Source organism: Lactuca saligna, chromosome 6, assembly GCF_052625555.1.
Source record: "Lactuca saligna cultivar CGN05327 chromosome 6, ASM5262555v1, whole genome shotgun sequence".
Classification (NCBI taxonomy): domain Eukaryota; kingdom Viridiplantae; phylum Streptophyta; class Magnoliopsida; order Asterales; family Asteraceae; genus Lactuca; species Lactuca saligna.
Window position 1 is genome coordinate 74921248 of NC_136422.1, and position 144179 is coordinate 75065426.

The window sequence follows — 144179 nt, forward strand, 5'->3', positions numbered from 1 at the left end:
TAATTGAAATTTGATGATTAATAAAAATTGTTTTTTATTTATAAGGATGGTGTTACTATCTTATGTTAATGTTTAATATTGTTTCAATTTTGCATGTTTTGACTTCCAGAATAATTATTTTATTCAAAACTCTCCACAGTCAGTCATACGTTGGAAGTAGGTATTGAATTAAGACTCTCATGAATTTGGCATGTAAGATGTGTCTAAGGTGCATTAGACATTGCAGTGGTTGCTACAACATTCATGAGTGTTCATAAGGTTGGAGTATTGTATTAAACCCACGCTCACTTGTATCACTTCATCGAATTTATCTCGAGTGATCGTGAAACGATAATATCATATATATCTTCAAACCTAGAGATGTCAGTTGTTGACTATGAGTTGGTTATCCATTAATTGTACGAAAACGCATCAGTAACTTGATGTCATAAAACATGCTTTTGTGCATAACTCAATAAGTAGTTAGTACAAGCATATAAGTTGAAGTTTATCTGTTCCTTCCAGCAATAGAAGCGATATCTGGGCCCCTCGATGATTTTGTTTTGACTTATGTGTCGGGCCCGGTCAGATCCTAATTGATGTGTTCAATTTAGTTCTATGCCAAACAAATCAGAGATCAAGAAACAACTGCTTGATAATAAGTACGACATTGTTCCATGTATTTGTCCGGCTGATATCTTGATAACAAAGGATTATATCATCACTTATCTAAAATGGCGCTTCATAGTTCAACAAATTTTTAAAGATATATGATTGATGGTTGGTTCCTGAAGTTATACTTGCAGTTGTAGTTATCAGACTTATCCAAGTGGGAGACTGTTGGATAAGGTGTCTAAGTCCGTAACTATATTTGGTATGTACTTGACCCGACCCGACATGGTCCATTTGGGTTGCAATTCACCTAACAATTTGTATGGAGATACTTTTGAGAATAAGATGTTTATGATATATTAATATATTATAAGTTATAATATATTAATATGAAATCATATTATTTAATTAGTGTTGATCAATAATTAATTTTGGAATTAATTTAATGATCAAAAGAGGCTAATTAAATATGGACTCTTACATATATATGGAATGCTCTAAGATTTATTTAGGATGGGCTAAGACTATATGGAAGTCCATTGATAGTCCATGGAGCTTTTAACCCACGGATCCTAGGTAAATGAAGAGTCATTGGTATTAGTGTTTTACCCTATTGCTCCATAGTATGTAAAGAGGTCCTTGGTTCTAGAATTGGCACTAGTGTGTGTGAGAAACAAGGGTGGGCCAATTTTAGTAAGCATCATATCCACTCAAGTATTTCAAAGTTGTTTTGGGTGATTTGTGACACCACTTAAGGCATCCAAACTATTGGTTGTAGGCTCTAAAACTCCAAGCAGTCAACTACAAAAGAAAGGTATGTTATTCTACTTAAAGTTTTATATTACAAGTACCCCATGACATGCTAGTTTGGTTGTAAACCTTGGAAATTAAATTTGCATGTATTTTAGAGAAAACATAGATCCAAGGTTTCTAGGGTTGCAGTTAGACTATAGGAGTGTTAAAATGCTCAAAACCCAACATAATTCAAGTATGACATGCATGAGGTGAAATGGTACATTTCAAGAGAGACTGCCCAACAGAGAGAAATGATAGAGGAGAAAGAGGAGTTTAACGACAAGACATATGGGACAACGAGGAACACCTCTTTTGAGATTTTTGGTACGTCTTCTAAACAAAATTACTTTAAAGATTTAATTTTTTATTTTATATTAAGATTAAAATTGGGGAAAGTAAAATGTAGCTATAAATAATTTGCTCAGACAAGTCACAACACTCATAAGGGAACTAAAGATCCGTTCCAGTGAGCTATGATGGCTTAGTGTGTACATTGGGGTTATACATAACTAAGATTTTGTAGACTAAGAGTGAGTGATTCCACTTTATTTCCTGTTCCTTGTCTGGTTGTGGATTTATGGCAAAGTCACTCAATCGATCGTCTTATTCATCTTAATTATACATAACTTGTAAATGTGAAGTGATCATTAAGATACCGAGAATAGTCATAATATAAAGTATTGACGCTAGTTATGAAAGCACATTCATTGATAGTACTCGCTTATTGTGGTACATTTTGTGGCAGTGATAATTAAGAGAAAGCACGAGAAAACCTACACATAATGCATTGTCGAGCACACTCAGGATACATATTCGTATAAAAAATGCTTCTTTCAAATCAGGCTAACATTTTTCTTTATAAAGGAGTTCTGACATGTCATTTGTCATTGATTGGCATGGTCTTCACCATACCAATTTCATGTGCTCTCAAAACTTTTCGCCATAACTGACCGACTAATGAAACCCTCATCACTCGTAACGACAACCCGAATATGACCTCAAAACAGTCTCCCTCATATTCTAAACCCCGAAGTACTCATGCGAGGAGTATCCTGCCCTCCGAAACCTTTCTGATGTATACTCAGCAAACCTTCCAGAACTACCACTCATCCAACTGGTTAAGTTCAAGCGTAGAGGCTAACGACGAATACGGTTAATCGATCACTACTAAGTGTATACGCGAGAGTAGTATATAATCAAGATTCTACGGACTGAGAATGTGTGCTTCCGCCCTATCTCCTATTCCTTTTTTGGTTGTGGGCTTGGGGAAGAGTCGAACATCCGACCATCTTACTAATCTTAATTATATATGACTTGTATGCACGAGGTGATGATAGACGGACCAGGTATCAATCCTATCATGAACTTTAAGGCAAAGTTGCCCAGGTCTATGAGTTGGTATTATACCATCCAGAGTGGCACAACCCCAGGAGTCCTGCTAAGAAAGCTAATTTCGGGATGAAACTCCCTCTAACGGGGGTATGATGTCACAACCAGAAAATTTTATTATTATAAAAGTCAAATTTGGTCAACCTTATTCCATCCATTATCTTAAAATATATGGATTATTGGATTATAAGTATTAAAGCCTTGTAACTAAGTGAGTTTTAATTTGGAGATAGAAGCCTTAGGAATCGAGAACCCTCGCAGTTATGAGCCTCCGAAGCCGTGAACACCGAGTCGTGAATACCCAGCCGTGAATTACGAGCCATGAACATCCGAGCCGTGAACTAGACCCTATATACATAAGTTTATTTCATTTTTATTTCATTATTCCTCTTCTGGTCGTGATCTCATCCCTTCTCTCTAAAGTATCAGATTCAAGAACACCCTTTTCATCGCTTAAGCACCCCTTTTCTTTTACATCTCTTTGGTACGCCACGAAAGACCTACAAACACTTGATAACCATGAAAATATTCAATTGTTATTCCTTACATTGGGCCGTGAACACCCAGATTGGCCCGTGAACTCAAGAACACCAAGTGTTCTTGGGCTGTGAACCATTAAACCTGGCAGTGCACTCCATTTCATCTCTCTAACTTGCTTCTAACACTCTTTTGGTGAGCTATTCGTATATCCTATTTTGTTTGCTAATCACCTTTTTAGTTATATTCACTAACTATATACATATATGTGTGAAAATATGCTAATTAGTTTCCGTTTGTACTCGGGACTTCACTAGTGAATCAAAAACCTTTACTTCAGTCTTCAATTGGATCACTCACTTAAGGTAAGTTCATACCCCTATAATGTACCTTTTAAATGATTTTTATGCTTTTAAGGGGGGAATACAAGTTGAACACAATAAAATTTTGTTAATATTTACCTGTGATAACCATCACACAAAAGGAATTCTTAGTCTTTTATAAGTTATTAATTCAACTCAAAAACTCTGTTAAAAGATGTTATATTATTGGTTATACAACCCCATTTTTAAAGTATATGCTTAGCTCAGTTGCTAATTGAGTCTTTTCTACAAACCAGTAGCAGTTCAAACAAATATACTAGTAAACTATAATAGCTATAGTTTAGGGGATCAATGCAAACTATATTCTAGAACAAAGGATCAATACATAATTCATGTACATATACTTTACACTCCAAGTAAACTAGGAAAGAAACGTACCATCAATTCATTTGTTTATCACAAAATATGATAACGCTTTTAGTATATGGTTATATATATATATATATATATATATATATATATATATATTATATATATATATATATATATATATATATATATATGTGGGGTACATCAACAAAGTACCGGGTTATATATCGCGTACATCTACAAAGTACCGGGTTATATATGGGGTACATCTATAAAGTACCGGGTAATACAAAATAAAACATATCAATATATAAAACTCACAACAGTATCGACTAAGGCGTTTAGAGTATGAAATTTCATAACTTCTGGTGGTTTTCCTAACAACAAAACTACGCCACTAACTTTCCTAGTAACATGAAGATATAGTTTGAAGGGGCCTATAATGCTAACTTTATGATTCCTCAGCAGATACATTAGGGTTATATATTAATCGGCTCCGACAGGCAGTAGGATGTGTGCTTTCTGCTTCATTTCCTGTTCCTTGTTTGGTTGTGGGCTTAGAACAAATTCACACAGTCTACTATCTATTCGATTTACTTATTTATATATAGCCCGTATGCACCAAGTAATCATAGGGGTAACAGGTATGGGTCAGGTCATAACATACAAATACAAGATACCACTTTTTAGTACAAAAACATACTTTTCGGGTGGATGCTTAAGTAGGTGAAACTAGAAACTTTTTATAAAAGGTTTAATACTAATTTCTAAATGGTTAAATCTGTAATTCCTTAGTTTATATATATCAGAGTCATATATAATTAATATTCGGTATGTAGTGGAATGTGTGACTTCCTCCTTATTTTCGGTTCCTTGGTTGGTTGTGGTTGTTGGGTTTTGAGCAAACTAACACTCCTAAGGTGTTCATACAACCCTAAAAACTTGGATATATGTTTTACTATGAATATATGCAACTTTTATTTTTCCAAGGTTCATAACCTATGTAGCATGGCATGGGGAACATTAAACATAATGGCTAGAATAATTACATACCTTTCAATTTGTGATTTGATTCCTTGAAGTTTGAGAGCCTAGCACCAATAATGTGGATGCATCAATTGGAAATCACAAATCACCACAAACTTGGAAAAACCTTATCAGAGTGTATGTTTTCTTATAGAAATCAGCCACCTCTTTGCACACACACAACTAGTGTCATTTCAAGCATCACAAGCTTCTTTATATAGTATGGAGAATTAGGGTTACATCTATGTAAACACTAATACCCATGACTCATCCTTTCCAAGGATCCATGGGATAAAAGCTCCATGGACTATCAATGGACTCCCATGCATGCCAAGCCCAATCCAAATGAGTATTGGCCCACACTTATATAAATACAAGAACCCATATTTAATTAGTCACATTTTTTTATCACCAAATTAATTCTAAATTAATTTATGATCAATACTAATTAAATAATATGCTTTCATATTAATATATTACAACGTATAATATATTAACAAATCATAAACATAAAATTCTCATAGATTTAACCATAAATAGTTCAAGTGAAGTGCAACCCAAATGGACCATGCCGGGTCGGGTCAAGTATATACCAAATAAAGTTATGGACTTAGACACCTTATCCAACAGTTTCCCACTTAGATAAGTCTAATAACTATATTTGCCTATATTACTTCAAGAACCAACCGACAATTGTAGCTCTCAAAACTTTGTTGAACTATGAAGCGCCATTTTAGATAAGCGATCCTATAATCCTCTGTTTTAGATAGCAATCGGACAAATAAATGGAATAATGTCTTAGTTATTGCCTATTAGTTTGTTTCTCGATTTCCCAATCTGTTTGACATAGAACTTAATCGAACACATCAACTTGGTTCTGACCAGGCCTGGTACATGGGTAAAAAAAATCACCGAGGGGCCCAAATATCACTTCTAATCCAAGAGGGAACATATAAACTTCGACTCATATGCTTGTTCTACTAATTGTTGAATTATACACAAAGGCATGTTTTATGACATCGATTTACCAATGCATTTACATCAACAAGTCATATCACTAGGTTTGAAGACTTATGTGATATTAACGTCTCACAATCACTCGAGATAAATCCCATGAAGTGATGCCAGTGAGCATGGGTTTATTCCAATACTCAGAACTTATAAGCACTCATCAATGTTGTAGCAACCATTTCTTTGTCTAAAGACCTTTAGTCATCTACAAGCCCAATTCATGACAGTCTTAGTTCATACCTACTTCCGACATATGACCGACTGTGGAAGTTTGAATAAAGTAATTTATTCTAGAAGTCGAAACATGCAAAATTGAAACAATAGTAAATGATTGACAAAAGACAGTAACACCTTACTCATAAATAAACACGCCTTTTTTCATCATTAAATGTCGATTACATTTTACAAGTTTCAGAAATATCTATCTAATCTGTAAAACTAATATCATCCTTCAGCCCGATGCGCCTCGAATGCTGTAAGTGCCTAATCCTCGTCGGTCCCTTCATGAGGGGATCCTTACGATTTTCCTCTGATGATACCCTCTTTTCCACAAGGAGTACTTCTTCTATCTTCTATCTTATGAAGTGATATTTTATGTCAATGTGTCTGGATCTGCCATGATCTCTCGGTTCCTTGGCTAAGGAAACCACACTATTACTGTCACAGAAAATCTCCATAGGCTCTTTAATAGTTGGTACAACTCCAAGGTCTCTGATGAAGTTCTTAAGCAATATCGCCTCCTTTTCCACTTCACTTGCTGCTATGTACTCTGATTCACAAGTCGAATCAACCATCATCTCCTTCTTGGAACTCTTCCAAGTGATTGCCCCTCCATTAAGGATAAAGACCCAGCCCGATTAAGAGCGGAAGTTATTCCTATTAGTCTGGAAACTAGCATCACTATACCCTACTACTCTCAACTCATCAGTCCCACTAAGGGTAAGAATCCAATCCTTAGTCCTTCGTAGGTACTTAAGAATATTCTTTACCACAGTCCAATGAGCCTTGCCAGGGTTCCCCTGATATCTGCTGACCATGTTCAAAGCAAAGGCCACATCAAGGCGAATACAAGTCATAGCATATATGATCGAGCCAACAACATAAGCATATGGCAATCGACTCATCTCAGCTATCTCAGTCTCTGTACTCAGGGTCTGAGTCTTGCTCAGTTTGGCATTGCTTTGGATCTATAATTCTCCTTTATTGGAATTCTGCATGGTGAACCTTTTCAACACCTTATCCAAGTAAGTACTCTGACTAAGTCCAATTAGTCTTTTACTCCTATCTCTTAATATCCTTATCCCTAGGATATAGGAAGCCTCTCCAGGGTTCTTCATAGCAAAACACTTCCCAAGCCAGAACTTGACTTCCTGCAAAGTTGGGATGTCGTTTCCTATGAGCAGTATGGCATCCACATACAACACATAGAAGCTGACTATACTCCTACTAGCTCTGACATAAACACAAGACTCATCTTCACTTCTTGAAAAAACATACTCTTTGACCTTCTCATCGAAATAAAGATTCCATCCGCGAGGTGCTTGTTTCAATCCGTACATGGATTTCTCAATCTTACACACTCTATTCGGGTTCTCTTGTAGGGACAGAGAACATGGTTTGGCATGCGGAATTAAAGTTTGCACAATTGAACATGGTGATTTGGGTGTTCAAGAGATGTATTGATTGTATATGGTGTTCCAAAAAGGATCTAAATCTAGACTACATAAATAACACACACTTACACACTCAACTTTTACATATCTCAAGCACCTATAAGTGGACAAAACCCACTTATATAGACGTGTTAACATGTCTCTCTCTCACTCTCTATCTCTCATGTGTCAAAAGGAAAACACTCCACATGTAAGTGGGTTTTACAAAAATAAAACATTTACAAAGCCAATCATGAATAACTTTGTACCCCAACATTCTCCCCCTCAAAGTTAGGAATGAATGACCCACTTTAATTCTTCCAAAGTCGAGCAACTACGCGGTTCGATCCTCAAAGGTAACACAAGTCGAAACAACCTTCAATCTTCAATTCTTCCATGATTCTTCAATTTGGGCTCTAGGATGTGAGACCATACAAACCGAGCAGCAACGAATGATTAACTCCAAATAATCACCCAAAATTTACGCATAAAAATACACCCTAAAAATATTCAATAAAACCAAACCCATTTCAAATATATCACTTCCGAACTTCCAATTGCATCATCTTGTAGGTTTCTAAACTTAAAGATCACTTAGGTCTCAAAATCTGCGTAAAATGAAAAATTCAAGCTCGAATTTCCATATAAACTTCTCCCCCTTATTATAATGAAAATTTGATTATAAACCCTTCAAGGAAAGAGAACATGCTCTATTCGGAATTTTTATGTCAAAACTCTCCCTTAACATGTGGCATAAAGTTTGTGCTTCAATCCGGAAAATCCAAAAAATAATCAATTTCTCGCTTCGTTCGCGCATCGCCTTTGACAAAATTTCTCAAAAATTGGTCGAAATTGTCAATTTCAAATTTCTGCACTTACCCATTGCGCCCAAAACAACAAAATATGCAAAAATCTCCCTTTTTCCAAAGCTGGGTAAAAAGCATCAATTTGCACAAACTGCAGGGGCCTGAAATGCACTTTCTTCAATTTTCAGCAAAAAACTATCCTTTTTCGAATTTGGGTGCAACTGCCAAAAATTCGAAGTTTTAGGGACTGTTTTCGAAAATTATGTCATTTGTTCTCAATATATATATATATATATATATATATATATATATATATATATATATATATATATATATATATATATATATATATATATATATATATATATATATATATATATATATATATATATAAGATCAAGTTGTTTTACCATTAATAGGCCTCATTCACGATGACGGTCTATAAGGGGGGTATAAGGTTGTTGTCTATAAAATGGCAACATAATGGGTGTCCACTCTCACCCACCACTTCCTTGATCGGTGGATGGTCGTTAGCTGAACGGGTAGGACAATGACTTAAAAAGTCTCATTAAAATTATAATGATTATTATAAAGTAACTAAATGTTTTTATAAATTCTCAATCTTAGTTACTTTAGGAAAAATGTGAATAAGGTGCTAACCCATGAAATTACACTTTGCACTTTGATTAAGTCGTTAGTGGAGCGTGTGTGGTTAACTGCCATACTAACTTGGACTTAACAAGGTAGGCAAAGGGTGACTTAAGTTTTTCACAGGTTGTTGGAGCGCATGTGCTTAACCGGCACATCGATTGAGTGAAAAACATTAAGGATACCAAGTAATTTGCATGGTTACTTCACACATTGTTTTGTGATCCTCGGCATCCTAGTCACAAAACATGAAGGGCACAGTCGAGATTGAAACATGCCATTGAAAAGTTCAATGAATCTCAAAAGTATCTCAGAGTTTCTAAAAACCAATTAAAACCTAATAATTTATATTTCGGTTTCCATGGTGGAAATTAGTGAATCGTCGATCACCTACCTTTCAAATATGTTATAACTTAGATTACGACATCCCTCTTCTAAGTTATAATATATTGTGATTGGATCCTAGCCTTAATATTGCATTTAGGTGTTTTATTAAGGACTATCTTTATATCTAATCTAAACTTGTTTTCTTCTTTTGAGATATCTTCCAACGATGCTGCTTCTGGCTCTAACCCTACCGGATCCTTCTCTCTCATGAACCTTTATGGGAAAGTCATATTTGATGGATCCAACTTTATGGATTGGATCAGGAACGTCAGGATGGTCACTCGGTATGAAGACAAGCAATATGTCCTCGACAAGGAGCTTAAGGTACCCGAGCTGTCTGCCTCTCTTGAGGAGGTCGCCGAATATGAGGCACATGAAAGAGATGCTACCAAAGTGGCATGCATCATCTTGACCACTATGACAACTGAGCTCTAAAAGTCCTATGAGGAATACTATCCTTTTGAGATGCACCAGGATTTGATTGACCACTACCATCAGAGTTCTTGTGAAGAGCGATATGAAATCATCTCCTCCATGATAACAACCCGAATGAAGGATGGTGAACCCATCATGGGACACATGCATAAAATGCAAAGTTATGTGGACCGTTTGCTGAAGCTGAATGTGACCATCCCCAACAAGTTAGCAATAGATATCATTTTGCGCTGCTTACCATCGTGTTATGATCAATTACGCATGACATACCACATGAACAAGGTGGAAGTTAACCTCAGCAAGCTTCAAGGACTCCTAAAGTCCACTAAAATAGGTCTTAAAGGTAAGTCGGTTGTTACCACTCCTACTCTTACTCCAAACTCTGCCCATGTTCTGGAAATCAGGAAAGGTAGAGGGAAAAAGAGGTAAAAACCCTTCGAAGGGTACCAAGGGTAGTAACGACAACCCGAATATGAAACCCTCATCACTCGTAAAAACCCTTCGAAGGGTACCAATTTCATGTGCTCTCAAAACTTTTCGCCATAACTGACCGACTAATGAAACCCTCATCACTCGTAACGACAACCCGAATATGTCCTCAAAACAGTCTCCCTCATATTCTAAACCCCGAAGTACTCATGCGAGGAGTATCCTGCCCTCCGAAACCTTTCTGATGTATACTCAGCAAACCTTCCAGAACTACCACTCATCCAACTGGTTAAGTTCAAGCGTAGAGGCTAACGACGAATACGGTTAATCGATCACTACTAAGTGTATACGCGAGAGTAGTATATAATCAAGATTCTACGGACTGAGAATGTGTGCTTCCGCCCTATCTCCTATTCCTTTTTTGGTTGTGGGCTTGGGGAAGAGTCGAACATCCGACCATCTTACTAATCTTAATTATATATGACTTGTATGCACGAGGTGATGATAGACGGACCAGGTATCAATCCTATCATGAACTTTAGGGCAAAGTTGCCCAGGTCTATGATTTGGTATTATACCATCCAGAGTAGCACAACCCCAGGAGTCCTGCTAAGAAAGCTAATTTCGGGATGAAACTCCCTCTAACGGGGGTATGATGTCACAACCAGAAAATTTTATTATTATAAAAGTCAAATTTGGTCAACCTTATTCCATCCATTATCTTAAAATATACGGATTATTGGATTATAAGTATTAAAGCCTTGTAACTAAGTGAGTTTTAATTTGGAGATAGAAGCCTTAGGAATCGAGAACCCTCGCAGTTATGAGCCTCCGAAGCCGTGAACACCGAGTCGTGAATACCCAGCCGTGAATTACGAGCCATGAACATCCGAGCCGTGAACTAGACCCTATATATATATAAGTTTATTTCATTTTTATTTCATTATTCCTCTTCTGGTCATGATCTCATCCCTTGTCTCTAAAGTATAAGATTCAAGAACACCCTTTTCATCGCTTAAGCACACCTTTTCTTTTACATCTCTTTGGTACGCCACGAAAGACCTACAAACACTTGATAACCATGAAAATATTCAATTGTTCTTCCTTACATTGGGCCGTGAACACCCAGATTGGCCCGTGAACTCAAGAACACCAAGTGTTCTTGGGCTGTGAACCATTAAACCTGGCAGTGCACTCCATTTCATCTCTCTAACTTGCTTCTAACACTCTTTTGGTGAGCTATTCGTATATCCTATTTTGTTTGCTAATCACCTTTTTAGTTATATTCACTAACTATATACATATATGTGTGAAAATATGCTAATTAGTTTTCGTTTGTACTCGGGACTTCACTAGTGAATCAAAAACCTTTACTTCAGTCTTCAATTGGATCACTCACTTAAGGTAAGTTCATACCCCTATAATGTACCTTTTAAATGATTTTTATGCTTTTAAGGGGGGAATACAAGTTGAACACAATAAATTTTGTTAATATTTACCTGTGATAACCATCACACAAAAGGAATTCTTAGTCTTTTATAAGTTATTAATTCAACTCAAAAAATCTGTTAAAAGATGTTATATTGTTGGTTATACAACCCCATTTTTAAAGTATATGCTTAGCTCAGTTGCTAATTGAGTCTTTTCTACAAACCAGTAGCAGTTCAAACAATTATACTAGTAAACTATAATAGCTATAGTTTAGGGGATCAATGCAAACTATATTCTAGAACAAAGGATCAATACATAATTCATGTACATATACTTTACACTCCAAGTAAACTAGGAAAGAAACGTACCATCAATTCATTTGTTTATCACAAAATATGATAACGCTTTTAGTATATGGTTATATATATATATATATATATATATATATATATATATATATATATATATATATATATATTTATATTTATATATATATATATATATATATATATATATATGTGGGGTACATCAACAAAGTACCGGGTTATATATCCCGTACATCTACAAAGTACCGGGTTATATATGGGGTACATCTATAAAGTACCGGGTAATACAAAATAAAACATATCAATATATAAAACTCACAACAGTATCGACTAAGGCGTTTAGAGTATGAAATTTCATAACTTCTGGTGGTTTTCCTAACAACAAAACTACGCCACTAACTTTCCTAGTAACATGAAGATATAGTTTGAAGGGGCCTATAATGCTAACTTTATGATTCCTCAGTAGATACATTAGGGTTATATATTAATCGGCTCCGACAGGCAGTAGGATGTGTGCTTTCTGCTTCATTTCCTGTTCCTTGTTTGGTTGTGGGCTTAGAACAAATTCACACAGTCTACTATCTATTCGATTTACTTATTTATATATAGCCCGTATGCACCAAGTAATCATAGGGGTAACAGGTATGGGTCACGTCATAACATACAAATACAAGATACCACTTTTTAGTACAAAAACATACTTTTCGGGTGGATCCTTAAGTAGGTGAAACTAGAAACTTTTTATAAAAGGTTTAATACTAATTTCTAAATGGTTAAATCTGTAATTCCTTAGTTTATATATATTAGAGTCATATATAATTAATATTCGGTATGTAGTGGAATGTGTGACTTCCTCCTTATTTTCGGTTCCTTGGTTGGTTGTGGTTGTTGGGTTTTGAGCAAACTAACACTCCTAAGGTGTTCATGCAACCCTAAAAACTTGGATCTATGTTTTACTATGAATATATGCAACTTTTATTTTTCCAAGGTTCATAACCTATGTAGCATGGCATGGGGAACATTAAACATAATGGCTAGAATAATTACATACCTTTCAATTTGTGATTTGATTCCTTGAAGTTTGAGAGCCTAGCACCAATAATGTGGATGTCTTAAATGGAAATCACAAATCACCACAAACTTGGAAAAACCTTATCAGAGTGTATGTTTTCTTATAGAAATCAGCCACCTCTTTGCACACACACAACTAGTGTCATTTCAAGCATCACAAGCTTCTTTATATAGTATGGAGAATTAGGGTTACATCTATGTAAACACTAATACCCATGACTCATCCTTTCCAAGGATCCATGGGTTAAAAGCTCCATGGACTATCAATGGACCCCCATGCATGCCAAGCCCAATCCAAATGAGTATTGGCCCACACTTATATAAATACAAGAGCCCATATTTAATTAGTCACATTTTTTTATCACCAAATTAATTCTAAATTAATTTATGATCAATACTAATTAAATAATATGCTTTCATATTAATATATTACAACGTATAATATATTAACAAATCATAAACATAAAATTCTCATAGATTTAACCATAAATAGTTCAAGTGAAGTGCAACCCAAATTGACCATGCCGGGTCGGGTCAAGTATATACCAAATAAAGTTATGGACTTAGACACCTTATCCAACAGTTTCCCACTTAGATAAGTCTAATAACTATATTTGCCTATATTACTTCAAGAACCAACCGACAATTGTAGCTCTCAAAACTTTGTTGAACTATGAAGCGCCATTTTAGATAAGCGATCCTATAATCCTCTGTTTTAGATAGCAATCGGACAAATAAATGGAATAATGTCTTAGTTATTGCCTATTAGTTTGTTTCTCGATTTCCCAATCTGTTTGACATAGAACTTAATCGAACACATCAACTTGGTTCTGACCAGGCCTGGTACATGGGTAAAAAAAATCACCGAGGGGCCCAAATATCACTTCTAATCCAAGAGGGAACATATAAACTTCGACTCATATGCTTGTTCTACTAATTGTTGAATTATACACAAAGGCATGTTGTATGACATCGATTTACCAATGCATTTACATCAACAAGTCATATCACTAGGTTTGAAGACTTATGTGATATTAACGTCTCACAATCACTCGAGATAAATCCCATGAAGTGATGCCAGTGAGCATGGGTTTATTCCAATACTCAGAACTTATAAGCACTCATCAATGTTGTAGCAACCATTTCTTTGTCTAAAGACCTTTAGTCATCTACAAGCCCAATTCATGACAGTCTTAGTTCATACCTACTTCCGACATATGACCGACTGTGGAAGTTTGAATAAAGTAATTTATTCTTGAAGTCGAAACATGCAAAATTGAAACAATAGTAAATGATTGACAAAAGACAGTAACACCTTACTCATAAATAAACACGCCTTTTTTCATCATTAAATGTCGATTACATTTTACAAGTTTCAGAAATATCTATCTAATCTGTAAAACTAATATCATCCTTCAGCCCGATGCGCCTCGAATGCTGTAAGTGCCTAATCCTCGTCGGTCCCTTCATGAGGGGATCCTTACGATTTTCCTCTGATGATACCCTCTTTTCCACAAGGAGTACTTCTTCTATCTTCTATCTTATGAAGTGATATTTTATGTCAATGTGTCTGGATCTGCCATGATCTCTCGGTTCCTTGGCTAAGGAAACCACACTATTACTGTCACAGAAAATCTCCATAGGCTCTTTAATAGTTGGTACAACTCCAAGGTCTCTGATGAAGTTCTTAAGCAATATCGCCTCCTTTTCCACTTCACTTGCTGCTATGTACTCTGATTCACAAGTCGAATCAACCATCATCTCCTTCTTGGAACTCTTCCAAGTGATTGCCCCTCCATTAAGGATAAAGACCCAGCCCGATTAAGAGCGGAAGTTATTCCTATTAGTCTGGAAACTAGCATCACTATACCCTACTACTCTCAACTCATCAGTCCCACTAAGGGTAAGAATCCAATCCTTAGTCCTTCGTAGGTACTTAAGAATATTCTTTACCACAGTCCAATGAGCCTTGCCAGGGTTCCCCTGATATCTGCTGACCATGTTCAAAGCAAAGGCCACATGAAGGCGAATACAAGTCATAGCATATATGATCGAGCCAACAACATAAGCATATGGCAATCGACTCATCTCAGCTATCTCAGTCTCTGTACTCAGGGTCTGAGTCTTGCTCAGTTTGGCATTGCTTTGGATCTATAATTCTCCTTTATTGGAATTCTGCATGGTGAACCTTTTCAACACCTTATCCAAGTAAGTACTCTGACTAAGTCCAATTAGTCTTTTACTCCTATCTCTTAATATCCTTATCCCTAGGATATAGGAAGCCTCTCCAGGGTTCTTCATAGCAAAACACTTCCCAAGCCAGAACTTGACTTCCTGCAAAGTTGGGATGTCGTTTCCTATGAGCAGTATGGCATCCACATACAACACATAGAAGCTGACTATACTCCTACTAGCTCTGACATAAACACAAGACTCATCTTCACTTCTTGAAAAAACAAACTCTTTGACCTTCTCATCGAAATAAAGATTCCATCCGCGAGGTGCTTGTTTCAATCCGTACATGGATTTCTCAATCTTACACACTCTATTCGGGTTCTCTTGTAGGGACAAAGAACATGGTTTGGCATGCGGAATTAAAGTTTGCACAATTGAACATGGTGATTTGGGTGTTCAAGAGATGTATTGATTGTATATGGTGTTCCAAAAAGGATCTAAATCTAGACTACATAAATAACACACACTTACACACTCAACTTTTACATATCTCAAGCACCTATAAGTGGACAAAACCCACTTATATAGACGTGTTAACATGTCTCTCTCTCACTCTCTATCTCTCATGTGTCAAAAGGAAAACACTCCACATGTAAGTGGGTTTTACAAAAATAAAACATTTACAAAGCCAATCATGAATAACTTTGTACCCCAACATTCTCCCCCTCAAAGTTAGGAATGAATGACCCACTTTAATTCTTCCAAAGTCGAGCAACTACACGGTTCGATCCTCAAAGGTAAAACAAGTCGAAACAACCTTCAATCTTCAATTCTTCCATGATTCTTCAATTTGGGCTCTAGGATGTGAGACCATACAAACCGAGCAGCAACGAATGATTAACTCCAAATAATCACCCAAAATTTACGCATAAAAATACACCCTAAAAATATTCAATAAAACCAAACCCATTTCAAATATATCACTTCCGAACTTCCAATTGCATCATCTTGTAGGTTTCTAAACTTAAAGATCACTTAGGTCTCAAAATCTGCGTAAAATGAAAAATTCAAGCTCGAATTTCCATATAAACTTCTCCCCCTTATTATAATGAAAATTTGATTATAAACCCTTCAAGGAAAGAGAACATGCTCTATTCGGAATTTTTATGTCAAAACTCTCCCTTAACATGTGGCATAAAGTTTGTGCTTCAATCCGGAAAATCCAAAAAATAATCAATTTTTAGCTTCGTTCGCGCATCGCCTTTGACAAAATTTCTCAAAAATTGGTCGAAATTGTCAATTTCAAATTTCTGCACTTACCCATTGCGCCCAAAACAACAAAATATGCAAAAATCTCCCTTTTTCCAAAGCTGGGTAAAAAGCATCAATTTGCACAAACTGCAGGGGCCTGAAATGCACTTTCTTCAATTTTCAGCAAAAAACTATCCTTTTTCGAATTTGGGTGCAACTGCCAAAAATTCGAAGTTTTAGGGACTGTTTTCGAAAATTATGTCATTTGTTCTCAATATATATATATATATATATATATATATATATATATATATATATATATATATATAAGATCAAGTTGTTTTACCATTAATAGGCCTCATTCACGATGACGGTCTATAAGGGGGGTATAAGGTAGTTGTCTATAAAATGGCAACATAATGGGTGTCCACTCTCACCCACCACTTCCTTGATCGGTGGATGGTCGTTAGCTGAACGGGTAGGACAATGACTTAAAAAGTCTCATTAAAATTATAATGATTATTATAAAGTAACTAAATGTTTTTATAAATTCTCAATCTTAGTTACTTTAGGAAAAATGTGAATAAGGTGCTAACCCATGAAATTACACTTTGCACTTTGATTAAGTCGTTAGTGGAGCGTGTGTGGTTAACTGCCATACTAACTTGGACTTAACAAGGTAGGCAAAGGGTGACTTAAGTTTTTCACAGGTTGTTGGAGCGCATGTGCTTAACCGGCACATCGATTGAGTGAAAAACATTAAGGATACCAAGTAATTTGCATGGTTACTTCACACATTGTTTTGTGATCCTCGGCATCCTAGTCACAAAACATGAAGGGCACAGTCGAGATTGAAACATGCCATTGAAAAGTTCAATGAATCTCAAAAGTATCTCAGAGTTTCTAAAAACCAATTAAAACCTAATAATTTATATTTCGGTTTCCATGGTGGAAATTAGTGAATCGTCGATCACCTACCTTTCAAATATGTTATAACTTAGATTACGACATCCCTCTTCTAAGTTATAATATATTGTGATTGGATCCTAGCCTTAATATTGCATTTAGGTGTTTTATTAAGGACTATCTTTATATCTAATCTAAACTTGTTTTCTTCTTTTGAGATATCTTCCAACGATGCTGCTTCTGGCTCTAACCCTACCGGATCCTTCTCTCTCATGAACCTTTATGGGAAAGTCATATTTGATGGATCCAACTTTATGGATTGGATCAGGAACGTCAGGATGGTCACTCGGTATGAAGACAAGCAATATGTCCTCGACAAGGAGCTTAAGGTACCCGAGCTGTCTGCCTCTCTTGAGGAGGTCGCCGAATATGAGGCACATGAAAGAGATGCTACCAAAGTGGCATGCATCATCTTGACCACTATGACAACTGAGCTCTAAAAGTCCTATGAGGACTACTATCCTTTTGAGATGCACCAGGATTTGATTGACCACTACCATCAGAGTTCTTGTGAAGAGCGATATGAAATCATCTCCTCCATGATAACAACCCGAATGAAGGATGGTGAACCCATCATGGGACACATGCATAAAATGCAAAGTTATGTGGACCGTTTGCTGAAGCTGAATGTGACCATCCCCAACAAGTTAGCAATAGATATCATTTTGCGCTGCTTACCATCGTGTTATGATCAATTACGCATGACATACCACATGAACAAGGTGGAAGTTAACCTCAGCAAGCTTCAAGGACTCCTAAAGTCCACTAAAATAGGTCTTAAAGGTAAGTCGGTTGTTACCACTCCTACTCTTACTCCAAACTCTGCCCATGTTCTGGAAATCAGGAAAGGTAGAGGGAAAAAGAGGTAAAAACCCTTCGAAGGGTACCAAGGGTAGTAACGACAACCCGAATATGAAACCCTCATCACTCGTAAAAACCCTTCGAAGGGTACCAATTTCATGTGCTCTCAAAACTTTTCGCCATAACTGACCGACTAATGAAACCCTCATCACTCGTAACGACAACCCGAATATGACCTCAAAACAGTCTCCCTCATATTCTAAACCCCGAAGTACTCATGCGAGGAGTATCCTGCCCTCCGAAACCTTTCTGATGTATACTCAGCAAACCTTCCAGAACTACCACTCATCCAACTGGTTAAGTTCAAGCGTAGAGGCTAACGACGAATACGGTTAATCGATCACTACTAAGTGTATACGCGAGAGTAGTATATAATCAAGATTCTACGGACTGAGAATGTGTGCTTCCGCCCTATCTCCTATTCATTTTTTGGTTGTGGGCTTGGGGAAGAGTCGAACATCCGACCATCTTACTAATCTTAATTATATATGACTTGTATGCACGAGGTGATGATAGACGGACCAGGTATCAATCCTATCATGAACTTTAGGGCAAAGTTGCCCAGGTCTATGAGTTGGTATTATAACATCCAGAGTAGCACAACCCCAGGAGTCCTGCTAAGAAAGCTAATTTCGGGATGAAACTCCCTCTAACGGGGGTATGATGTCACAACCAGAAAATTTTATTATTATAAAAGTCAAATTTGGTCAACCTTATTCCATCCATTATCTTAAAATATACGGATTATTGGATTATAAGTATTAAAGCCTTGTAACTAAGTGAGTTTTAATTTGGAGATAGAAGCCTTAGGAATCGAGAACCCTCGCAGTTATGAGCCTCCGAAGCCGTGAACACCGAGTCGTGAATACCCAGCCGTGAATTATGAGCCATGAACATCCGAGCCGTGAACTAGACCCTATATATATAAGTTTATTTCATTTTTATTTCATTATTCCTCTTCTGGTCGTGATCTCATCCCTTCTCTCTAAAGTATAAGATTCAAGAACACCCTTTTCATTGCTTAAGCACCCCTTTTCTTTTACATCTCTTTGGTACGCCACGAAAGACCTACAAACACTTGATAACCATGAAAATATTCAATTGTTCTTCCTTACATTGGGTCGTGAACACCCAGATTGGCCCGTGAACTCAAGAACACCAAGTGTTCTTGGGCTGTGAACCATTAAACCTGGCAGTGCACTCCATTTCATCTCTCTAACTTGCTTCTAACACTCTTTTGGTGAGCTATTCGTATATCCTATTTTGTTTGCTAATCACCTTTTTAGTTATATTCACTAACTATATACATATATGTGTGAAAATATGCTAATTAGTTTCCGTTTGTACTCGGGACTTCACTAGTGAATCAAAAACCTTTACTTCAGTCTTCAATTGGATCACTCACTTAAGGTAAGTTCATACCCCTATAATGTACCTTTTAAATGATTTTTATGCTTTTAAGGGGGGAATACAAGTTGAACACAATAAAATTTTGTTAATATTTACCTGTGATAACCATCACACAAAAGGAATTCTTAGTCTTTTATAAGTTATTAATTCAACTCAAAAACTCTGTTAAAAGATGTTATATTGTTGGTTATACAACCCCATTTTTAAAGTATATGCTTAGCTCAGTTGCTAATTGAGTCTTTTCTACAAACCAGTAGCAGTTCAAACAAATATACTAGTAAACTATAATAGCTATAGTTTAGGGGATCAATGCAAACTATATTCTAGAACAAAGGATCAATACATAATTCATGTACATATACTTTACACTCCAAGTAAACTAGGAAAGAAACGTACCATCAATTCATTTGTTTATCACAAAATATGATAACGCTTTTAGTATATGGTTATATATATATATATATATATATATATATATATATATATATATATATATATATATATATATATATATTATATATATATATATGTGGGGTACATCAACAAAGTACCGGGTTATATATCGCGTACATCTACAAAGTACCGGGTTATATATGGGGTACATCTATAAAGTACCGGGTAATACAAAATAAAACATATCAATATATAAAACTCACAACAGTATCGACTAAGGCGTTTAGAGTATGAAATTTCATAACTTCTGGTGGTTTTCCTAACAACAAAACTACGCCACTAACTTTCCTAGTAACATGAAGATATAGTTTGAAGGGGCCTATAATGCTAACTTTATGATTCCTCAGCAGATACATTAGGGTTATATATTAATCGGCTCCGACAGGCAGTAGGATGTGTGCTTTCTGCTTCATTTCCTGTTTCTTGTTTGGTTGTGGGCTTAGAACAAATTCACACAGTCTACTATCTATTCGATTTACTTATTTATATATAGCCCATATGCACCAAGTAATCATAGGGGTAACAGGTATGGGTCAGGTCATAACATACAAATACAAGATACCACTTTTTAGTACAAAAACATACTTTTCGGGTGGATCCTTAAGTAGGTGAAACTAGAAACTTTTTATAAAAGGTTTAATACTAATTTCTAAATGGTTAAATCTGTAATTCCTTAGTTTATATATATCAGAGTCATATATAATTAATATTCGGTATGTAGTGGAATGTGTGACTTCCTCCTTATTTTCGGTTCCTTGGTTGGTTGTGGTTGTTGGGTTTTGAGCAAACTAACACTCCTAAGGTGTTCATGCAACCCTAAAAACTTGGATCTATGTTTTACTATGAATATATGCAACTTTTATTTTTCCAAGGTTCATAACCTATGTAGCATGGCATGGGGAACATTAAACATAATGGCTAGAATAATTACATACCTTTCAATTTGTGATTTGATTCCTTGAAGTTTGAGAGCCTAGCACCAATAATGTGGATGTCTTAAATGGAAATCACAAATCACCACAAACTTGGAAAAACCTTATCAGAGTGTATGTTTTCTTATAGAAATCAGCCACCTCTTTGCACACACACAACTAGTGTCATTTCAAGCATCACAAGCTTCTTTATATAGTATGGAGAATTAGGGTTACATCTATGTAAACACTAATACCCATGACTCATCCTTTCCAAGGATCCATGGGTTAAAAGCTCCATGGACTATCAATGGACTCCCATGCATGCCAAGCCCAATCCAAATGAGTATTGGCCCACACTTATATAAATACAAGAGCCCATATTTAATTAGTCACATTTTTTTATCACCAAATTAATTCTAAATTAATTTATGATCAATACTAATTAAATAATATGCTTTCATATTAATATATTACAACGTATAATATATTAACAAATCATAAACATAAAATTCTCATAGATTTAACCATAAATAGTTCAAGTGAAGTGCAACCCAAATGGACCATGCCGGGTCGGGTCAAGTATATACCAAATAAAGTTATGGACTTAGACACCTTATCCAACAGTTTCCCACTTAGATAAGTCTAATAACTATATTTGCCTATATTACTTCAAGAACCAACCGACAATTGTAGCTCTCAAAACTTTGTTGAACTATGAAGCGCCATTTTAGATAAGCGATCCTATAATCCTCTGTTTTAGATAGCAATCGGACAAATAAATGGAATAATGTCTTAGTTATTGCCTATTAGTTAATCGAACACATCAACTTGGTTCTGACCAGGCCTGGTACATGGGTAAAAAAAATCACCGAGGGGCCCAAATATCACTTCTAATCCAAGAGGGAACATATAAACTTCGACTCATATGCTTGTTCTACTAATTGTTGAATTATACACAAAGGCATGTTTTATGACATCGATTTACCAATGCATTTACATCAACAAGTCATATCACTAGGTTTGAAGACTTATGTGATATTAACGTCTCACAATCACTCGAGATAAATCCCATGAAGTGATGCCAGTGAGCATGGGTTTATTCCAATACTCAGAACTTATAAGCACTCATCAATGTTATAGCAACCATTTCTTTGTCTAAAGACCTTTAGTCATCTACAAGCCCAATTCATGACAGTCTTAGTTCATACCTACTTCCGACATATGACCGACTGTGGAAGTTTGAATAAAGTAATTTATTCTAGAAGTCGAAACATGCAAAATTGAAACAATAGTAAATGATTGACAAAAGACAGTAACACCTTACTCATAAATAAACATGCCTTTTTTCATCATTAAATGTCGATTACATTTTACAAGTTTCAGAAATATCTATCTAATCTGTAAAACTAATATCATCCTTCAGCCCGATGCGCCTCGAATGCTGTAAGTGCCTAATCCTCGTCGGTCCCTTCATGAGGGGATCTGTACGATTTTCCTCTGATGATACCCTCTTTTCCACAAGGAGTACTTCTTCTATCTTCTATCTTATGAAGTGATATTTTATGTCAATGTGTCTGGATCTGCCATGATCTCTCGGTTCCTTGGCTAAGGAAACCACACTATTACTGTCACAGAAAATCTCCATAGGCTCTTTAATAGTTGGTACAACTCCAAGGTCTCTGATGAAGTTCTTAAGCAATATCACCTCCTTTTCCACTTCACTTGCTGCTATGTACTCTGGTTCACAAGTCGAATCAACCATCATCTACTTCTTGGAACTCTTCCAAGTGATTGCCCCTCCATTAAGGATAAAGACCCAGCCCGATTAAGAGCGGAAGTTATTCCTATTAGTCTGGAAACTAGCATCACTATACCCTACTACTCTCAACTCATCAGTCCCACTAAGGGTAAGAATCCAATCCTTAGTCCTTCGTAGGTACTTAAGAATATTCTTTACCACAGTCCAATGAGCCTTGCCAGGGTTCCCCTGATATCTGCTGACCATGTTCAAAGCAAAGGCCACATCAAGGCGAATACAAGTCATAGCATATATGATCGAGCCAACAACATAAGCATATGGCAATCGACTCATCTCAGCTATCTCAGTCTCTGTACTCAGGGTCTGAGTCTTGCTCAGTTTGGCATTGCTTTGGATCTATAATTCTCCTTTATTGGAATTCTGCATGGTGAACCTTTTCAACACCTTATCCAAGTAAGTACTCTGACTAAGTCCAATTAGTCTTTTACTCCTATCTCTTAATATCCTTATCCCTAGGATATAGGAAGCCTCTCCAGGGTTCTTCATAGCAAAACACTTCCCAAGCCAGAACTTGACTTCCTGCAAAGTTGGGATGTCGTTTCCTATGAGCAGTATGGCATCCACATACAACACATAGAAGCTGACTATACTCCTACTAGCTCTGACATAAACACAAGACTCATCTTCACTTCTTGAAAAAACAAACTCTTTGACCTTCTCATCGAAATAAAGATTCCATCCGCGAGGTGCTTGTTTCAATCCGTACATGGATTTCTCAATCTTACACACTCTATTCGGGTTCTCTTGTAGGGACAAAGAACATGGTTTGGCATGCGGAATTAAAGTTTGCACAATTGAACATGGTGATTTGGGTGTTCAAAAGATGTATTGATTGTATATGGTGTTCCAAAAAGGATCTAAATCTAGACTACATAAATAACACACACTTACACACTCAACTTTTACATATCTCAAGCACCTATAAGTGGACAAAACCCACTTATATAGACGTGTTAACATGTCTCTCTCTCACTCTCTATCTCTCATGTGTCACATGTAAGTGGGTTTTACAAAAATAAAACATTTACAAAGCCAATCATGAATAACTTTGTACCCCAACATTCTCCCCCTCAAAGTTAGGAATGAATGACCCACTTTAATTCTTCCAAAGTCGAGCAACTACGCGGTTCGATCCTCAAAGGTAACACAAGTCGAAACAACCTTCAATCTTCAATTCTTCCATGATTCTTCAATTTGGGCTCTAGGATGTGAGACCATACAAACCGAGCAGCAACGAATGATTAACTCCAAATAATCACCCAAAATTTACGCATAAAAATACACCCTAAAAATATTCAATAAAACCAAACCCATTTCAAATATATCACTTCCGAACTTCCAATTGCATCATCTTGTAGGTTTCTAAACTTAAAGATCACTTAGGTCTCAAAATCTGCGTAAAATGAAAAATTCAAGCTCGAATTTCCATATAAACTTCTCCCCCTTATTATAATGAAAATTTGATTATAAACCCTTCAAGGAAAGAGAACATGCTCTATTCGGAATTTTTATGTCAAAACTCTCCCTTAACATGTGGCATAAAGTTTGTGCTTCAATCCGGAAAATCCAAAAAATAATCAATTTTTAGCTTCGTTCGCGCATCGCCTTTGACAAAATTTCTCAAAAATTGGTCGAAATTGTCAATTTCAAATTTCTGCACTTACCCATTGCGCCCAAAACAACAAAATATGCAAAAATCTCCCTTTTTCCAAAGCTGGGTAAAAAGCATCAATTTGCACAAACTGTAGGGGCCTGAAATGCACTTTCTTCAATTTTCAGCAAAAAACTATCCTTTTTCGAATTTGGGTGCAACTGCCAAAAATTCGAAGTTTTAGGGACTGTTTTCGAAAATTATGTCATTTGTTCTCAATATATATATATATATATATATATATATATATATATATATATATATATATATATATATATATATATATATATATATATATATATATATATATAAGATCAAGTTGTTTTACCATTAATAGGCCTCATTCACGATGACGGTCTATAAGGGGGGTATAAGGTTGTTGTCTATAAAATGGCAACATAATGGGTGTCCACTCTCACCCACCACTTCCTTGATCGGTGGATGGTCGTTAGCTGAACGGGTAGGACAATGACTTAAAAAGTCTCATTAAAATTATAATGATTATTATAAAGTAACTAAATGTTTTTATAAATTCTCAATCTTAGTTACTTTAGGAAAAATGTGAATAAGGTGCTAACCCATGAAATTACACTTTGCACTTTGATTAAGTCGTTAGTGGAGCGTGTGTGGTTAACTGCCATACTAACTTGGACTTAACAAGGTAGGCAAAGGGTGACTTAAGTTTTTCACAGGTTGTTGGAGCGCATGTGCTTAACCGGCACATCGATTGAGTGAAAAACATTAAGGATACCAAGTAATTTGCATGGTTACTTCACACATTGTTTTGTGATCCTCGGCATCCTAGTCACAAAACATGAAGGGCACAGTCGAGATTGAAACATGCCATTGAAAAGTTCAATGAATCTCAAAAGTATCTCAGAGTTTCTAAAAACCAATTAAAACCTAATAATTTATATTTCGGTTTCCATGGTGGAAATTAGTGAATCGTCGATCACCTACCTTTCAAATATGTTATAACTTAGATTACGACATCCCTCTTCTAAGTTATAATATATTGTGATTGGATCCTAGCCTTAATATTGCATTTAGGTGTTTTATTAAGGACTATCTTTATATCTAATCTAAACTTGTTTTCTTCTTTTGAGATATCTTCCAACGATGCTGCTTCTGGCTCTAACCCTACCGGATCCTTCTCTCTCATGAACCTTTATGGGAAAGTCATATTTGATGGATCCAACTTTATGGATTGGATCAGGAACGTCAGGATGGTCACTCGGTATGAAGACAAGCAATATGTCCTCGACAAGGAGCTTAAGGTACCCGAGCTGTCTGCCTCTCTTGAGGAGGTCGCCGAATATGAGGCACATGAAAGAGATGCTACCAAAGTGGCATGCATCATCTTGACCACTATGACAACTGAGCTCTAAAAGTCCTATGAGGACTACTATCCTTTTGAGATGCACCAGGATTTGATTGACCACTACCATCAGAGTTCTTGTGAAGAGCGATATGAAATCATCTCCTCCATGATAACAACCCGAATGAAGGATGGTGAACCCATCATGGGACACATGCATAAAATGCAAAGTTATGTGGACCGTTTGCTGAAGCTGAATGTGACCATCCTCAACAAGTTAGCAATAGATATCATTTTGCGCTGCTTACCATCGTGTTATGATCAATTACGCATGACATACCACATGAACAAGGTGGAAGTTAACCTCAGCAAGCTTCAAGGACTCCTAAAGTCCACTAAAATAGGTCTTAAAGGTAAGTCGGTTGTTACCACTCCTACTCTTACTCCAAACTCTGCCCATGTTCTGGAAATCAGGAAAGGTAGAGGGAAAATGAGGTAAAAACCCTTCGAAGGGTACCAAGGGTAGTAACGACAACCCGAATATGAAACCCTCATCACTCGTAAAAACCCTTCGAAGGGTACCAATTTCATGTGCTCTCAAAACTTTTCGCCATAACTGACCGACTAATGAAACCCTCATCACTCGTAACGACAACCCGAATATGACCTCAAAACAGTCTCCCTCATATTCTAAACCCCGAAGTACTCATGCGAGGAGTATCCTGCCCTCCGAAACCTTTCTGATGTATACTCAGCAAACCTTCCAGAACTACCACTCATCCAACTGGTTAAGTTCAAGCGTAGAGGCTAACGACGAATACGGTTAATCGATCACTACTAAGTGTATACGCGAGAGTAGTATATAATCAAGATTCTACGGACTGAGAATGTGTGCTTCCGCCCTATCTCCTATTCCTTTTTTGGTTGTGGGCTTGGGGAAGAGTCGAACATCCGACCATCTTACTAATCTTAATTATATATGACTTGTATGCACGAGGTGATGATAGACGGACCAGGTATCAATCCTATCATGAACTTTAGGGCAAAGTTGCCCAGGTCTATGAGTTGGTATTATACCATCCAGAGTAGCACAACCCCAGGAGTCCTGCTAAGAAAGCTAATTTCGGGATGAAACTCCCTCTAACGGGGGTATGATGTCACAACCAGAAAATTTTATTATTATAAAAGTCAAATTTGGTCAACCTTATTCCATCCATTATCTTAAAATATATGGATTATTGGATTATAAGTATTAAAGCCTTGTAACTAAGTGAGTTTTAATTTGGAGATAAAAGCCTTAGGAATCGAGAACCCTCGCAGTTATGAGCCTCCGAAGCCGTGAACACCGAGTCGTGAATACCCAGCCGTGAATTACGAGCCATGAACATCCGAGCCGTGAACTAGACCCTATATATATAAGTTTATTTCATTTTTATTTCATTATTCCTCTTCTGGTCGTGATCTCATCCCTTCTCTCTAAAGTATAAGATTCAAGAACACCCTTTTCATCGCTTAATCACCCCTTTTCTTTTACATCTCTTTGGTACGCCACGAAAGACCTACAAACACTTGAAAACCATGAAAATATTCAATTGTTCTTCCTTACATTGGGCCGTGAACACCCAGATTGGCCCGTGAACTCAAGAACACCAAGTGTTCTTGGGCTGTGAACCATTAAATCTGGCAGTGCACTCCATTTCATCTCTCTAACTTGCTTCTAACACTCTTTTGGTGAGCTATTCGTATATCCTATTTTGTTTGCTAATCACCTTTTTATTTATATTCACTAACTATATACATATATGTGTGAAAATATGCTAATTAGTTTCCGTTTGTACTCGGGACTTCACTAGTGAATCAAAAACCTTTACTTCAGTCTTCAATTGGATCACTCACTTAAGGTAACTTCATACCCCTATAATGTACCTTTTAAATGATTTTTATGCTTTTAAGGGGGGAATACAAGTTGAACACAATAAAATTTTGTTAATATTTACCTGTGATAACCATCACACAAAAGGAATTCTTAGTCTTTTATAAGTTATTAATTCAACTCAAAAACTCTGTTAAAAGATGTTATATTGTTGGTTATACAACCCCATTTTTAAAGTATATGCTTAGCTCAGTTGCTAATTGAGTCTTTTCTACAAACCAGTAGCAGTTCAAACAAATATACTAGTAAACTATAATAGCTATAGTTTAGGGGATCAATGCAAACTATATTCTAGAACAAAGGATCAATACATAATTCATGTACATATACTTTACACTCCAAGTAAACTAGGAAAGAAACGTACCATCAATTCATTTGTTTATCACAAAATATGATAACGCTTTTAGTATATGGTTATATATATATATATATATATATATATATATATATATATATATATATATATATATATATATATATATATTTATATATATATGTGGGGTACATCAACAAAGTACCGGGTTATATATCGCGTACATCTACAAAGTACCGGGTTATATATGGGGTACATCTATAAAGTACCGGGTAATACAAAATAAAACATATCAATATATAAAACTCACAACAGTATCGACTAAGGCGTTTAGAGTATGAAATTTCATAACTTCTGGTGGTTTTCCTAACAACAAAACTACGCCACTAACTTTCCTAGTAACATGAAGATATAGTTTGAAGGGGCCTATAATGCTAACTTTATGATTCCTCAGCAGATACATTAGGGTTATATATTAATCGGCTCCGACAGGCAGTAGGATGTGTGTTTTCTGCTTCATTTCCTGTTCCTTGTTTGGTTGTGGGCTTAGAACAAATTCACACAGTCTACTATCTATTCGATTTACTTATTTATATATAGCCCGTATGCACCAAGTAATCATAGGGGTAACAGGTATGGGTCAGGTCATAACATACAAATACAAGATACCACTTTTTAGTACAAAAACATACTTTTCGGGTGGATCCTTAAGTAGGTGAAACTAGAAACTTTTTATAAAAGGTTTAATACTAATTTCTAAATGGTTAAATCTGTAATTCCTTAGTTTATATATATCAAAGTCATATATAATTAATATTCGGTATGTAGTGGAATGTGTGACTTCCTCCTTATTTTCGGTTCCTTGGTTGGTTGTGGTTGTTGGGTTTTGAGCAAACTAACACTCCTAAGGTGTTCATGCAACCCTAAAAACTTGGATCTATGTTTTACTATGAATATATGCAACTTTTATTTTTCCAAGGTTCATAACCTATGTAGCATGGCATGGGGAACATTAAACATAATGGCTAGAATAATTACATACCTTTCAATTTGTGATTTGATTCCTTGAAGTTTGAGAGCCTAGCACCAATAATGTGGATGTCTTAAATGGAAATCACAAATCACCACAAACTTGGAAAAACCTTATCAGAGTGTATGTTTTCTTATAGAAATCAGCCACCTCTTTGCACACACACAACTAGTGTCATTTCAAGCATCACAAGCTTCTTTATATAGTATGGAGAATTAGGGTTACATCTATGTAAACACTAATACCCATGACTCATCCTTTCCAAGGATCCATGGGTTAAAAGCTCCATGGACTATCAATGGACTCCCATGCATGCCAAGCCCAATCCAAATGAGTATTGGCCCACACTTATATAAATACAAGAGCCCATATTTAATTAGTCACATTTTTTTATCACCAAATTAATTCTAAATTAATTTATGATCAATACTAATTAAATAATATGCTTTCATATTAATATATTACAACGTATAATATATTAACAAATCATAAACATAAAATTCTCATAGATTTAACCATAAATAGTTCAAGTGAAGTGCAACCCAAATGGACCATGCCGGGTCGGGTCAAGTATATACCAAATAAAGTTATGGACTTAGACACCTTATCCAACAGTTTCCCACTTAGATAAGTCTAATAACTATATTTGCCTATATTACTTCAAGAACCAACCGACAATTGTAGCTCTCAAAACTTTGTTGAACTATGAAGCGCCATTTTAGATAAGCGATCCTATAATCCTCTGTTTTAGATAGCAATCGGACAAATAAATGGAATAATGTCTTAGTTATTGCCTATTAGTTAATCGAACACATCAACTTGGTTCTGACCAGGCCTGGTACATGGGTAAAAAAAATCACCGAGGGGCCCAAATATCACTTCTAATCCAAGAGGGAACATATAAACTTCGACTCATATGCTTGTTCTACTAATTGTTGAATTATACACAAAGGCATGTTTTATGACATCGATTTACCAATGCATTTACATCAACAAGTCATATCACTAGGTTTGAAGACTTATGTGATATTAACGTCTCACAATCACTCGAGATAAATCCCATGAAGTGATGCCAGTGAGCATGGGTTTATTCCAATACTCAGAACTTATAAGCACTCATCAATGTTGTAGCAACCATTTCTTTGTCTAAAGACCTTTAGTCATCTACAAGCCCAATTCATGACAGTCTTAGTTCATACCTACTTCCGACATATGACCGACTGTGGAAGTTTGAATAAAGTAATTTATTCTAGAAGTCGAAACATGCAAAATTGAAACAATAGTAAATGATTGACAAAAGACAGTAACACCTTACTCATAAATAAACACGCCTTTTTTCATCATTAAATGTCGATTACATTTTACAAGTTTCAGAAATATCTATCTAATCTGTAAAACTAATATCATCCTTCAGCCCGATGCGCCTCGAATGCTGTAAGTGCCTAATCCTCATCGGTCCCTTCATGAGGGGATCTGTACGATTTTCCTCTGATGATACCCTCTTTTCCACAAGGAGTACTTCTTCTATCTTCTATCTTATGAAGTGATATTTTATGTCAATGTGTCTGGATCTGCCATGATCTCTCGGTTCCTTGGCTAAGGAAACCACACTATTACTATCACAGAAAATCTCCATAGGCTCTTTAATAGTTGGTACAACTCCAAGGTCTCTGATGAAGTTCTTAAGCAATATCGCCTCCTTTTCCACTTCACTTGCTGCTATGTACTCTGATTCACAAGTCGAATCAACCATCATCTCCTTCTTGGAACTCTTCCAAGTGATTGCCCCTCCATTAAGGATAAAGACCCAGCCCGATTAAGAGCGGAAGTTATTCCTATTAGTCTGGAAACTAGCATCACTATACCCTACTACTCTCAACTCATCAGTCCCACTAAGGGTAAGAATCTAATCCTTAGTCCTTCGTAGGTACTTAAGAATATTCTTTACCACAGTCCAATGAGCCTTGCCAGGGTTCCCCTGATATCTGCTGACCATGTTCAAAGCAAAGGCCACATCAAGGCGAATACAAGTCATAGCATATATGATCGAGCCAACAACATAAGCATATGGCAATCGACTCATCTCAGCTATCTCAGTCTCTGTACTCAGGGTCTGAGTCTTGCTCAGTTTGGCATTGCTTTGGATCTATAATTCTCCTTTATTGGAATTCTGCATGGTGAACCTTTTCAACAACTTATCCAAGTAAGTACTCTGACTAAGTCCAATTAGTCTTTTACTCCTATCTCTTAATATCCTTATCCCTAGGATATAGGAAGCCTCTCCAGGGTTCTTCATAGCAAAACACTTCCCAAGCCAGAACTTGACTTCCTGCAAAGTTGGGATGTCGTTTCCTATGAGCAGTATGGCATCCACATACAACACATAGAAGCTGACTATACTCCTACTAGCTCTGACATAAACACAAGACTCATCTTCACTTCTTGAAAAAACAAACTCTTTGACCTTCTCATCGAAATAAAGATTCCATCCGCGAGGTGCTTGTTTCAATCCGTACATGGATTTCTCAATCTTACACACTCTATTCGGGTTCTCTTGTAGGGACAAAGAACATGGTTTGGCATGCGGAAATAAAGTTTGCACAATTGAACATGGTGATTTGGGTGTTCAAGAGATGTATTGATTGTATATGGTGTTCCAAAAAGGATCTAAATCTAGACTACATAAATAACACACACTTACACACTCAACTTTTACATATCTCAAGCACCTATAAGTAGACAAAACCCACTTATATAGACGTGTTAACATGTCTCTCTCTCACTCTCTATCTCTCATGTGTCAAAAGGAAAACACTCCACATGTAAGTGGGTTTTACAAAAATAAAACATTTACAAAGCCAATCATGAATAACTTTGTACCCCAACATTCTCCCCCTCAAAGTTAGGAATGAATGACCCACTTTAATTCTTCCAAAGTCGAGCAACTACGCGGTTCGATCCTCAAAGGTAACACAAGTCGAAACAACCTTCAATCTTCAATTCTTCCATGATTCTTCAATTTGGGCTCTAGGATGTGAGACCATACAAACCGAGCAGCAACGAATGATTAACTCCAAATAATCACCCAAAATTTACGCATAAAAATACACCCTAAAAATATTCAATAAAACCAAACCCATTTCAAATATATCACTTCCGAACTTCCAATTGCATCATCTTGTAGGTTTCTAAACTTAAAGATCACTTAGGTCTCAAAATCTGCGTAAAATGAAAAATTCAAGCTCGAATTTCCATATAAACTTCTCCCCCTTATTATAATGAAAATTTGATTATAAACCCTTCAAGGAAAGAGAACATGCTCTATTCGGAATTTTTATGTCAAAACTCTCCCTTAACATGTGGCATAAAGTTTGTGCTTCAATCCGGAAAATCCAAAAAATAATCAATTTTTAGCTTCGTTCGCGCATCGCCTTTGACAAAATTTCTCAAAAATTGGTCGAAATTGTCAATTTCAAATTTCTGCACTTACCCATTGCGCCCAAAACAACAAAATATGCAAAAATCTCCCTTTTTCCAAAGCTGGGTAAAAAGCATCAATTTGCACAAACTACAGGGGCCTGAAATGCACTTTCTTCAATTTTCAGCAAAAAACTATCCTTTTTCGAATTTGGGTGCAACTGCCAAAAATTCAAAGTTTTAGGGACTGTTTTCGAAAATTATGTCATTTGTTCTCAATATATATATATATATATATATATATATATATATATATATATATATATATATATATATATATATAAGATCAAGTTGTTTTACCATTAATAGGCCTCATTCACAATGACGGTCTATAAGGGGGGTATAAGGTTGTTGTCTATAAAATGGCAACATAATGGGTGTCCACTCTCACCCACCACTTCCTTGATCGGTGGATGGTCGTTAGCTGAACGGGTAGGACAATGACTTAAAAAGTCTCATTAAAATTATAATGATTATTATAAAGTAACTAAATGTTTTTATAAATTCTCAATCTTAGTTACTTTAGGAAAAATGTGAATAAGGTGCTAACCCATGAAATTACACTTTGCACTTTGATTAAGTCGTTAGTGGAGCGTGTGTGGTTAACTGCCATACTAACTTGGACTTAACAAGGTAGGCAAAGGGTGACTTAAGTTTTTCACAGGTTGTTGGAGCGCATGTGCTTAACCGGCACATCGATTGAGTGAAAAACATTAAGGATACCAAGTAATTTGCATGGTTACTTCACACATTGTTTTGTGATCCTCGGCATCCTAGTCACAAAACATGAAGGGCACAGTCGAGATTGAAACATGCCATTGAAAAGTTCAATGAATCTCAAAAGTATCTCAGAGTTTCTAAAAACCAATTAAAACCTAATAATTTATATTTCGGTTTCCATGGTGGAAATTAGTGAATCGTCGATCACCTACCTTTCAAATATGTTATAACTTAGATTACGACATCCCTCTTCTAAGTTATAATATATTGTGATTGGATCCTAGCCTTAATATTGCATTTAGGTGTTTTATTAAGGACTATCTTTATATCTAATCTAAACTTGTTTTCTTCTTTTGAGATATCTTCCAACGATGCTGCTTCTGGCTCTAACCCTACCGGATCCTTCTCTCTCATGAACCTTTATGGGAAAGTCATATTTGATGGATCCAACTTTATGGATTGGATCAGGAACGTCAGGATGGTCACTCGGTATGAAGACAAGCAATATGTCCTCGACAAGGAGCTTAAGGTACCCGAGCTGTCTGCCTCTCTTGAGGAGGTCGCCGAATATGAGGCACATGAAAGAGATGCTACCAAAGTGGCATGCATCATCTTGACCACTATGACAACTGAGCTCTAAAAGTCCTATGAGGACTACTATCCTTTTGAGATGCACCAGGATTTGATTGACCACTACCATCAGAGTTCTTGTGAAGAGCGATATGAAATCATCTCCTCCATGATAACAACCCGAATGAAGGATGGTGAACCCATCATGGGACACATGCATAAAATGCAAAGTTATGTGGACCGTTTGCTGAAGCTGAATGTGACCATCCCCAACAAGTTAGCAATAGATATCATTTTGCGCTGCTTACCATCGTGTTATGATCAATTACGCATGACATACCACATGAACAAGGTGGAAGTTAACCTCAGCAAGCTTCAAGGACTCCTAAAGTCCACTAAAATAGGTCTTAAAGGTAAGTCAGTTGTTACCACTCCTACTCTTACTCCAAACTCTGCCCATGTTCTGGAAATCAGGAAAGGTAGAGGGAAAAAGAGGTAAAAACCCTTCGAAGGGTACCAAGGGTAGTACCCTTGATGGCTCCTCTTCAAGTGGAACCAATAAAGGTTTTGTCACTCCTTCTTCTAAGCCAAAAGCGGTTGAATGCTTCTATCATGAAAAGTCGCATTGGAAGCAGAACTGCCCAAAGTACCAGTAAGACATAAAGGATGGGAAAGTATAACCCACCCATGCAGGTATTTACACAATATTGTCTAATAACTCACCCTATTCTAACTCTTGGGTGTTTGATACAGGATGTGGAATTCACATATGTTCTGATTTGCAAGGACTAAGAAGAAGTGAGAATGTGGAGCATGGAAAGATAAACTTGATCATGGGGAATATGAAAGCTTCACCTGTCACCAACATTGGAGTTTATTCTTTGTTGCTAAGTAGTGGCTTTACATTATATTTGAATAAATGTTGTTACTCGCCTGAAGTGGCAAGAAATATTATTTCCTTTCATGCTTTGTACAAATAAGGGTTTACCTTTTCTTTTGATAATGAAGTTAGTGGAATAAATGATCTCTTTAATAATGTTCTTTATTTTAAAGCATTACCCTATGATGGTGTGTATGAAGTTGTGTATGTTGTAGATAACCTAGGAAATAATGTGTTGTGTATTGATTCTCTTAATAATAATAACCTGGATGTTGTCTTGGACATGTAAGCAAGAAACGCATAGGCCAACTCTAAAAGGATGGAGTATTGGAGTCATTTGATCTAAAGTCAGATGATAGTTGTGAATCATGCTTACTTGGAAATATGACAAAGTCACCCTTTACTAGTTCTTGTGCAACGGGTGAAGGTTTGTTTGATCTAGTGCACACAGATGTGTGTGGACCCTTCAAAATTGTCACAAGGGATGCTAATCGTTGTTATGTGACTTTTACAGATGATTATAGTAGATATTACTTAATCAAGCATAAGTCAGAGACTTTTGAAAGGTTTAAAGAGTTTAAACAAGAAGTCGAGAATCAGTTGGGCATGAACATTAAGATGCTTCGATTCGATCATGGTGGTGAGTATCTTAGTACAGAGTTCCTCGATTATCTAAAGGAATGTGGGATTGTCTCACATTTGACACCTCCTAGGACACCACAGTTGAATGGTGTGGCTGAGAGGCATAATCGAACCTTGTTAGATATGGTTCTTTCCATGATGAGTCGAGCTTCGCTACCAATCTCATTTTTGGGGTATGCCATAGAGACTTCCGCACATATCCTTAATCTAGTCACTACAAAGAAAGTTGCCAAAACTCCTCATGAGATGTGGACTGGAAAAGTTCCTAATCTAGACCACATCAAGATTTGGGGTTGCGAGTCTTTCATGATGCATGAGACTCACGATAAGCTCGAACCACGAAGTGAGAGGTGTATTTTCATCGGCTACTCACAGAAATCCTTTGGTTCCCTCTTCTACAGACCTAGTGAGAATGTGGTCTTTGTAGCAAGGATGGATATCTTTCAAGAGAGAGAGTTCATAAGCCAAGGAAATAGTAGGAGGCAAATTGACCTCAAAGAAATTCAAGAGTCAGGTGGTGAAGGAACTTCAAACCCTAGCAATCAACCCAAGGAGGAAACTCCTGTTGATCCAATTGACGAGTATGTACCTCTGAGGTGTTTCACGAGAGTTAGGAATGAACCTGAGCAATACTATGGTTTCCATATTACTGCGGAAGCTGAGACACTTATCAGTGATGAGACACTGGTAAGTCTGGATGAACCTAACAACTATGCAGAATCCATGGCAGCCCCTGAGTCTGCTAAATGGAAAGAGGCAATGGACTGCGAGATATAGTCCATTTATGACAATCAAGTTTGGAACTTGGTTGACAATGTACAATGTCATAAGATAGTTGGGTGCAAATGGATCTTCAAGAAGAAGACTGACATGGATGGTAATGTACACACGTATAAGACGCGACTGGTTGCAAAGGGCTTTTCTCAAACTCGTGGAGTTGTTATGATGAGACCTTTTCACCAGTAGCAAAGATTAAGTCCATTAGGGTCCTATTCACCATCGCTTCATTTCATGATTATGAAATATGGCAAATGGATGTCAAAACTGCTTTCCTTAATGGAAAGTTGGCTGAGGATGTTTACATGAGTCAGCCAGAGGGTTTTGTTAGTACATAATATCCTAATAGAGTGTGTAAGCTTGAGAAATCCATCTATGGATTGAAACAAGCACCTCATAGATGGAATCTTGTGTATATGTCAAGGCTAGTGGGAGTATAGTTAGCGTTTTGGTACTATATGCAGATGACATACTACATAAAGGAAATGACATCCCAACCTTGAAGGAAGTGAAGTCCTGGCATGGGAAGTGTTTTGCTATGAAAGACCTAAGAGAAGCTGCCTATATTTTAGGGATAAGGATTCTGAGAGACAGGAGTAAAAGACTAACTGGACTTAGTCTGAGTACCTACTTGGGTAAGGCACTGAAGAGGTTCAACATGCAAGATTCTAAGAAAGGAGAGTTACCCATCCAAAGTAACGCCGGATTAAGTAAGACTCAAATCCTGAGTACCGAGGCTGAAAATAGCAGAAATGAGTCGAGTACCTTATGCTTCCACTGTAGGCTCGATCATGTAAGCTATGACGTGTACTCATCCTGATGTAGCCTTTGATTTGATCATTGTCAGTAGATATCAAGGGAACCCTGGCAAGTCTCACTGGACTGCCGTAAAGAACATCCTCAAGTACCTGTGGAGGACTAAGGATTGGTTCCTTACCCTCGGTGGGAGTAATGAGTTGATGGTTATAAGGTATAGTGATGCTACCTTCCATACAGATGGAGATAATTTCCGCTCAGAGACAGGTTGGGTCTTTACCTTAAATGGAGGAGCAATTACTTGGAAAACTTCCAAGTAGGAGACAGTCGTTGATTCAACTTGCGAATCAGAGTATATATTAGCAAGTTGGGCTAAAAAGGATGCAATATTGCTGAATAACTTGATTAGAGACCTCAGAGTTGTATCAGCTATAAAGGAGCCTATGGAAATTTTCTGTGAAAGTGAAATTGTAGTTGCCTTAGTAAAAGAACCACGGGATCATGAGAGATCCAGACACATCGACAGAAAATACCATTTCATCAGACATCGAAAAGAGGGTATCATCATATGAGAACCCAGCAGATCCCCTCACGAAGGGACTGGGTAAGGTTAAGCATCTGCAGCATGCGAGGTTCATAAGGTTGAAGTTTTGGATTAATGTCTAAGTCCGTAACTATAATTGGTAAGACTTGACCCGACTCGGCATGGTCCATTTGGGTTGCATACCATCATGCACTTGGGTAGACTAAATGAGAGAAATAAGACACTTATGGTTATTAATATATTATAAGTTCTAGTATATTAATAATAAGAATAATGAGATTATTTAATTAGTATTGATCAAGAATTAATCTAGGATTAATTGAGTGATCAAAAGAAGACTAATTAAATATATGGGTTGATTGTGTAAATCATCCATACTTGTATAGTGGGCTAATGCTCCATAGATTATCTAGTTGGGCCAAAACCCATATGATGCTCCATGGTGTATTTGAACCCATGGATCCAACGAAATGGAAAGTCATGACAATTAGGGTTTTACGCTAATTGTATAACTATATAAGCATCTTATTCTTGAGGAAAAATCGGCCACTAGTGAGACTAAGAAAGGGCTAGCCGATTTCATGAAGTGTAGAATTCTCTCTAAGTTATTCTAAGTGTTTTGATGATTGTGAACCATTTGAGGTGTCACACTTGGGGCACTAGGCACTCAAGCTTCATGAAGACAAGCACAATCAAAGAGGTATGTATTCTATCTTGTTATATTGATAGTTTTGTATGCTAGTTTAGGATAATACCTTGGATATTCATATTTGCATGTATAATAGAGAAAACATAGATCCAAGGTATTTAGGGTTGCATGTACACTTAGGAGTGTTAGAATGCTCATAACCCAACAGTGGTATCAGAGCCTAGGCTTGTTTTCTTGTTATACTTGCAATAGAAGCTGAAAAATCGAGTTTTGTTGCTGTCTACCCAGCAGACTCGCCGAGTCCATGAAGGGACTCGACGAGTCCAAGGAAAAATGCATCCAACTCGCCGAGTTGTGTTCATGCACTCGACGAGTTGGACCCCAAATAGCATATTTTCGAGGTTTTTGGCTAGAAATGGACTAGGAACATTACCCTAAGTTGTTTTTAAACTTATAAATTTGTTTTTTAATGTGGTAATGTTCATGCTAATCCATTTTCAAAGATAATTGTCAATAGATTCATGTTTTGTATTAGTTTAAAGGTTAGACTAATTGCATGAAAAGTTTGATTTGAATTATCTTGTTCTTATGAGTTTCTTAGATTAATAGAAAAGTTGAGTGAAAAAATTGTTTTCAATCCAAATTAATCAAAGAGTTGATTCTAAAATGTGTTTTTGTAACTTGTCCTCAAGTTATATGAAAAGTCACATTTAAGTTTCATAAAACTCATAAAATTTGGCAAAGGTTACAAAAATGAAGAGTCTAGTTCTAATTAATTGGAGTTATGACTCCATAATTTGTCCTCAAGTTATGGAGGACCAAGAGTCTCTTCATTAAATAAAATAAAAAAAAATAATGTAACCTTAATTAATTCCATAAGTTATAAAAAAAAATTAAAGAAAAAAAATTAATTCTTTTATTAGTTTAAAGTCTTCCATAAGTTATGGAACTTGAAGAGTTTTTGGATTAAAACTACTTTAAACACATAAGTTATGGAATTAATTAGTTTTGAATAGTTTCAAAACATGCCCTCAAGTTTTGGAATTTGTAAAGTTTTCTCTTATGAATACTTTAATTCCAAGTTAGCCCTTAGAATTTTAAAAGTTAAAATTCAACCCTTATACTTTATAATATTATAAGTTAATAATATATATATGTATAAGAGTAAAGTCAGTCTTACCGCTAGTACGCCTCATTCACGAAGCCGGTCTATAAGGTGGGTATAAGGTTGTTGCCTATAAAATGGCAACTTAATGGGTGTCCACTCTCACCCACCGCTTGCTTGACTGGTGGAGGGTCGTTAGCCGAACGGGTTTGACAGGACTATAATTCTCCTTTCATTAAAAGTATTAATGATAAATACTAAGTAACTAAACTCTTAATAATTCCCAATCTTAGTTACTTAGGAAAAATGTGAATAAGGTGCTAATCCATGAAATTACACTTTGCACTTTGTTTAAGTCGGTTAGTGGAGCGTGTGTGGTTAACTGGCACACTAACTCGTATTTAACAAGGTAGGCAAAGGGTAACTTAATGTTTATCATAGTATCGATGGAGCGTGTGTGGTTAACCGGCACATCGATTGAGGGGTAAACACTTAAGGGTACCAAGTAATTTGCATGGTTACTTCACACCTTGTTTTGTGATCCTCGGCATCCCAGTCACAAAACCTGAAGGGCACACTCGAGATTGAAACATGCCATTGAATTTTTCAATGAATCTCAAAAGATCTAGGAGTTTCAAAAAAAAAACCAATTAAAACCTAATAATACATTTCGTTTATCTTGGTGGAAATTGGTGAATCGTCATTCACCTACCTTCAAATTGTTTTATAGCTTGGATTACGGCATACCTCTTCTAAGTTATAAAATAGTTTGTTGGGTCCTAGCCTTAATATTTCATATTGGGTGTCATATTAAGGACTTTAAAATCAACTATCTTGAATATCTCCCAAAAGATGTCTGGTTTAGACATTTATGATCTTCCCAAATCTCTTGAAACAAGCTTTCCTAAATGAAGATGATGTCCCTTGGAAATCATACTTCTTTCTCCTCCTCCAATTATTCTCCCTAACCCACAAGTTCTTGAAAAGTTTAAGGTCACTCAAGCCCTATTGGCAAGGCAAGGTCTAGGTGTGATCACATCTTGGAGATGTAGTCACATATTGACAAGCCGGGAGAGAAGGGTGTCAAAGTCTTGAGAAAGTTGGTGGTTTAATCACTTTCTAAGTCACATAGTGAGTTCCTTTGGGAAACCTATGAAACAGACTATGACAAGACCCTTAATGATCTTATCTATTTGTTAAGATCAACTTCCTCAAAACTTGATGGACATTGACAATAGTGACACAGGAAATCCAGAAAAGCATTCTCTTCCCAATGGAAAGGGATCGGCCATAGTCAACTAGGTTGACCAAATGGTAAAAAGAAAAGGATAAGTCTGTAATAGTCCTGTGTACCATTATCAAAGGGTCCATATGTTTATATTGCCAAAGGAAGGGTCATTAGTTGCGAAGCTGCCAAATTTACCTAAGGAGGTTAAATTCAATAAGTTTGACGCTACTCCAGGTAAAGTCCACTAATCTAAACTCTGTTAAGTTTCTATTCTAAGATTCCTGACACATGATGTGACTGGGTCACATGGTAATGTTTTAAGAATCAAAGAAAAGTAAAGGAACTTAAAGAAAGAATATGCTGAATCTGATCGCATAGATGGATTTCTATCGCGTAGTTTGAATATCGGATTCTTGAGCTACTTCTTAGGAGTTATGAGGTATTGCTTAGGGATAGATAACAACAAGTTCTCATATGGATTGTAAGGATACGTTTTTCTGCATAGTTTTAAAATAAAAGGAAATTTTTTATTTTAGTTATTTTAAGATATCCTTACAATGGCATTTGAGGAAAAATTGTTGCTTATATGATTCCATTAATAGCAAGAGTGGAAATATGAAATTGATTCTTTCATCTGTGGTAATGTCTAAATTTACCAAATAAGGAAAGATTCTCATCATCCAAAGTCTTAATTGGACCAAAACTTGGAATCATGCAAGTTGTATAGCATGATGAATGAGAACTTTCAAGTATTGGAAAATTAAGACTAATTACTTATTCACATGGATGTGTGAGTCAAGTAATGGACTAAGGGATCGAGTACATAGTCATGTGCACTGATTAAGTCCACCACAAAAGATTGATAAGACTATTCGTCATAGTTTACTAAAGCTCAGTAAATATGATTATACTTACAAGCTTAAGTGTAACTCTGAGACATTGGAAAAGGTTCCAATGCATGGCAGAGCGGATAAGAAGAATCAAATTAGGCAGAAGGATAAAAGTTTCTCAAATCTGTAAAGATGGGAGAGTACTTTAGTATCAGCTTTGTGATCATCTCAATGATTAAGAAACCATATCAAAATTAGTTCTCTAAGGAAGTCTTAGTGCATTCTTATTACTAAGAAGAAGGGATCTTGAATTGTTGAAATGGTTAAATCAAGAAGATGAGTCATACTTCGTTCCAATACAAGTCTTAGAGTCATATTCCAAGATTGTAATTTGAGTGACATGTCTTTAAGAAGGTAAACACGTGTCAAATGTAAGAGTAAAAGTGTCCTACTCTTGTTCATTTGAAGTTGGTAAGTTGTGATGTTTTGGATAAAACAAAGACCAACTAAGGCCAATTGTGTGAAGTGTTTGTCTTGATTAGAATCCGCACTATCTCTTGGATGATTGACAACGGAGTCTTATAGGTCAAGAGGACAGTGGGAGTCATGAAGGTCTTGAATGTCTCAAGAACTAATCAAGAATGAAACCTAAAGTTCCTCACTAGCACACAACCTGAGGTTTATAACCTATCGTGTTGACATATTCTGTGCCCATTCCAGTTAAAGTTGGCTTTGCATATGAGTTCTTAGAGTTCTCAAGGTGTTGCACAACAACTTGGAAGTAATGGCAGGCCCTTGAGCTGCCAGGTGGCAAGAAATAAAGATTGAGTTCAGTCCATATGAGTTTAGATTTGTCACTATCCTTGTCTTGTGACTATGGCTTTGACAATTCACATGGATAAGAACACATACACCATTAAATGTAAGTGTCATATGGTTTCTCTCCGATTCATGAAAATGATGGCGAGGAAACACTTTCACTAAGCAGATTTTAGATAGATAGCAATTGTGATATTTGCATTCTCAAAGTCGTTAGTGGAGCGTGTGTGGTTTACCGGCACACTAACCTGGACTTGTGAGAAGTGGCAAAAAGGTCTAACCATTATGATTACGGCATCCCTCTTCATAATTGTTTAGACACACAAGTGTGCTATCTAAGGGAAGGTGTATGATTTTGATAAAGTTCTATCAAGACAATCCAGTATCAGAAATCTGAACTTTGGTAAGAAAGTCAATAAAGTATTGATTTCTAGAAGTCCAGCTAATTTCTGAGTACATGTCAAAGCTAGTGGGAGCATAAGTGTTATGCTAACAATCATCATGTTAGTGGGAGCATGATAATTATGATAAGTATTGCAAGCTAGCAATGTTAATTATAGAAAACAAAAGGTTTCAATTGGGAAAAAGTTGTTTTGCTATAATTAAGGGAGAGGAAATTATACTTCATCTCAAATCTATAAGCTTAGATCGTGAGGTTTTAATCATTTAGTCAAGGATATATATATGAATTTCATGTTGGAATGGCTCAACATAAGGAAATTCTGTATATGGGTCCATTATTTGCGTTCTAAAATTCGATTATGATTACGGCATCCCTTTTCATAATCTGAATTTTGAGAACTTGGCATATAGAAATGGAAATGTTATAGCAAAAGACTGTTTTAGTCTTTATGTGAGACATCATGAATCGTGTCCCATATGTTTCAGATATAGGATCGATTACATGTGCTATATTCATCATTTCTAAAAATTTCCAAATGCCTGGGGCGTTAAGAATGGAAAAGGTTTAGAACTGGATATGACTAAAAGGATTAAACAATTGTCGAGGACAATCTAAGGTTTACCGAAGATTGGTTGCTCAAGGACAGTTGGAAGTGTAGTGATAATTCTGGAAGGACCATATTGACATAATCTGTAAGGAGGCAACTCTTGTTCAGAAGTGATAGTCAAAATGGAATCTGGAAATGTTTCAAAGTTAGAATTTTCAATCTGTTTAAGATTAGGAAACTTAATGCAAGAAGGATGTTTCCAAGGAGTTGATCTCCTTTGGAATGCTCTGTAATGATTGTTGCCGTCTTTCTGACTTTGTGCATAATCATTACAAGAGGATCAATGCATATAAGTTTAGAATCTAACAGATTTCAGTAAATGGCATGAATTTTGAATTCTTGCATTTGCAGTAAAGATTTGGGACTGTGAAAAGAGAATCATTGAAGTTATGTTCAATTGATCTAGTTCACAAAGTAAAGAACATAGACAAACATAGTATGCATACTTGGTGTATGGCATGACTAGTGTTTAGAAAAACATAGTGTACATGCTTGGAGCATTGGACAACTATTGTTTTAAATTCAAGAATAAAGTTGATAGCTGAAACAGTATACAACGAATAATGTTTAATCATATGGTGATAAATAAAAGGTGTTTTTTTTATGTTCATAGGTTTTGATACCATATTGGATTCAATTATTATTGTGTTTCACTTTGCATGTTTTGACTTCCCAAATAAACTAGGTTATTCTTCCGGAATGACTAAGTTATTCAAACCATCCACAGTTGGTCATATGTTGGAAGTAGATATGAATTAAGACTGTCATGGGTTGGCTTGTAGAGGTCTAAGGTGTTGGACAAAGGGCTACAACACTCATGAGTGCTCATAAGTTTTGAGTATTGGATTCAACCCGTGCTCATTGGAATCACTTCATGGATTTTATCACGAGTGATCATGAGACGATAATATCTTATATTCTTCAAACCTAGAGATATGAGTTGTTACTATGAGTTGGTTGTATATTGATTGCACGAAACTGCATTTGGTAACTCGGTGCTAAAAAAACGTGCCTTTGTGTATGATTCAACAAGTAGTAGAACAAGCCATATGAGTCGAAGTTTATCCATTCCTTTTACCTTCGGGATAAAAGCGATATCTGTGGGCCCCTCGATGATTTGATGATGACAAATGGAAGTGCTCATGTAACACCCCAAAGTTTGGAAAGCCAAGAAAAGAAAGAAAACCTCAAGTTTAGGGGAGACTCGGTGAGTCCATGGAGGGACTCGGCGAGTCCGAGCGGGATCCAGGTTGTGGTGAAAGCGACCGACTCGGCGAGTCGGCCAGGGAGACTCGGCGAGTTGGGTCTGAACGGGGAAAACCCTAAACCCGGGAACTTGGAGCCTATTTAAGTGTCTCATTCTCCTTCCTAGGGTTCATTTATTGCCTCTCTACCCCAGAACATCAAAACCTAGCCGCCATTTCCGTTTTTGGAGCTAGATCTTGCCTTGTAGAATGCATTACGCTTGGAGGACGAAGAAAGACCTTGGAGGTGCAAGAAGGGATTGTAGATTTGGATTGTGGAGTCATTTCAGACCAAGTGGAGCTCGGAGAGCTGGAGGAGCAGCGGATCAGGGGATTGTCGAGTAGCAGCCAGAGGTTTATCAGTAAGGCTCAGCAGTTCAGGTGAGTTTCCTTCCAGTAGGGACGGGTCTAAGGCCACAATGCCGGCCCGTTCAGTTAGCAGTAGTTTCCGGACTTTGGTCCGATGCAGTAGCTAGTATGTTTGATGCCTTCGTGGCTCAGACAGGATTTGTATGCTATGTTTTATGTGTTAAGTGTTATGTGTTCCGGGCTACGGCCAGATGTAGTATGCAGTATATGTGTTCATGCTAGATGACGTGTTATGCTATGCCATGTTCAGTCAGTCAGTTCCGGACTTCGGTCCGATGCAGGGGACAAGGTCCCATTCGGTTCCGGACTTCGGTCCGATGCAGATAGTTCCGGACATCGGTCCGATGGAGTTAGTTCCGGACTTTGGTCCGATGCAGTTAGTTCCGGACTTCGGTCCGATGCAGTTAGTTCCGGACTTCGGTCCGATGTAGGGGACAAGGTCCCAGTCAGTTCCGGACTTCGGTCCGATGCAGTTTCCGGGTTTCGGCCCGATGCAGTGGGCCAGGCCCAATATGTGTTTATATGATACTGTATGGTATGTGGTAGTTTGGGGGAGCTCACTAAGCTTCGTGCTTACAGTTTTAGTTTTGGTTTCAGGTACTTCCGCAAGCAAAGGGAAGAGCTCGGGGTGATAGCATCGCACACACCACAGCTTAGCTTTTATCTCGGGATGGTTTTAGATGTCTTGATTTGATATAGTATGATACAGTTTTTCCGCACAGTATTTTATTATGATTTGGGATACATCGCGTATGTTTTTATGTTATGATACTCAGATTATGGTTTTGATTACATTGAAAAACAAAATTTTTGGGTCGTATTTTTGGGTTGTTACAAGTTGGTATCAGAGCCTTGGTTTGAGGGATTCGGGCGGACTCCCGAGTGTGTCTGAACTCAAACTAAGGAAGTGGTATATAGTTTTCAAAAGATAAATCGTAGTTACAAAAGAATTTTGAGAAGAGAAAACAATTTTTAGAAAAAGAAAAAAGAGTTTTGAAAAGAGAAAAGGGCGTGGTGCATGCAATCAGCCAAGCTCAAGTAAGTACTCCCAATTTACCCATACAAGTCATGTTATTATTTTCAATATCAGTTTCAGTATCAGTTTCAGTTCAGTTTCAGTTCCAGCTTCAGTAGAACAGCATGCTAGAATAGGACTAAGGATCTAGGATGATGCCTTATGTGCCTGCTTTATGTGTTCCAGCTTGATGAGAATTGCATGCTAGTAATGAGTAGACAGTAGTAGGATAGCCTGTGTAGGTTATGCCTAAAAGTATGAGCTTAGCATTATATGCTAGTGCAGTTTCTTGTTATGAGAATTGTTTTGCCTGAGTATGTTTCCCTTATCCGAATGTTGCTTGCTTTGTGCTTTGTGGGACTCTGAGTGATGAGAGTTAGCCATTAGATGAATACGTTTCATCACATGTGATCAGGGTTGAATAATCTCAGAGTGCTGGATTTGGCCCTACTGCGCAGCTCTCGTTTGAGTCCAACCATTGTAGGGACGAGTCTTTTACTTCAAGGATTATCTGAGCCTCATCACATGTGATGGTATTCAGGTGGTGACTAATTGGCATTACTAGGAGGCCTTCAGCAGCTGATGACTGTGTGGGTAGAATCAGAGGTTCCCTAGGGCAAGCCTAGGATGAGAGTAGCAGAGATCAGTAGAAGAGTAAAGGGGACTGGGTGGAGTTGAGGTAACTCTCGAGGAAAGTATGGATAGATGTCGTAGGTAGTAGGGGCCCATGCTACTGAAAGCAGAGGATCCGTACTTGATTCAAGAGGGGCCAAGACGAAACCAGGAATGGTGTAGTAAGTGAGAAATCCCTCAGCAATAGTGTGTTAATTGATCAGGATTTTGTTATGTTTTCAGCATGGTGACATTGCACGAGCTACCAGTTAGCAATTCAGGCGTCGAGGAGGGATCTAGCTCGGGTTTTGGAGCCGGGCAGCTTGATGATCAGATGAGGGATTTCATTTCTGCAGAGATTATGCGCAACATCATCGATCAGACTCCAGTGATTTCCGGTTCAGTTAGAGAGGCTATTGTGGAGTTTATGGACAGTCATCTTGAGGCCTGTAGGGGCCGGGTTAGTTTCAAGACAGACTGGGGCTCGTCTAGGCCCCGAGTCTTATGGAGTTCTGGGATCCATCAGGGAGGGAGATCCCATTTCTAGTTCTGCTATTAGGAGGCAGGGGTGAGTGGGGCATTCTATCTCTAAGAGAAACCATTGTATGATTGGATAGTTGAGGAAGTTTCGCGAGCCATTCGCAAGGGTCTGCCAGTCATGGTCGTAAGGATCACTGATAGATTGATAGCGAGGCTTCAGGATCAGACATCTGTTGTTCAAACCGCAGACATTGCCGTTGGGGTAACGCAGGAGCAAGAGTCGGGCAAGGAGTCGGAAGGGAAGAGGAAAATGGATGAGACATAGGTTGCCACAGGTTTGAGTAAGAGGCCAAGAGTTCAGATTTGAGGACGAGGAACTATCAGAGCCGCAGTCCATGCGGGAAGTGCGGAAGGACGCACATGGGTGCGTGTAGGCGTAGAAGTGGTGGCGATGTTGGGTGTTTCAAGCGCGGCCAGATTGGTCATTTTAGCAGAGACTGTGTTGTTACCATCGCCCAGAGACTTGATCCGTTGTGTTTCCATTACAGTCAAAGGGGCCACAAGAAGGCCCACTGTCCGAGTTGTATTCAGCAGGGTGGGCGCCAGCTCCTGCCCTTGGAACTTTGAGTACCATCAGTGGTTGTCAAGGCCGGGCAAGGGTGCCTACGGCTTGGAGCCGAGTTTCTCCGGTAGATTTCAGCAGGGATTCGAGTAGCACTAAGTAATGGAGGTATGAAACTTTGTTTTGTCAGCTTACGTTATGATATATTGCTATGGTTTCTGCATCAATCATCGTACAAGTGTTGTGTTATGGAGTGGCTTGCCTGTGCTTATGTCATATGCCATTTGCATACCTCGGATGATTGGTTGGTAGTTAGGGGAGTACGATAACTGTATCATGGTAGGGAGAGATCTGGTTCGTTTCGCTAGCGGATAGTGGTTTGGATGGAATGGTCAAGTTCCTACCTGGCAGGCTTGGGCTCCCCAGTAGAAATTTTGGGATGGTAGTAAAGGTCGGGGTCTCTGTTGTATATGAAGCAGCAAGGGGTAAGCAGGATTGAAGTGGGGGAGGACCCTCCGGGTATACATGGATAAGAGTCACTCAGAATGATTGCGCGGCCTCTGAGAAGAAGTGGTAGTAGCACAGTGATGGATGGATTGAGAAGTTCAGAATTGGGAGTTCGAGAACTTTTCCCAGCAGTGGGTTCATGTAACGGAGATGGTTAGAAACTGGTTTGGAATCTAGGATTTGAGGATCACCTGTAAAGACTCAAGTGAGTGGAATGAGGAACCCGAGAGCGGGCAACAAGAGATGTTTTGTATTAGTAGCCAGTGTATGAGGCAGCATGCAGGTTGCGTAGATTCAGGAATTGGGAGGTTGGAAACTTCCCAACAATAGCTTCTTGTATCCGGATTAGTAGACAGTTGGGTTGGGAACCAAGCCGGAGAATCCCTTGACGAAGCACTAAGTATATCAAGGATATAAGATGTCGAGGATGATACAGAATTCAAAGACTAAGGGCTGGTTTGAGAAATCGGGATGAGGAATCACTAGCGGGACTAGGGATAGTCAGGATGTCCTCGGGATAGTAGTAGTTTTGTAAGCCTGCGGGGCTAGCCGTAGCATTCACTAGCAGTCAGATAGTAGTAGTAGTGTTGTAAGCCTGCGGGGGTAGCCGTAGCATTCACTAGCAGTCAGATAGTAGTAGTAGTGTTGTAAGCCTACGGGGGTAGCCGTAGCATTCACTAGCAGTCAGATAGTAGTAGTAGTGTTGTAAGCCTGCGGGGGTAGCCGTAGCATTCACTAGCAGTCAGATAGTAGTAGAGTGTTGTAAGCCTGCGGGGGTAGCCGTAGCGTTCATTAGCAGCCAGATAGTATTTGAGACTTGTGAATCCGAGGGTGTAGCCGTGGCTTTTATCAGATTGGTAGCAGCATGAGCGCGTGGTTGAACACGGGAATGTAGTAATTCCCACCCGTTCGGGTGCAGCGGTGGGAATATGGGAATCCACGGATTAGATTCGGATTTCCCAAATGGTTCAGTTATGGCTAAGTCAGCGAATCTTGGCTATAGATCGTCACATCAGTTATGAGATCAGAGTAGCAGTGGACCGTTGAGGTTTGGGTATGTTAAGGGCTACCATCAGTCTGGGAGCCATCATGTTATTAGTCATAGAATGGATGATGTCAGGATGTGATGTAAGGACCCGATCGGTTGGATCGGAAGGTTGTTAGAGCCACAGTGACAGGATAACTAATGGAAACTAGTCCTTGAGGAAGATTTCATTCAGAAGTCGTGGAAGCGACTAAGTGAGGAGTCCCTTGACTCCACAGTTGGATTTGAGTTTAGTGTTTCAAGCAGCTCAGTGATTCAGCCCGATCAGCGTTTCAGGCAGTTTAGTGTTTTAGGCAGGTTCAGTATTGTAGACAATTCAGTGTTTGAAAGGTTTCAGAGTTTTGGGTCAGTATTGTATTTGAGTTGGAATACAAGTGTTGACGGTATAGTTGGTTGATTTGGAAATGACAAGTCTCTCTTAGCAGGATCAGTTGAGCCTTCGGCCGAGTATAAGTGACATGTAAAGATAGCTAGGCAGGTAGCTTTTCTTCGGGATGAAAGACTCGAGTTAGTAGGAGTTGAGTAATCAGATAGGATGTAAGCAAGCTGATTTAGTATGGATGACAGAATAGATGGGATAGTTATGGACAGTCGGGGTATCTTACGGAGTCGCTAGGAGCGGCTAGCAGATTGCGATGGAGTGTAGTGACCGGTGGGAGATGGTAACTCAGATATTGGCAGAATAGTTGAGCAAGGGTAGTCTCAGTGCATCGAGTAGGCAGTTGAGAGGCAACAGGACTTTCAGTCGGAGGAAGTATCGTTGAGGAAATTATGGAAAGGAGAAAGATTCAATATGTACCAACAGTAGTGATCAGCATGGTGAGTGGCTGGAGTGATGGGCACAAGGGTGTTAGATTTTCCAGACCGGGAGTTGGAGGCAGCTCAAAGGCAGTTGATCGTAGCAAACTTCGAGGACGAAGTTTAGTTTAAGTGAGGGAGAGTTGTAACACCCCAAAGTTTGGAAAGCCAAGAAAAGAAAGAAAACCTCAAGTTTAGGGGAGACTCGGCGAGTCCATGGAGGGACTCGGCGAGTCCGAGCGGGATCCGGGTTGTGGTGAAAGCGACCGACTCGGCGAGTCGGCCAGGGAGACTCGGCGAGTTGGGTCTGAACGGGGAAAACCCTAAACCCGGGAACTTGGAGCCTATTTAAGTGTCTCATTCTCCTTCCTAGGGTTCATTTATTGCCTCTCTACCCCAGAACATCAAACCCTAGCCGCCATTTCCGTGTTTGGAGCTAGATCTTGCCTTGTAGAATGCATTACGCTTGGAGGAGGAAGAAAGACCTTGGAGGTGCAAGAAGCGATTGTAGATCTGGATTATGGAGTCATTTCAGACCAAGTGGAGCTCGGAGAGCTGGAGGAGCAGCGGATCAGGGGATTGTCGAGTAGCAGCCAGAGGTTTATCAGTAGGGCTCAGCAGTTCAGGTGAGTTTCCTTCCAGTAGGGATGGGTCTAAGGCCACAATGCCAGCCCGTTTAGTTAGCAGTAGTTTCCGGACTTTGGTCCGATGCAGTAGCTAGTATGTTTGATGCCTTCGTGGCTCAGACAGGATTTGTATGCTATGTTTTATGTCTTAAGTGTTATGTGTTCCGGGCTACGGCCCGATGTAGTATGCAGTATATGTGTTCATGCTAAATGATGTGTTATGTTATGCCATGTTCAGTCAGTCAGTTCCGGACTTCGGTCCGATGCAGGGGACAAGGTCCCAGTCGGTTCCGGACTTCGGTCCGATGCAGATAGTTCCGGACTTCGGTCCGATGCAGTTAGTTTCGGACTTTGGTCCGATGCAGTTAGTTCCGGACTTCGGTCCGATGCAGTTAGTTCCGGACTTCGGTCCGATGCAGGGGACAAGGTCCCAGTCAGTTTCGGACTTCAGTCCGATGCAGTTTCCGGGTTTCGGCCCGATGCAGTGGGCCAGGCCCAATATGTGTTTATATGATACTGTATGGTATGTGGTAGTTTGGGGGAGCTCACTAAGCTTCGTGCTTACAGTTTAAGTTTTGGTTTCAGGTACTTCCGCAAGCAAAGGGAAGAGCTCGGGGTGATAGCATCGCACACACCACAGCTTAGCTTTTATCCTGGGGATGGTTTTAGTTGTCTTGATTTGATATAGTATGATACAGTTTTTCCGCACAATATTTTATTATGATTTGGGATACATCGCGTATGTTTTTATGTTATGATACTCAGATTATGGTTTTGATTACATTGAAAAACAAAATTTTTGGGTCGTATTTTTGGTTCGTTTCATCGTGATTTTTGGGTCGTTACAGCTCGGCCGGGCCAGGACTGATTTGATTTGTTCAATTAGTCAGTCGTCATAAATCGGAAATCGGGAAACAACAAATGGACGAAGAGAATGATTATAATCCATGTCTCAGTCCATATGATATCTACAATGGAGGAATATATGATCCCTTATCTAATGGACAAGTCATTAACAAAGGTCAGAGTTCATCTACAAGGTCAGAGTTCGACAGAAGCTTTTGAGAGCTACGATTGCCAGTTGGTTCCTGAAGTCATACGCAATAATAGTTTTAGACGTATCCAAGTGGGAGACTGTTGGATTAATGTCTAAGTCCATAACTATAATTGGTAAGACTTGACCCGACCCGACATGGTCCATTTGGGTTGCATACCATCATGCACTTGGGTAGACTAAATGAGAGAAATAAGACACTTATGGTTATTAGTATATTATAAGTTCTAGTATATTAATAATAAGAATAATGAGATTATTTAATTAGTATTGATAAAGAATTAATCTAGGATTAATTGAGTGATCAAAAGAAGACTAATTAAATATATGGGTTGATTGTGTAAATCATCCATACTTGTATAGTGGGCTAATGCTCCATGGATTATCTAGTTGGGCCAAAACCCATATGATGCTCCATGGATGCTCCATGGTGTATTTGAACCCATGGATCCAAGGAAATGGAAAGTCATGACAATTAGGGTTTTACCCTAATTGTATATCTATATAAGCATCTTATTCTTGAGGAAAAATCAGCCACTAGTGAGACTAAGAAAGGGCTAGCCAATTTCATGAAGTGTAGAATTCTCTCTAAGTTATTCTAAGTGTTTTGATGATTGTGAACCATTTGAGGTGTCACACTTGGGGCACTAGGCACTCAAGCTTCATGAAGACAAGCACAATCAAAGAGGTATGTATTCTATCTTGTTATATTGATAGTTTTGTATGCTAGTTTAGGATAATACCTTGGATATTCATATTTGCATGTATAATAGAGAAAACATAGATCCAAGGTATTTAGGGTTGCATGTACACTTAGGAGTGTTAGAATGCTCATAACCCAACATGAAGGACAATATTAAATTTAGTAATTAGATAGATCTAAAATTTGTAAAGTGTAATTGATATTTGATGGTGAATAAAAGTTGTGTTTATTTATGAGTACAGTGTTGCTGTCTTTTGTCAATCCTTTACTATATTTCTTTTGCATGTTTTGACTTCCAGAATATTTATGTTATGCATTACATATTATTCAAATACTCCACAATCGGTCATATGTTGGAAGTAGTTATGAATGAAGACTGTCATGAGTTGGTTGTAGAGGTCTAAGATGTTGGACATTGCTACAACACTCATGAGTGCTCATAAGTTCTGAGTATTGGACTCAACCCATGCTCACTGGTATCACTTCATGGAATTTATCTCGAGTGATCGAGAGACAGTAATATCATATAATTCTTCAAACCTAGAGATATGATTTGTTGCTTGTAAGTTGGTTATACATTGATTGTACGAAAATGCATTGGTAAGTCGATGTTATAAAACGTGCTTTTGTGTGTGATTCAACAAGTAGCAGAACAAGCATATGACTTGAAGTTTATCTGCTCCTTCTTGGATTAGAAGCGTTAGTTGGTCCCCTCGATGATTTCGTGTTGACCCATGGACCGGGCCCGGTCAAAACTAAGTTGATGTGTTCAATTAAGTTCTTTGTCAAACGAATCGGAAATCAAGAAACAAACTGTTGGACAATAAGTTAGACATTATTCCATGTATTTGTCCGGCTAATATCTAGAATAGAGGATTATATAATCACTTATCTTAAATGGCATGTCATCATCATCTGAGTTCTGAGAGACCTTGAAGGAGCTAAGATTGTTGATCGGTTCCTGAAGTCATACTTGCAGTTATAGTTATTAGACTTATCCAAGTGGGAGACTGTTGGATAAGGTGTCTAAGTCCATAACTATTTATGGTATGTACTTGACCTGGTTTGGCATGGTCCATTTGGGTTGCATGGCATCATGCATTTAGATCGACTAAAATGAGAGAAATAACATTTATGGTTTATTAATATATTATAAGTTCTAATATATTAATAATATTATTTAATTAGTATTGATCAAGAATTAATTTAGAATTAAGTAAGTGATAAACAAAAAGGTGACTAATTAAATATATGGGTTGATTGTGTAAGTCACTCATACTTGTATAGTGGGCTAATGCTCCATGGATTATCAAGTTAGCTAAAACCCATAGGATGCTCCATGGTGGTTATAGAATGCATGGGTCATGGAAATGAAAGGTCATGACAATTAGGGTTTACATGGTGTAACCCTAATTGTAACACACTATATAAGGACCCTTATGTTCACCAAAATCGGCACTTAAGCAAGAAAGAAGAGGGCTAGCCGATTTCAAGTAGAGTGAAATTTCTCTCAAGTTTATTCCAAGTGCATTTGGTGTTGTGTGAGACATTTGAGGCATCACACTTGGGTTGATAGGCTCTCAAGGTTTTTCAAGGAATCCAAACTACTACAAGGTATGTTTTCTAGCTTACTTTTATGTTTAAAAGTTCCCCATGTATGCTAGATAGGATTATGATACTTGGAAAATCAATTTTGCATGTATCTTAGTCAAACATAGATCCAAGGTTTCTAGGGTTGCATGAACACCTTAGGACTGTTAGAATGATCAAAACCCTTCAAAAAATACAATCATATGTGTCAAATTTTATTCGATCCTTTTACATAAATAGGAAAAGCAACATTTGTGGGCCCCTTGGTGATTCGATATTGGCTTATAGTATTGGGCCCGTCTAGGACTCAATGGATGTGTTCAATTTGAAGTCTTATGTCGTCATCAACAATCTGGAAATCGGGAAACAAAACTTTGGAAAATGAGAGTGATTCTAATCCATATCTCATGTATGTACGATATCTAGAATAACGTACGAATATTTGATCATTTATCTTAGGACCAGCATCTGTTTAGTTCAGAGTTCGGTAGTTGCTATTGATGCACTCTTTGTTGTTTAATTTAGAAGTTATACCAGTACTTTAGTTTTAGACTTATACAAGTGTGAGCCTATTGGATTCAATGTCTAATTGTATAACTAAATTAGTAAACTCTTGAATTATTAGCAAAGTCATTTTGTGTTGCCCTTAAACCTAGTAATTGAAAAATTATGACTTTTAGAGAGAGAGATGGATTTATTGAATTATTATATGATTAATAAATAGCAATAAATGAATTTATTAGTATATTATGAAAGTGATATATTAATTAGAAATAGTGATATTTAATTATCATATAATCATAAATTAATTAGAATTAATCTTGGGATTAATTGGATTAATTAAAAGTGCAAGGGTGAAAATATAATTGTTTAATAGTTGTGCAAAAGGCTCCATATCCTTACCTTAGGGGTGGACAGTTCTTGGAGGCTAATATAGTGTATCTAGATTATCCTTTACAGATAAATAGGATGTTGGATAGTTACCAACTTGAATAAATATTATTGTAATCATTTTTGGGTTGTCTAGGGTTTCCTAGTTGCACTATAAAAGGAACCTTTGGCCTTGAAATTTTGGCCACTCCATTCTCACAAGAAGCCATCTAAAATTTCATATCCCCTCTTCTCTATCTTCATGTATCCTAGCTACTAGGTTGGATGTGAACCATAAGAGGCACGTCACTTGTGGTGCTTGCTTCCAGAAGCTTCGAAGAATGTTTTTAGATTTGTTTACTATTTTAAAAAAAAAAATAAGGTATGTAATATCCCTTTATGAATTCTGATTTCATTAAGTTATGATTTTGATAATTCATAGTATGTTGCCTTTATGTAAAATATATAGATCCCTTAGGTTGCATGTGCCCTAATATTATTATTTGTTAGCTTTTTTTCCTCTTAGAGCATTGTTGATAATAACTTACATTTTCCATCGGCAATGTCAATTATTTTCTTCAAAGTAATGGATCTATGAAGAAGTTGAAGCTCGATCAACTCCTTGATGACATACAAGGTAATGATTCCAATGTTAATCAAACCCTAAGAAAACTCTATCGGTCCTCTTGCTTTTGTTAATTCAGTTAATCGCTTCAGAGTTGTTTCCACTACCCCACCTATTCCATATATTCCAACTCTTTCTTTTAAAGATAACTTTGATCCAAAAGCGACAGATACCAAACTTCGTTTCCAACAAGAGTTCGCTTTGTTTTCCGTTAAGTATAAGAGACCATGGTAAAATAATCCAAAACTTCCTCCTAATAGATTTCAAACTCCATACTAAGCTCCTCACCAAACTACCCTCTAACCTATCGCAAACCTACTGAAAATCCACTGTCTTGTCGACCAAATCTTCTGAATCCAACTTCTAAACCACAATTCAATTCCTCTTTGGTGAAACCCAGGATCACCTATCACAAATATGGTCTCGAAAATCACTATGCAAGCGAATATCAAGTTGAAGAACCTTAGAAACCGAAATTTAAGACTAAGCTTACTATTTTCATCGTACAAAAGAGTTAACAGAAAGTTAGAATGCTTTTTGTTACAACTATTTATCAAAATGTAGATGGTTACTAGTTATCTTGAGATCAGAAGGAAGATAACATTCATAAAAATGTGTGTCTCATGGTAAGGAAAACAGTTGAGTGTGATAAATGATAATGGTTATCTGGTTTAGAAGATGAAGATGGAGATGTTGAGCCCAAATATTGCTACATGGCAACAAACAACCCACCAGGAAGAAGCATTATCTAGGAGGTAAAATCTATGATCTTTGAAAACAATTTTGATTTATTTGTCTATGAACCTTATCTAACTCAAATTGAATAAGATATGACTATTATCCTAAAATCCTATGAGTCTGCCATAGATGTGAGGGACAAGCTAGACAGTAAATAACCAGACTTAGATTACGTTTTGAAGATCAAAAGCTTAAGATAAAGTCCTTAGAAAGAGAACTTGTAATATCTAAGGATGAATGTGTTATCTTAAATCACAAGTGTTCTATTTCTCGTAGTGAAAGAAATCTTTTGGTTAATGATAATATTTGTCTTAATGCTAAGATTGATAATTTGCATAATTCCATTGATATGATTGACTCGAATGATAGGATGAATCACAATTTTTATCATCCTTGGTCCAAAGCTCTTAGTCTCTGAAGTGATTTTCTGAAACCAGTTGTTACCCATTGAAGTAACTTCAAAATCTGATTTTATGGATGACATTCCCAATCATACTTATTTGAATACCCATGTCTCTGCATTGGCGTCCCTTCAATAACTAATAAGAGGATATCAATCCTTCATCCCTGAATTCAAACCTGTCAGTATCACATGTCCGGATTCGACATAACTTCCACCTCTGATATCCTTGCACCTGAATCAATCTCATAAAAATCCACATGCCACAGGAGGTACTAGATTTAATATTTTGAACTTATGTCCTCCAAAAAACTGTGTTATTAAGAAAATGATGCTCGAGATATCCAAACATGACTCTAAAAAAACAAACAAATAGGGGTTCATTTTGGGCATCTCTAAACAATGATGTTGATGAAGAAATAAAACGTGATGACGACTCATCAATTGATTCATCTATTCTGACATTCAAATTTGTCTCCAACTCTACGTTAGTTCTGACTAAACCTAATTTCAACAACTCATCATTCAGAAAATCTTCCATGTCAACATCTCACTCAAAGAATAAACCACGGTTGAAAAATAAACATATTGTTCATCCAAGGATACAATCCAGATAAGCATTAGAAAAAGAGGCTAGGTCTAGACAATGTTCTAGGTTTCTTGAAAAATCCAACAAGAGAGTGTCATAAACAGTTGTTAGTCCAATTACTAAGAATCATAATATGTTCACTCCAGTTAAAATCCTTAACTATCCTTTTGTTCATGTTATTTCATATTTTCATGTTACATTTATTAAAAATGTGACTCTATTCTAAAAGGAAAAAAAAACTTGTTGTTGAAACCTCATAAAAGAAACGTAACTCACCACGGAGAATGCACTCACTAGTATCCACTGCTAGCTCGAAAGGAAAGATTTTTAAATGAAAACAGATTCTGAATTTACCCATGAGATTAGTGAATAACATAAAGGATATTCAGAATTCATACAGAAAACATCCTTCAAAAATTTCTATACTGATATATGAATGGAAAGTCAAGAAAATGTCCTTCCAAATAAATCTCAGAAAACACTTCTCCCCAAACCTACTCGAAAAGCTGTTTTTCCGAAGAAAGTCACTGTTGAACCACCAAAAATTGAATATGATTTCTAGATTAATAAAAAGACCATGAGATTCTGCTTTTTCCTAAAAGAATTTTGGACTGTGCCAAATAAGATCCCAGTTTTGCAGAAATCCAAAGCCAAGTTTGAAGCCCATGCTAAAGTCCCCCGTTCTAACATGGGGCCATACAACTCAAAAACTCATAGATTTTTTAAGCCTTTTGTGCTTCGGAATAAGATACAATATAGTATATTGATAATGCTTGTTCCATGCACATGAATGGGCATAAAGATTTTATGAGGTATCTCAAGTTAACTCCAAAAGTTGGTTACGTTTACTTTTGGCAACAACATGAATTTTCATATCCGAGGTTATGGAATCCTGATCAATTGCAACTTCTCTACCTCGAATGTAATCTACATTGCATATCTTAAACCTAATTTGATAAGTGTCGCCCAACTTATTTATGTAAATCAAAGAGTTGAGTTCTGCAAGAAGCACAACTACGATATGATAGAAGATCGGAATGAATATCTTATCAACCTAGATCAGTACAAAAAACATGTATCCCTTGGATATCAATATGATTACCGAAAAGCCCCAACTGTGTTTACTAACAAAGATTGTTCCCGATGTTATTTGTTTATGGCATCGAAGACTTGCGTATCTAAAATTCCATTACATGAAAGATCTGGTTTCTGGTGAAATGGTATGTGGAATGCCACTACTCATGTTTGATAATGATCATCTTTGTGTTATGTGTAAATGTGGGAACCAATCCAAGAAAGGTCATATTGTTCTAATCAAAAAATCCATTACAGAGCTACTTGAACTTCTCTACATCAATCTATTTTGCCCCTCTGCATTTGAAAGTCTTCATCATAAGAAATACATCCTTGTGATTGTAGACAACTACACCAGATTCAGTTGGGTTTTCTTCTTGATATTAAAGTCTGAAATAACTTCCAAACTCATCAAACGAATCAAAGTTGTAACCAAGATACATGTTCAAAGAGTTCATAGTGACAAAGGAACTCAGTTCACTAATACCTCACTTAAAACGTTCCTAGTTGATGAAGGCATCAAACACAATTTTTTTGATCCTTATACCCCACAACGAAATGGTTTTGTTGAAAGTAGAAACACTAAATGTGTTAAAGCTACTCAATCGATACTGAAATTTGAAAATCTATCTCTCTATCTTTAGGCTAAAGCAGATTCCATAACTTGCTTTACTTAAAAACAAAGCATCATCAATTGAAGGATTAACATGAGTCCTTATGAAGAAATGAATGTTTGGAAGCGTAATATCTCATTTCTACACATATTATAATGTAGATGTTCCATCAAGAACAATCATGATCAACTCAACAAGTTTCAACCGAAATCTGATGAGGATATCTTCCTAGGATACACAACTAAATCAAAAGATGATTGAGTTCTCAATCTTCGTACCTGAGTCATCGAGAACATCTTTGATATAACTTTTGATGAAAATTCATCCGGATCTAAAAACTAACTCATGTAACAACACATATCATGGAGTTCGATGTTCCACCTCATGGCTCTTTAAATCATCAAGTCGTATATGAAGTTGAATTTGAACATTTGTTTGGACTTGTAAAAACAACTATGGACTCTAAATCTAGATCAAGACCATCATCAACTCCAAATCTGCCTGTTTCTCAAATTTTATCTGGTCTAACGCCAACTTTTCATCCACGTGATTCTGAAGTATTACCATTTCGGGTTGAGGGGGAGAATAAATCCACTTTTATGCCTCAAGGACAGGGTAGTAATATAACCCTCAAATCAAATGTTGAAGGATTTCAAGATGTAGCATACCAATTTTTTGAAGTTGATCCTATTCCAAACAACGAAGATGACGCAAATTTCTTTGATTTTCCCTCTATTGATGTAGAAATCTTTGGTTCATAATTTCAGGATGAGCATCATCCTCAAATTCAAACTATTCAGTGGGAGCAACACAACCATGTCATTGATGTCACATCATTTGTTGCATAAGAACTTCTGAGATTACATATATGGATAAACGATCATCCTCCCAACCAAGTTGTCGAAAATATAAATCACGAAGTTGAAACTTGCTCTGCTATTGATATTCAAAATTAATGTCACATATCTACATTTATCTCAACTTTTAAACCCAAATCCACGAAAAAAATATTTAGAACATTCTGACTGGATTACAACCATGCAAGAGAAGCTAGCTTAGTTTTACAGAATTCAAGTATACACTATTTCCCCTTCTCCTCAGGATCAACCTATAGTTGGAACTCACTAGGTTTTCCAAAACAAGCTCGACGACACAAGAGTAATTGTTAGAAACAAAGAAACATTGGTGGCCAAAGGATTCACACAAATTTAAGGTCTAGATTATGATGAGACTTTCACACCTGTCGTACATTTGGAATAAATTGGCATCTTTCTTTCATATCATCTCACAAGGCATTCAAGGTCTACCAGATGGATGGAAAAATTGTCTTAATTAATGGTGAACTTGATAGTGAAGTCTATCTTCAATGGTCTCCTGGTTTTGTTAACATAGCTTATCTGAATTATTGCTACGAAGTCCAGAAAGTTGTCTATGGCCTTAATCAAGCTCCTCGCACTTGGTACGAGACTCTTACTTGTTTTCTAAAGCAATTGGGATTTTAAAGAGGATTTATTGATCCTACTATGTTCCGAAGAACCAATAGGAAACATCTCATGTTGGTCCAGATATGTGGATAATATCATCTTTTGATCAACCGATCCGACAATGGTTGCTGACTTTGCCAAGTTGATGGTTAGTAGATTCCAAATGAGTATGAATCTTTAGTTAAGTGTCTTCCTTAGATTACAAATCAAACAATTAAATCAAGGAATATTTATTCACCAAGAAAAATACATTTTCAAGCTTCCAAAAAAGTACTCAATGGACACATGTGCAATCTTAATTGTTGCAATCTTAATTAGAGTCCAAATATGGTGGCCTACAACTTGATCAGAAGAGCACATCCAGTGCATGTTAATTTATTGGAGGAACATTGAGTAGCTAGTCATCCAAAATGCAAACTGTATCGCACTTTCTACAGCTGCAACAGAATACATTGTGACTGAAAGGTGCACATCACAAGTTCTCTTGATGAAATCTCAGCTTTTAGACTATGGTTTTCGATTACAAAAAATTCTGATCTACCGTGACTATCAAAGTGCCATAACAATTTCTCATAATCTGATCCAGCACTCCATGACCAAGCACATTGACATCCAGTACCATTTTATAAAAGACCATGTTTTAAACGGTAACTTTAAGCTCATTTTTGTTCCAAATAATGATGAGATCGCTGATTTGTTCACCAAGGCATTGGACGAGACCAAATTCAATAGTTTTCTCAACAAGATGGGAATGCTGATACATGATCCTTAGTTCTTCAAAGAAATTTTCACTCTCTCATGTGAATATCAGAAAGTCAATTAATTCTAAGTTTAATTTATTCTCTCTTTATAAGTACTTCAACACGACAAATAAAGGATCGTTACATGTCTTTTTCTTCTAACCTTTCATCTAGTTTAAGCGATTTCATTTTGTCTTGGTAGAGTCAATTCAATCCATTCTGAGATCATACTTGGATGGTGATTTTTAAAAGTCCCTTAAGGGGATCCAAAATTTCACATACCAATCAATTTTGATAAAATTATCTCGGTATTCAAATCCAAAATGGTAATGTTGTCTCGTTCTTCTTTGTTTCTGAGATCTAATACTTTAGTTGTTGGAATTTCACAAAATTTCATTATATCTATAACACCTCTAAGATCATGTAACTTTTGTCTCTGATATTCATTCAATAAATTTTCCCATTTCTCAGATTAATATCAAATATTAGTGAATGGTTTTCATTAACTGGAAGCATCTTATGTCTATTTTATAGAATTTCATGGATCCAACTTACCTTTCAAATAAATGAATAATTATCGATTTTTAAGATCTTCATTTAATCTTAGTTACTGAAATGTCCAAATTTTTTGTCTAATGGTTATATGTTTATCTTTTAATTCCGAATAAACATGTTTTGTCACACAAAATAGGAATTGACTAAGTGGTTTCTCATAATTGAATCGACTGATACCTTTTTTGAACAAACAAATGTCCTTTCACTTTGGGTTTAACAAACACATAGGAAGGTAATTGAGTACACTGCATTTAACACAACACGTTTCCGATTTAGGTGTCATCATTGCCTTTTTGAGCCGATGTAAAACAATCCTACCAATATAAGTATTTTGAATCCAAATGGTTCCCTCTCCATGCTCTTTATCTCTCTTTGCCTTAGAATTTTCTATGTAATCTATGTTTGTCATCTTCAAAGCTTCAAAACCCAATAATGGCATCCAAGATCTCAAAGTCTCCATCGAAGAAGAAATCCCCCAAAGCATCTACCACATCTTCTTTTCCTGAACCTATCCAGAAGGACACAACTCAACTATTCTCAATTAATCTGCTAGAATGCAATGAATAAGTTCATGTTATGATTGAGTTTATCTCCTGCAATCATATCATTGTTCCTCTCACCAAAATTCCAAACCTTAATTTCCCTCAAAGATTTCTATTCAAATCCTTTAAGTGTGTAAAGATTGACAACGATGTTCTTGAATGCTACATTAATAATGACAGGATCATTCCTGTCACCAAGGAAACTTTTCTCAAAGATATTGGGATTTCCTCAAACTCGGTCAACCCACTGTTGAAGAATTTCAAGGGTTCTTGACACAAATTGGCTTCAATGGGGAGTACATGTGTAAGGGGTTCAAGAAATTGTCTATTCCTGGAATATGGACGATCCTTATGCATGTTGTCTTGAAGGGCTCTCTGACATGTATGGAGAATTACACTGCATAAGCAAAGATTGGATATATTTGGTTTACAACATCTTCACTGGAAGATCCAAAGTCATCGATCTACATGAAATCTTGTGGCAAGACTTTTGTAAATTTGTCGTACAACAGAAATCAAACGAGATTTCTAGTCTAAGATTCTAGGTGCTGACTCTTCAAAAAATCTAGTCGGACAAATTTTAGTCAATTCCCTTGCGATGGATCCTCCTAATGTATATTTCAATTTTAAAGTTAAATCATACAGACTTCCGAATGAAGCCTCCTTTGGACCAATAATATGTCTACCATAACATATCTTGGACCCTATTCCTTCCAACTTTCCCATCAAGAAATATCATCTCAAAGTTTCGATTTTGGTTGACCCGCTAAACCCATCCCCAACATTTCTTGATACTCCCTCGGAAGTGAATAAACATGCCACCTCTAGTCAATAGATTAAGATGTCTGCAAAGAAGCGCAATAGATCCCTTTCTAAAGTTAAATCCAAAAGGAGATCCAAAACCAGTGTATCCTCTCAATAGGATTCATACATCAGTGTTAGACCTAAACCTAGGTCTCGGCCTACCCTTCCCGCCCATTCTTCCAAAGTACCCCTCAAAATCTCAAAAACACAAGTATGCACGCACACAAGGAATCTGCATATTATCCACCTGCTCCTTTTTAAAAGGGTGGTGATGGTATTGACACAGTTACTTGAAGACCCTTCTAACACACTCACGAGTCACTCTAGAGCCTCTTTATTCTACGCAAGCACGACTTATAGCTTCCATGGTAGATTCTAAGCTTTTTGAACAAACAGTAGTCCCTCCAAGTTCAGAAGCCACAACCGAACGGATACCCACCATGGGTAATGCATGTTCGGGTGCTACTAACTTAAATTGGAATGCTTTACTTGACAGGTCTTGTCCCTACCATCCAAATCTCTCTAATCCTCAAATTGAATACACCATTATTGGGCTGTGTGTGACAACCGTCAAAATCTGAGTAGGTTCTAGATTTAACTAAACTTAGTTGCACTTATAGGCACGACACATACTATACTAAGTAACTAGAAACTAAGTTATCACCTACTAGAAACTTGGAAACAATTAGAATCAATGGATAGACTTAGATTTCACATTGATATGTGAATTCTACAACTACTTAACTGTAGACAATATCCATATTCGGGTCACTCGTTGACTCGAACACCTTTTCATGAATCATATACACACATCATGCACTTGACCTAGGAGTAGAAATTCGGTCAAAGTCTCATAGAAACTTAAGTCGTACATTGAAGACTATGACTAGTATACTTGATTCCTCAATTTCGGTTGAATTTCGAAATAATTACATAGAATGCCAATAAACTGATAAAAATAAATTACAAACATTATTTATAACTATAAAATAGTTATAATACCATAAGATAATTTGAAGTCTCAAATATTCAATTTATTTTGATATTCAAAGTTTATTAAACTCCAAAACCTTAAAAGCCCAAAAACCTAAATTTTATAAGTTTAACATCAAGAATTTTATAAAAATAGTTATGAACCTCATAATATGATCTTATAATAATTAAAATTATAATGATTCATTCAAGGAAAATAAAATTTAATTCATTAACATTTACCCTGAATTTATAAATAAAAAATTAGGGTTTTATGAATAAAAACTTGATTTTAGTGCACATTTTATATAAAAATTGAGATATTTTATAAAAGAACTTCAATTTTATAAAAGAAAATGAATAAGAAAAGGTTATCATAATCAAAAATTCGGATCTCTCTCTCCCCATATCTCTCTCACACTCTCATTCTCCAACACACACACACACACATCTCTCTTCTTTCTCTCTCTAGAAAACTATCTCTACCTTCTCTCTAATTTGTTTCTCCAAACACCACTCCATTCTCTCTTCCTCCCTCTAAGAACCACGAAAATTTCCAGAAAACAAACCCAAGAACACTCCTCAAACTCGATATCTTCATCATCTTGTGGTGTTCTTGAAGGTAAAATTGATTTCTACTTCACTTTTCCTTCAAGTTTTGCTATTTTTCTTACACTTTCTACTTCTTCATCTTCTTCAAACTTGTTTTCTTTTTTTGTTAAAATAGTTTTTAGAACATCATGGATGTGTTTTAACACCATGACTGTATGATAAACAAGGTTTCATGTTGATGATCTTAGTACAAAAAAACGATTTTAAGGATTTAAAACATCAAACTCAAGTAAAAAGTTTTTGAGAAACAAAATTTTGTTCATAAATGCATGTATACATTTTGATAAATTTTAATATTTTGATCTCTGCAAACATGACTAAAATATGATTTATCATGATATATTTAAAATATTTCAAAAGATTTACTCAAGGAACTGCTGAAAACTCACTTTTCTAACCAATCATCATGCATGCAATCTACCAGATTTCTTTACCTGACTTTAAACTACCATATCTCACTAATTTATTAACCAAAACTAGTGATTCTTTTTCTAAATATAATATTTTGAGTTAGCTTTCAAAACCATTTGACCTCACTGGAAAATTCTAATATTTCGATTTTTAACAATTTTTATAAAACTGTTGCTCAAACAGCACTTTCCTTGTGAACATTTGTTTTGTGTTGCATGTTCAAAGGACTTCTTCATCACTAAAAATAATTCAAAAAATTAATTTGAGCACTTAACATCATGTATTAAGAGGTATAGAAATATCTTGATTCAAAAGTCTTTGGAACATGTTGCAAAAATTCTCAAAGTAACATCAATAATCTTTACCAAAATCACAAGAACCAAGTTTTCTCTATAATTGTTTGAACCTTTAGGCATGTTCTCAACATCAAAAATAAGAAAAAAAATTCATTGTTATTAAATTGTTTGAAGATACATTCTGGAAAGTTTCAGCTCAATATATATTTTGTTTATTTTTACATCAAAATAATAAGATAATAGAGTGTTAAAGCATATAAAATACTTACACTTGTAAATAAATTTTGGAAATATTTGTGTATGACCCTTTAAGTTAATAAACATCTTTCATGAAGTTTAAACAATTTTTGTTACAGTCCAGTATGGTTTTTAATTTTCTTTTTATTAGCTCCAATAAATCATAAAACCACTTTAGAGAATGTACAAATATTATTTCTTATTTTTCTAATCTTTTACCTTATATTTTAGACTCAGAAAAATTATTTGAAAATTTTTCAAAATGTATATCTATTTTTCCATGATTTTTGTGTTTATAATAGATTAAAAATAGCAAAACTAGTTTTACTCATCCAAAATTCATGAAAATTTACCAGAAACTCTTATAATGTATTAGCATGCTACATATATGTTTTGATGAATTTTCTCTTCTCTATGCTATTTTTATTCTATTTTCCCAAGATTTAATACACTTAAATGCACAAAAATCATAAAATTGAGTTAAACAGTTTAGAAATCTATTTTTATATTTTTTCCAGCTTAAGTATGTGTAATAACACTTGTAAAAATAATTTGGTGAATTTTTGAAACTATTATCTATTTATTTGTATTTTTATAGAATAAATACACAAAAATCAGAAAAAAATGTGTTAAACTTTTTGAAAACACATATTAATAAGTTTCCTAGATTATTTACACTGTAAAACAGTTACACAAAAATTATAAGAATTTTTCATGTTAATTTACTATATTTCCATGATTTTATGATTATTTAAGGAATTAAATGGTGAAAAATAGTCAAACATATCAAAAATTCAAGGAAATTTATCTTATGGTTTTTGAATTCAATTAAAACTAAAATGCAAAGTTTGGCAAAGTTTAGAACTAAATTGATTTAGTTTTGAATATTTAGTCATTGAAACACCTCTTAAAATGTTAAATATTAACATTTCAATGAGAATTTTCCACGTACATTGTTATATAACAATTGATTCTTTGAAATTTAATTTCTACAAAAAAATATTTGTAACTTATCAATATTAAATTTTGAAACAATATTGGCATAATTCTATTATAGTAGTAAGTATACCATTGTTATATTTCGATTAGAGACTCACTAGCAAATACCATTATTGTAGGAATCGATAGTGGTACACATGGAACGTAGTTCAAGCCACCATTTGTATCATCTCAATGCATTGTGAGTATTCATGACTCCCCATATTTTCGGTTTTCAAATGTTTTGGGGTGGAAAAGCATGTCCTAAACTTTTTATGTTCCTTGTATTTATTTTGTCTCATATGAAACTTGGTTGCTATATTTCGTATGTAGGTGTATGTTAGTTTAATTCATGAGGACTGTATCGCGGTTAAGTCCCTGGAATCTATAGACATAACTCATTAACTCTTTGATCCTATGGTTATTATGGATAACGCTATCTGGAGGTAGACAACTCCTCACTCGCACGATTCGCTTGAGTGCATTTTACCATTTTATACACTATGTTTGCGATACATATAGTAGTCAATAGGGCACGATTCGGTCATTAGGCTTGGGTTGTGAACTCATGAATGGAAACTTGATGCACAAATGAATCCTACATCACATTTTAGCAATGAAACTTTTACACTCATTGTATCAATAAAACTTGTTTAATTATTATAGCAACGAACATTGTTTATGTAAACTTATTTACTCATTTGCTATATATTTCTATTTATGGAAACTTTATTTCCCATGAGAAAATAAACGTTGCATCTCATTTGGGCAACATACATTATCTCTCATGATGACAATGAACTATGTTTATATAAACTTATTACTCATTTTAGCAATATATTTTTATCTATGGAAACTTATATCAAATCTTTGATTTCCATTCATGAAACCAATATTAATTTGTAACATGTGAACTCACCAACTATTTTTATAGTTGACACTCATTTTACATGCTTTTTCAGGAATCATTGAGTAAGTGGCACTTAGGGACACTTCACTTTTTGGAGCATTCGCATGTGTTGTATTTCAATTTATAGTGTAATTTCTTTTAAAAGTTGTTCAAACCCATTGTAAAATTGTAATGATTTTTAATACTATGGTTGGTGTAGTTTGTTAACTTTTGCTATGAAACCGTTTATAGTGCCACGCCTCGTGTTTCCGCTTTAGCGGGGTGTGACAATGTGTCACCAAGCTGCTAGTACATTTCCATGAGACAACAAGTTCACGTTGGATGTGGTTGTTTATGTGTTTCTTTTCGATGCTAGTGATGTGTTCAATAAGTCTACCTACAGAACTCCTGATGATGTTCCTACTCACATGGATGATCCCTCAACCAATGCTATAGAAAAAATTGTGAGTTGTCCCGACTACACTCTAGTTTCTAATTATCCTCCTTCTGGTGATGCATAATTATGTGTGGAAATGATGATTAAAGGAGGTGATATCAAGATCACCAATTTGTTTCCCTCATTGTAAAAAAATTATGTTCCTTTAAGCTTCCTCCTCTAACCCAAAATCAAATTTGACTTCTAATCCTCTTCTGATGACATGGACCTAGGTGAAGGTGGAGAAGACAATCAAGAGAAATCATCTACAGTTGGCAGTGTTAGTGGTGCTAGTCCTGATAATGATTGTGATGATAGTAATAACGAACAAAACAAGTTAAGAGAAAATTTTGGTTCTGATATTGGATCATTGGACGAGAATAATGTTGTTCCCTTTATGTTGCTCAAGATGCGAGACAAGATTGAGCGTGTCGACAATAAAGTTGAAAGTGCCAACGTTCAGGTTGGAGCCATGAACTCAAAGTTGGATTTGATTATTAAATCCATTTTTGGATGTCAAGTCAGCCACCTCATCCATTCAAAGCCAAGAACTACAACTAGACCACTTGATCTTGTTCTGACTCAACCACTCAATGGAAGAATCTGAGCAACAAGACTCAAATATCATCAAGCATAATGAAGATACTATTCATAAAATGCTTACAATTCATGATAAGCTAGTTAGGTTGACAAATGAGGTAATCAAGCAAACTCATGTGCTACACGTAAAGAAAATTCAACGCTTGGAAAGGGAAATCCACTCAAAGGTTGGAATAAACCTCATCTTACAACAGGTCCTCATCAAATTCATTTAGTCTGCCCAACACCTCGTGGACATTCCGAATTACAAATTGATGAAGTACTTCATATCTTTGAAGACACGCTTGATACACTAAAAGCTCAAGCCCTCACCAATGATGTGTATGAAAATCTTTCCAAGATGGTTAATCTAAGCTTTCAGAAGGTATTAGACAAGACTAAAGAGATCAAGGAGACAATGTTATTTGCACCAAAGGTTGGGCCTTCCAATACAAGAATAGGATAAATCACTATAAGGAGATAGAAGCCAAGCTAGAAATTCCAACTCTAGGATGAAACTACTAACGTGGAAGACTAATGTGAGTTGATGGTAAATGAGGAAGATGACGATGTTGTGATGGTAAATTAGAAAGTTGTCTTAGCACTACAATCCGAGAAAGAGTCGCATTCGTTCAGAAAAATCATTTCCGGTGAAGAGAAAAATAAAATGTGTCTTACTGGCCATCAAACATAACATGGAGTTGCCAATACTCAAAATAAAGCCAAATATTGATGCTTTCCTAAAAACGCAACTGAGGCTACCTCCAATCCCTACTCATAAGATCGCTATAATCGATGAAGGGTCCTTTGTTCGGAAGGATGACGGTCTTCCTTCTCCTGAATTGGTCTAACCAATTTTGGAAGACATTAACACTCTATCTGCTCAAAAAATTATACAACTCACCCTAAGAGCTCCAATCATGTAACACCCCATTTTCGCCTTTGCGTAGAATTCAATATAAACCGTTGTTTATAAAATTTGAAACACAAAGTATTAATTTTTTTTCCCAAATACGCATCATAAACATGTAAGGAACGTCAATACAATTTATGTACATATATAGAACACCTGAATTCGACTTCGAATGAAGAAGTTATCATTCATACACGACTCAACGTATCATAAAATGTAAAATTTATATAGGTTTCTTGTTAGCCTAAGAAATTTAAATGTAAGTCATAGTATTCATAAAACTGAGAGCGTGCATATAAAGAGCAGAGTGTCCAAATCAGACTTCTTACGAGGAAGTTATGATTTTTCCAAGTTTTAGCATAGTAGTGTGGGCACATAAATCAAAAATCAAATTGGTTGATTATTAGACGAAACAATCTAAATGAGACTTGAAGGTCTTGTAAATATAAACTGGTCGATATAGAGAAAGTCAGAACGGAGTTCGTAGGAAGGAGTTATGCATTTTGCATGGACTTTTATGGTCTAAGTATTTTCAGAAACCTAATTAAGAAATAAAGTAAGAGGTAGCCGACACAGTCTAAATGAAAGTTATTTGATCTCGTCGATAGCTACATGTAAATATAAATAGTGTTGAAAACAGAGCTCATATGAAGAATATACGATTTGTTGAAAAAAGTTTGAATATGTGTGTGTGTGTGTGGCGCGCCCCGACAAGATGTGGGGAGCGCTCTGATACATCACCAACTATCCAACACATGTCATCACCAAACAATGCTACGTGGCACCATCTAGTACCACCCAAGAGCATGGCACACTTGGTGGGTATGTGTGGTGCACCTCCCCAAAATTTGCCTATAAATGTTGATTCAAACCCCCATTCATTCCCACACAATTTCAAAACTCTCTCTCTCTCTCTCTCTCTCTCTCTCTCTCTCTCTCTCTCTCTCTCTTTCTTATTCTTAGGCACGAAAATAGGTTCTATATTTGGGATTTTTGGAGTATTTTACTTTAGCAAAGCTCTAGAGAATTTGAGGGATTATGAGTTAGTAGCTCTCGGGTTGGATTTAAGTGTAACTTATATTGATATTCATAGTCGTTGTAATGGATATATGAATAAGATTTATCAATACTTCTAGTTATAATACCGATTGATCTACTTACAGGAGAGGTGCCTAGAATGGTCACATTAGCGTGGTTGTTGGATTTCAGAAAGGATATATGCCGAAATGGTCCTGCCTCCCAACTGTCTGGCCTGGCTAATCCTTATTTGATAGAACTCTCAATATAGATGGGGATTAGTGAAATATCTAGCTTCATTACTAGATCATCATAGATATTACTAGGTTAAAGTATTAAAGGTTAATACTCATTAGGCACATTGACCACCAGTGGGATCACTAAAAAGTCTGTTAATCTTCTAAGAAAATTTACAGGTGAGTTTTCTCACTATACTATGTATTACAATACATTTCCATGTACGTTAGGATAGAGCGCTTGTAGGGTAGAAAGTTTAAATGTGCATGCATTAGTAGAATCTAAGGTGTAACTCTATATATGTGATTGTTGTGATATTAGACCTAGGTAGGGGTTGATGGTGGAATGGTTAAAGAGGACGGGAACATGTAAACCCACATAGCGTTAGTTAGGGGATGATGGTTGTAACGCCCGTAGATTAGGGCTAGTCAATTTAGAGACGATAAGCGTCAAAAATGAATTTTTGAAAGAAGATTATTTAGAATGACTAATCTTAACTAAGTTGTATTATATGTCACAAGGTTTTCATGCATATAAAGAAAGCGGAAATCCAAGTTATAACGAAGAACTTATGACCTGTCGAAGTTTCGTGACAGAACTGGCACGACGTTGATTGACGTAAAAGGGTGAATTTACGTTAGATTGATATTTAGCCTTAGTGACCTAAACAAAAGTCGTAGATTTCATTAAACCATGAGCGTGCATAAAAAGAACGTCCGAATCTGACTTCGTATAAGGAAGTTATGATTTTTCTAAGTTTCGACTTAGCGGTATGCAGCCCAAATACTCGATTTGAGATCGAGTGGTTTTTAGCCAAAACAATCTAAACGATAATCGAAGATCTTGTTGATAGTATTCCAACGGTAAAAAGACAGACGAAAACGAATGTCGGATTAAGAAGTTGTGAATTTATAACGGAGTTTTCCTGTCTCGGCCTACTAAAAATAATATAATAAAAATAAAGTCAAAATTAGCCAACGGAGTCTAAATGAAAGTTGTAGAGCATAATCTAACCTACGTGTGCATGTAAAGAACGTCGATAACAGAGCTCGTATCCAAAAGTTATGAATTTTTGAAGATCATGGCATGCATACCAAAGCTTATCCGAAGCGTACGCCCATCGTAACCAAGATTACGCCCAGCGTACTTGGAAATTATGCCAAGCATAATCCCACACCCAGCAGCCTACAAATAGAAACCGAGATCAGCCATTTTCTTTGCTCATTTTCTTTCTTCTCTCTAAGTTTTTGCCTCGATTTGCGTGCCAATTATATCGTGAAGCCCTGGTATCATTGCCGAGCCCCGAAGCAAGTTCCGAAGTCCTGAAGATCCCGCGAAATGAGATTCCCAAGCCGAAGCCCTGCCCACGAGGAGCCCGGTTTTTTTGAAGATCATCCACATCTACCCAAGAATACTATTTCTACAAGTCGTAGTGTTGTCCGATCATATTCTGATCAAGTGAGTGTATAGTCACTTTCATCTTACACATAGATATGAAGTATTTTATAAAATACGTGTTATGTGTGTGTGTATATATATACATATATATTGTCGTTTATATGCGTGAGTGCATAATTACTTTCTTCTAACACATAAATATAAAGTATTAGCTATGAAATACGCGCTATGTGTTATATATTAGTAGTCTATTTGAGATGGACTTGGAATTGAAGTTTTTATGCAGGTGTTAAATGATTTAAATTGTGTTTGTATTTATATCTACAAAAATGTTGGGTAGAACATGGGTAGATGGAATAGTTAGTGACGATGCGACTTCGTGCCTATTTGATAAACCTTGGTGACGATGTGACTTTGTGCCTTTTGTGTAAATCCATGTGACTATGAGACGTACTGCCTACTGTGTAAACCTTGGCGACTATTAGACGTAATGCCAATTGTATGAACCCAGGTGACTATGTGATGTAGTGCCTGTTGTATAAACCGTGGTAGCAAATGAACTTTGTGCCAGTTCCTTAGGTAAATCCTTACGAATAAATGAAGAAAGTATAGTCGATTGTTAGGATAAACCTTAAGAAATAAAGAAGATAATGGGGATGGGTAATTGGGTTGATTGTTTTATGATTGAATATAATAAATATATTATTGTGGGTTGAAAACCCTATATGCTCACCAGGCTCCCAAGCCTAACACACTCAGTTTTCTTTGCATTATAGGTAATCGCACAAGAGTATAAGTTAGTGGACTTGACGAGAGATTTTGGATTATAAATCAGTGGTTATAAATGACTGTTGTAAGGTCTATTTTATATTGTTTATGCTTTTGATCTGTATCGGAACATGACATCCCGAGGTTTTGTTATTTAATAAAAATACATTGTTTTTGAGAAATATTATTGATAAATGGTTATCATATTTTGTTTTTGGGACAAATTCTGCAACTGTTTTCTTTAAAGGATAACTCTGATTTTAAAACAAAGCATAAACAAATCGGTATGTTTTGGCCGTGAAATTGGTGATGTCACAATGGTGGAACGGTGAAAGAGATTGGGAACTTATTCCAAGATATATATTGGCAAGTCGTGAACCATATTTTGTATGCATGTATATGTATTGGGGTATATGGTATTTTGAAGAACTCACTAATCCTCGTGCTTACCTACTTGTTAATAAATGTTTTTCAAGCACTTCGTGAGAAGAGAAAGGTTTGACTGTGCACACTTGCATCGACCACAGGTATTCGCACAATGTAAAATTACACTGATATATATATATATATATATATATATATATATATATATATATATATATATATATATATATATATATTCTAATAAATAAAAATAAAAAATTTTTCCTCTATATTTGGGACGTAACAAGTTTTTATCATTGCCCTAGTTTGAGTGAACTAGGTAAAAACTCGTGTGATTCCAGACTCAAACTAAGGATCTAAGAAATTAGCAAAATTTTTCATAAAAAGAATAATACAAAAAGGAAATAGTTTGACATGCAGACAGCCAAAGCTCAGAAAGGAAAGTGATTCCTAAAATATTCATATTTGTTATGTTTGTTGATATATGAAATGTTAGAAATGCATGATAGTATGTAGGCTAGGGATCATTTTGGGAATTACTGGTTAGAATTTCCTGATACTCAAGATTCCATATTGCCTAGGAATTTTCTTTTTAATTACTTCCTAGAACCTATATTAATATTGATTAGTTATTTGAAGAGTGCGTTAGGTTGCCTGCTCCCATAATTAAATATTTTTAGATTGCTTGATTTGGAACTATTTTGCAGCTCTCGTATAAGTCTAACCATCGTAGTATCGGATCTTTCGATCGACAGACTGTTTTATTTTAGAGGCATTTAATTGTATGTGCTTGATAATTATTTAATATTAGTAGAAGTTCTTCCTCTGTCAATAGTGGAAAGGAGTGGAATGAATCCTAGAAGGATGGTTTAGGAAGTTGACTATATGCTTGATAAAGCATATATTTGTAAGATAGGGCGTCAGTAGACACAAGAACCTAGTAAATTCTATGAAAGAAATTATTACATCGTTGAAATATTATGTGTGTGTGTGAAAAGACCTATCAGTAGCAGAGTGTTGTGAGTTTAAAACCTTGGAGAAATTCTTGGGTCTAGTACGGATAGGTGTGGAAGGTAGTATAGGCCCGTACTACCGGAAGGACGGGATCAATATAGCAATCAAGAAAATCCACAAAGTTGCTAACGAACTGAAGAGGATTTGAATAACATTTTAGAGTCATTTCGATTCATATTAACCTATTCTTGCTACACCCCCAACATTGTGATGATTAGAAGAGCAAGCGGATCAGGTTCAGGATCTGAAGGGTCGGGACCAATTGAGATGAAAATATGTGACTGCATCGAGGCAGCGATATTAGCAGTTGTAAGAAACATAATTTCATAAAGTTTTGGAACTATAAAAACCAAATTAATTGACATGTTTGATGATAGGTATGCTCATTTTTCCAGTACCATTACCACCATAGCAACTGTTGTTGTCCTTGTTGCAGTTTGACTAGTAGAGAAGGAGATGCCTTATCGAAATTTCAATAACACCAAGTCCCCGAATTTTAATAGTCTTAGATATCCAATAGATGTCATAAGGTGGATCTTGGATGTAGAAATATGTTTTTACACTTGTGCATGTCCGACCAACTTGAAGTTCACATATGCGTAGAATCTTCTACATTTATGACAAAAGGACTGGTGAAACTTTGTTACTATGAAATATTCACCTACAGAGAAGTACGTTGTGACTTTGGAGTAGTTTGCTAAGAAGTTCAACGAAGAGTGTGTTCCAATATTACAAAGACAAAGAGAGAGCGACTCACTCAAGAGTATTTGTCACTCAAACAGACCATTAAATTGGTGACTTAAATCACCAAGATGTTCACTAAGAGGGCCTTATTCTACCCCGAGTATGCCTCATCAGAACAATTTTAGATGTCTCGATACTTAAGTATTCTTAGAAATGACATCAAGGAGTTTGTATCGAACAATTGATAAAAAAAAACTCTAGCAGAAATGCAGGAGTATGGAAAGAAAAGACAAATCAAGTTGGAAACTGTGACAACCCGAAATTTTCATTCTGTATTACATATCAAGTCAATAGAAGTCAAAACAGTTACTATTAAGTTTCAGATGATTTGGGATAAGTTTGAACATTTTATGATTAACACTTTAGGAGATGCCAGGAGAGGGGATGCTATTAGGATTATTGTGCAACAATGACATTTCAAACTCCAAGAAATTGGAATTATACGACCCAAACATAGACTTTGCGGTCCAAAACCCTAGAGGTCTATATATGGTCATTAGCGAGCGAATCCTCAAATCTCTCTCTAAAAATTAGATAAGCGAAATAGAGCGAACGCTCGGTCTATTTCGGTTCCGGATTTTTCAGCAATCGAGCGGTCGGTCTATCTCGGTTCCATTATTTTTGGGAACCGAAATAAACCGAAAGCTCGGTCTATTTCGGCTCTAAAATTCTAAGGAACCGAAATGAACCGATCGCTCGACTTATTTCGCTTCACTCCTTTAAGATAAGGTTTCGGTTGTACAATTTGTTTATACTATTAACTATATTTTTTTGGTGTTTTATGCTACTTTATATTTTCTCTTTTTTTTATTATTTTTCAGAAATTTTCAAAACTTCAAAAATCCAAAAATATTTTATGTTTCTGTTTTTATTATTTTTCAAAAAATCTCAAAACCTCAAAAATATTTTTTTATTTTTGGTTTGTTTGTTTTGTTTGTTTGCTTGTTCTTTTACATAGGTCCCAAGTATGTCAGTACAACAACATTTGGAGCTAAGGCTGGTATATTTTTTTTTGTTGTTTTTTTTTTTGAACTAGTTAAGGGTCCCTAGAAGCATGCTACTGCATGTTGACCAAAGCCTATATGACTAAAAGTAAGGCCTTAATGATTTGATGTATACCTATCGTTTCTTCCCAATCAGGTTGCTACATTTAACTCAAGTCAAGAGCTACCTTACTCTTCTCATATGAGTTAAGAGTTTTCTGCTTTGTCATAGTTATATAGCAGAGGTACTTTCGGTTCTTTAAACCATCCTGCTTCTATTCTCCATCAACCTTCGGTTCACCACCGTAACCCTTAAGACTCTCGGTCCTTACCACTGAGGTCTATGGTTGCATAACATCTATGTTTGTGATCTTAGATACATATACCACGTGCTGAGTGAAACCAAAAATCAAACACCTACAATGCATTGTCGGTGAATTTTTATATTCAAAATCTTACTGTGTACCTATTGAAATCTCTTTTATTTTTGCTTGGTCTTTTATGAAATCATCTAACACCAAGGCCTTTCTTCCCAAAAAGGATCCAATTTATTTATTTTTTTTGCATTTCTATCACTTCTTTAGTCACTATAAATTATATCTAAACTACTTGTTCAATAGACCACATCGGTCTCACAAGTACTTCTACCAACGATCGATCTTATGTTAAGTATTGATGTTCGGTTGAAGATAAGCTACCCTTAGCCTACAAATTAAAAGAAGCCTTTTGATGTTTCTCTACAAACAGTTGATCGTATTTTCTCAGGAAACCACACAAGCACTTCAAGTCTCTCTTGACTTTGAAGGAAGTGATTCTTGCCCGGAATCATCTGCTTCATGTCTTCTAATAAGACATCACTCACATCCCATACACATTTTGCTTTATTTCTTTATCTTCTGTTACCCTATTGCACGAAAATTTTTATTTTCCTACATTCTAGTTGCTATTGGTTTGGTTTTTGTTTACTTTTGGAGGGATGCTGATTTCAAACGACGATTGAGGATAAGATTTTAAGGCGCGTGAACTTGAACGGTTACTTAAACTACGCGTGCTGACATATACCTAGGAGAAACCAACCTGTCACATCGCGCTTTTTCAGGTGACGACTCTTTCTCTCTCTTGGCAATGGTATATAAAGGAGTTCTAATTCCATTTGTCTCTTTCACCTACAACAAAGTCTCTATTTCTACAAGGCGATTCCCAACTGCTCATCTTCTTCTTTCAATCAACAATGGCGACTTCTTCATCAGCTCACAACCAAACTACTTCATCCCCATTGCTCTCCATCAAGCCAAATCAGAACATGATTCTTAAACTCAATCCATTTTGAATGATGTGTATATGCTACAAATGGTTGAGTGTTTGAAATACTCACCTTTGGTTATGGCCCTAACACAGGTGAAAGTCGTTCCTATGTCACTTTTATCATAAGTATACTCTACTGCCTCATATGACAAGAACAAGGAATGAATCTACTTTCAAATCCATTCTAAAAAGGCTTCTACTTCAAAAGGGAGATTTTGTTCCCTATTTCACCTTGCAGTGGATTCGTTTGTGATTTCACCAGACTTCATCACTACTACTCAACTATTCTCGATGCTCTACGATATGGGATATACTGACGTGCTAACCACGTTTACAAAAGTTAAGAAGTCATGCTTACCGTCCCCATGGAATGGATTGCTTACTCTTCTCATCAAGAGTTTGGCAGAGAGGAGTGGTGGATCCGATGGCACTAGCAAGGGTTTTCTAACCCTTCTATACGGTCTTTCAAATGGTATCAATCTCGACTATGGGTCGATTATCTGGTCTCAAGTGGTGCAAAGCCTCAACACTTCTATGAGGCATTCTGAAATTTCATGTGGTCGATTCTGGACTCTCATTACACGAAAGGTGATTAATTCTTTGGAAATTCCGGTCATGAAGGATGCCCTAGCTGCGTCTATTGCCACGTTTCACACCAAGAAAATCATAATTTCTGATCCTAAGAAGTTCCCTCACATTGGCTCTATCCCGGAGACAATGTACCGGTGTGTTACAGTCAAGAGTATAGTCATGGCAACTTATCGCAAGCTTCCTCTCAAGGAACCGAGAGTATCATTTGCCAAATAGCAGGCTACCCTGGATTCTGTGGACAAGCCTGGAAACCGAGGGAAACGGACTACTACCAAGAAAGAAACTACGGATGATGATAAGTCCAAGAAGCGAAAGTCCCAGAAAGGGGATTCTTCTAAACCAAAGAAGATTAAGAAGATAGCAAAAGGTCCAAGAGTCCCACTCCTCCCAATTCACAAAATGACGAGGAGGATGACGAAGAGGAAATTCATCATGAATCACTGATAGGTAACACCCCTCCGTGGTCCCCATCTCCAACAAACTCTCTTCATGACAAACTTCCAACACCACCTCCATCACTGAAACAGACAATTTCAGTTTCGGTTGCTCATGTTCACCCACCAACCACCTCTCAAACAACAACTTCAACAACTTCCTTATCACCACCATCACCGGTTACTTCTGTTCCTATATCCACAACCCCCTTATCAACTACCACTACCATTCCTGAACCGACAGTAGAAGTCAACGTATCTGATACGGGGAAACTACTGGAACTGAACCTCCAGTTACTTGTAAACCTCTTTCTGCCATCCACTCAACTGATTCCGGTGCCACTCTCAGTGATGCTAATGATGCGTTTGATTCTACATACTATAGTCCCTATAGGCTTCCTACCGATGAAGATGATGATGCTCCTATCACAAGCCTACACTTGCAGACCATTAATGTGAAACTAGATAAACTGCTTGATAACAACAAGTACACTAGTGGTGTTATGCTAAAAGCCTTTTTGGACACTGCTCTTGAGCAATGCACAGGGTCCATTGACAAATCCACACAGGCTGTTAATGACTCTTCTTCTGCTTGCAAGAAGGATACTACGTATTGTCCAGACATTGTACATACAAATCAGATCTTTCTCGACTCACTCAAAGGGCATGCTGATACAAATGCATCTAAGCTGCAAGCCTCTTTGGATACATTCTCCAAGTCCATTCAAGAGTATCAAACAAAGTTTGAGGATGTTTGTTCTTCCATCCAATCAGAGAACACTTCACTTCTCTGTTCTATGTCTTCTCGGCTGGAATCCCTTCACACTGATTTAGAAAACGAAAGTACTCTGAAGGAAGAACTTGCCCAACAAAGATCCACCATTGAAGTTCAGAAGGTTCAGCTTACTCAAGACGAAAAGGAGATTTCTTTGTTGAAAACCGAGAGAGCTATTTTTAGGAGTTGTGCAAGGGATGTCAAGGATATGCTGACCAACATTATTGGTGCTCATGATCATATCCTCACTTTGACCATACAGAATCATCTCACTACAAAATTTATTCATGCCCTTGTATTGTTACACGAGATGAAGGGTGTTTCGGAGAGATTCGTACCTCCAAAACAAGGGGGGAAGGTGCTCAATCGAAGGCAAAGGTTTTTGTGAAAATCGAATCTGCCCAACCGAATGTCAAAGTCACAACCGAACCCAAGGGTAATGAAGCTTCGTGTTCTAGTTCTCAAGCTAAGCAGAAGGAGATTGAGGATGATAGTGATGATGATATGGAAGAGACAATTGTTGAGGCTCTTAAAAGAAAGAAGAGGGACAGAGACTTGGATGAAACTCTAAAGGTTGCGAAGGAAGCTGAGGAGAGGGAAAGGAGGAATAACGAGGAAGAAGAAGCCTTAAACTGTAAAAAGGCCTTACTTCCCCTTGGGACAAAAGAGACACTTATCAATCAGGCTATAGAGTTTCCAAGTGTTTACTGGTTCGAACCTGTTGCTTCGTTTGACTGTGACAATTCTAAGGACTCACTGTTCGACATGCAAATAACACGAAAGGCATCCACATTTCATTGTTTCGATTCGACTGTTGATAAGGTACTCAAACCCTCGCCTGCTAAGAAGTTCGTAAATGTTAATTTCAAAATCACACGAGGATTAGCAAACTCGGTGTCGATTATTTCTCTAGCAGATCTTCCGAATTTAAATCCTCACGACTGGATTCTTTTGTTTAATATTCTGCTCACTATTTCGAAAGAATATGAGCCGATACTGGATCACTTGAAGAGATGTTGGCTTCCTACATCCATGAGGTTGCTGCTATGGATCAGGAGATAACGAAAGTAATGGACAAGAAACCAACTGCCAAGCCAACACCGAAACCAGGAGATGTGAACAAAATGAAAATGGGCCAAATAAATTCTACACATCTCACTGTGATGTTTACAAAAGGCGAAGCTCACATATTTTTGTTCTCTCTTGTTGATAAACATCTGTTTTCAACAGACTGCTTGGAGCATATTATCAACATTATTCATTAGTGTGAGATAACTCAGATGCAAACAAGAAGAACTTCACGGACATGTTGTGGTGGTACATAACATTTCGACATCATCTGTTGGCCATCATATCGAAGTTATTCAAAATAATGAAGAATTTCTCTGTAGCTCAACCGAAGTAAGCTTTCGGCTCCATTGATGCAAAGGGGGAGATTGTTGAGTTTAATTGTGTTGCGTCATGGGCTTGTATTTTGTATACGTATTGGGCCTGTCCATCTGTGATTATCTAGTAGGGTTATACTACAAATATCCATGCATGTATGCATTAGAACCAACAGAGTTTTTACGTTTATTATTTTGTAACCCTAAACACGTCTACAGTCGAAGTTCTTAATCGAGCTCTTCTAAGGTGTTGAAGCATTAATCATACGACACATTCAAAGCCATTCTCGTGTTCATAATTACGTTCTTAATTGTTTGTCTACATAGAATCTAACGATCCTGATTGAACTTTGATTCATCATCTACGATGAATTACAAGCTCAAGAGTCTATGGTGATGAAAGATTACATGGATGTAGGTGGACAACTTGCCCTGGTCACTCATTCACTATAGTCGACCAACCGATCTCCTCAGTATCATCATATCATAGGGTCATCATACCAAACTTCATATAATGACACACTGCAGTCGTATGAACCAGAAATACAACCAGATAATGAAGAAGCCTTTCAATAAGCATTAGACCTTGTCAGCACTATACTTATCCCTCCAAATATTGAAAATAATCCACCATATCAACCGCAGTGTCAAAACACACATGTGATACTCACGAACTCCACTGATACCTCAAAACAAGAAAAACCATCAGATATTGTAAATAGCACCAAAGAGAAGAAAGAAGGAACCCTTGTATCTCATAAATGCAACAAGGAGAATCACTTTGCAAGAGAATGCAAAGCCAACATTGTGAAAGAGAAATATTTATATCTTATAATGGCTCAAGAAAGAATTTGTAACACAAGTGAGGAGAGACCATCAAGTACGATCTTCGGGAGATGAAGATGAAGACAATAACAACAAGAGGAAACAAGGGAAGCTGTCTCTAGCTGCAATGAAAAAAGAGAACATCAAAAAGCTAAAGAAAAACTACAGCTTCATGGCAAACGAAGTGAGACTTAGCATCGTTGAACAAGTAAATTTTATGATTCAATCAAATAGTTATATCATGCATGACTGTGAACCACATCTAGAAAAACTTACTCAAACGTGTGTCGATGTCCTTTCAAATTATAACAAAGCCTTAGATGAAAAGAACATAGCAACTCAAGAACCGTATCACCTAAGAGGAAGACTAGAAGACATGAAGCTTAAGGTAACTATGTTAGAAGTAGAATTGAAACTAGAAAAAGATGCTAGGTTGCTTAGTGGAACTCAGTTACATGTTAATTTCAGTCAACCAGATTTATCAAGAGCTGAAACTGTATGTTTAAACGAATTAATAGAAAATATCTTTAATGAAACGAAAGCTATTGAAAATTTGTTCAACAATGGGTCTATAGACAATACTTATATTTAGGGATGGTCAAACTGATTCAACGCCGAAGAGAAATCTACACCTTGGTTTGATGTCGAACATCCCTATGTCCCACCTGACAGGACCTTTCATTTCGTAATCAATAACAAAACCTATCCAAAAGATACTCAATATCATTTTGTAAAATTTTGTATTTTGCGCAAGAAGTGTGTCATTGAAGAGATTATCCTAGAAACATCAAGACTCTCTGATAATATCCATTCCATACCTGTCATTGGAAAGGTCTATCTGGGATCAGGATCAGACGTGGATGAAGAGATAATCTTAGAAGGATCTAACTTACCTCCCATACCAAACTTTCTGGAAAAAAATGACTATTTCACCCTCTACGGTATCTCACTCAAAAAAAGTCAAACCGCAGACTTCTACTAAATCCACCACTAAGATTCAAACTCTTCCTGGACAGAAAAGTTTGAGAAATGACAACGCTCTAAATGTCAAGAACTCTACAGTTTGAATGAATCCTCTCCTAGACCTATACCAAAGTCCAAAAATTATAAAAGCAAAACACCGAAATTCAACAGATCTAATATTTTTCCATGAAAAGATGAACCAAAGGAAGCCTTAAAAGTTGAAACTAAATCTCGAATTGAGAAATGGAAAGTTGAGTCGAATATCAAGGTTACTGAAAACAGAAGCTCGCCATTTTCAAAGAAAACATTTTTAAAATACTCTACGGTTGGCAAACCCTTTCAAAACAACTCTGCGCAAAAGCATTTTTACAAATCTAACTCTTTGTAGAATTTAAACTAGGAACAAAAAACATAAATTCCTAACAGGTCACCAAGTCCCAATAGATCTCAACCCTGTGAGCCTAAACCAGTCAAGAATTACAACACTGCTATTGGTGTTCCTCAGAACAAAAAGCATGAACAAAAACTCTAGTCAGTCAAAATTAATGACACTGCATCTGCCAATCAAAGGGACAAATAAATTCTAATATGAAGCAAAATCTCAAGAAGCATATCGATTACTTTCCTAAATCTAAACAAAGGCAAAAACTTGTAGATAAATAAACAGAAACACACTTTTACATCATATCCACCTAATAAGAAAAATGCCAATAGATCTAAAAAGAAGAATTTTGTCCCAAAAGGATTTGGAAGAAAAAGGAGATAAAGAACAACACGTCATCAAAAGTCACAAAGAAACCAAACACGATGTATTTTAAAAATTCATATTATGTTGTTGTGGGCCCTAAACAAGTTTTGGTGCCCAAATTAACTAACTAGTGTTGAGGGAAATGTGTGGGGAGGATCACGAAATAGAATGGTTAATCAGTAGCGCCTGCTCCATGCACAACACCGGAAGGTTGGAATACCTTCGTGACTTTAAGGAAATCCCAAATGGTGGTCACGTAACTTTTGGAAATGATGCAAATGGAACCATTCGAGGATATGATGTTCTAACAAATGGAAACTTTTCAATTTAAAGAGTTACCTATGCTGAAGGGTTAAAACACAATCTCATTAGTGTTGGGCAACTTTGCAAAGATGATAATCGTGTTGAATTCGATGATTAATCAAAATGTCTAATCAAATCAAACGGTGCTGGAACAATGTTCCCATTAGATATATCACTAGTCCTTAGTAAACCATAACTTTTTTTTTCTATCAAAAGCAGTCTCCAAGGTCAATTGGCTATAGCACACAAAACTTGCTCACCTCAACTTTCAGTATTTCAACAACTTGGTTATCAGAGATGGTGTGAGCATTGCCCCTTCCTTAAATTTGACAATGACACTTTCTGACCTGCTTGTGAGTGTGGAAAGTAAACAATGGGAAGTCATATGTTGATAATTGATTCATCCATTGATGAACCTTTGAAGTTACTTTATGTCTATATTTACGGCCCATGAACTATGGAAAGCCTACATCACAAGAAGTACATTCTAGTCAAAGTCAAAGATTACACTCGTTTCATGTAGGTGTTTTTCTTGATACTCAATCAAATACATTGCAAAAACTGATTAACTTCATTAAGGAAATTAAGTTACAAATCAAGCTTCCCATTCGATATATTTGAAGTGACAATGGAAAAGAATGTACAAATTGATTACTCAACGACTTTCTGGTATCGAAAGGGATCAGTCATAACTTTTGACCACCCTACACAGCACAAAAAAATGCCATGGTAGAAAGAAGGAACAAAACTCTCATAGAAGCTTCTGAGTCACTACTTAACTTTGGAAACTTGCCTCTCTATTTTTGGTCAGAAGTTGTTTCTACTGCATGCTTTGTTCAAAACTACAGCATCATCAACTAATGTCTCAACAAGACTCCATACGAAGTTTTGAACAATCATAAACTGAATGTTCATTTCTTTCATATATTTGGTTGCTGGTGTTTTGTGGTTAACAATAAGGAGAACTTGAATAACTTTTCACCCAAATCAGACGAAGTTGTGTCTTTGGGATACTCTACCAACCATGTGGCATACAGAGTTCTAATCTGAAGAACAAGAGTTATAGAGAAAGCTTTGACATGAAATTTCATGATTTCTATGTTCGGAAGACTACTCCTCTAAATGAAACCAAGTTTATCGTGGAGAATTGCATTCTAATCCAGTTCTTACCTCTTAACATCACATAAGTCAACTATGAGACACTATTCAATCCTCCAGAAACTATTAGGGACGAATGTCTATAGTGAGCAGTCAAACGTACTTTGTGTCTATATTGTGTCAAATGCAATCTGGTTTTGACACTCTATATGTTAACACGGCATGTTAGTTTCAACACTGTAATATTTATTCCTTGTTATTTTTTGTGAGTCTATTGTACCCTATATTTAGGGTCGGTACGCAGAGTAGAGTATCGATCGAACTAGCGTCGTTCTCATTTGTACTCTCAGTTTCTCTTGTACTCATTCAGACTTAATAGAGCCACATAGATCTTATTTAGATATGTGGTCCACTTAATGCTTTTTCCATTAGAATCATGTACTTAATCAATCGCTACTCACATCAAAATGGTATCAAAGCGGGATTCATTCAATCGATTAAAGTTTCCTTGTATTTTTCATTTTTTTTAATCGCTCATTCCGACTCAGATTTTTCTGCAAATTGAATCATGAAACTGGCTTCAGTTGGTTGTATTGAATTGATTTTGCACTCTATTTGTTAGATTGATTAATTTATGATCAATCTCCAATTGATATGGTTCTTATATTTCCATTTGATTCAAAATTCCTCTATCTTTAAAATCCGTACAATAATGGCTAATTTAACCTTGAACACGATGACTAATTTCTCTAATTTGCTTGGATCATCAACTAAGATTCTGATATTGATTGCACAGTATTATGAGCAATGGTCTGATAGAATGGAAGACTATCTGAACGGAATCGATGAAGATTTGATGTGATCGATCAATAAATGTCAATTTCTTCCTGAAATGTTGAATATTCTTGGAACTGTTGCTATGAATGATGATATGATCACATAAGGGAACAAGATGAAGGCGAATGATAAGAACTTTCTATGTGAATTATGTGGTGCTCTTCGACCGACAATTTACAACTATGTATGTGGGACACCTTGAAGAAGAAATAGGAAGGTAGTTAGAAAACAAAGACTAGTTCAGTAAAACAGTGCTTTCTAGAGTTGGGAGAACTCAAACATAAGGAAACATAATCAATCAAATCATACAATGATCCATTAAATGAAATGATTTTCAAGTACTCTCTCGATGGAGTGACACGTTTGACTTTGGAATTCAATATCATCTTTCTAGTGGGTTTACGAATGGAGAAACATCATATTGATGATCAAGACACAAGAAAGCTTTGATGGCTACTCTCTTGCAAATCTGTATAATGTCTTGAAAGCACATGAAAGTGAGATCAATGATATTACAAAGGAATGGAAATTATGATCGGGAGGACCTTTGACGTTCATGTTGAAAGTAGATGCAAGGGAATCTGAAGTCGAATTTGATGAGGAAGCTATAAGTGGTGAAGAAGGTTTCTTAGTTAACTCATATGATGAAGCAGACGCTTACTACTTGAACAACAAAGTGAAGAAATTCTTCAAGAGTCCTTTTAATCCGAAATTCAAGAAGAGTAATGAGGTTAAAGGAAATCGTTCATCCAGAAAGAGTGTGAAGGATTATTCGAAAGTAGAGAAGAAGGATGTCAAGATTTTGTATGAGAAAAAGAAGGAGTTGAAACTGAAAAGAGACTCAAGTTTCGATTGTAACTACTACAATGGGTTGAATCATTTGGCCAAGGATTGCATGCTTAGGAAGAAAGAAGAGAATAAGGAGAGAGTTAAGGATGAGGCGTATTATGCTAAGAAGATTGAGGAGATTAGAGCTTGAACAAAGGGTGTTTCTCTGATTGCTAGAGGAGATGATGAAGAAGAGGGCATGTATCAAATTTGTTCATCTGGATCGGATGATGATGAGATGCACCATTCGACTCATGCGGCCAAGTATGTAAAAATAGAAGAGGATAGAGAGGAGAAAGAAGTTTTGGGTGATGAAGATGAGATTATTGGAAGGTGTTTCGTGTCCACAGACTCGACTAAATCACTAATGACTACTAAGGTGTGTGATCTTCTTAACTTATTTAAAATTCCTTCATCTTCTTATCGCGATGTTTTGTCTGAGTTTGATAATACATGTGCTTATCTTAATGAAATGTTAATATCCATGAGCAGTCAAGCAGAAAAGTCCAAGTCCCAATTATATGAAGCTAGAAGTAGACTCGCAGAGAAGAATGGACTAGTGGAATCTCTTGATCTTAGAATAACTAATCTTTTAATCGATAGAGATTGACATAGAATAGACAACTTGATGCTTATTAAACAAAGAAACATATATTGTAATTCTGTTAAGCATTTGTATGGAATACTAACCAAATTTTATCATTCAGCTAACATATGCGATGAACATCATTGGAAACTCTTTCCTTTTCATTCCTATAAAAGAGAACAAATAGATGAAACATCATATGAATGTGAAAGTAATATAGTTGAATATGATAAATTTCCTAATGATTCGTATGCATACAGAATTGTAAATATAAATGAATGTCTGGATGTTGATGATCTATGAAAATTATGAATGAGACCTTAACCAAAAATGAACAAATTAAGATTTTGAACATGAATGAGAAGTCAACACTTGTTTCTCAACAATTTGCTGATATGGAAGACAATTCTGACAATATCAGTGAAATTGAGGTTGGGGAATGTGTCGATTGCTCTCGATTATCTGTCATTAATTTCATTTCAATTGTTAAAGGTAAATAATCTAATGATTCAGTGTCGAAAGTAAACAGTGATCAACCTTCGACATCTAAAGTCTGTGATCCTCATGCTCATGTTATGGTTGAAGATTATGTGAGTGATGAGGATGAAGTTTCGAATAAGAAACCAATTCCAAGAGTTTTGGTAGATCAAGTTTTCAAAGATTCAAAGGAGTACATGAAAGTTTTGAAAGACAAAGGAAAACACTATCTTGAATCATATGCAGTGGTTTATCCTAGGTTCAAGGATTCAGAAGAAACTGTATTTCCAATTCAAGTCTTCGTCACCAAAGGAAATGTGCTCTTAAATTGAACAAATTGGTAAAGGAAGACAATAAGAGTGTGATGAAAGAAGGATTTTATTCGAATCAAAACACAATCGCAAATGTTTTGAACAAAAATTCAATAACAAAATAAACCAAAATGTGTTTAGGCTGTGACAATAGAAAAATTGGTTAATAAAAAGAAGGAAAAGGTGTTGATTCTTTACCTAATGATCCAAAACATCAAAAGGTGAAAGCACAAACTTACAAAGAAAGAGTTGAAAAATTGGCTTGTGATGAACGAATTTCGAAATCAATAGCACAAAATAAAGATTATTGGAAAAATGAAAAACATTTTTCACAAACAAAAGGTTTTTAAACAAAAATTCTCTGAAACAGCCAAGAAGTTTTCACAAAATGCAAAGAACTTTCAAAATAGACAGTTCTAAATACAAAATGGTTTTCAAAAGGGTTCAAAACTATGTCCAAAATCAGCTTTGACGAAATGATTTACAACGAAATGTTCAAAATCAAAGACAAAGTAGTTTTGGTCAAAGTCATGGACAAGGAAAGGTTTCGCAAAATCATGATCAAAGGAGTTTTGGTCAAATTCATACACATGGGAAATTTACTCAAAGTCTTGGACAAAGAAGTTTTGATCAAAATCACAAAGTTTTTCAACAACATGGAGTTGATTATCAAAACCGATATCAAAATTGTTTCCAAAATCATCCACAAAGATCATTTCTCAAAAGACATTTTGCAAAATTGGAAGATAAAGGAAGAAAGAGTGAGCCTTATAAACCTAAAAACCTAACTTTTCCAAATCTTGATTCAACATAGAAGATGAAAGGTTCATTCACAAAAGGTAGAAGTGATGTTAAGAGCATCAATCATTGGCTTGAAGTAAAGGGAAAACAATAGCAACCACGAAAGTATTCTCAAGAGAAAATTCAAACAACTTACGAGAAGTACTTGAATGATTCGATGAATTGAAGTACTTCATATCAAGAGTCTATTGTAACCATGTGAAAGTGGAATGAAATTCCAAAGGAGAAAATCGATGCATCTCATAAAAATGATGAAAAAGTGAAAATCAATGTTGAACCTTACTCATTGCATGATAATATTTCGATTCCTAAAGCCATTGAAATTAACTTAATTGAAAGTTTCAAATCAAAAGTTTTTAATTGGGTCTTAGGTTCTTCATTGTACAATGTGCTACAAACTGTCCAAGGATCCAAAAGGTCTTGGGGACCTAAATTTTTCGAACTAATTGCAGGTGCCATGTGGCGAGCAATATGATGAACATTGATATATCGATGGTGGATGCTCGTGTCACATGACTCGGAGGAAGGAAAATTTGAGAGATTTTCGAACGTTAGAAAATGTTAGAGTTGTTAAGTTTGGAAACAACCAAAAATGTAAAGTCAAAGGTTATGGGAAAGTGACGAATGGGAAATCCATTGTGAATCGAGTCACTTATGTAGAGGGTTTAAAGCAAAATCTGATTCGTTTTTCACAACTAATGGTTGGAACAAGTAATCAGGTTATATTTAATGAAGAAGGAAGTATTATCTCTAAAAAGGAAACAAAGCAGATCCAACTGAAGACAAAACGAAGCGGGGATATGTTTACTCTTGACATGAAACCAACTGTAGGCATTCCCTCAGTGTGCTTGTTGTCGAAAGCATCTTCGGATCTATGTTGGTTATGGAATAGACATCTTTCTCATCTCAACTTCAAAATCTAAACAAACTTTTTCTTAATGATATTTTGCATGCTTTACCTATTTTAAAATTTGACAATGATTCGTTGTGTGCTGCATGTAAACAGGGTAAACAACATCGTCAAGGTCATCCGATCATTATCGACTCAAAGATCATTGAACCTTTGGATCTGCTTCACATTTACCTGTGTGGACCTTACACTCTTGACTCACTCAATAAGAAGAAGTACATACTAGCCATTATTGATGATTTTTCAAGGTTTACTTGGATTTTCTTTCTTCGACGGAAGTCAGAAACGACTTAACTGTTGATTGATTTTATCAAGAACATTGAACTGAGCTTAAAAAGGAATGTTCAAAAGATAAAGAGTGATAATGGAAGGGAGTTCGAAAATCAAATTTTGGATTCATTTTTTACTGAACTGGTAATCGCTAATAATTTTTTGTCTCCATACACACCACAACAAAATGTTGTTGTCAAAATGAAGAATCAGTCCTTGTGTAAAACAACAAAAATGATGCTCACTTATGCGAATCTGCCACAATAATTTGGGCAGAGGTGGTTTCGAGTGCTTGCTTTACACAAAATCATTCTTTCATTCATCGTCGTTTAAACATAACACCTTATGAAATTATAAACAAAAGCAAACCTATTGTCAAATTTTTCCATGTCTTTGGATGCAGATGTTTCATCATGAATCTCAAAAATAATCTTTCCAAATTTCAGTCAAAAGTTGATGAGGGAATTTTCTTAGGATATTCCTAAAATTGCGTAGCCTATAGGGTGTTAAACAAGAGAACAAGGAAGTTAGAAGAAACTTTCAATCTCACATTTGATGATCATTACATCAAAAGAGTTGAACAATCATTCACTCAAAAATCAATCATTTTTAAATCAAATGTTAAATTTGAACAAAAGACATGGTTCGTATGTTGAGGGGGAGCATATGACAAATCATGATTCCAATATCGAGGGACCTAACTCATTATACCACACATCTTCTTTGTCTTCATCAATTCTTCAGATTTAATTTTGCTTGGTTGTTGATTTTGACTTGAACTTGTGTAAGGGTTGTTTTGTTGTAATTAGTCGAAGCATACTTTGTACTCTTCATATGAATTTTAATCTATTTTACTAGGGCGGTTTTATATGAAGCTTTAGAGTTAATGCCTTAGTATATTTTTTATACGCTTTATGTATCCTATAAATAGGATCATTTACTAGAGTTAGACAACTTGAATAGCCATGTCTATTTTTCTCTGTAAACACTCAAAGCGTAATTGTGCTGAAGCGAAATCTTATTTATGTCTTGTGTTCAATTACACATTCATTTTTCAATATCAACTCTGATTAATTTCATACTTGATTCGTTGATTCATCAACTTTACTTGGATTTGACTTTGAATTTCATATTTCTTCAAGTTGCCTAATTTACCATTTCTAACAAGTACATTGGCTGGGCGCGGATTTCACTTTGTTGCCCACCATATCCTCAATTTCAAAAATGATAATAATTTGTGTGGATATAACAAGAGTTACCTTTTAACCTCAAAAGGAGTAGAAACTTTAGAGTTCGGTACTTCAATCTAGGTTGTTTTTAAGGCATTTAAGGAAATCATTTGTAAAACACTATTCGGTTTTTCATCCCACACTTCCATTGTAAAAAATTCTTTGACTCTTCTATTGATTCGTATTACTAAAATTATTTAAATTAATTTCTGATTTGAAAATATAATTCTTATATTTGGGTTGAAATGAGATTGTTATTTTTGGTTCCTATCACGCTTCATCTCTACAAAGCTATCAAAATGTAAAGAATATTCTCATCTCATTGAACCTTTATTCCAATTCTTTTTTCATTTCCTTTTAGAAAATAAAAACGATAAATTAAAAATAAAATATTTTTGGTTTTTTTTCAAATTTTTATAATGCAGAAAAACATAAAATAAAAATATTTTTTGGCGTATTTATATGCAAATGCATAATATATAAAATAAAATTGAAATTTTTTAACTGAAAAATTGAAAATTTTAAAATTTTAACAAAAAAAATGCAAATTTTCACACTAACCCTCCCCAAGCTTAAAATGATGAATTGTCTCAATGCTTAGAGAGGAATGAATAGTTCAATGAGTCATATAAAAGTAAACTGTTGCACTTGCGAAAGAATGTACCTGATAAGTTTGCAAAATTTTGTTGATTATGAAGAAGATGTTGGCAAAAAGTTTTAATTTCAACAGCTTTGAAGATCCTCTGGTTTCCCCAAGCTTGCTAGGAGCTTTGACCATCTCTTTATTGAAAACGGACAAATAAACTACTCAACGGGTTGCCTCCCAGAAGGTGGCTCTTTTCTAAAGTTGTTGGCTCGACTTTGTTAAACCATATTCTCAACTGGTGTGGTTGAGACTTCTCTGTAGCTCAATTCTCTTATTCCTCACTCAAGATCTATTCTGATGTGGCATAATGGGTGAATCTGGTGGTTGTACAATAAACTGGAAAGACTATAGATTTTTTATCAGCAAGCTTATCTGATACATCTACAATGTTCATGTCCAGTATGTAAAATCAGTGGGAAAAATTAATTCATTCACTTGCACAAGAACATCCTCTAGTACACCTTTCGGGTGTACTGTTGAGTCATCAACCAACTGAATGATTGTCCCAGTCTTTTGTAAAGATTCCAATTTTAATTTTTAAAAACTGAAAGTGTGAGGACATTTACTGATGCACCTAAATCAAGCATGATATTTAACCGGCTTTGATTGTTTCATTAGTTTTCAGTTTTTTTTTCTTAGAAAAACATAAATATATTTAAAACTTGACATATCGAGGAACCTGTTTAATAACATCAAGTAATGGCATATTTACCTCCACCTTACGAAAGGTGTCAAAGATTTCCTCATCCTCTCGCTCACGCTTTATGCTTTTCGGTCGTAATCAGAATGGGGGCATCGGCTTGTACTCCTTCATAATTGTCTTGGATTGCTTAGGAGCTTCTTTTTCTTCTACTTTTGCAACTTCTTTTTCCTCCATCACTTGTTCAGATTCTTTTTTATCCTCTTTTTCTTGTTCAGATCTGATTGGGCCTTCATAACTCTTCCTATTTCTCAAGGATATCACACTCACATTATGTTTCATGTTGTTTTCAATTTGCCCTAGCAACTTCCCTTGAGATTCTGGTCGACCTACAGAAGTTGCAGGTTGAGACATTTGCTACTATAGATTTTTTATGCTTGATCTAGTTTCATTTTGAAATACATGAATGTTGGTGGCAAGGCTCTTTACTATATCTTATAAGGCCATGCAGGAGCTACTAGATTGTTGATTGGAGTTCTAATTCTGAAATTGTTGTTGCTGCTGATTCAAAAAATTATTTTGATGCTGAAAATTCAAGTGTTGCTGAAATCTTGGAGGATGTTGAAAATACTATTTTGCTTAAAATTATTGTTCCAACTTGATTATTTTGCAGATAAAACTTTATATGTTGATACCCTCCAATATATTTTATTACAATAGTGTTTTATTGCAGTAATGGACATATATCAGTTGGGTGTCCATTTTTCAAGAATATTTTGCATGCTTTAGTTGCAAACAGACTTCGTTTTCATTGGTCAGCAATATAAAGACTTTCATAAGTTCAGAAATTTAGGCTTCTAAATGATGTGAACTAACTTCTTTGACTCCTCGCGACTGATCATTGTATCACTCTTCTTGATTCCCGGAATGCTTCGACTCAATGAAAGGTTTTTCTATCAGCTCACAGATTTCGGTTGGTGTCATGTCACCTAAGGATCCGCCACTCGAAGCATTTATCATCCATATCTCCATTGGTGTCAAATGTTCACAGATGTACTAATAGAGCTGATAATCACTAATCTCATGGTGTGGGCATCGAACCAGAATCTTCTTAAAATATTTTTCTAAAAAATAATTTTGCGAGCTCGTTCCAGGTAGTTATGGAGCCTCATGGTATATCGTATAGCCATTGTTTGGCTAAGTCTTGAACTAAAAGGGGAATTGCCCTCGGTTTTATCTGATCTTCAGTGGTGGCATATGGCTTCATTCTACAACAAAACAAATGAAATTCCTTGAGGAATTTATGTGGGCATTCATTTTCTAATCCTCTAAACATTGGAAGAAGATATATCAGCCTAGATTTCATCTTGAAGTTATGGGATTCTGGAAATGTGATGTAGAGAGGTTGTTGACTAACCTCTTGTATGGCTCATTCTCTAAGAGTTTTTTCTGCTTCGACTCTTGCTTGACTCATGAGTGCTTTTTTAGATTCAGTTTTAGACGAATCTGTGGTTTCAAATTTTTCAGAGGGCGTTGGGGAATATTTTCTAAACAGGCTTTGGGAAAGTGAGGATGGGGGTACTTTCGTGAAAAATGAGAAAGTCGGGTTTGGTTCATTCCACAAGGCACTGCCTTGTGGTGTAGTAATTTCTAATGGTAGGGTGGATGAAACTAAGGAATCTGTTGATTGTTTTTGTTTTGTTTCTTCTCTCTTCAACTTTCCTGCAGTTGTCTCAATTTTTGGATACAAAAACTAGAGGTCTACCTATACGATAATTTCATGGCATACAAACTATTAGCAGCACCGTTTCCCTAACAACAACACTAATTTATTAAACTATTGTCATGCATGATTTAAGCAAATAATATTTTCACTGCTTGGTTGCACTAAAGGATTGCACATGGAAGCATGGCCGAATCCTCAAGGACACAACCTAATAGTCAAATCCCTTTGTGTAAGGCACATACTAGTTATTTAATAAAAACTACTAATAAGGGGTTTTTTGATTTAAAACTAAAACTAAACAGTACATTGAAATTAACTAAATGAAATCAGTAATAAAAACAAATTTGGTTCTACTGCGATTTTCTTAGTCATGCAAACAGCCAAGAATTGGCTATTCAAAATGCGTTCTAACTAATTTTTTACTAAGAAAAACTAAATAGATCTAGTATAATCTCTTTTACCTAGTTAAATAAAGTAAAACAAGATCTTTAGTTAACCCTAAGTTTTTACCGATCTAATTAAAAAGCTCTTAATTAAATTCATAAAAGTTGCATCAAAATCTGTGTAAAATTCCCAGCAATACCCAATACTTCTCACAAGCTCAGAAGCTTAAAGGTATGAAATTTTAGTGCATAATAAAGTCAACTCCAAACATAGAACTGATGTATTACTTGTTACTTATTACTAGATTGTCAAAACAATTACGGATATAAACAGTTGATTAACTAGAATGATTAAACCCTATATAGGTGATCAGACTAACAAGAATTAAAAATCACACATTCATTAAACTCAAAAGTGAAATAACTAGATAGAAGTACATAATGAAAACCAAATTTGATAACTGATCACATTAAAAGTGCTAATCTATTGCAGAATTAAAAACTAGGGTTTTATCCAGACATGGCTAAAATCCGTTTAAAACTAATAAAAAGAGATACTAACTGATTAATCTTGCAAAACTAAGTGTAGGAGATGATCCACAACCTTCAAATCTTCAGAAAGTGATGAAAAGTAGCAGAAATTGCCTTAAGAAGGGTTTTTCGTCATCTGGAATCGATTGGGGTTCAATCTGGTCAGAGGAGTTGTACTTATACGCATATCAGAACCTTCTAGAGAAAGAAAAGTAAAACGACGATCGTATATATCCAAAAATGCGATCGCAATTTTTCTAAAAGTTCCAGATTTGTTGTTTAATGAATCCGATAACGGCGACTTTCCGGGTAGAACGGGTTTTGGCGACGAACAAATTTCGGGTTGTTACATTATCCCCCCGTTAGAGGGAATTTCGTCCCGAAATTCAAAAAATAGGATATAGATCATGAGTTTGAAATGAAAGTCGAATGGATTCGATATTTTGGATCATCACTTTCTCAAGTGGAATCGGGTCTCTACGAAGATTTCGAAACATACGATGTGGAATTAAACTTTAGATGTTCGAATGAAATTCCCGGAAACTCTTCGGGACAGACATTTAGTAGAAAGAGCTACTAACTTCTCGTTTCTCGATGATCACAGAAACGAGGAATGTGGTAATTCGTACTAGGAAAACTCTTGAGTTTTAAAGCATGAAACAATACGAAAGTTCGATGTCGAAGATCATGAGAGTTAGGTCAAGGAAGAGATATAGACGGGCGACCCTCTCGAAACCAGGATAACAACATGAATGAGACTCCGTCATTCCATGTTAAACGTAGAATCAAAGTATTATCGCGAAAGGTTTCCCATTTAACCGAATGGAATAGAATAGTCCTCTGGACCGAGGATTCAATCTATAGGTACGAAGTTAGTGTTCTCCATCTCATTGGTTAGTCGTCTCGATGATGCACATTTCGATCGCATACGAGGAATTGAGCTTAGAAAACATTCGAATAGATAGATAACAGGTTTCCTTCCAAACACGGGAATCGAAAAAAAGTTGCAGGTATAAGAGTTATCAAAGAGAAGTATACCTGCGGCGACAGAGGGATCAGTGGTGGTAGTTGCTTTGGGGCAATTCCTTTTGAAGTGCCCTGATTCACCACAATTGTAGCAGGCAGGGCTGATTCCTGCTCCCGATGATTGGTTTGTTGATTTGGCTGGTTTTCAGCAGGTTCGAGATAGATGGCCCTTCTTGCCACAGTTGTCGCAGCTCCTTTCGCGACATGGACCAGGAATGCGGTGATGGTAGTTGCACTTACCACACCAAGGAAGACTGCCAGTGTATCCACTGGTGGGAGTTTGGGCTATAGAACCGACAGCTGAGACAGCAATAGGGGCAGTAGCAGCATGGACTGCTACCGTTTGCTGTTTCTTGGAAGACCCTTTCGTACTCGGGGCCTTTCGCTTGTTCCGAGATTTCTTTTTGCTTTCACCTCCACTTGTGTCTGACTCGGGAGTGGTAGTTTCCTCATCTGAATTGTCTTCGTGATCGATTAAGATTTTCGCAAGACATTTAGCGCTGTGGTATGTGTCTGGCTTCGCAGCCAAGACATTCCCTTTTGTTGGCTGGGTCAATCCCCAGATGAATCTCTCGATCTTTTTACTCTCCGGGGTAACCATTCCCGGACAGAGTAATGCCAAGTCATCGAATCTTGAAGTATAAGCTGTTATATCGGAACCCTTCATCTTAAGGTTCCAGAGTTCGTGTTCCAGTTTCTGAATTTCACCTCGAGGACAGTATTCTGCAAGCAGAAGCTCCTTCATAGCTTCCCAACCCATGGCATTTGCTACGGGTAAGGTTAAGGATTTGACTCGGCCGTTCCACCAAGTCAGGGCTTTATCAAGGAAAGTGCAGGCGGCAAACTTGACTTTGTCAGACTCCGAACAGGCACATATTTCGAAGATTGACTCGATTTTCTCGAACCATCGAGTCAAGGAAATGACACCTCCAGTGCCATCAAAGGTTGTGGGCTTCGCGTTCATGAAGTCTTTGTAAGAACCCCCTCTTCGGTGTTCCTGGCTGTCTTCTGGATTTTGGTGTTGGGGACCACCTCCGGAGCCACCGGGATTCATTTGAGACATAGCTGCCACCATTGCAGCAGTCAGAACTGTTTGAAGTGATGCGAGATCAAATTGAGGAGAAGATGGTGGCGGAGGAGGATTATCGTTGTTCTTCGAGCTGGGTCTCTTTCTCGGAGGCATCTTGATCTAAAAAGATCAGGAAAGAGAGGATTATAAGTCCTCTGAATTGAATCAAGAGATATTGAACAAGGGATATCTCATCAAGACAGATATAGCATCATACTAAGCGATAAAGCAGGAAGGAGTTATCAAAACAGAACATTTTATCGCTAGTGGAATGATCAGGTAACATCGCGTATACGAGGATTTTCTATGAAGTATTGGCTCGAGAAATACTCCCATAGTATTTCATGGTTGCGCTGCAGCGACGATTCGTTGTTTGGAATGTTAGGTAAGTTTTAGGCATGCTGCGTACCACAGTCACTCCCAAGCACATGTTGGCCGTGTCTCGAATGAATATAGTTGGCCAGGCTATATTGACCCTAGACACGACTACATAACTGCCCAGGTTTAACCGCAGTGTACAACACCCATTTACTTATGTTTTGTTCTACTTGTAGTTACGGATTTCGGTGGTTCAGTATACTTGTATACTTTTGAAAATACTTGTAGTTTTGAAGATACTTTTAATTCAGAGCACTGAGGCCCTTTAGTGTTTATAGTTTTATACCATGTAAGGTTTGGTATACTCTGTTCACTATAAACAAGGGCTCTGATAACAATCTGTCACACCCCGAAAACCAAAGGCGGAAACGTCCCCGGGGTTGACTCCAAGTTGTGTATCAAATCCAATGTACATAGTAATCACAGTAAACAAACATTACATTACATATATATGAAAGTTTACATTTGTTCAAAAGTAAAGTTATACAACATATACATATGCATCATATAAACAAAAGTTGAGCCGAGTCTTCCACGCACTCCGTCTTCATCAAAAGAGATCACCAGGTACCTGTCTAACTTGGACCTGAGAATACAAGCAGTTGGAAAATCAGCATAAAGCTGGTGAGTTCATAAGCGGTTTTGGTTTATGAAAATGTATCGGTTTCCTTTAGTTTCCGAAAAAGTTGTTATCCAAGAAAATCCCATATTTTCTTATGTGAAATTGGTTAAGTTATCATTTGTTACCAATTCGGTTATGTATTGTATTTTACCCCAGGAAAATCCCATATTTTCCTAATTATAAGATCGGTTGTATATCACAAAGTATAGTTTAACACACAAAACTATATAATGAAAATCTTGGGATTACTATCCTGAAAGACATATAAGATAGTTTGACACATCTGAAAGTGCAGGTTTAAGATCATGGGACTATCATCCCGGACTAAACACGAGATAAGTTGATGTATATATGTAAATGTAGATTGAAACCATGGGATCACTATCCCGAATAAGATACAGATTTGGAAAACCATGGGATCACTATCCCGTATAAGATATAGATACAAAACCTTGGGATCATTATCCCGTATAAGATATAGATTTAGAAAACCATGGGATCACTATCCCGTATAAGATGTAGTTAAAGACCATGGGGAAAGACATGGATTTAGAAAACCATGGGATCACTATCCCGTATAAGATATAGATACAAAACCTTGGGATCATTATCCCATATAAGATATAGATTTAGAAAACCATGGTATCACTATCCCGTATAAGATATAGTTAAAGACCATAGGGAAAGACATGGATTTAGAAAACCATGGGATCACTATCCCGTATAAGATATAGATACAAAACCTTGGGATCATTATCCCGTATGTCACACCCCGCTAAAGCGGAAACGCAAGGTATGACAGCGATAACGGTTTCATTGCAAAAGATAAAGATACATCACCATAGCAGTATTTAAAAGTTTACAACCCATAGCTTCAAAAGAACAAAATACAAGTTTTTCAAAATAACATTGTTCAAAATATAGCTTCATAATAGCTTCAACACGATGCAGCATGCTCTATGATGATGAATCTTTACATCCACTTACTAATTATTTCCTGAAAAAGCATGTAAAACGAGCGTCAACTATGAAAATAGTTGGTGAGTATCACAAGTTTATAAAATCGAGCGTACAATAAGGCTTTTCGTAAATACAAGTACATTGCTTCAATGATAAACAAGTTGATTGCTATTAATGAATACAAGTTTATTGCTATAACGAGAAACGAGTTTGTATGTGTATGAGCAAACAATGAGTCTCAACCAAACCTATGACTGAAGCCCTATCGAGATCTATGCTTATCGTTCCATAGATGAATATGGTATCATGCACTCCAGCGATTCGGGCGAGTGAGGAGTTGTCAATTCCTAATAGCGCTATCCATAACGACCATTGGCTCAAAGAGTTAATGGTTAGAGATAAGGGAAGGGCCTTTGTACGATAAGTTCTCATGTTCCGTGTTGCATAGACATACATAAAGAAACATAGCAATACAATAGCAATCATGTTTGATACAATTCAATTTAAGTACAACATGCAAACAATAGTTTTTCTGGACATGCTTTTCCACCCCAAAACATAAAAAACGAAAATAAGGGAGTGCGTGAATACTCACGATGTTTTGTGTAGACACAAGCGGTACTTCGGGATGCACCAATGTCTTACTACCGGGATCCTACGACACCAAACACACGCACTAGTGAGTTTCCATGTCGATATCTAATGCTAATATACTAAACTCTACATATAGGGAAATGCCAATTTATGTTTTAGTATTGGATTTATATCATTTTGTTACACTTTTTCTGATGTATTGAAATTTTACAAGTCGTGCGATTAATTACAACCTTGGAAGGTTAATTTTCCAAATTTTAAGTCTCAATAACAACATAAATTCACGAAAAATAGTATTCGAGGGATAAAAATTCTCAAACTTTTTATTTAACTGTTAATACACAATACTAAGCTGGGAAAATTATAAAAATGGATTTCCAAGCTGTTTAATTATATTTTATAATTTTTGAGCATTTATTTCAATAAAAATTGAAATAAATAGTAAACAGTTTCCAAAATTACCCAAACTTTTTATTTAATTGTTATTATACATAAATAGGCTGGGAAAAATATAAAATATATTTTTCAGTGGTTATTTGTATTTTTCCTTGTTTTATTCCTTTAAATAGTCATTAATTAAAGAAATATTATTAAACAGTTAAAATAAATTACCTTAAATTTTTGTAACATCATTTACAGTATAAATATCTTGGGAAAAATATCAAAAGTGGTTTTCATAATGTATAAACTGGTTTTGGGTATTTATGTATATTTAAGTGAATTTTAGTGCAATTAACTTTAGAAAATAAGGGAAAAATAGTTTACAGTGGAGAAAAATATTCACAATTTTTATGTAACCTCCTACTATATAATATGATATCCTGGCAAATTTTCATGAATTTTGGATAATCAGAACTATTTTTCAAATTTTTAAGCCATTATAATTACCAAAAATTGGGAAAAATAGCTAGACATGATGAAAAATCTTGAAATTATTTTCTTGAGTCACCCATCACAAGTAAGGTATGCGAAAATTGTTAGATACAATTTTCACATCCTAAAAAGTGGTTTTGTAATTTATCATGTCCTAAATAAAAGAAAATTAGAAATCATATGAAACAGTAACAAAAATTGCTGAAATTTGGTGAGGGGTCATTATTCCCCATAAGTATCATCCATGAATTTATTTAGGATTTATTGACCTCTGGAAGTATTTTATATGATTTATGCCCTTGGTTTTAGCAATAATTCTAATAAATCAAATAAATAACAAAAGCTCTTGAAATTTTCCAGATTATCTCATGCATGCAAGGGCTTTCAAAAGTAAAAATGTTAAGAATGTATTCAGAAGAGAAATGAGGGTAATGATTCCAAACAATTTAAGAAAAGTTGCATGCAATAATGCATGAAGTGTAGATGTGGCTGAGGTTCATGAATTTTTGTAGCCCATTCAGTGAGGTTTTAAGCCACGAAATTTCAACCATAATTCACTAGATATGTTAAGTTTCTAAGGTATTTTTCCTCAGATTTATGGTTGGGTTTAAGGCCATTGTTTAAGCAAGATAAAAATAGTGATCACAGAAAAAGAGCTGTATGCGCAACCTTTTTGTAAAATCTGCTAAAAATCGGATATTTAATATTTTACAGTGAGACCAATTGGGTTAGAAAGTTAACTCGTGGAACTAACCAATACAAAAAGAATATCATGATTTGGTTAAGAAATGACTGAGTTATGACTGTTCAAAGTCGAACAAAGTAATCTGGCAGATTGCATGTTTGCTTGTGTGCATTATTAGGGTATTTCAACAAGAACATCATGCATGTCTTTGGTAAGATCCGATTTCTAACACATGCATGGAATTAATGAGGATTCAATATGTACTAGAAATGGTTTAAATGCTTTTGGTCATGCATGAACATAAAAGAGATGGAGAAGAACATGAAATATTAGATTTTGATGTCACATGATCATATGTGCATCTTTTTCACTCCTTGCATGGGTTTGATCCCGGATTTTCACCATTTCAAACACATGCATTGTGTTATGGTGAGAATCTACAAACCACAAGGGGAGAATAAAGATTTCTATCCATGGAAAGGCATAGAATCCTAAAAGAAGAGAAAACTAAGAAGGAAAAGAAGTAGAATCATCAAACTATGGAAGAAGATGATGTTGTTTACCTTGGTTATGATCTTGAGAGAAGTAAGAACACTTCAAGGTCTTCAAAGTCTTGAAATTTGGCAGAGAAATGAGAGAAATTTCGTGAGTTTAGAGAGAGAGAGGAAGAGGGTGAAGTGTGTGAAGAGAGTGAAGTGAGAAGAGTGAAGAGAGAAGAGGTGGAGTGTGGGTTTGAGTTTAATCATGAGTTTTGGGAAGAGAGTGCATGGGGAGAGGGGAGATGGCCAGATTTTTGAGGCATTAAAGCCTCCTCTCTCCTAAATTCAAATTTTTATAAAAAATCCCTCCTTAATTTTTATAAAAATCTAATTTTTATAAAAATCTAATTTTTATAAAAGTGATTCTTTAAGCAATTTTTGATTTATTTAAAAATCTTGTTTTTAACTAATAAATTATGATTAATACTTGTAATTTATATTTCTATTTCATTGGTATAATCCATAATTTGATTAATAAAATTTGATATTAGAAAGTTTATAGCCAAATTTTATAAAGTTTTTAAGCTTTAAGATTTATAAATTTGGATTTTTGGCTGTTTAGAGTTTTTGGAACATTGATTGATATTCAACAACATGTTGAAGTATAATTAGAGTGTTTTAATTTATTTTTAGAGTTTTATACCCTATTTCAATTATAACAAAGTTTGAAGCTTATTCTAATTATAGTATTGGCATTTCCTATTGTAGATAAGCAACTTACTAGAATTGTAAGTATCAAGTATATTAGTCCTAGACCTTAGTTGGATCCTAGTTTATGCAAGATTTTTGACCTAATTTATACTACTAGGTCATGGCATGTTGTGCATGAATGGTTATTATAAATATGCATGAGTCCAAGAATGACCTGAATTGACAGTTGTCACAGTATCCCCCACTTAAAAAGAATTTCGTCCCGAAATTCATTCTATATCATCGCTTGTCATCGCATGGGAATAGTTGCGGATACTTTTCCTTTATGTAATCCTCGCGCTCCCAGGTGTACTCCGGCCCGCGTTTTGAGTTCCATCGAACTTTCACAATCGGGATCTTACTCCGCTTAAGTTGTTTTACCTCCCTGTCAAGGATTTCTATCGGTTCCTCAACGAAGCTCAGCTTATCATTGATCTTAATTTCCTCCAGGGGTACTATTAATGTTTCGTCGGCTAGACATTTCTTAAGGTTGGAGACGTGGAATGTGTCGTGAATGGCGCTTAACTCTTGGGGCAATTGGAGTTTATACGCTACCGGACCAATCCTTTCAAGGATTTCAAAGGGTCCAACATATCTCGGGCTTAGTTTTCCTTTCTTACCAAAACGCACAAGCCCTTTCCAAGGCGACACTTTTAAAAGTACCTTGTCTCCTACTTGGAATTCTAATGGTTTTCGACGATTATCCGCATAACTTTTCTGACGATCTCTAGCAGCTTTAAGCTTATCTTTGATGATAGTAATCTTGTCAGATGTTTCCTGGATAAGTTCGACTCTAGTCAACTGTCTGTCACCGATTTCTGTCCAGCATAAGGGCGAACGACACTTGCGTCCATACAATGCTTCATATGGAGCACATTGGATACTCGTGTGGTAACTGTTATTGTAGGAAAACTCAATTAGGGGCAAATGAGTATCCCAATTTCCTTTGAACTCAATGACACACGCTCGTAGCATATCTTCCAATGTTTGTATTGTTCTCTCTGTTTGCCCATCTGTCTGAGGGTGGTAAGCTGTGCTCAAATCTATCTTGGTTCCTAGTGCCCTCTGTAACATCCACCAAAATCGAGATGTAAAACGACTATCTCTATCAGAAATGATAGATAGGGGTACACCATGCAGAGAAACAATTTTGTCGATGTAGATTTGGGCCAATTTTTCCATCTTGAAATCTTCTCGAATAGGGAGAAAGTGAGCGGATTTCGTCAGTCGATCCACTATGACCCAAATTGAGTCATGACCTTTAGCAGTTCTAGGAAGTTTGGTAACAAAGTCCATAGATATTTGCTCCCATTTCCATTGGGGAATTTCAGGTTGTTGCAACAACCCGGAAGGTTTCTGATGTTCAGCTTTGACTATTGAGCATGTCAAACACTTCCCGACGTACAAGGCAATATCCTTTTTCATTCCAGGCCACCAATAGTACTCTTTAAGATCCTTGTACATCTTATCTGCTCCAGGGTGGATGGAGTATTTAGATCGATGAGACTCTTCTAATACCATGTCTCTCAGGTTGTTAACCCTTGGAATCCAGACCCTGTCTTTAAAATAACGAACTCCATCAGGTTTGGTTTCAAATCTTTCTTCCAAACCATGTAAAGTTTCGCCTGGAAGATTTTCCTTGCATAACGCTTTCTCCTAGGCATTAATGATTTGAGATTTCAAGCTTGTCTGAATTACCATTCCCAAAGCTCTCACACGGGAAGGTTTCACTCTTACTTTCCTACTAAGAGCGTCGGCTACTACGTTAGCCTTTCCTGGGTGGTATCGTATCTCACAATCATAATCACTAAACAACTCTACCCATCTTCTCTGCCGCATGTTTAACATTTTCTGATCCAGGATATGCTGAAGGCTTTTGTGATCGGTATAAATGGTGCATTTGGTTCCGTACAAATAATGCCTCCATATCTTAAGGGCGAAAACTATTGCTCCTAGTTCTAGATCATGGGTGGTATAATTCTTCTCGTGCGGTTTGAGTTGTCTGGAAGCATATGCAATGACCCTATCTTTTTGCATTAGCACACATCCTAATCCTTGATGAGACGCATCACAATACACCACAAAGTTCTCTGATCCTTCTGGTAAAGCCAGAATTGGTGCATTGCACAGCTTGTTTTTCAGGATTTGAAACGCCTCTTCGTGTTTCTCTTCCCAGAGAAATTTTCTATCCTTTTGGGTCAAAGATGTTAATGGTTGAGCAATCCTAGAGAAATTCTCAATGAAGCGTCTGTAGTACCCAGCTAATCCTAGGAATTGTCGTATTTCTGTCGGGGTTTTGGGGGCCTCCCATTTCTTGATTGCCTCTATCTTAGCTGGATCTACATGGATTCCTCTTTCACCGATCACATGACCAAGAAAATGTACTTCCCGAATCCAAAATTCACACTTAGTGAACTTGGCATACAATTTTTGTTCCTTCAACAGCTCCAACACTAGCTTTAGATGTCTATTGTGATCTTCTTTGGTCCGCGAGTAAACAAGTATGTCATCGATAAAGACAATTATAAACCTGTCTAGGTATGGTCTACAGACCCTATTCATCAAATCCATGAATACAGCGGGTGCGTTCGTTAGTCCAAAAGGCATGACTAAGAATTCATAATGTCCATAACGGGTTCTAAACGTTGTCTTGTGAATGTCCTCTTCGTGAATTCTTAGCTGATGATACCCTGACCGAAGGTCGATTTTTGAGAAGTAGGAAGCGCCCTGCAACTGATCGAACAAGTCATCTATTCTAGGGAGGGGATATCGATTCTTGATTGTCAACTTGTTCAATTCTCTGTAATCAATGCACATTCGGAACGAACCATCTTTCTTTTTGACGAATAACACTGGGGCTTCCCAAGGTGAAGAACTTGGTCGAATAAACCCTTTGTCTAAAAGTTCTTGAAGTTGTCCGGATAGTTCTTGCATCTCGGATGGTGCAAGGCGATATGGTGCTTTTGCTACCGGTGCCGCTCCGGGAACTAAGTCTATCCGAAATTCGACCTGTCTATAAGGGGGTAGACCGGGCAATTCCTCCGGAAATACTTCGGGATAGTTTTGAACCACCGGAATCTCCTTGAGTTGCTTAGCTTCTAGTTCTCTTTCTAGCACGTGGGCCATGAATGCAATACAATTCTTCTTCAGGTACTTGTGAACCTTCACGCTTGATACTATGTTTAAACTTCTTCCTGGCTTCTCACCGTGTATGATAAGGGTTTCTCCATTAGGGAGAGGCACTCTGATGACTTTCTCATAACAACCAATGTCTGCTCTATTTTTGGATAACCAATCCATCCCTACTATCACATCAAAACTACCTAGCTCTATAGGAATTAGGTCAATGCTAAAGAGTTTATCAGCTAAATTCAGAGTACAACCAGGAATTATATCACTAGCCCTAATTTCATACCCATCAGCAAGTTCAATAGCATATGCAATCCTCATCTTTACCGATTTCAAGCCAATTAACGGTCTAAATGCTAAAGAAACAAAACTCCTATCTGCTCCCGCATCGAATATTACTGATGCAAAGTGGTTGTTCAGGAGGAACGTACCTGTTATCACTTCAGGGTTCTGACGAGCTTCTTCTGCACCAATCACAAAGGCTACACCTCTTGGTTGTCTAACTTGATTTCCTTGAAAGTTTTGCCTGGCTTGGCCTTGTCCATGGTTACCAGGTCCATTGTTCAGTTTAGGACATGCTCTACGGAGATGATCAATACTCCCGCACTCGTAACATGTCCTTTTTCCCTCCTTATTCACCTTACAATACTTCGAGTAATGGCCTGTTTGCTTACAGTTTTGGCACACCGGGCAAGCTCCCTTGTGATGGAAGTTACACTTATTGCACTTCGGAAGCGACCCTGAGTACTGCTTTCGCTCCTGCACTTCTTGTCCTTGAGTTTTCACTGGTTCTTGCTCCTGGGCTCTTACCATAAAGTTTCTTGAGACTTTCTGCTTCCTCCCTGACTTGCCTCCATACTTCTTCTCTCCCTGATCTGCTGGCTTCCTCTTGCTACTAGAGCTTTCCATTGTCGATGCTCCCATCCTTATCACATCACAATCAATAATAGCCAACCAAACATATAATATGCTGTCATCGCATGACCTGCCTCTCGTCTAGCAGCACTAGCAGTGTCAGCAGTCTCCATCGAATGCTGATACAGGATTTCCATTCCTGCCAAGACTTCATCCAAAACTTCTCGATGCCCAGCTATCGCAGCGAGACTGTGACGTAGGCCTGCTGCTATCGACTGCAATCTCCGGGACTCCTCCGGGGTCATACCTGGCTGTCGGACAGGTATCCCTATGACTTGCTGAGGTGAGGATGCTCTTGGTCCTGCATCGCTGGGTCCTACCCCGCTAGGTCCTGCCGTGCCATGTCCTGCTGTGCTGGCGGGTATCCTTCCTGGAATGGGGACACTCTTCCTCGCTGTCCTCCGAATGCGAAGTCCATAGAGCGGTGGCTGTGGCAACACCGATGTCGGTGATGCCTCGCGTCGTTGACTCGGGGCGTTGTCATTGCTGATCTCCACCGAGTTCCCAGTATCTTCCGTATCCTCTGATGGGTCTTCTTCTATCGAGGCGGGGGGATTACGTCGAGGGATAACAGTGACGTAGCCGGATTCATCGGCTGAGGCGGTAGCGCGGGAAGATGACGATCTTGACATAGTGGACTGTGACATAGTTTCAATGAGATATGAAATAAATGACAATGCATGCCTATAATATGCAATGCTTACACACACCAAAATTAACCTTTTGAAATTTTTAAATAAGGTTTTCTCAAATATTTTTGTTGAACATATTCCCATTATAATTAGCTCAAGCTTTGTATAAATCTTTTCTTAATTAAACATAGGTGATCAGGCTATGTTTAATCAAGGTCCAATAATACAACTCCCGACCTAATTAGACTAGTAATATGTTTGATGTAAAAAGAATTTCTTTGTAAGTTTTAGTTATAGGTTGTGTTTTCTTAAAGAAAAACCGATGTTCTCTATAACTTTAGCTCTGATACCACTTCTGTCACACCCCGCTAAAGCGGAAACGCAAGGTATGACAGCGATAACGGTTTCATTGCAAAAGATAAAGATACATCACCATAGCAGTATTTAAAAGTTTACAACCCATAGCTTCAAAAGAACAAAATACAAGTTTTTCAAAATAACATTGTTCAAAATATAGCTTCATAATAGCTTCAACACGATGCAGCATGCTCTATGATGATGAATCTTTACATTCACTTACTAATTATTTCCTGAAAAAGCATGTAAAACGAGCGTCAACTATGAAAATAGTTGGTGAGTATCACAAGTTTATAAAATCGAGCGTACAATAAGGCTTTTCGTAAATACAAGTACATTGCTTCAATGATAAACAAGTTGATTGCTATTAATGAATACAAGTTTATTGCTATAACGAGAAACGAGTTTGTATGTGTATGAGCAAACAATGAGTCTCAACCAAACCTATGACTGAAGCCCTATCGAGATCTATGCTTATCGTTCCATAGATGAATATGGTATCATGCACTCCAGCGATTCGGGCGAGTGAGGAGTTGTCAATTCCTAATAGCGCTATCCATAACGACCATTGGCTCAAAGAGTTAATGGTTAGAGATAAGGGAAGGGCCTTTGTACGATAAGTTCTCATGTTCCGTGTTGCATAGACATACATAAAGAAACATAGCAATACAATAGCAATCATGTTTGATACAATTCAATCTAAGTACAACATGCAAACAATAGTTTTTCTGGACATGCTTTTCCACCCCAAAACATAAAAAACGAAAATAAGGGAGTGCGTGAATACTCACGATGTTTTGTGTAGACACAAGCGGTACTTCGGGATGCACCAACGTCTTACTACCGGGATCCTACGACACCAAACACACGCACTAGTGAGTTTCCATGTCGATATCTAATGCTAATATACTAAACTCTACATATAGGGAAATGCCAATTTATGTTTTAGTATTGGATTTATATCATTTTGTTACACTTTTTCTGATGTATTGAAATTTTACAAGTCGTGCGATTAATTACAACCTTGGAAGGTTAATTTTCCAAATTTTAAGTCTCAATAACAACATAAATTCACGAAAAATAGTATTCGAGGGATAAAAATTCTCAAACTTTTTATTTAACTGTTAATATACAATACTAAGCTGGGAAAATTATAAAAATGGATTTCCAAGCTGTTTAATTATATTTTATAATTTTTGAGCATTTATTTCAATAAAAATTGAAATAAATAGTAAACAGTTTCCAAAATTACCCAAACTTTTTATTTAATTGTTATTATACATAAATAGGCTGGGAAAAATATAAAATATATTTTTCAGTGGTTATTTGTATTTTTCCTTGTTTTATTCCTTTAAATAGTCATTAATTAAAGAAATATTATTAAACAGTTAAAATAAATTACCTTAAATTTTTGTAACATCATTTACAGTATAAATATCTTGGGAAAAATATCAAAAGTGGTTTTCATAATGTATAAACTGGTTTTGGGTATTTATGTATATTTAAGTGAATTTTAGTGCAATTAACTTTAGAAAATAAGGGAAAAATAGTTTACAGTGGAGAAAAATATTCACAATTTTTATGTAACCTCCTACTATATAATATGATATCCTGGCAAATTTTCATGAATTTTGGATAATCAGAACTATTTTTCCCATTTTTAAGCCATTATAATTACCAAAAATTGGGAAAAATAGCTAGACATGATGAAAAATCTTGAAATTATTTTCTTGAGTCACCCATCACAAGTAAGGTATGCGAAAATTGTTAGATACAATTTTCACATCCTAAAAAGTGGTTTTGTAATTTATCATGTCCTAAATAAAAGAAAATTAGAAATCATATGAAACAGTAACAAAAATTGCTGAAATTTGGTGAGGGGTCATTATTCCCCATAAGTATCATCCATGAATTTATTTAGGATTTATTGACCTCTGGAAGTATTTTATATGATTTATGCCCTTGGTTTTAGCAATAATTCTAATAAATCAAATAAATAACAAAAGCTCTTGAAATTTTCCAGATTATCTCATGCATGCAAGGGCTTTCAAAAGTAAAAATGTTAAGAATGTATTCAGAAGAGAAATGAGGGTAATGATTCCAAACAATTTAAGAAAAGTTGCATGCAATAATGCATGAAGTGTAGATGTGGCTGAGGTTCATGAATTTTTGTAGCCCATTCAGTGAGGTTTTAAGCCACGAAATTTCAACCATAATTCACTAGATATGTTAAGTTTCTAAGGTATTTTTCCTCAGATTTATGGTTGGGTTTAAGGCCATTGTTTAAGCAAGATAAAAATAGTGATCACAGAAAAAGAGCTGTATGCGCAACCTTTTTGTAAAATCTGCTAAAAATCGGATATTTAATATTTTACAGTGAGACCAATTGGGTTAGAAAGTTAACTCGTGGAACTAACCAATACAAAAAGAATATCATGATTTGGTTAAGAAATGACTGAGTTATGACTGTTCAAAGTCGAACAAAGTAATCTGGCAGATTGCATGTTTGCTTGTGTGCATTATTAGGGTATTTCAACAAGAACATCATGCATGTCTTTGGTAAGATCCGATTTCTAACACATGCATGGAATGAATGAGGATTCAATATGTACTAGAAATGGTTTAAATGCTTTTGGTCATGCATGAACATAAAAGAGATGGAGAAGAACATGAAATATTAGATTTTGATGTCACATGATCATATGTGCATCTTTTTCACTCCTTGCATGGGTTTGATCCCGGATTTTCACCATTTCAAACACATGCATTGTGTTATGGTGAGAATCTACAAACCACAAGGGGAGAATAAAGATTTCTAGCCATGGAAAGGCATAGAATCCTAAAAGAAGAGAAAACTAAGAAGGAAAAGAAGTAGAATCATCAAACTATGGAAGAAGATGATGTTGTTTACCTTGGTTATGATCTTGAGAGAAGTAAGAACACTTCAAGGTCTTCAAAGTCTTGAAATTTGGCAGAGAAATGAGAGAAATTTCGTGAGTTTAGAGAGAGAGAGGAAGAGGGTGAAGTGTGTGAAGAGAGTGAAGTGAGAAGAGTGAAGAGAGAAGAGGTGGAGTGTGGGTTTGAGTTTAATCATGAGTTTTGGGAAGAGAGTGCATGGGGAGAGGGGAGATGGCCAGATTTTTGAGGCATTAAAGCCTCCTCTCTGCTAAATTCAAATTTTTATAAAAAATCCCTCCTTAATTTTTATAAAAATCTAATTTTTATAAAAATCTAATTTTTATAAAAGTGATTCTTTAAGCAATTTTTGATTTATTTAAAAATCTTGTTTTTAACTAATAAATTATGATTAATACTTGTAATTTATATTTCTATTTCATTGGTATAATCCATAATTTGATTAATAAAATTTGATATTAGAAAGTTTATAGCCAAATTTTATAAAGTTTTTAAGCTTTAAGATTTATAAATTTGGATTTTTGGCTGTTTAGAGTTTTTGGAACATTGATTGATATTCAACAACATGTTGAAGTATAATTAGAGTGTTTTAATTTATTTTTAGAGTTTTATACCCTATTTCAATTATAACAAAGTTTGAAGCTTATTCTAATTATAGTATTGGCATTTCCTATTGTAGATAAGCAACTTACTAGAATTGTAAGTATCAAGTATATTAGTCCTAGACCTTAGTTGGATCCTAGTTTATGCAAGATTTTTGACCTAATTTATACTACTAGGTCATGGCATGTTGTGCATGAATGGTTATTATAAATATGCATGAGTCCAAGAATGACCTGAATTGACAGTTGTCACACCGTATAAGATATAGATTTAGAAAACCATGGGATCACTATCCCGTATAAGATATAGTTAAAGACCATGGGGAAAGACATGGATTTAGAAAACCATGGGATCACTATCCCGTATAAGATATAGATACAAAACCTTGTGATCATTATCCCGTATAAGATATAGATTTAGAAAACCATGGGATCACGATCCCGTATAAGATATAGTTAAAGACCATGGGGAAAGACATGGATTTAGAAAACCATGGGATCACTATCTCGTATAAGATATAGATACAAAACCTTGGGATCATTATCCCGTATAAGATATAGATTTAGAAAACCATGGGATCACTATCCCGTATAAGATATAGTTAAAGACCATGGGGAAAGACATCCCGTACAAGTTATAAGCATAAAACCATGGGATCACTATCCCGAAAGAGATCTAGAAACAATATCATGGGATCACAATCCCGAAAGAGATATAAAATATAGATGCAAAACCATGGGATCACTATCCCGAACGAGATATAGTTTCTGAACCCAAACTGTGAATAAGCTGGTATTAATACATATTGTGAGTCGGGTAACCATACTAATACGACAACATGACCTCCTTGATGTTTGTCAGACGTCGAACGATATCCAGAAATTTGTCACCCTAGGCGTGCCCGCCTAACTGTAGCTAGCAGTTAAGGTGTGGGATTGTCAGTCCCGAATAGATCTATTCACAAATTCCGCGCTCTCCCTCCAGGAGACTCTGGTTACACTTCCGGGGAGGATTTACTGATCATCCATAAAGGGTAGTGACTATCTCACAAACTAGTACTAAACTATTCACAGGGTTCTTGTAAGATATCGATATACAGAAGAGTATGAAACATAGTACAGTAAAGTATAGATACATACATGAAATTATCTGACGATACATTAAAATGATACGGAGATAAACTGAATCAGACATAGTTTATCTAATAACTTGATATAGACATCAGTATACGATAGAAACAATAGTAAAGACCCCCAAATTATTCCCATAATAATTTGATTAGTTTGATTGTTTCCTTAACTAAAATCCATTTAGTTGAAATCGAATAGTCATTCCTTATGCTCAGCATAATACATAAGGAGTAAAAGAGTTTATAGGTTTGTCAGATATTGTTTGAAACACATCAATGTTGTGATTGGAAAACAGTTATAGTTTGCTTGTATTCCCCCCCCCCCCCCCCTGAAAACATTGAAAACAGTGAAAAAGTCGTAGGGGTATGAACTCACCGGACGAGATACGAGACGGTTTGGTTGCTAAGAGTTGATCCAGAACTTGTAAACACACGAGGTTCCTAATTATCATGTAAAGATACACATTTGTATCTAATTAGGACTTAGATTGATTGTTGGATAGGGACAAATGCTTCAAGTCACGATAACACTCCGATACAAGTGTTTGGAAGGACCCGGGTGGCGTTTAGGGACATGAATGACACAAGGGACTTGGGAAATGAGTTAGGACATCAAAGGAACACCCCCCTTTAGGGAGTTTACAGCCAAAACACCCATCCCCATGAGTTTACGGCCGTAAACTCATGATGGGTGGTTTATGGTGCAATTTGGACTTCCAACACTTAGGGGATAATTTCTAAACTTGGTTTAAGGACTTGGAATGATTACAAAACATCAAATAGACCCCCTTTATGGGAGTTTATGGCCTAGCATGGCTCCAAGGCCGTAAACCCCTATTTACCCAAGAAAATGATGTTAAATGGTGCTAGAACAAATCACATGTGATTGGTAGAATTTATCCAAGGCCTATCATGAGTTTGCAAGGGACTTTTGGGGTGTTTATGGAGTTTACGGCCCATGAGACCCCCTCATGGCCGTAAACTCTTCTATAGGGTGCTTCAAGGAGTTTCAAGGTCTAAAACTTGCATGAAAGGACTTCTAAAATTCATCTAAGGGCCTTAGGGGTGTTTATTTTGCATTCTAACACCAAGAATTTTGGAGTTTACGGCCCAAGAACAAGTCTTGGCCGTAAACCCTTAGAAATCCCCCAAAATTCATGTTTCAAGTGTCCAAATGCTAGAATCAAGGTCCTATAATTCATATCTAGGCCATAGAAGTGATTTGGAAGGGTTTAAGGGCATGAAAACCCTAATTATATGAGTTTACGGCCCAAGAATGATCCTTGGCCGTAAACTCCTTCAAACATCACAAAATTCAATTTTTACATGTTTAGAGTCCATATCTTGAAGTACCATAGCCATATCTAAAGTCCAAACTAGTCAAGGAGGGGTTTAAGGGCTCAAAACCCATCATTTTTGGTGTTTATGGCCTAGGCATCTTCCTGGGCCGTAAACTCATACATTGTGTCCCATTTCATGATTAAGTGTCTAATTTGGAAGCTAAACATGCTATAGATTGAAGCTAGGAAGGTACCTTAAGGATTTGAAGCCTTAAAATTGAGTTTTGGACCCTTAATCTTTGGATTTTTGGAGAGAGGTTAGAGAGAGAGTAGTGAGAGAAGGAAAAGCTTCAAATGAAAGCTGAAACACGTTTATATAGTTCCTAAAATTTGCACGCGGTGGAATTCTACCCGATACCGACGCTAAATGCGGCTTTTGGTCGCACCCGATTGAGTTTTCATCACCCGACGGGAACATTATAAAAACTCATGAAATAAATGTTTTTGGGCTAATAACATAAGTTCCTGAGTGATTTAGAAACTCATTAGAATAAAATAAACATATAAGTTTATACGATTAACTCCAAAGAGAAAACGGAACGAATCCGATAACGGCGACTTTCCGGGTAGAACGGGTTTTAGCGACGAACAAATTTCGGGTTGTTACAGCCTTGGCTACCGATGTCGCACCAGGAACTAGGTTGATCCTAATATCTACTTGTCGCTTTGGAAATACACATGTAGGTCATCAGGAAACACATCAGGTAGTTCAAAAACTATCGGTGTTTCTGTGATAGCTTCCTTCTTCTCTTCCTGGGTGTCCATTACGTAGGACAAGAATCCTCCACAACCATGTTGTAGGTACTTTCTGGACCTTGCGGCAGAACAAAATGTTGAGCAAAATATTACGTTCATCTCTTGCATAGGAATTTGAATGAGATTTATTGGGAAACTATTGTCGCCAATTTTTAATGTGCAACTATGGTACACCTTTGATGCTTAACTGTTCGAGCATTGACTATTTTCACTCCTAGAGGATGTTCTAAATCTCCTATGGTATTATTAAGGTTCTTTGTAAAATTAAGTGATATGAATAACTTACTTACTCCAAAATTGAATAGTACTAAGGCAGGTATGAAGTTAACTAAAAACATACCAGCTACAACATTCGATGACTCTTTGGCTTATTCTGTTGTGAGCTGAAAGGCACGCCCCTTGGCCCTTGGAGCCTCAGCTCTGCCTTGGTGCCCATCAGTTATCCTCAATGTCACGGGTGATGGACCCTGTATTGCACTTGTTATCTTCGAAAGAGGACATTCAGCCTTGAAGTGACCTAGTTGGTTGTAATTGAAACAAACGTGCATGTGTTTTTTGCAGTCCCTAGCATAGTGCCTTTCTTTACCACACTTGTGGAACTCAATTCCTACTCTAAAAGTACCATCATGAAACTTTCCGTACTTATTGCAAGTAGATCGCTTCTAATTTCCAAACCTTCAACCACTGGATTTGAATTTCTTAGATGGTAGCTGAGATGGTGTCGGAATCTACCTTTTCTCTTTCATCTGGGTCTCCAAATCTCTTCTCCTAGCATTCTCATGCATCTCATCTAAAGTCATGCATCAATTGTTTGTGTAACAACCCATTATTTTCAAGTTAATAAAAGTCAATGAAAGTCAAATCAAAAATTGAAACAAGTCATCTAAGTTAAGCAAGGGTCAAATAATTAGAAACCATTTGATTTAATCAAAAAATCCTAGTTGATTATGTGTTTTTCGCAATGGAATTAAATGTTTTTAAAAATCAAAAATCGGATTTCGGTCAAGATCAAAATCATGCGAGGTCGTGGCCCACTTCGGACCGCAAACATATCTCGGACAAAACCGCAATCACATTATGAGGACCCACCTTGTTGCACCGAAATCTCCTTTTTCGGTCACTTTATGGCCGAAAACACCCTCAAATATCTAGATATCTTATTTTAATTCAGCTTCCCAAGGTGATACACCCATTTACCAACGTAAACCCCACATCACCTTTTAATATTTTCCATCTTATCTAAGCAATAAAATGGGATCACTTTAACACATTCAGTAAACTATTTCAGTCCGAATTCTCTCTCAATTGCGAGCCATTTCCCTTCTAACACTTCACATCTTATAGTTTTACCAGGAAGAACAAACATTTCAATTAATTCTCAGGAATTAATTTTGTAAATTTCCATACATATTAAGTGTTATCGAACACATTAAACTTAATATTTGAATTATTACTTTGTTGATTTAAATACGATATCATGTATAAATATTATTAGGATACGGTTATAATCACGTGTTCTAACCCGAGGATCTTCACAGTCACATCGTAACCAACCGGGAACTCACACACAAGGTGAGTTCATACCCCCTACATTTTCATGATTTTTCACTATCTTAGGGGGGAATACAAGTGTAACACAAGAAATGTTGTGTTAATATCTAAATGATTTCAATATTTTTCAATTGTTTGTCGTTATTAAACACACACACACACACACACACACACACACACATATATATATATATATAAATTCAGATTCAATAGGCTTAGAATTGATAATTTTACTCTATTTCATGTTCCTTGTTTGGTTGTGGGCTTAGGGTGGAATTATTTATTCGACGGTCTTTTTAATCATAATTATATAAATATTATATTTATATAAGTATAAAACAATTTAAAAAAATATTATTTTTGAAATCTATTTTTGTACAAGTTGTACATAAATGTTAAATTTCTTGGAACAACTTTATCACGGATTTTACGATTTAAACTTGCCAAATCATTAACAATACAAAGGATTTCATTTTAATAGAACACAAACATATAAACTATAATTTGTATAGTTTATGGAACTTACATATCATTTAATACAGCTGAGATACAATACGTAAAACAAACATATAAATTATAATAGGTATAGTTTATGGATCATATGCACTATATTATCAAGTTCAGAATACATTAAAAAAACAAAGATTAATAACTATAATAGATATAGTTTATGGAACATACATACAGTTATTTATCACAAAAAGGACTTTTCATTATTCTACATGTAACTGTCAATATAGCATTTGTGAGACACTCTTCACGTACTTATCTAAGTACCAACCAAGCCCTGAAATTATAACCAGAGTCTCCTGGAGGGAGAGCGTGACACTTGTGTATAGATCTATACGGGACTAACAATCCCACACCTTAACTGTTATCTACAGTTTGGCCGGCAGGCTTGGGGTTACAAATGTCGTACCAATTGTGACGCCTGAAGAACGTCGTGTTCAGGCCATCTTAGGTCATCAAGCATGGTTATAATAACTCACAATTTGGCATTGAACAATACAACTAGTGTATGAATAAGTAAACAATTTCACATAGTTTTATTAAATAATAAAACTACTATACATTATTTTTCAATACAACTGGTAAATCCATGCACTTACAATTATAGATTTTTCATACAAATACAAATACAGAATACTATTCCAGTATAGAGAAAACATACATGTTATGGTTTTATGAAAATTAAAACAACATTATACTATTTCAGAGTACAATAACAATTACACATTTTGGTCTTGGGGTATTAAGACTACCACACATCTACATCAGAAAATATAGGATTTTCTAGGAAAACGTACTTACATTTAAAGGAACAAATGACAGATTCCAAATACAAACATGCTTATGAACTCACCAACTTAACTGTTGACACTCTTTTCAAAACTACTTGTATTCTCAGGAAATCAGTAAACAGGTATCCACAAATTTCAAGAAGAAGGAGCTTCATTGACTCATGTCTTTTATCTTTTGCTATAGTTTTAATGTTAAACAAAAAATGTTTTGAACACGAATGTAACACTATACTTTATCAATGTAATGGTTATTGTACTTTGATTACTATTATGCAATGTTGTGATATTGTACATGAAGTCATCCGCCCCCAAACGTTTCCGCCGCTCCTGTTTGGGGGTGTGACAGTTTGATACTAACTCGATGAGGTCGGTCTTGAGCATGCTCAAATACTAAGACATTTTCACTTGTTCTGAGGATGCATATTCGGGGCAGAACTGACGGGTTTTAGCCATAAGAACTTTCCTATGTGCGCATGCAAAACCCTTTTGCTCGGATCTAGGCTTTCTAATAAACATGCTTTGAATCCAAGACTTCTAATAGCTAATTAGGTTAAATAACAATGATAAAACAGATCTAGAATCATACCTTTGAGTTCCTTGTTGATCTTGTTGTCTTGGAGATTCTAGAGTCACAAATGTCACTCCTCTAATGGCTTACAAACACCAATAGCAAGCAAGATGATTTAGGAGAGAGGAAAGGGGAGGAATTCGGCCAGAGGTTCCTTGCTTTAGGATGTGTGTCGAATTCCCTCACCCATAGGGTCTATTTATACTTGTAGACTCCTTAAGGGTTTCACCCTAAACCCTAATTGGATAATCTTCTCTTAAGGCTATCCAAATCCATTCCATAGATAACCCTATGGACGATTTGAGCTGTCCTAAAGCTCTTAGAATCCGTCCAAGGTATATCCTAATGGACTTACAGTCTAAAGTCTAACTATCAAACAATTGACAGTTTATACCCTCTTATTTAATTAATCTCTTTAAGTCACCAAATTAATACCAATTAATTTATGACTTATATTAATCAAATAGCCAAATATTATTCCTTATAATATTTACTCTCTCTTAATAAATCATCCTTCAAGTTGCTATGGTGAAGGCAACCCAAAAGGACCATGCACAACCGAATATAGTTATAGCCTTAGACACTATTCCAACAGTCTCCCACTTGGATAAGTCTAGTAACTATACAAGTACAATACGGTTTGCAATCGTAGCTCTCAAAGACGCTGTCAACTCTGATCTAATCAATCTTGTCCTTTAGATAAGGGATCGTACAGTCCTCTGTTAGATATCATGCTGACAATCCTATGGAATGGTTAGTCATGCATTTAAATTTCTCGATCTCCGATTTATTCGACATAGAACTTAATCGAACACATCAATTTAGTTCTGACCGGGCCCGGCACATAAGTCAAATCAAATCATCGAGTGGCCAAGATATCTCCTCTACCCTCTTAGGATAAAATTTACAGATAAACTTCGACTTATATGCATTTACTTATTCATTAACCAACAATACACAACAATGCGTTTTATAACATCAAGTTACTGATGCGTTTTCGCATTATCAATGCACAATCAATTAACAAATAATAAACCATATATCTAGGTTTTAAGACTATATGATATTATCGTCTTGCGATCACCTTTTATATCGTATTCCATAAGGTGATTCCAGCAAGCGCGGGTTTATTCCAATGCTCAAAACCAGTTCATAAGCACTCATGAACGTTGCAGCAACCCTTGTTATGTGTAATACCATTTAGACATTCTACACACCAATTCATGACAATCTTCATTCATATCTACTCCCAACATATGAACGATTGTGGACCATTTGAATAATTCGATTATTCCTAATAAACTTAATTATTCTGGAAGTCAAAACATGCAAAGTGAAACAATAGTTAAACAACTAACATGTGACAGTAACTTTACTCATAAATAAAACTCCTTTATTTAATCATCAAATGTTAATTACATTTATCTATTATACGTTTCTAATACTATCTAATCTATACTAATATCATCATTCAGCCCAATACTCCTAGCATGCTGCAAGTGCTTAACCCTACTCAGTCCCTTCGTAAGCGGATCTGCTGGGTTATCTTCTGATGATATCCTCTTCACTACGAGTTGTCCTTCTTCTACACGATGTCTAATGAAGTGATATTTTCTGTCGATATGTCGAGATCTACCATGATCCCTCGGTTCCTTGGTCAAGGCAACCGCACCTTCGTTATCACAGAAAATCTCCATGGGCTCCTTTATGGCCGGTACAACTCCAAGATCACCAATGAAGTTCTTTAGCCATATTGCCTCTTTCGACGCTTCACTCGCTGTGATCTACTCTGATTCGCACGTTGAATCAGCTACGGTTTCTTGCTTGGAACTCTTCCAAGTCACTGCTCCTCCATTTAGGGTAAAGACCCAGCCCGACTGCGAATGGTAGTTGTTCCTGTCGGTCTGAAAGCTGGCGTCACTATACCCTCGCACCTTCAAGTCCTTACTCCCTCCAAGGACGAAGAACCATTCTTTCGTCCTCCGAAGGTACTTAAGGATGTTCTTCACCGCAATCCAATGTGCTTCGCCAGGGTTCCCTTGATATCTGCTAACCATGCTCAAAGCGAAGGCTACATCAGGGCGAGTACAAGTCATAGAGTACATGATTGACCCAACTGCAGAAACGTATGGTACTCGGCTCATTTCTGCTATCTCGGCTTCGGTACTCGGACTTTGAGTCTTACTCAACTTGGCATTTCCTTGTATCGGTAGTTCTCCCTTCTTTGAGTTTTCCATACTAAAACTTTTAGTACCTTCTCTAAGTAAGTATTCTGACTAAGTCCAATTAGTCTCTTACTTCTTTCTCTTACTATCCTTATTCCCAAAATGTAAGAAGCCTCTCCGAGGTCCTTCATAGCGAAGCACTTCCCGAGCTAGGACTTAACCTCCTGCAGAGTCGGGATGTCGTTTCCTATGAGTAATATGTCATCGACATATAGAACGAGGAAGCTTACTATACTCCCACTGGCTTTGACATATACACAAGATTCGTCTTCGCTTCGTACAAATCCAAACTATTTGACTTTCTCATCGAAGCAAAGATTCCATCTGCGAGACGCTTGCTTAAGTCCATAAATGGACTTCTCAAGCTTACACACTCTATTCGGATGCTTCGGATCCACAAACCCCTCTGGCTGAGCCATGTAAACATCCTCAGCCAACTTTCCGTTAAGGAAAGCGGTTTTGACATCCATTTGCCAAATCTCATAATCATGAAATGCGGCAATTGCTAGCATTACTCTAATAGATTTAATCTTCGCAACGGGTGAGAAGGTCTCATCATACTCAACTCCGGGAGTTTGATTAAAGCCCTTCGCGACCAATCGCGCTTCATATGTGTGTACGTTCCCATACACGTCGGTCTTCTTCTTGAAGATCCACTTGCACCCAATGGTCTTACGTTCGGGCACATAATCAACCAAATTCCAAACTTGATTATCGTACATGGATTGGATCTCGCTATCCATCGCCTCTTTCCATTTCGCAGACTCCGGGCCTGCCATGGCTTCCTTATAGCTATTAGGTTCATCAAGGTTTACTAGTGTACCATCACTAATATACGTGTCCCCTTCGGTAGTAATATGAAAACCATAAAACTGGGGATGAACTCTAACTCTATCGGAACGTCTAAGAGGTAAGGATTCGTCAAATGGTTCAACCGGAGTTTCCTCCTCAGGTTGAATGCCAGCGGTAGAGGTTCCTTCATCTATCGACTCTTGAATCTCTTCAAGTTCGATTTGCCTCCCACTATCTCCTTGGCTTATGAGTTCTCGCTCTCGGAAAACTCCTCTCCTCGCAACAAAAACAACATTGTCTTTCGGTCTATAGAAGAGATATCCAAAGGAAGTTTGCGGGTAGCCGATGAAAATACATCGCTCACTTCGAGGTTCAAGCTTGTCATGAGTATCTCGTCTTACGAAAGCCTCGCAACCCCAAACCTTGATATGTGCCAACGAGGGAGCTTTCCCCGTCCACATCTCGTGAGGTGTTTTGGCAACCTTCTTAGTAGGGACTCGGTTAAGGATATGGGCGGCAGTTTCTAAGGCATACCCCCAAAAGAAGATAGGTAGTGAAGCACGACTCATCATAGAGCGAACCATGTCCAATAAGGTTCGATTACGCCTTTCTACCACACCATTCAACTGCGGTGTCCTAGGAGGCGTCAATTGCGAAACTATTCCACACTCCTTGAGATAATCGTGGAATTCAAGACTTAGGTACTCTCCTCCTCGATCGGATCGAAGCATCTTGATTTTCCTGCCCAATTGATTCTCCACTTCATTCTTGAACTCTTTGAACTTTTCAAAAGTTTCTGACTTTTGCTTGATCAAGTAGATATACCCATATCTACTATAGTCATCGGTAAAAGTCACATAGAAGCGGTTCCCATCCTTCGTGGTTGATCTAAAGGGTCCACATACATCGGTATGTATTAGGTCCAATAGCCCCTCACCCCTTTCACAAGTACTCGTGAAGGGTGACTTAGTCATCTTTCCAAGTAAACAAGACTCGCATGTGTCATCTTCCCTAAGGTCGAATGACTCCAACACTCCATCCTTTTAGAGTTGGGCTATGCATTTCTTGTTGACATGTACAAGACGACAATGCCACAAGGATGCTTTATCCATACTAGTGGAAGAATCAATATTCAAAACATCATTTCCTAAGTTATCAACAATCATAACAATTTCATATATTCCATTACATGGTATAGCTTCAAAGTAAAAGACACCATTTAGATAGAACCATTCTCATTATTAAACGAAAATCTAAATCCTTGTCTATCTAAACCATGAAATGAAATGATGTTTCTAGCCATTTCTGGCGAATAGCAACAATTGTTCAAATCCAAAACTAAACTATTCTTAAGCACTAAAGAATACACTCCAATCTTGGTCACAGGCGACGATCTTCTGTTCCCCATGATTAGATTGATCCTTCCTTACTCCACATCCCTACTTCTTCTTAGTCCCTGCACATTAGAACAAATGTGATAACCACAACCGGTATCAAGAACCCAAGAAATAGCATGATTAGAATCGTTAGAATTGATTGCATATATACCTGCGAAAGATGGCTTGATCTTTCCTTCCTTGATGGTTTGCAGGTAATCCGGGCAGCTTCTCTTCCAATGTCCTATCTTGTGACAGTGGTGGCACTCTGCCTCCTTCGGGTTAGAGCAGGGCTTAGAGGGATCAACTTTGGTCCCACTAGAAGAGGAACCATCTCGGGCTTTCACCTTGCGATAGTTGTTCGAAGAAGCTTTCCTCTTCTTTCCCTTCCCTTGACCAATAGCCAAGACAGGAGCAGCGGATGGATTGGGAGTTGGTGCAACAGACTTGTCCTTGAAATTGCTCTCAGCAACCCTCAAGAGACCTTGGAGTTTACTTAGAGTGACCTCGTCTTTGTTCATGTGGTAGGTCATCCTAAATTGATTGTACATCGGAGGCAAAGAGTGAAGCACCATGTCGATCGCCAAGTCTTCGCCGAAGTCAACATTTAACTTGCGAAGGCGGTCGACATACCTTTGCATCTTTTGCAAGTGCACGGTAAGAGATTCTCCATGACCCATCTTAGCGGAAATCATGTTAGTGAAAATCTCGTAACGCTCTTGTCTCGCGTTTTGGTGGTACCTCTCCAACAAGTCTTGATGCATCTCGTATGGATACATGTCCTCGTACGACTTTTGGAATTCGGAGTTCATGGTGGCGATCATGATGCAATGTACTTTCGTTGCATCTCGATCATGATTTTCAAAGGCAGTGATTTCGGCGGGAGTAGCAACTTCGGGGTTGATTTTCTCGAGCTTCTCATCGAGGACATACTCTTTATCCTCATAGCGAGCAATGGTGCGAATGTATCTTATCCATTCGCTAAAGTTCGTTCCATCGAAGGTGACCTTTTGGCAAAGGCTCATCAACGTGAAAGAACTAGCAGCAGCGTTGTTTGCGTTTGATATCTATAGAAAGGACAAAGATAGATTAGAACAAGAATCCCTAATTATCACCCAATAAGAAAAATTAGGGCTAGGATCCAACAATAACATTTACATACTAGAAAAGGGATGCCGTAATCTAATATGCAAATAAATTGAAGGTAAGTCAATGACGATTCACTAATTCTCCATTACAAAACTTAAACTATTAGTCCTAAGTGTTTTTGAGAATTCCTAGGTTCGGATGAGATTCATTGAACTATTCAATGGCATGTTTAAATCTCGATATGCCCCTCTTGTTTGTGACTGGGATGCCGAGGATCACAAAGCGGGTGTGAATTACCATGCAAATTCACATGGTGCCTTCATTGTAACGATCACCTATTCGATGTGCCGGTAAACCACACACGCTCCATCGAACTATGATAAACAATGAATCACCCTTTGCCACCTTCGTTTAGAACCAATTATTGTGCCGGTAAACCACACACGCTCCACTAACTTCTTAGCATGGTGCAAAGTGTAATTTCATGGGATTGCATCAATTCACTTTTCCTAAAGTAACTAAGATTGGGAAATTTTTTTTTTTTTTAAAACGTGTAGTTACTTCGTGTTTCTTATTATACTTTTAATTAGAGGATGAGGTTGCCCTATCCTACCCGTTCGGCTAACGACCCTCCACCAATCAAGCAAGCGGTGGGTGTGAGTGTACACCCATTAAGCGCCATTTTATAGGCCGCAACCTTATACCCACCTTATAGATCGGCTTCGTGAATGAGGCCTACTAGCGGTAAGACTAGCATTTAGTTATACATATATATATTATTCTAGTAATATCATATAAGTATAGGGTTGTATTTTAAAACCTTTTTAAAATCTAGGGTTTGAAATTTAAGTTGTCTAAATTAAGACTTTTAAACACAAATATAAATTTCAAAACTTTAGGGTAGGTTTTAAACATTTGAAAAAATGGAGGATCAAATAACAAATAATTCCAATTAACAATTAATATCCTAATTATCTTTATTTGATTTATCTAAGATTTCATTCAAGATAATTATCAAAATAATTAAACATTATCATATAAGGAAATTAAATATTTTATTAGATGATAAATATCTTTAATTAGATCAAGATAATAGTCATATTTATCAAAAAATCGGATTTAGATTGATCTAATATGATTAAGGTAAGTTTCCATAAGATAATTATGAAGAAATCCCGAATCTGGCCATTCCTGACGCCTGGACTCGCCGAGTACACAAGGGGACTCGCCGAGTCCGGCCTACTCGCCGAGTCCACCTTGGAACTCGCTGAGTCAGTGACTCAAAAACCAGAAAATCGAATTTTGCAGGTTTGTTTCAGTTAATCAAGCAACAATTTAAAGAAAACCAAGCTAGGCTCTGATACCACTGATGGGTTTTAGCCATAAGAACTTTCCTATGTGCGCATGCAAAACCCTATTGCTTGGATCTAGGCTTTCTAATAAACATGCTTTGAATCCAAGACTTCTAATAGCTAATTAGGTTAAATAACAATGATAAAACAGATCTAGAATCATACCTTTGAGTTCCTTGTTGATCTTGTTGTCTTGGAGCTTCTAGAGTCACAAATGTCACTCCTCTAATGGCTTACAAACACCAATAGCAAGCAAGATGATTTAGGAGAGAGGAGAGGGGAGGAATTCGGCCAGAGGTTCCTTGCTTTAGGATGTGTGTCGAATTCCCTCACCCATAGGGTCTATTTATACTTGTAGACTCCTTAAGGGTTTCACCCTAAACCCTAATTGGATAATCTTCTCTTAAGGCTATCCAAATCCATTCCATAGATAACCCTATGGATGATTTGAGCTATCCTAAAGCTCTTAGAATCCGTCCAAGGTATATCCTAATGGATTTACAGTCTAAAGTCTAACTATCAAACAATTGACAGTTTATACCCTCTTATTTAATTAATCTCTTTAAGTCACCAAATTAATACCAATTAATTTATGACTTATATTAATCAAATAGCCAAATATTCTTCCTTATAATATTTACTCTCTCTTAATAAATCATCCTTCAAGTTGCTATGGTGAAGGCAACCCAAAAGGACCATGCACAACCGAATATAGTTATAGCCTTAGACACTATTCCAACAAGAACAAGGTTGTCACACCCCCAAACTGGAACGGCGGAAACGTTCGGGAGTGGATGACTTCATGTGGTAATGTAACAAATGAATACATAGTAAAGAAAGCAATACAACCATCATATATATAATTGAAAGTTTACTTTGTTAAAAGGTACATGTTCAAAAACAATTACAATATGATGCCAAAATATGAATTTAAAATGGCGTCGCATCGTCACTTCTTCAAAACCTGTTTGTTACCTGTAATTACTGAATCCCTGGGACATACAAGTAGTTTTGAAAGAGTAGATCAGCATTTAAGTTGGTGAGTTTCATAAGTATTAAATGACAATGTTTGTATGAAATGAAATGTTTTGTTCTTTTTTGTTTGTTCCTAGAAAATCCTATATTTTCTGTTAGCATAAATGTAGCCTTCTTTCAAGACCAATGTTTGTTTCTAGAAAATGTATGTACGTATAAAATTTCCAATACGTCTTTAAAACCCCGTAAATCAATGCGTTTTTAATACTCCATATGAGTTTTATAACCATGCTATTGACTAGAAATGTCTATACGCAACATTCTTCAGGCGTTGGAATGTTCTGACATTTGTCACCCCAAATGGTGGACTGTAGCTAACAGTCAGGGTGCGGGTTGTCAAGCCCGTATAGATCTATACACAAACACCATGCTCCCCCTCCAAGGGATTCTGGTATATAATACAGGACTTGAAATGCATACTCGAACGTACGTGAAGTTGATGTCTCATAAAACTTAGTATAAAACAGATTTACGTGTGAAAATATTCGTTTAAATGATCATCCCCTAAGATTGGGATAGCTATGAAACACGACGTGAAATCTTTAGATATGCATTTGACAATATTTTACCCTTTGCACAACAGGATACAAATGGAGTAGAGTTTCGTAAACTATATATGTATATTTTTGACGTAGAAGACAAGTTTGTAAACAAAACATATATATGTATATTTTCGATGTAGAAGACAAGTTTGTAAACAAAATATATGTATATATATATATATATATGTGTGTGTTTGTGTGTGTGTGTATCAATTTTAAAAGATGATTTGGTATGTTTCGTAATTGTTGTTCATATTCTTACGTTTTTATTAGAAACATTGCATGAAATAATCCTTAAGTTTGATACTAAAGATCTTTTTGTACTTATCACTTTTGTAAAAATGGTAATTAAACATATTTAAATGATTGTGTTTTAACTTCCTCAATGTATAAACATTTCTCAAAAATGTTAGAAGGTGTTAATAAATCTATAAACCACTTTTGACAGTTTTACCCTTTACTGTCCCTGTTTTTAGAAAACTCATAGAAAAATCATCGTAATTCAAAAACTAAATTCGTCACCTCTGAGAGTTTATAAAATGAGTCTACTTTGTTCCTAATTTTTATTATGATTTTTAGTGGTCTCAAATTAGTGTGAAAATGAACATCTTCACAGACTGGTCCGAAATCACTTCTGAAATGACAGGCAGTTTTATAAAAATCGCCATATATTGTAGAAAAATCGTATGAATGCGTGCGAGTATTCCTTAGAAAGGTATAAACTTGAACTATTTTCATATTGTACCGTTTTGAAATATATTAAGTTTAAGATGGTCAAAACAGTCCGTGAACAGGACTCAACTTTTCTGTAGAAAGCTATCATTTAAATTTAAGTTATGTTTAGTGTTCTATCTTGTATTCCCCCCCCCCCCCCCCCCTTTTAAAACTTGAAGAAAATATGAAAATGTAGGGGTATGAACTCACCTTATGTGAATACTTGAAGAATGGAAGGTTGAATATGAACTTTTGGTTGTTGGTTTGATGCTCCAAAACAGCCACTCTTTTGGCTATGTTGCTGTCACGAAAATTTCACAGCAAAAGAGCAAGAAAAATGGTAGTTTACTCACTGTTTTGAATCAATAATTTTGAGTATCATAACAAGTAACTTCTAGGGGTATTTGGTGGTAAAAATATCAAACAAAGGGAAGGTGTAGATGGGTGAAATGGTGGCTGAAACACAAAAGGGACAGCAGCCCTTTAGTTCATGGTTTTGATGGCTTTGGAAGGAAGTTCTTGTGCTTGAAAATGAGATGAAGGTTGAGAGAAATTCCCTGGAGTATTGGCTGGTGAAATGAGGGTAAAATGAAGAGGAAATTTCGTGGATATGAATGAGGAAAGAGTGGAAGAGGATAAGGGGACAAAACCTAGACTAGCTTGTGATGGGATGTGAGTTTAAGTGATATGATCTTGTCTAGCCACTTGCATGGGTGGTTGCTTAGAGATAGAGTTAGTTAACTAACTAACTACTAGTTATTTAGTTAGTTAGGAGTTTTAGTTAAGGAGAGGGAAGGTCTTAATCTCGAAAATTAGAAGAGGGATTAATAAGCATTCTTAGTAAAATGTCTTAAGTGATTAAGCACTTATTAGTTAAGTTGGCACATATCTCCACCAATTCTCTTATCTTAATTGATTTAGAAATCATATTCCTTACATGAAATCACTTAAATCATGACCCATAACTAGTCATTCACTAGATAATAATACATATGTACAAATACATACATGTATACTTAGTATAAAATAACAATATAGTTTTTGTGTATTTGAACTTTAATGTTTATGTTTTATTCTTTTTATTCAAAAACACTTAAATACATTCTAATTATACCTTATAATAATTCATTTTATATTTTTATTTATTTAAATAGAAAATTTATTGACCAATGTATAATTTCATGACATTTTACAGGTTAACCATATCGTTAAACACGTTTTGTCACTTTGGTTGGTATATTTGTCAAATTTAGATCCTCCACATCTATTAAGCAAACCTTTTACATAGAACCTAATTTACTTATCAACTAGAGACATGTTGATACAAAAATTAAGTTTTTTGCGTTTAAATGATGTTTTTGATGGGTTTTAGCCATAAGAACTTTCCTATGTGCGCATGCAAAACCCTATTGCTCGGATCTAGGCTTTCTAATAAACATGCTTTGAATCCAAGACTTCTAATAGCTAATTAGGTTAAATAACAATGATAAAACAGATCTAGAATCATACCTTTGAGTTCCTTGTTGATCTTGTTGTCTTGGAGCTTCTAGAGTCACAAATGTCACTCCTCTAATGGCTTACAAACACCAATAGCAAGCAAGATGATTTAGGAGAGAGGAGAGGGGAGGAATTCGGCCAGAGGTTCCTTGCTTTAGGATGTGTGTCGAATTCCCTCACCCATAGAGTCTATTTATACTTGTAGACTCCTTAAGGGTTTCACCCTAAACCCTAATTGGATAATCTTCTCTTAAGGTTATCCAAATCCATTCCATAGATAACCCTATGGACGATTTGAGCTATCCTAAAGCTCTTAGAATTCGTCTAAGGTATATCCTAATGGATTTACAATCTAAAGTCTAACTATCAAACAATTGACAGTTTATACCCTCTTATTTAATTAATCTCTTTAAGTCACCAAATTAATACCAATTAATTTATGACTTATATTAATCAAATAGCCAAATATTATTCCTTATAATATTTACTCTCTCTTAATAAATCATCCTTCAAGTTGCTATGGTGAAGGCAACCCAAAAGGACCATGCACAACCGAATATAGTTATAGCCTTAGACACTATTCCAACAGTCTCCCACTTGGATAAGTCTAGTAACTATACAAGTACAATACGGTTTGCAATCGTAGCTCTCAAAGACGCTGTCAACTCTGATCTAATCAATCTTGTCCTTTAGATAAGGGATCGTACAGTCCTCTGTTAGATATCATGCTGACAATCCTATGGAATGGTTAGTCATGCATTTAAATTTCTCGATCTCCGATTTATTCGACATAGAACTTAATCGAACACATCAATTTAGTTCTGACCGGGCCCGGCACATAAGTCAAATCAAATCATCGAGTGGCCAAGATATCTCCTCTACCCTCTTAGGATAAAATTTACAGATAAACTTCGACTTATATGCATTTACTTATTCATTAACCAACAATACACAACAATGCGTTTTATAACATCAAGTTACTGATGCGTTTTCGCATTATCAATGCACAATCAATTAACAAATAATAAACCATATATCTAGGTTTTAAGACTATATGATATTATCGTCTTGCGATCACCTTTTATATCGTATTCCATAAGGTGATTCCAGCAAGCGCGGGTTTATTCCAATGCTCAAAACCAGTTCATAAGCACTCATGAACGTTGTAGCAACCCTTGTTATGTGTAATACCATTTAGACATTCTACACACCAATTCATGACAATCTTCATTCATATCTACTCCCAACATATGAACGATTGTGGACCATTTGAAGAATTCGATTATTCCTAATAAACTTAATTATTCTGGAAGTCACAACATGCAAAGTGAAACAATAGTTAAACAACTAACATGTGACAGTAACTTTACTCATAAATAAAACTCCTTTATTTAATCATCAAATGTTAATTACATTTATCTATTATACGTTTCTAATACTATCTAATCTATACTAATATCATCATTCAGCCCAATACTCCTAGCATGCTGCAAGTGCTTAACCCTACTCAGTCCCTTCGTAAGCGGATCTGCTGGGTTATCTTCTGATGATATCCTCTTCACTACGAGTTGTCCTTCTTCTACACGATGTCTAATGAAGTGATATTTTCTGTCGATATGTCGAGATCTACCATGATCCCTCGGTTCCTTGGTCAAGGCAACCGCACCTTCGTTATCACAGAAAATCTCCATGGGCTCCTTTATGGCCGGTACAACTCCAAGATCACCAATGAAGTTCTTTAGCCATATTGCCTCTTTCGACGCTTCACTCGCTGTGATCTACTCTGATTCGCACGTTGAATCAGCTACGGTTTCTTGCTTGGAACTCTTCCAAGTCACTGCTCCTCCATTTAGGGTAAAGACCCAGCCCGACTGCGAACGGTAGTTGTTCCTGTCGGTCTGAAAGTTGGCGTCACTATACCCTCGCACCTTCAAGTCCTCACTCCCTCCAAGGACGAAGAACCATTCTTTCGTCCTCCGAAGGTACTTAAGGATGTTCTTCACCGCAATCCAATGTGCTTCGCCAGGGTTCCCTTGATATCTGCTAACCATGCTCAAAGCGAAGGCTACATCAGGGCGAGTACAAGTCATAGAGTACATGATTGACCCAACTGCAGAAACGTATGGTACTCGGCTCATTTCTGCTATCTCGGCTTCGGTACTCGGACTTTGAGTCTTAATCAACTTGGCATTTCCTTGTATCGGTAGTTCTCCCTTCTTTGAGTTTTCCATACTAAAACTTTTAGTACCTTCTCTAAGTAAGTATTCTGACTAAGTCCAATTAGTCTCTTACTTCTTTCTCTTACTATCCTTATTCCCAAAATGTAAGAAGCCTCTCCGAGGTCCTTCATAGCGAAGCACTTCCCGAGCTAGGACTTAACCTCCTGCAGAGTCGGGATGTCGTTTCCTATGAGTAATATGTCATCGACATATAGAACGAGGAAGCTTACTATACTCCCACTGGCTTTGACATATACACAAGATTCGTCTTCGCTTCGTACAAATCCAAACTATTTGACTTTCTCATCGAAGCAAAGATTCCATCTGTGAGACGCTTGCTTAAGTCCATAAATGGACTTCTCAAGCTTACACACTCTATTCGGATGCTTCGGATCCACAAACCCCTCTGGCTGAGCCATGTAAACATCCTCAGCCAACTTTCCGTTAAGGAAAGCGGTTTTGACATCCATTTGCCAAATCTCATAATCATGAAATGCGGCAATTGCTAGCATTACTCTAATAGATTTAATCTTCGCAACGGGTGAGAAGGTCTCATCATACTCAACTCCGGGAGTTTGATTAAAGCCCTTCGCGACCAATCGCGCTTCATATGTGTGTACGTTCCCATACACGTCGGTCTTCTTCTTGAAGATCCACTTGCACCCAATGGTCTTACGTTCGGGCACATAATCAACCAAATTCCAAACTTGATTATCGTACATGGATTGGATCTCGCTATCCATCGCCTCTTTCCATTTCGCAGACTCCGGGCCTGCCATGGCTTCCTTATAGCTATTAGGTTCATCAAGGTTTACTAGTGTACCATCACTAATATACGTGTCCCCTTCGGTAGTAATATGAAAACCATAAAACTGGGGATGAACTCTAACTCTATCGGAACGTCTAAGAGGTAAGGATTCGTCAAATGGTTCAACCGGAGTTTCCTCCTCAGGTTGAATGCCAGCGGTAGAGGTTCCTTCATCTATCGACTCTTGAATCTCTTCAAGTTCGATTTGCCTCCCACTATCTCCTTGGCTTATGAGTTCTCGCTCTCGGAAAACTCCTCTCCTCGCAACAAAAACAACATTGTCTTTCGGTCTATAGAAGAGATATCCAAAGGAAGTTTGCGGGTAGCCGATGAAAATACATCGCTCACTTCGAGGTTCAAGCTTGTCATGAGTATCTCGTCTTACGAAAGCCTCGCAACCCCAAACCTTGATATGTGCCAACGAGGGAGCTTTCCCCGTCCACATCTCGTGAGGTGTTTTGGCAACCTTCTTAGTAGGGACTCGGTTAAGGATATGGGCGGCAGTTTCTAAGGCATACCCCCAAAAGAAGATAGGTAGTGAAGCACGACTCATCATAGAGCGAACCATGTCCAATAAGGTTCGATTACGCCTTTCTACCACACCATTCAACTGCGGTGTCCTAGGAGGCGTCAATTGCGAAACTATTCCACACTCCTTGAGATAATCGTGGAATTCAAGACTTAGGTACTCTCCTCCTCGATCGGATCGAAGCATCTTGATTTTCCTGCCCAATTGATTCTCCACTTCATTCTTGAACTCTTTGAACTTTTCAAAAGTTTCTGACTTTTGCTTGATCAAGTAGATATACCCATATCTACTATAGTCATCGGTAAAAGTCACATAGAAGCGGTTCCCATCCTTCGTGGTTGATCTAAAGGGTCCACATACATCGGTATGTATTAGGTCCAATAGCCCCTCACCCCTTTCACAAGTACTCGTGAAGGGTGACTTAGTCATCTTTCCAAGTAAACAAGACTCGCATGTGTCATCTTCCCTAAGGTCGAATGACTCCAACACTCCATCCTTTTAGAGTTGGGCTATGCATTTCTTGTTGACATGTACAAGACGACAATGCCACAAGGATGCTTTATCCATACTAGTGGAAGAATCAATATTCAAAACATCATTTCCTAAGTTATCAACAATCATAACAGTTTCATATATTCCATTACATGGTATAGCTTCAAAGTAAAAGACACCATTTAGATAGAACCATTCTCATTATTAAACGAAAATCTAAATCCTTGTCTATCTAAACCATGAAATGAAATGATGTTTCTAGCCATTTCTGGCGAATAGCAACAATTGTTCAAATCCAAAACTAAACTATTCTTAAGCACTAAAGAATACACTCCAATCTTGGTCACAGGCGACGATCTTCTGTTCCCCATGATTAGATTGATCCTTCCTTACTCCACATCCCTACTTCTTCTTAGTCCCTGCACATTAGAACAAATGTGATAACCACAACCGGTATCAAGAACCCAAGAAATAGCATGATTAGAATCGTTAGAATTGATTGCATATATACCTGCGAAAGATGGCTTGATCTTTCCTTCCTTGATGGTTTGCAGGTAATCCGGGCAGCTTCTCTTCCAATGTCCTATCTTGTGACAGTGGTGGCACTCTGCCTCCTTCGGGTTAGAGCAGGGCTTAGAGGGATCAACTTTGGTCCCACTAGAAGAGGAACCATCTCGGGCTTTCACCTTGCGATAGTTGTTCGAAGAAGCTTTCCTCTTCTTTCCCTTCCCTTGACCAATAGCCAAGACAGGAGCAGCGGATGGATTGGGAGTTGGTGCAACAGACTTGTCCTTGAAATTGCTCTCAGCAACCCTCAAGAGACCTTGGAGTTTACTTAGAGTGACCTCGTCTTTGTTCATGTGGTAGGTCATCCTAAATTGATTGTACATCGGAGGCAAAGAGTGAAGCACCATGTCGATCGCCAAGTCTTCGCCGAAGTCAACATTTAACTTGCGAAGGCGGTCGACATACCTTTGCATCTTTTGCAAGTGCACGGTAAGAGATTCTCCATGACCCATCTTAGCGGAAATCATGTTAGTGAAAATCTCGTAACGCTCTTGTCTCGCGTTTTGGTGGTACCTCTCCAACAAGTCTTGATGCATCTCGTATGGATACATGTCCTCGTACGACTTTTGGAATTCGGAGTTCATGGTGGCGATCATGATGCAATGTACTTTCGTTGCATCTCGATCATGATTTTCAAAGGCAGTGATTTCGGCGGGAGTAGCAACTTCGGGGTTGATTTTCTCGAGCTTCTCATCGAGGACATACTCTTTATCCTCATAGCGAGCAATGGTGCGAATGTATCTTATCCATTCGCTAAAGTTCGTTCCATCGAAGGTGACCTTTTGGCAAAGGCTCATCAACGTGAAAGAACTAGCAGCAGCGTTGTTTGCGTTTGATATCTATAGAAAGGACAAAGATAGATTAGAACAAGAATCCCTAATTATCACCCAATAAGAAAAATTAGGGCTAGGATCCAACAATAACATTTACATACTAGAAAAGGGATGCCGTAATCTAATATGCAAATAAATTGAAGGTAAGTCAATGACGATTCACTAATTCTCCATTACAAAACTTAAACTATTAGTCCTAAGTGTTTTTGAGAATTCCTAGGTTCGGATGAGATTCATTGAACTATTCAATGGCATGTTTAAATCTCGATATGCCCCTCTTGTTTGTGACTGGGATGCCGAGGATCACAAAGCGGGTGTGAATTACCATGCAAATTCACATGGTGCCTTCATTGTAACGATCACCTATTCGATGTGCCGGTAAACCACACACGCTCCATCGAACTATGATAAACAATGAATCACCCTTTGCCACCTTCGTTTAGAACCAATTATTGTGCCGGTAAACCACACACGCTCCACTAACTTCTTAGCATGGTGCAAAGTGTAATTTCATGGGATTGCATCAATTCACTTTTCCTAAAGTAACTAAGATTGGGAAATTTTTTTTTTTTTTTTAAAACGTGTAGTTACTTCGTGTTTCTTATTATACTTTTAATTAGAGGATGAGGTTGCCCTATCCTACCCGTTCGGCTAACGACCCTCCACCAATCAAGCAAGCGGTGGTTGTGAGTGTACACCCATTAAGCGCCATTTTATAGGCCGCAACCTTATACCCACCTTATAGATCGGCTTCGTGAATGAGGCCTACTAGCGGTAAGACTAGCATTTAGTTATACATATATATATTATTCTAGTAATATCATATAAGTATAGGGTTGTATTTTAAAACCTTTTTAAAATCTAGGGTTTGAAATTTAAGTTGTCTAAATTAAGACTTTTAATCACAAATATAAATTTCAAAACTTTAGGGTAGGTTTTAAACATTTAAAAAAATGGAGGATCAAATAACAAATAATTCCAATTAACAATTAATATCCTAATTATCTTTATTTGATTTATCTAAGATTTCATTCAAGATAATTATCAAAATAATTAAACATTATCATATAAGGAAATTAAATATTTTATTAGATGATAAATATCTTTAATTAGATCAAGATAATAGTCATATTTATCAAAAAATCGGATTTAGATTGATCTAATATGATTAAGGTAAGTTTCCATAAGATAATTATGAAGAAATCCCGAATCTGGCCATTCCTGACGCCTGGACTCGCCGAGTACACAAGGGGACTCGCCGAGTCAGGCCTACTCGCCGAGTCCACCTTGGAACTCGCTGAGTCAGTGACTCAAAAACCAGAAAATCGAATTTTGCAGGTTTGTTTCAGTTAATCAAGCAACAATTTAAAGAAAACCAAGCTAGGCTCTGATACCACTGATGGGTTTTAGCCATAAGAACTTTCCTATGTGCGCATGCAAAACCCTATTGCTCGGATCTAGGCTTTCTAATAAACATGCTTTGAATCCAAGACTTCTAATAGCTAATTAGGTTAAATAACAATGATAAAACAGATCTAGAATCATACCTTTGAGTTCCTTGTTGATCTTGTTGTCTTGGAGCTTCTAGAGTCACAAATGTCACTCCTCTAATGGCTTACAAACACCAATAGCAAGCAAGATGATTTAGGAGAGAGGAGAGGGGAGGAATTCGGCCAGAGGTTCCTTGCTTTAGGATGTGTGTCGAATTCCCTCACCCATAGGGTCTATTTATACTTGTAGACTCCTTAAGGGTTTCACCCTAAACCCTAATTGGATAATCTTCTCTTAAGGCTATCCAAATCCATTCCATAGATAACCCTATGGATGATTTGAGCTATCCTAAAGCTCTTAGAATCCGTCCAAGGTATATCCTAATGGATTTACAGTCTAAAGTCTAACTATCAAACAATTGACAGTTTATACCCTCTTATTTAATTAATCTCTTTAAGTCACCAAATTAATACCAATTAATTTATGACTTATATTAATCAAATAGCCAAATATTCTTCCTTATAATATTTACTCTCTCTTAATAAATCATCCTTCAAGTTGCTATGGTGAAGGCAACCCAAAAGGACCATGCACAACCGAATATAGTTATAGCCTTAGACACTATTCCAACAAGAACAAGGTTGTCACACCCCCAAACTGGAACGGCGGAAACGTTCGGGAGTGGATGACTTCATGTGGTAATGTAACAAATGAATACATAGTAAAGAAAGCAATACAACCATCATATATATAATTGAAAGTTTACTTTGTTAAAAGGTACATGTTCAAAAACAATTACAATATGATGCCAAAATATGAATTTAAAATGGCGTCGCATCGTCACTTCTTCAAAACCTGTTTGTTACCTGTAATTACTGAATCCCTGGGACATACAAGTAGTTTTGAAAGAGTAGATCAGCATTTAAGTTGGTGAGTTTCATAAGTATTAAATGACAATGTTTGTATGAAATGAAATGTTTTGTTCTTTTTTGTTTGTTCCTAGAAAATCCTATATTTTCTGTTAGCATAAATGTAGCCTTCTTTCAAGACCAATGTTTGTTTCTAGAAAATGTATGTACGTATAAAATTTCCAATACGTCTTTAAAACCCCGTAAATCAATGCGTTTTTAATACTCCATATGAGTTTTATAACCATGCTATTGACTAGAAATGTCTATACGCAACATTCTTCAGGCGTTGGAATGTTCTGACATTTGTCACCCCAAATGGTGGACTGTAGCTAACAGTCAGGGTGCGGGTTGTCAAGCCCGTATAGATCTATACACAAACACCATGCTCCCCCTCCAAGGGATTCTGGTATATAATACAGGACTTGAAATGCATACTCGAACGTACGTGAAGTTGATGTCTCATAAAACTTAGTATAAAACAGATTTATGTGTGAAAATATTCGTTTAAATGATCATCCCCTAAGATTGGGATAGCTATGAAACACGACGTGAAATCTTTAGATATGCATTTGACAATATTTTACCCTTTGCACAACAGGATACAAATGGAGTAGAGTTTCGTAAACTATATATGTATATTTTTGACGTAGAAGACAAGTTTGTAAACAAAACATATATATGTATATTTTCGATGTAGAAGACAAGTTTGTAAACAAAATATATGTATATATATATATATATATGTGTGTGTGTTTGTGTGTGTGTGTATCAATTTTAAAAGATGATTTGGTATGTTTCGTAATTGTTGTTCATATTCTTACGTTTTTATTAGAAACATTGCATGAAATAATCCTTAAGTTTGATACTAAAGATCTTTTTGTACTTATCACTTTTGTAAAAATGGTAATTAAACATATTTAAATGATTGTGTTTTAACTTCCTCAATGTATAAACATTTCTCAAAAATGTTAGAAGGTGTTAATAAATCTATAAACCACTTTTGACAGTTTTACCCTTTACTGTCCCTGTTTTTAGAAAACTCATAGAAAAATCATCGTAATTCAAAAACTGAATTCGTCACCTCTGAGAGTTTATAAAATGAGTCTACTTTGTTCCTAATTTTTATTATGATTTTTAGTGGTCTCAAATTAGTGTGAAAATGAACATCTTCACAGACTGGTCCGAAATCACTTCTGAAATGACAGGCAGTTTTATAAAAATCGCCATATATTGTAGAAAAATCGTATGAATGCGTGCGAGTAGTCCTTAGAAAGGTATAAACTTGAACTATTTTCATATTGTTCCGTTTTGAAATATATTAAGTTTAAGATGGTCAAAACAGTCCGTGAACAGGACTCAACTTTTCTGTAGAAAGCTATCATTTAAATTTAAGTTATGTTTAGTGTTCTATCTTGTATTCGCCCCCCCCCCCCCCCCCCCCCCTTTTAAAACTTGAAGAAAATATGAAAATGTAGGGGTATGAACTCACCTTATGTGAATACTTGAAGAATGGAAGGTTGAATATGAACTTTTGGTTGTTGGTTTGATGCTCCAAAACAGCCACTCTTTTGGCTATGTTGCTGTCACGAAAATTTCACAGCAAAAGAGCAAGAAAAATGGTAGTTTACTCACTGTTTTGAATCAATAATTTTGAGTATCATAACAAGTAACTTCTAGGGGTATTTGGTGGTAAAAATATCAAACAAAGGGAAGGTGTAGATGGGTGAAATGGTGGCTGAAACACAAAAGGGACAGCAGCCCTTTAGTTCATGGTTTTGATGGCTTTGGAAGGAAGTTCTTGTGCTTGAAAATGAGATGAAGGTTGAGAGAAATTCCCTGGAGTATTGGCTGGTGAAATGAGGGTAAAATGAAGAGGAAATTTCGTGGATATGAATGAGGAAAGAGTGGAAGAGGATAAGGGGACAAAACCTAGACTAGCTTGTGATGGGATGTGAGTTTAAGTGATATGATCTTGTCTAGCCACTTGCATGGGTGGTTGCTTAGAGATAGAGTTAGTTAACTAACTAACTACTAGTTATTTAGTTAGTTAGGAGTTTTAGTTAAGGAGAGGGAAGGTCTTAATCTCGAAAATTAGAAGAGGGATTAATAAGCATTCTTAGTAAAATGTCTTAAATGATTAAGCACTTATTAGTTAAGTTGGCACATATCTCCACCAATTCTCTTATCTTAATTGATTTAGAAATCATATTCCTTACATGAAATCACTTAAATCATGACCCATAACTAGTCATTCACTAGATAATAATACATATGTACAAATACATACATGTATACTTAGTATAAAATAACAATGTAGTTTTTGTGTATTTGAACTTTAATGTTTATGTTTTATTCTTTTTATTCAAAAACACTTAAATACATTCTAATTATACCTTATAATAATTCATTTTATATTTTTATTTATTTAAATATAAAATTTATTGACCAATGTATAATTTCATGACATTTTACAGGTTAACCATATCGTTAAACACGTTTTGTCACTTTGGTTGGTATATTTGTCAAATTTAGATCCTCCACATCTATTAAGCAAACCTTTTACATAGAACCTAATTTACTTATCAACTAGAGACATGTTGATACAAAAATTAAGTTTTTTGCGTTTAAATGATGTTTTTGATGGGTTTTAGCCATAAGAACTTTCCTATGTGCGCATGCAAAACCCTATTGCTCGGATCTAGGCTTTCTAATAAACATGCTTTGAATCCAAGACTTCTAATAGCTAATTAGGTTAAATAACAATGATAAAACAGATCTAGAATCATACCTTTGAGTTCCTTGTTGATCTTGTTGTCTTGGAGCTTCTAGAGTCACAAATGTCACTCCTCTAATGGCTTACAAACACCAATAGCAAGCAAGATGATTTAGGAGAGAGGAGAGGGGAGGAATTCGGCCAGAGGTTCCTTGCTTTAGGATGTGTGTCGAATTCCCTCACCCATAGAGTCTATTTATACTTGTAGACTCCTTAAGGGTTTCACCCTAAACCCTAATTGGATAATCTTCTCTTAAGGCTATCCAAATCCATTCCATAGATAACCCTATGGACGATTTGAGCTATCCTAAAGCTCTTAGAATTCGTCTAAGGTATATCCTAATGGATTTACAATCTAAAGTCTAACTATCAAACAATTGACAGTTTATACCCTCTTATTTAATTAATCTCTTTAAGTCACCAAATTAATACCAATTAATTTATGACTTATATTAATCAAATAGCCAAATATTATTCCTTATAATATTTACTCTCTCTTAATAAATCATCCTTCAAGTTGCTATGGTGAAGGCAACCCAAAAGGACCATGCACAACCGAATATAGTTATAGCCTTAGACACTATTCCAACAGTCTCCCACTTGGATAAGTCTAGTAACTATACAAGTACAATACGGTTTGCAATCGTAGCTCTCAAAGACGCTGTCAACTCTGATCTAATCAATCTTGTCCTTTAGATAAGGGATCGTACAGTCCTCTGTTAGATATCATGCTGACAATCCTATGGAATGGTTAGTCATGCATTTAAATTTCTCGATCTCCGATTTATTCGACATAGAACTTAATCGAACACATCAATTTAGTTCTGACCGGGCCCGGCACATAAGTCAAATCAAATCATCGAGTGGCCAAGATATCTCCTCTACCCTCTTAGGATAAAATTTACAGATAAACTTCGACTTATATGCATTTACTTATTCATTAACCAACAATACACAACAATGCGTTTTATAACATCAAGTTACTGATGCGTTTTCGCATTATCAATGCACAATCAATTAACAAATAATAAACCATATATCTAGGTTTTAAGACTATATGATATTATCGTCTTGCGATCACCTTTTATATCGTATTCCATAAGGTGATTCCAGCAAGCGCGGGTTTATTCCAATGCTCAAAACCAGTTCATAAGCACTCATGAACGTTGCAGCAACCCTTGCTATGTGTAATACCATTTAGACATTCTACACACCAATTCATGACAATCTTCATTCATATCTACTCCCAACATATGAACGATTGTGGACCATTTGAATAATTCGATTATTCCTAATAAACTTAATTATTCTGGAAGTCAAAACATGCAAAGTGAAACAATAGTTAAACAACTAACATGTGACAGTAACTTTACTCATAAATAAAACTCCTTTATTTAATCATCAAATGTTAATTACATTTATCTATTATACGTTTCTAATACTATCTAATCTATACTAATATCATCCTTCAGCCCAATACTCCTAGCATGCTGTAAGTGCTTAACCCTACTCAGTCCCTTCGTAAGCGGATCTGCTGGGTTATCTTCTGATGATATCCTCTTCACTACGAGTTGTCCTTCTTCTACACGATGTCTAATGAAGTGATATTTTCTGTCGATATGTCGAGATCTACCATGATCCCTCGGTTCCTTGGTCAAGGCAACCGCACCTTCGTTATCACAGAAAATCTCCATGGGCTCCTTTATGGCCGGTACAACTCCAAGATCACCAATGAAGTTCTTTAGCCATATTGCCTCCTTCGACGCTTCGCTCGCTGCGATGTACTCTGATTCGCACGTTGAATCAGCTACGGTTTCTTGCTTGGAACTCTTCCAAGTCACTGCTCCTCCATTTAGGGTAAAGACCCAGCCCGACTGCGAACGGTAGTTGTCCCTGTCGGTCTGAAAGCTGGCGTCACTATACCCTCAAACCTTCAAGTCATCACTCCCTCCAAGGACTAAGAACCATTCTTTCGTCCTCCGAAGGTACTTAAGGATGTTCTTCACCGCAATCCAATGTGCTTTTCCAGGGTTCCCTTGATATCTGCTAACCATGCTCAAAGCGAAGGCTACATCAGGGCGAGTACAAGTCATAGCGTACATGATTGACCCAACTGCAGAAGCGTATGGTACTCGGCTCATTTCTGCTATCTCGGCTTCGGTACTCGGACTTTGAGTCTTACTCAACTTGGCATTTCCTTGTATCGGTAGTTCTCCCTTCTTTGAGTTTTCCATACTAAAACTTTTAGTACCTTCTCTAAGTAAGTATTCTGACTAAGTCCAATTAGTCTCTTACTTCTTTCTCTTACTATCCTTATTCCCAAAATGTAAGAAGCCTCTCCGAGGTCCTTCATAGCGAAGCACTTCCCGAGCTAGGACTTAACCTCCTGCAGAGTCGGGATGTCGTTTCCTATGAGTAATATGTCATCGACATATAGAACGAGGAAGCTTACTATACTCCCACTGGCTTTGACATATACACAAGATTCATCTTCGCTTCGTACAAATCCAAACTATTTGACTTTCTCATCGAAGCAAAGATTCCATCTGCGAGACGCTTGCTTAAGTCCATAAATGGACTTCTCAAGCTTACACACTCTATTCGGATGCTTCGGATCCACAAACCCCTCTGGCTGAGCCATGTAAACATCCTCAGCCAACTTTCCGTTAAGGAAAGCGGTTTTGACATCCATTTGCCAAATCTCTTAATCATGAAATGCGGCAATTGCTAGCATTACTCTAATAGATTTAATCTTCGCAACGGGTGAGAAGGTCTCATCATACTCAACTCCGGGAGTTTGATTAAAGCCCTTCGCGACCAATCGCGCTTCATATGTGTGTACGTTCCCATACACGTCGGTCTTCTTCTTGAAGATCCACTTGCACCCAATGGTCTTACGTTCGGGCACATAATCAACCAAATTCCAAACTTGATTATCGTACATGGATTGGATCTCGCTATCCATCGCCTCTTTCCATTTCGCAGACTCCGGGCCTGCCATGGCTTCCTTATAGCTATTAGGTTCATCAAGGTTTACTAGTGTACCATCACTAATATACGTGTCCCCTTCGGTAGTAATATGAAAACCATAAAACTGGGGATGAACTCTAACTCTATCGGAACGTCTAAGAGGTAAGGATTCGTCAAATGGTTCAACCGGAGTTTCCTCCTCAGGTTGAATGCCAGCGGTAGAGGTTCCTTCATCTATCGACTCTTGAATCTCTTCAAGTTCGATTTGCCTCCCACTGTCTCCTTGGCTTATGAGTTCTCGCTCTCGGAAAACTCCTCTCCTCGCAACAAAAACAACATTGTCTTTCGGTCTATAGAAGAGATATCCAAAGGAAGTTTGCGGGTAGCCGATGAAAATACATCGCTCACTTCGAGGTTCAAGCTTGTCATGAGTATCTCGTCTTACGAAAGCCTCGCAACCCCAAACCTTGATATGTGCCAACGAGGGAGCTTTCCCCGTCCACATCTCGTGAGGTGTTTTGGCAACCTTCTTAGTAGGGACTCGGTTAAGGATATGGGCGGCAGTTTCTAAGGCATACCCCCAAAAGAAGATAGGTAGTGAAGCACGACTCATCATAGAGCGAACCATGTCCAATAAGGTTCGATTACGCCTTTCTACCACACCATTCAACTGCGGTGTCCTAGGAGACGTCAATTGCGAAACTATTCCACACTCCTTGAGATAATCGTGGAATTCAAGACTTAGGTACTCTCCTCCTCGATCGGATCGAAGCATCTTGATTTTCCTGCCCAATTGATTCTCCACTTCATTCTTGAACTCTTTGAACTTTTCAAAAGTTTCTGACTTTTGCTTGATCAAGTAGATATACCCATATCTACTATAGTCATCGGTAAAAGTCACATAGAAGCGGTTCCCATCCTTCGTGGTTGATCTAAAGGGTCCACATACATCGGTATGTATTAGGTCCAATAGCCCCTCACCCCTTTCACAAGTACTCGTGAAGGGTGACTTAGTCATCTTTCCAAGTAAACAAGACTCGCATGTGTCATCTTCCCTAAGGTCGAATGACTCCAACACTCCATCCTTTTAGAGTTGGGCTATGCATTTCTTGTTGACATGTACAAGACGACAATGCCACAAGGATGCTTTATCCATACTAGTGGAAGAATCAATATTCAAAACATCATTTCCTAAGTTATCAACAATCATAACAGTTTCATATATTCCATTACATGGTATAGCTTCAAAGTAAAAGACACCATTTAGATAGAACCATTCTCATTATTAAACGAAAATCTAAATCCTTGTCTATCTAAACCATGAAATGAAATGATGTTTCTAGCCATTTCTGGCGAATAGCAACAATTGTTCAAATCCAAAACTAAACTATTCTTAAGCACTAAAGAATACACTCCAATCTTGGTCACAGGCGACGATCTTCTGTTCCCCATGATTAGATTGATCCTTCCTTACTCCACATCCCTACTTCTTCTTAGTCCCTGCACATTAGAACAAATGTGATAACCACAACCGGTATCAAGAACCCAAGAAATAGCATGATTAGAATCGTTAGAATTGATTGCATATATACCTGCGAAAGATGGCTTGATCTTTCCTTCCTTGATGGTTTGCAGGTAATCCGGGCAGCTTCTCTTCCAATGTCCTATCTTGTGACAGTGGTGGCACTCTGCCTCCTTCGGGTTAGAGCAGGGCTTAGAGGGATCAACTTTGGTCCCACTAGAAGAGGAACCATCTCGGGCTTTCACCTTGCGATAGTTGTTCGAAGAAGCTTTCCTCTTCTTTCCCTTCCCTTGACCAATAGCCAAGACAGGAGCAGCGGATGGATTGGGAGTTGGTGCAACAGACTTGTCCTTGAAATTGCTCTCAGCAACCCTCAAGAGACCTTGGAGTTTACTTAGAGTGACCTCGTCTTTGTTCATGTGGTAGGTCATCCTAAATTGATTGTACATCGGAGGCAAAGAGTGAAGCACCATGTCGATCACCAAGTCTTCGCCGAAGTCAACATTTAACTTGCGAAGGCGGTCGACATACCTTTGCATCTTTTGCAAGTGCACGGTAAGAGATTCTCCATGACCCATCTTAGCGGAAATCATGTTAGTGAAAATCTCGTAACGCTCTTGTCTCGCGTTTTGGTGGTACCTCTCCAACAAGTCTTGATGCATCTCGTATGGATACATGTCCTCGTACGACTTTTGGAATTCGTAGTTCATGGTGGCGATCATGATGCAATGTACTTTCGTTGCATCTCGATCATGATTTTCAAAGGCAGTGATTTCGGCGGGAGTAGCAACTTCGGGGTTGATTTTCTCGAGCTTCTCATCGAGGACATACTCTTTATCCTCATAGCGAGCAATGGTGCGAATGTATCTTATCCATTCGCTAAAGTTCGTTCCATCGAAGGTGACCTTTTGGCAAAGGCTCATCAACGTGAAAGAACTAGCAGCAGCGTTGTTTGCGTTTGATATCTATAGAAAGGACAAAGATAGATTAGAACAAGAATCCCTAATTATCACCCAATAAGAAAAATTAGGGCTAGGATCCAACAATAACATTTACATACTAGAAAAGGGATGCCGTAATCTAATATGCAAATAAATTGAAGGTAAGTCAATGACGATTCACTAATTCTCCATTACAAAACTTAAACTATTAGTCCTAAGTGTTTTTGAGAATTCCTAGGTTCGGATGAGATTCATTGAACTATTCAATGGCATGTTTAAATCTCGATATGCCCCTCTTGTTTGTGACAGGGATGCCGAGGATCACAAAGCGGGTGTGAATTACCATGCAAATTCACATGGTGCCTTCATTGTAACGATCACCTATTCGATGTGCCGGTAAACCACACACGCTCCATCGAACTATGATAAACAATGAATCACCCTTTGCCACCTTCGTTTAGAACCAATTATTGTGCCGGTAAACCACACAC